General features: G+C 39.5%; 2 protein-coding genes across 2 annotated transcripts; both read right to left on the reverse strand.

Moving 5' to 3' along the window:
- Positions 1-42,150: 42,150 nt before the first annotated feature.
- rasd1 (RAS, dexamethasone-induced 1) lies at positions 42,151-43,855 on the reverse strand. The gene is made up of 2 exons (XM_051418002.1): positions 43,466-43,855; positions 42,151-43,249 (listed from the first exon to the last, which is right to left on the reverse strand). The coding sequence occupies exons 1-2, from the start codon at positions 43,734-43,736 to the stop codon at positions 42,720-42,722; spliced, it is 801 nt and encodes a 266-aa protein (XP_051273962.1). The 5' UTR covers positions 43,737-43,855; the 3' UTR covers positions 42,151-42,719.
- Positions 43,856-53,228: 9,373 nt separating this feature from the next.
- On the reverse strand, positions 53,229-118,061 carry pemt (phosphatidylethanolamine N-methyltransferase). The gene is made up of 7 exons (XM_051418004.1): positions 117,785-118,061; positions 115,300-115,407; positions 89,381-89,496; positions 77,692-77,837; positions 72,835-72,946; positions 63,055-63,129; positions 53,229-55,183 (listed from the first exon to the last, which is right to left on the reverse strand). The coding sequence occupies exons 1-7, from the start codon at positions 117,884-117,886 to the stop codon at positions 55,129-55,131; spliced, it is 714 nt and encodes a 237-aa protein (XP_051273964.1). The 5' UTR covers positions 117,887-118,061; the 3' UTR covers positions 53,229-55,128.
- Positions 118,062-144,179: the final 26,118 nt, after the last annotated feature.

The following is a 144,179-nucleotide window of genomic DNA, read 5'->3' on the forward strand; positions in this document are numbered from 1 at the left end:
TAAGTTATACGTATTTTTTCAGATGTTATTCATGGTGAGCCATGCTTTATTGCAATAACACGTCTCAGATATTGTGTCTGTCTTCACATGGCAGCCATCTTAAACCCCCCACAGGCTTCTCCTAGCCAGTTTAGGAGACGTCTAGTGTTCTCTCAAATTCCAGAACATTTTACAGACAGAAGATTTCTGAATATATTATAAATAGCTTTTATCTTGAACTCTGCGAATAGGAGTAAGTGAAGGATTTTTGCTGTTATATGTCACTTGAATTTGAGTGAAATTTTACTTTAAAAGAGTACACCAGTTTAGCATTACACTCCTATAAAATATCCAAATTGATGCAGCAGAACCAGAGATATCATCTTCTTTATTCCACACATCAATATTTACTGTCAAAACATGGCTTACATTTCCCAAAATGCAACTCGACAGCCAACAGTGCCGTCTGAGATTATGTGTGTTATGCTGGTAGCGGCTATTGTAGCCTCTAGCTGCTAGTCTCGAGAAGAGAGAGGTCTACTTTCTAACTCCACACCTCCAGATTTCTTCCATTTTCTAACTTGTAGTCTTCAGACATAACCGACACCAGTGACATTACTTCCTTCTGGAGCCACCAAAAACTCCATACAACTGTTTTTACATATGCAGTAGCACTCCCTAAGATCTGTAAACAGACATTGATTGTAAAATCGGTGGAGTTTCCCCTTGAACCGTATGATAAATACGGGTCCTTTGTAGTTGGTGTGTTGATTGTCACGTCAGGATCACTGGAATTGTTCTCACCTGACCAATTTTTCCAGTGTTTTCATTCTTAGGATGCATGATAGGACTGCTTATTACTACTCAGGGTCAGGGAGGAAACTGGAGCCTTCCCAGCATGTCTTGGATGAAAGGCAGGAAAACTCCCAACACACCTTGTCACTCCGTAACACACTGAGAGAGGCACATATTCAAATTCCCATCTGTGAGAAGAAACACCACGTAGGAAAAAGAAGTACCAGTGAATAGATAAAGTTAGATTAGATAGAATATTTTACATACAAATAAACAAAGGAGAACACGATTTGTAAGCCAGCTGTGTGCTGGAAGCTTCGTGTAGGAACCCATCGGAAGTGCTATCCGTTCCACGCGATGGCCCACCCGACAGTCAGTGTTGTTGTTAAAATGAAGCAACATGACAGCAAAAAAGCCACTCAACCGTTGCACAAACACTGCATGTGTGTCAGTTGTATGTCAACCATTTTGGTCAATGAATGTCTCAAGTTTGTGGTGCTTGATGCTAATTCTTTTGCAGCTATGGGAGCAGAATGTTAAACCACGAAGCAGAAATAATGGATTTATTAAAGAATTCCAAAACTTTAAATTGCCTTAATTTGATGCTATCTGTTTTGTCTTCCTTCCATCTTGATTTTTCACCGTGTCAGAGTGTAAAAATATGAGTCCTTATATGAACCACAACACTGAACCTCTGTCTCTGTGTCAGTCATCTACAGCAGATGGTGTTGCTGCGTAGCCAATTGTGTGTAATCATTCTCCATAATGGGAAAGCATGTGTAGAGAGAGAAGTTGGATAATCTTTTATCTACCTCACAAAGAACGGGGTCTCGGGTTCTTTGAGGTCTCCTATCCACTTCTTTGGCCTTTAAAATTACACTTATATTTTCACTTCAACGTGTACCTGAGGTCTGTTTTGCTGCTCAGTTGAGCTCCATCTCCTGGGGGTGTTTTAGAATTGTGCTGTTGAATGGAACAAAACTTGCCAGCGTGTCATTCATAAATTGTCAACATAGGTCTTTGCACGGTTCTGAAGGTCTGGAGGCCATCCCAGCATGCACTGGCAAAGGGCAGGTAGACACTGAATGGTTTCTGAACAGGCTGACAGTCCACCACAGGTAGTAGATGAATAAAGGTGGTTTATTTTAGTATTTTTGCACTGTGAGCAACATGTGTGTGATGGAGAAGCTGTGTATTTAACTAACAAAGGCTGAAAGTATCACAAGTTACATCCAGAAAAAACGGTCTAACAGTCTGCATGCAGCTGATCTGAAAGCATTGTTTTTCCTATCATACCATTTTAATTACTCTAATTTATCCACATTTCTACTTGCCAAACCCTAATGTTTCCAAAACATAATCAGGTCGAAATAGTAGTGAAGTTAAAAATCTCTTCCTGCTGAATTATTGTCTTTGGCCAAGTTTTCTCAGCTTACAAACTTCTCTGTTTGGCTCAGACACTGAGCAACTGAATAAAGCTCTGATAAGTTGCTGCTCACAGTCTGTCTTACTGTGGATGCCAACATGCTGTAAGACGACAATGCTGAGCCATTGTGCCAGATTTTAATGCATGTTTCCTGCTCTCAATGTTGTATTCACAGGAATTCAGCCAGTGTAGTTGTTTGTCACCTTAATATCATGGCCAATACAACATGCGTGTTCAGTTAGAAAGGCAGTATCCCTAGGAATTTGGTCCATATTGGACGACTTATGTCCTGTTCCAACATTCAGTGACATGGTGTGCCCATATACGGAGGAAGGCATCACAGACTTAGTTCTCATGTCTCAGTATTAACTGTGTAACCATGATCTGTCCCTAACCATAAGTGTTTAATAGCCTAACCATAACCATACTCTAACTGTAGATTATTTACCATTGCCCCAGTCTTTCCTTAACATTAATCATACTATAGTTTTAGTCATTTGCAGATATTGCAGAAGGCAAGCATGTTGAATTGGACGTACAACTAAAAACACAAAATAATTTGTTGTTTTGTAGGATTGTCACGAGACAATGTCTGCCAGTATTGGTCTTTTTTGATTGTATTAACTCTGCACTCACTGTACACACAACATTTTCAAGGTCCTGTGTGTAAGATTTAAGTGAATTTATTGGCCTAATTTATGACAGAAATGTTATATAATAGTTAGAAGTATGTTTTCATTAGTGTATAATCACCTGAAAATAAGAATTGTGTTGTTGTTACTTAAGAATGAGCCATTTTTATCTACAAATCCCACATCAGTTCATCAAATTCAGTTCATTGGATTTGTGTTGTTATAGTTTGGAAACTTACACTTAGAGTTAAAATCCCTTCATGATGGATGAACAAGTAAACACTGTCCAGGGAAACACAAAGAGGGAATTCTGTTCTAAAAAGACTGTTTCTTTGGAAGATGCTCACATGATTTGATTGGGTCAGACTAGAATAATTGAAGATATGTTGGGAAAAGATTATACCGGCGGGCATGAGACTATTGTTTTAAGATGGACTTGAAAAAAATGGGATCCTCTCCTTAAATGGAAATGTGTTAAACTTTGCATTAGTCTGCTTTTTTTGAGGGGAGGGGGTTAGGGTTGGGGGGGGGGCAGATGTGAATTCATTCAGATTGACACCATTGTCCTCTGCAAATATTGATATTGAGGTAGGAAACAGGTTTGGATGATGTGTATACTGCAAGTGTAGACTCAGTGTCGGCATAGTGCAGGTGTTTGGAGTGTAAGGGGGTGGAATTGGGCTGAGAGTCTTTCAGGAGTGATGCTGGTCTATTTGATTTCAGCAAGGCACGGTATAATATGGCACCAAACACACACAAAAAAAAGTTGTGTTTTTAGCACGCTGTGGGTAAAAGCTTTTCTAGTCTGAAATATTAATGGATGACAAATAAATAAGTGCTTGCTTCGTCTGCCGTCATCGCATCAAAAATATACCCTGCCTCATGTAACTTCACGGTCAATAACAAGATGGTAGGGCTTTAAAAGCAACAAAACCTTACTAAAAGAGGAAGGACAACAGGGAAATTGGCCAGGATTTGATTTTCCTGAGGTCTTGTTTTTTTTTTGTATTGAACATTTTCCAAGAGGCAATTTAATTTGAATGGAACTAAAATAACAAAGACAGAAATTGTGGCCCCATAAGGCATAAAGCTAAAATGAAATACTGTATAGTGTAGTAGTGTAATGTAGTGTGTGCATTGTCACGTCTCCCTTTTTGTTTGTATGTAAATTACAAAGTTGTCATCATCACCCAGACACCCACACAGTAACTCACTTCCACCCACAACACCAGCTCGGTATAAAACAATCATTTGTTTGGTGTCTTCTTCTCTGGCTCTACAGTCGGACCCACAGACAGCCATATTTCTTCACTGTGTCATTTTACCTGCAGGCAAAACAGTGTGTCGTGCTGTTGGATTCGTAACGGTGGTGCCTGCTTCTCTCGCCTGATATCAAACAGAACCATCTTCAGTCTAATATTGCCTCCGCTCTAAACAATTACCCTGGGGGAGAAGGATTGGATTTTCCCTAACTAATTACTAACGTATCAGAATCTAACGTCAGTTTATGTCAACACTGATGCACAGCCAACATACTGGTTCCTGAGGGATTTAAGAGTGAACCGCAGCCAAGTAAAAACAACAGTGTCAGAACACATGGAGTCTATGTAAAAGAAATCGTTGATAGCAGCATCTATCTTGTCTATAGCCAGTGTTGCTATTACTCCTTGGTTCTGTTGCACATCTTGACAACAGCTTGGCAATGGAGTTAGTCCCATCCATAGCGCTCATTGGCTAATCAGTTGCCACCCCTACCCCCATGGCACAAACAATGTTTCATGCCACGATGCCATAATCAGTCAATTCGTTGGAAAAGGTGGACTCAAAGGTCTGGAACTTGAAGGCGATGGTTTCTCTGCATCAAATGGGGGGAAAAAAACGTCTGTCACTCTATTTGACCTTTATTTCCTTCAGAGTTACAGAAATACTCTCTGGCACTAAAGCCCTGGTTGCTGTTATTTTTGCAGACATTTGACTGACTTCAAGTGAAATGTGCTTTTAGGCTGAAGTCACCAATTACTGATATTTTGTGCAGAAATTAAACATTCTTAAATTCCAAGGATTTCATTTTATTCCGTCTGGGTTGAGATGGCTCTGAATCTGCTTTAAGAGCATCATGCAGTACTAACAAACCTAATACTGTTGCGACCAGACTAATGAAATTCTTCATTGTGTTAGCAGCAATTATATATTTTAATATGACAAAATTTAAAAAATTTAATTGCAAGAAATTAATTATTAGTGAAACAGTTACAGAGAAATTCAAGTTTTATTGTAGCTTTTAAAGCAGTACCTTTCATTTTGTGGCTGCTTGGGGGGTTAGGGTTAGGGTTAGGGTTATTAACTTATGAAGTTGGTATAGCAAACATGTTAGCAAACAGTTGCCAACTAAGACACCCAGCAGACATGGAGCTACACTCCAGCCAAGTCTTGGTTGGCTATAATGGTGATATAGGACATTAGCTTATTCTATTGTTGCCCTTGTTCTAAGTCTAAGTCTCTCTGAATAAGAGCATCAAGCTAAATCATTGAAACCTAAATACAAAGCTCAATTTAATCAACAATACAAATAAAAGCAACCCAATTTGGTGGCTTATAAGGAACAGCCTTAATCAAAATCTGTATACAGCCTTGGAATGAAGAGTACAGCCTTGTGTGGACTGCACTACATTGTGGGAAGGTCTTTATTGGGCAAATGCGTCAGAGTCCTGAGGAAATCCCAATAGAGCAGTAAAACTGGTACATAGCATGGATTTCTCTGTAAGATGAATACGGAGGCCTGGAAGTGCTCTCATATTGAACATACTAAGGAAATACTCTGCAGCACAGGGTGTATTGTTTGTGCAGTGGAGATATAATGTACACGGTGTCCTCACTAGGGCACAGGGAGCTTGGAGTCAGCTGTTATACTTGGAATCAGCGTAATGTTTAGACTTGAGGTTTACAGTTAACCACGTGCTGCTGATGTTGAAGGTTAATAATTAGGGACTAATATATTCCACGGAGCTTCCACGGTTGTGTCCAGTTTTTTATATATATATATATATATATATATACACAGATGTATTTGTGCATGTGCCAGTGATTTATTTCTATAGAAAAAACATTCCATGGAGAAGGACAGTAAAAATACATGACCGGAAAAAAAATAGGTACAGAATGTGCAATCAGGCACATAAAATAGAGAGAACAGGTCAGGTGGAGCTCTTCCTGTTTGCTGAGTTGTTTTTGTTCCTTCCGTCGCAGGCCCTCAACCACCTCCCCCTGTTATCCTCTCTGTCTGTTTGGATTGCTCTCCTTCCGTTTGTCTAATTGCTTTACAAAGGAGAAGGAAAGAGAAACACTTGGAGTCTGTTACAAAATCTGTTCCAGACCGGATCATCTGCACATCACAACAATAATAAAAGTCTGGTTTTACAGCCTGCTGGGGTTTTTTTTAGAAGAGTTTGTGTATCCCCCACTTGATAATTTATACTTTTATTTATTAAAATGAAATCATTATGTTACATTTCAACTGATCAGGAAACTGTGGGTTGTACAATGACATGACGTGCATACTTAAAGCTGCTATATTTTTAGAACAACAATGTATCAAATAACAATGTGGAAACAATCTGACAGTGTGACAGGGGTCACCGGTAGTGGTGAACCTACAGAGAATTATCCCCTCAATCTGCAGCCGCTCCCAGCATTATGGAGTTTAATAACAAGTTTCCATTGTTTTGGTTCACTCTCTCCACTTTCGTAGTCCTGTTTTTGGCAACAGCAGGCAATATAAAAGAAACACCCTTCCCAGCGCCAAACAGAAGACAGATAAGGTTAGGATTAGCTGTAACACGAGTTGATGGACAGAGCTAAAGAAAAGTGAATGTTGGACTAACATTAATAGTTGGACACAAACACAACACATTAGGAATACTAATGTTTCTTCATAGTTGGTGAATGTTACACCGTTACACCATATCAACTTAAAAGGTGATGACACATCAATGTTATGCTTACCACCTGTTTCTGCTGCCCCCCAGTGGCCAATAAATAAATAAGTAAGAAATGTTTCATTTGCAAAGAATGCTAAAAGACCGGTGTAAAGAACAGTGCTGCCTGTAGGGGGCGCTTACCACAGATTTTAGACTCTTAAAGGTCAAACATGCTTCTTGAAAAATGTGAAGAAGCTTTCACAGGACACAATATGGTCATCACACTAAAAATTACACTGCATTATCAGCGGTTTCGAAAACCGACTGATATTCGGTATTGCGGTTTGGGTTCCAAGCAGCAAAAAAATCTGATATTGCAGGTTTACATTCCTGAATCTTGGGAAAAGGCTGCATTAATTGCTTTAGGTGACAGTTCTCTGTGGCTTAATTACTTTTTATATTACACATACAGCCATTTGATCGATTGTTAATGTAACAACATTGATGGGTGCAGCTTTACAAACGCAGCTATGGTTCTATGAATTCTGCTTAGCTAGCGTTAAAGCTGCATATCCCATCAACCATGCATATATCAACAAAGTTACCTATGACCTATACATTATTTGATGCTGACAAATTTGTATGTTATAGTGAAAAATTTGATACCCAGAGTGAAATTTGAATCCCCTCTGCCTGTGACTTTTTGGATCCAGGTCACCGGACTGCTAGCCTCATCTCAGTAGCCACAACCAGCTACTAGGTGCCATTCCCACCACAAGTGTCCCCAACATATTTAAAAATGGTTGCAGATTGCAGTGAAGGAAAGCTATATTTGCTGTATGTCTGTGCATGACTGTCTGTGCACGTGCAGTGTGGGTCCTCTTGTGTTTGTGCATGAGAAATATCCCAGATGCTGGTATGTAATATCTGAGTCAGTAGCATGTTTTTGCCAATTTTGCAGTGAGTGATTCATCCGCAGGGAGCATTCTGTCAGTCTGTTGATTGTCATCTGTCTGTCTGTCCATCAGTCATCCATCCATCTGTCTGTGTCGCCGAAAGAACAGGATGCCGCGTTTTTGCTGAGCTGGTGTTGGGTGGAAGTCAAACACTGAAAAAACACACACACACACACACACACCTGCGCTCGATAACAGTACAGTAACACTGATAAGCTTATTTTATGGCGTCTGGTGTGGTTGCTCGTATGTCTCTCAGCCCATTTTATTTACCGAATCATCATTAATTTAGTAGTAATTTAGCTGTTTGAAACTAAAACCAACCTCAATCCGGGCCTGCTGAGTGCACAATAAGCACTTCCTGAGGTTGAGCCGGCCTTGCAATGTAGGGTAAGATCTGAGGGCTGAATGTTTAAACTGTCATCAGGAAGACTGCTGAATGTACAGACTCCATAATGTGGGTTATAGGTGCTGTCATGTAGCCTGCAGAAATACACATGGCAACTTATTTGTGGAGGTGACAAGGGTTACTTAAAGGTCCAGTGTGTAACATTTAGGAGGATCTATTGGCAGAAATGGAATATGATATTCATATATTCGTTTCATATATTCGTTTCTACAGTAGCCCAGAACAAACAAACCAAACACTGGCTCTAGATAGGATCTTTAGTGAGTTTTGCAGCTACCGCAGTCTCAGTGTTCAGTTAGTTACAATCTGCAACTTCACAGCTAGATGCCATTAAATCCTACACACTGGGCCTTTAATATTGCTGCATAAAACTTTGCACAAGACTTGGGATGCAACAAGTATTTGAGAGATTGGCACTAAACTCATATTCCTAGCAGCCACCCTATTTCCCTACAGTGGTCAAAATAAACCCTTGAGTATGCACAATGTTGAGTCATTACAACAAGAATGATGATGATGTATGTCAATTGCTGTGAAAGCTTCTACACAAAGATTTGTGTAACGTTTCAGCTAGGTTAGTGCCCCCACGGCTGCTGACTGTATTGGATTCGAGTTGCTGAAGTTCTTTGCACCTCCTTTCTCCATTGTCTCTCTCATGTTGTGTCTGCTCCTTGTTTCACCTGTTTGGCCACTCCCCTTGGCCACCTATTGGTCAGTTTTGGCTCAGCTCTTATGTCCAATTAGTCAGTAGCATTGTCTATCAAAAGTTAGACCAGGTGCAGGTTATTAAGGTAATTAGGCAGTGTCAGTGTCAGGCAGGAAGTCAATTTAAAGCATAAAAACTCTTAAGAACAACTTAAAAGCATGCATTAAATGCATTAAAATGATGATATCAATCATAAAACCAAGCATGAAAGCACAATATAAAATTGGCAATAAATGTATATAAACCATGCAATAAATGAGCACAATTTAAAACACAACATACAAAGTTGGAACCAATATTGCCACCCTAAGCCAGAGGCAGTTTAAAGGACTGTGGGTCAGCCAAGAAAGAGAGGTTCGTTCCTTAAATCCAAATGGATCTAACAGTGTAGAGTATCAGATGGTGGACTTTTCATTTGTCTGGGCTGGATAGGTTAATAACAATATGTTTCTCCTCCTTGTCTCTGTGCTGCTTCATAACGGAGGCAAATAGTTTGCAGCGTTTCTGTGAAAGGCTGCTGTTAAGAAACCATTAACAAATGTCAGGCTTTCAAATGGTGGTACTTCATTTTCTTTTCAGAAGACAGTGAAATTGGCATTAATCTCAGAGTGGAACAAGCTGTTAATTAAGTGCAGAACTGAGTTTTTTTCTTCTTTTCTTTTCTAAAGGAAGGAACTCTGCCCACTGCCACACACTCACACTTCACATAATCACTAATTGCAAATTCTGTTCTGCTGAATTTCCCTGCAAATGTAATTCACTTCCAAGAAACAGTGACTTCGGCCGACAGGATAAAAATGAAGTGCAGGGGAAAATGGATTGTTATGTGAGTTAGAGTTAAACACTGTGGTAATGGAAGAAGTTAAACACAGATCAGTTGTAATTTAGCTTTACGCACGCTGACAATTAACAAAGAAAAACACTTGCTGGGGATGATAAGCTGTGTGTGCCACATAAAGTTGACTGTGATTAATTTCCTCTGTGTTCAGTCAGTATAGGAAGAACAGCACGGCTTGTGTGTGTTTGTTTATGCCTGCCTTCGTGTGCTACATGTGTTGGTGGGAAATGGAAAGCGAAGACGGGTAAATTTCCACAGCGGTGGACCAGACCACCCCATCACATTGCCATCTATCTTCAGAGGCACAGATATGGCTGTTGACGCGGTGATGGCTGTGGGGGTAACATCTCTTTATAGACCTACTTCATTTCCAGGCACAGAACTGAGTTGGAAAATTTTCACATTAGGCTGCTCACGTCACACGCTTGTGTTCATCCCATCCTTTTGTTAATTAGTTTTGATGTCTGAAGGTCCTCTGTGTGGTAACATGTTAACCTTATTAAATCTGACACATAATCACCAAACGCATTGCGCACACTTTCTGAGTACTGTGCATTGCCTAAAATAAAGACTGCGTTTCCCATGAAACTCTCAACTTCCCGTCACCAATCACCCACCCCACCTCCACAGTATTCCTCGATGTGCGTCTCTTTCAAATGCAAGAGGAAAGATGTGAGCTTTTAAAAATAGCACGCAAGCTGCTGACTGGAAAAAAAAAAAAAGCTTGGGCAGCCTCCTCGTGGTAATGATGAACTGAAAATGGGAGAACATTAGCGTGAACTGCAATATAACCAGCGCTTAATCTGTACATTTAGGAGGTCAGGGAACAGAAATAGGCTACTGTTCTGATGGGTAAGGGGGGAAAGGAAAAAGTCACAGTGCCTGGAACACATTGGACAACGCCTCGGTGCTAGCTGTCATCACAAACAAAGTATTAATTATTTACATTTATTAATCAGAGCATTGACAATAATCACTCAAAATCAGCAGGAGGAGGCATGTAGAAACAGCTGTTTACGGTGTGCAGCACTCTCTCTCGTTGACTGTCCCTTCACTTCCCTGTCATTTCCCGTCTGTCTGTTGATTCATGCTACAGTGGGAGGAAAATGGACTTAGGGCCAAAAGCTTTATTTACAAGCATGAAAAACAAGCAGGCGAAGAAACCGAAAGTGATGTGTCCTGTCTGTCTATCAATCTCCTCCGCTCCAGTTCAGTACTATGGACAGCACTGCACCTGCAGTGGGGACCACCAGGATGGGAGAACAAGTAAATTATGAGAAACTTCACTGGGAAATAAAAGAATGACAGATATCAATAAATATTACATAGAATGTATTTATAGATTTTAATGCTGACAAAGAAGGTTCTTGATCCAATCACATCCATCACACACACAGCAAAACTAGCTGAATTTAGTTCCTGTTCACCTGATGGTTTAAATTCCTGTATTCACTGACCTATTGGCTTTGTTTTGGTCTCTTATAGCAGCTAAACGCTACATTATGTTCACCAGCTAATCGCTAGCTTTGTTGACAGTTTATTGTCTGCTGTGTGGTGTGCACTGGGTTTCTCAAAGCTTTTTATGCTTTTGCTGATGATGGAAAATATGCTGAGCAAATTTGCAGGCCTGAAAACCAAAATAATGAACTGGAAGTCTCTAAAAGGTGTAGCTGAGGGAAACTGCAGTCAGGTGATCATTCTCTGTGAGTTAGCAGCTATGGTGGACCCCTCTCATATTGCACATCTTACTCATTGCACCCTATAAAAGTATTGATCAGTGCAGCTTTAAATAGTCTTGATAACAGCTGTTAAAAGTTGGTATTTGCATACACATCAGTGCACAACGGTGACACTGCAGTTTTGATAGTGAAATGGAAATATGTGTATTACTTGTTTTTTCCATCATGTGGTCATTTTCCAAGAGCTATGATCAAGGCAGTGAAGTTTTCCACTGACTGCAGGAAGATAAATAATGCAGCAAGCCTGGAGGCGAAGGAGACTCAGACTACATCAGCGCAGGACCCATGGAAATGGAGCATGACGCAAATGACGCAGTGCGCATTTGTATCTTTTTTGTGCATATGTGTGTGCGGCCTGGGTAGAGAAAGGATTAAAGAAAGAGGGCTGAGTTCCAGCACAGCACACAGATTGAGTCACAAAGTCCCTCTCCAACGTGTGATGACTGTACAGTATGTGTGTGTGTGTGTGTATGAAAGCAAGCGAGGGATGGAGAGCTGCCACCACAAATCCTGAATCATCCCGCTTTGAAGTGAGAAAAAAGTGCTAAAATTAGGAAAAGAAAAAAATCTAAAATATCATATTTTTTTCCTTTTTAGGGAGATGAATCACATTTGGTGTGAAAATATGAAAAGCATCTCTTTTGAGCTGATGCTAGAGGGATTTCACAGGGATGTCCTGTTGATTTGAAACCTCGGGAGGGGGGACGAAAATAACAGCTTATTCTAATTCTTGTCTCTGAGGGTTGCTTCGACCTGATAGCCACTGATAGCCAGAAATGTTTTATCTCAGGATAAACCCCTTGAGATGTATCATGTCGCCTTCAAGGGGGTCCCAAAATATACAGATACGTAGATAGTTGTGCCTCATTACTGTCTGCTGCTCTAGTGGCCCAGTATCCTCTGTGGAATCTTTAAAAGTGGTGAATATTACACTTCTGATTTTAATTTTGAGTCCTTCGAAGCTTTGGTGGCACTCTTCTCTTCCAGCTATGATGGCTATCACTGCTGACCCATTTTAATTCACCCACTCCCCATCCGCTGTGTTTATTTGTATGTGTTTATTGTGAGTGTGTATGCGTGAGAGAGAGTGATGAGCATCCTCGATTCAGACTACATTTTCGGCGCCAGGAAACTTCACACATTGACGTCTTTGCTCAACAGATTGAGGCTGCTACACAGAGGAAGCGCTCACAGTGTGATGCCGCGCATTGATGCCAAGTTGTCACTCACAAATGTGTGCGTGTGTGTGTGTGCGCCACTCCTCAGAGTCAGTATGTTAATCCTTACATGGCATTCCCTCCATTCCCCTGGTGTTTTTGTTTTATTTAAGCCACAGATTGACGCTGTGTGTCGTCACCGAGCAGTGGGAAACCTGGTTTGTCCTGGAGCCACGGCACATGCTGAGTATGTATGGATTATATGCTAGATTTAAGAAAAGGCTATGATTAAAGACAGACGGTTTTGAAGTACCTGTGCCCTAATATTAATAGTTATATTATTTTATCTAAACTACAATGATCAACTCCCAGATTAGTTTGTTATGCAGGTTTCAGAGCTAGACCTCTGTCAGCCAGTTACTTCACAGTGAAATCACTGTCCATGAGGTTTTGACAGGTCTTTTATTTATCCCGTGTGTGTTGTAAGCTGTGTGAATTCCTCATTTGTGCCTCAATTATTCAGTGTAAGTAATCTAAAAAAGAAAACAAAGTGTGAAATACGTCATGTGTCTGATGTAGTGCCTATAAATACACTACATTTTTGAAAGCATTTCTCGCCACAAATTTCTAGACAGATGTTTTCAAATATACAGTAAATATCTGACAACACTCCTCTACATATACCTAATTTCTGTACACGCTGGATGTGTGTATCAACCTTTTCTTCAGAAGAAGCGTTTTCCATACTGTATAGAGTTATTTCATCAACTTATTTTGTTTTTTACGAACATATTACCGACACGGTTGCAGCTCATTTATGATCAATATAGTAATAATGCATTGTGGCTGTATTTGTATTACATGTATTAATTACTGCACTACAGTATGTCTCATCACAATTTAGCATTTTACAATGTACAACATTAAACTGCAGGAAGTTTCATTTTTTTCACTTTTTGTCATATTTGCTGAAACTTTCACTATATCCAGACAGTACTACATGATTGAAATGATGATGAAAAAAAGCGAGTTCCTCTGGCTCCTCCTAGTGCTTCTTATGGCATTCGTAAGAATACACTTGGCCTGGACAAAAAAAAACAATCACAGCCAATAAAGAGAAAGACACTGGTTGGTGGCTTGAAGAGAGTTGACTGTCTCATTCCCAGAATCAGTATATATTGACAACTCAGGAATGACACTCAACAATCAACTATCTGACAAAAAGTAATTTTTACTAAAGTTACCTGCTGCAGCTTTAAGTTGGTGGACACACAACATAGATCAACAAAAGAAGGGTAAAAATTGAAGCAGCAAAGGACGAGATATCTTGACGTTTAGTCCCTTGGAATGGGTCAGGCTCCAAAAACACAGGATCCTGCATTCCTATGATGCAACTAATTGGCCCTCCCTGCCTGGTAAATGCCCACATCTTTCAAATTCCACATCTCAAGTTCCTAACGCTGAGTTTTTGTAAAAAAAAAAATCCAATATAGTGGTGTCAATATCTTTATACATTAGTTTCAGGTCATTTTCAATCAAAAGCCTAAAGGCATCATCTACGGCAGCCGTAATAGAGTTGGAATGTAATACAGACATATTTTATGGGACATCTGGTGACATTGTCGTGTCATTTCCTATTGTATCACCAGTCAACCTTGCTCAGTGTGTTATTTTTTTGTCATATGGGTCATCCTGTTTTGTCATTTCGGTATGAGGACGTGTTTCTATTAGATGTATGCCACTTCTGTACAGGGTTGTCTAGAAACAAACAACTGGAAAATTATTATACTATAAATTAAAAAAAGATTCACTTATTTGTAAATTGGGTATACTGATCCGTTTAAGCTGCATTAATCAGATCAGTATTATCAATAATAATGGATCAAAGGACCATTTATTATCTGCTCCAAATAGCTTTACAAAAAACAGCATTAAACAATAAGAGAATGAGTGATCTGCAAAACAGTAAAAACATACAAAAAGAGGCCAAAAAGAAGAGCTTAAGATCAAGTCAAAATATTAAATCAGGTAAGCAAGAATATTACAATACCAGGACCCATTTATAAAATCAACTTACGATCAAATCTTGATCGTAAATAAGACTTATGAAAAAACAAAACAAAAAACACATAAAAACTTAACTTGGAAATGATCATATCTCTAAGTCTAGACTTAACATAAGTGATTTTCCAGCTGGTTATACAGGGGTATTACAGTTTGGGAAATCTATCTATCTATCTATCTATCTATCTATCTATCTATCTATCTATCTATCTATCTATCTATCTATCTATCTATCTATCTATCTATCTTTTATGAATCAAACATAATCACAATTTCAGAAATAATCTAAAGACTAATTTCAACACTAAATCTAACAATAAGAAGGCCCTTAGAATACAAAATATAAATACAGGCATTATATAAAACCCAAGGTTAACAAACCATGGTGGACAATATGAACATAAAGAAACAAAGATTCTGTTTTTAACATAATAACATTATGATTTATGTAATTACATTTACAAGAAAGGTGTCTGTTTGCCTCTGATAAACTGTGACCAACATCTTGTGAAAGATCATCACCCAAATAGTAATTCAATCAAATGTGTTCTGACTGGGATTTAATCCGGCACAATATGCAGCGCAGAACAGGTCCTTAATTGTGCAATACAATATGTAGCCAGCCGACGCATTATAAAAACCAATTTTGTCTCTCGAGCTAGTGGATGAAGTATGAAGATGGCCATGAGGTCAGTGTGACGTGTGATTGTGTTGTCTCATGTCTGCAGTCCGTGCTGACGTAAGGTCCCTCTTCCCAAGCAAAACAAAGTCTACAGGAGCTCCAGTCAAGTGGATGGCTGAGTTGAAACTGTAATTAAACTGTAGTGTTGTTCAGTCTGACATTTCAATCACTCACCTCAGCACCAACAGCACTTTTCTCAAGTGTTGTGAAGTTATTTTAGACATCTCTAGCAGGGGAAAAGGTAATCTTATGTAATTGGAACAGTGTAAAATTGTTCCTCTTGTAAGACAGTTGTATCAGTTTGGTATATGTGCTATACTTAAAATATAATATGCATCATCTTCCACTTTTCAATAGTTGCAATGTGTATTTCTTGCTTTTCTAGGACCATTTTGTTCTTTGATGTATTGTCTTGGACCTGAAACTGGTGAATTATAGACATTGTGCAGATGTTCTTTGTACAGCACCTGTGATGATGGCAGAAAATATCTCTGCTCATACAGTTGTCATGAACAGGGAAATTAGCTATAAAGACCAAAGTAGTTTTTGGCACCAGGCTGTAAACTTTGTTGGGAACTTTAACATGGGGGCTTATGTAGATTGACTAGAGTGGCCGTTCATGCAGAGGATCAGAAGATTTTCACTAAAATGCCCAGATCACATGAGCATGTGCCTCCTGGACTTCATGCTGTACTGTAGCCACTGGGGAATGTTTAATATCACTGTATTTCATCAATTTCCCTCCTGTACCACCTTGGTTGTGTAACCCACTTATCTCTTGATTACTAGAAGAGCCTTATCTATAAAGAATTAAGCCTGGAGACTATAATTACAGGGACTGTCAGAGCCATGAAGCCACAAAGGTCACAAGTCATTTCTGTGCGGTTTATCATTGTGCCTCACGCACAATAGATAAAGTAAAACTGAAAAGAACAGAACAAAGATATGGGAAGAAGCATTGATTTCTAGGAAAATGTCATAGTTTGAAGACAGTTTTCAGAACATGTGGAACATAACTATCAGGACATTCAGGGTTTTAATTGAATTATTTTCTTCTTTTATGTCTTTTCCTCAATAAATAGTGGAATATATTTTAAAAAGATAATTTTTTCTTTGCACAAAATTAATACTTGTGGCACTTAGAACCTCGCCAATTTCGGTCCCCACAACAGTCTTAACATTCAGCCACAAACATTACTGTGAAACCAGCCTCAAAGTGTGGTGTATGACTTGGAACATCAAAAACAGAAAATCATGCAAATTATAATGACATTGCTCACCAGTCACGCATTTTCATTTGCTGTAACTTTGGGAATTTATATTAAATACCAAAATTGTGGTGAAAATTGCATCGTTTCTCCATTGTGTTTGGAAGGGAAGGGTGAAGCGAGTGAGTGGCAATCTGAAACTACACCCAATGTCACTGCACTGGACCTTTAATGTTGTTTTACCAGCTTGATACTTAAGGACATCAACTCATTTATATGATTTTTAACTGATGACATGTATCGACACTCGGCTATTGAAAATTTTGTTTTTTATAGAGATTTTAGACTTATATCCAGTGATATGCTGCCCATTGGTGTGTTAAGAGTAATTTGGCTGTAGGGCAGATCTCGTACAGACTGAAATATCTCAGTAACTGTTGGATGGATTGCCATATTTGGTACAGATATCCATGGTGCTCAGACTCCTAAAGACTTTGCTGAGGTTTAGTAGTGTAGTACTTTTACATGTTGGGTAAATAGGGACATAAGAAAAAAATGTATTTGAAAGAAATAAAATGGTTGAATGTGCGATTGTAATTTGTACACATGGTACAGGTAAATGTCTGGTCGAAATCTAATAAGACAATTGAATATTCTAAACAAATAAATAAAAAGGTAATTGGGACAGACTAGAGCAGACTGCCCTACTCATCCATGAAACTATAACAAGCTTGATCCAGTTTACCAAAAAGAATGAAGGCAAATCAGTGTTCTGATGTACAATGCAGATACAGAAACCTATTCACAAGACTGTTAACTGCTGCCAAAGTTACCCCTGCTGACTTGAGGAGGGTGGTGCTTAAGCAGTGAATTTATCTGTTTTTGCATTTGTACTTAATTTAAATATAGGCATTTCTAGAAATGTGTTGTCTTGTTGACATAAAAGAGTATTTTGAGTTCATCACTATCTAAAAACCGTTTGATTCTGGGCTGCAAATGTCCAAAAGGGATGAAAACTTTTTGTAGGCACTGTAGATTAGCCTGATACAAACTTCCCTTCTCTACTTCAATGTTCTTGCTGCAGCCTCTTCCTGCCAAATTGTTGACATTAAAGGGAACTCTCAGATGTAATGTAGCCTATTAATGTCTCACTGGCACACAGCCTTGAATCAGCTCTATCAGGCTGCAGTCGCGTCTGGCTCAGATGATGGTTTGCCTGCATAAACAAATGAATGATGGTCTTCAGCCATCAGACTCTTAACAAGCATGGTGGTATACAGGAGGTGGTTCAGTTCAGCAGAGACCTGGAGCGTGGGTGGAGCTGAGGCGAGCTGAATGAAGCCTGGTTTCTGAAAACAGCCACCTATGATGGCACCCACCTGTCACTCAAAGCAGCCATGCTTTTAATTATGCACAACTTATTTAGCCCAAAACTGTTTGTATCAGGTTGTATATGTTTATATCTGCTGTAATGTTGGGGATTTTAATATGGGGCCTTATGGACACTGACTCACTTCTGTTGCCAGCCTCAAGTGGCCATTATAGCTTTATAGCAGCCACGGAGGTTTCCGCATTTCAGTAGCATTGTTTCCTTCAACGTATCTTTATACAAATTATGAAGTATGACATTGGAAGACGGTGATGGAAACTGCAAACTAAAAAAAACGTATGTAGCGAACATTTAACTCACACAACTTCCTCACATTAAGACATGAGGAAGCATTGTTTTTTACCGTTTGAGGTTCAGTTGGCACTGTTTAATGACGCCATCTTGTTACGCCCACTTCTTTTGATTTTCTGATTGGAGAACTGGCGCCACCTACTGTTCATCTCGATGAACTGAATGCTAGTATATGCATAACGTTAGTGGTCAACGTGGCATTTTTTTTTTTGCCAATTTACTTGAAAGTTGGTTAAAATTTGCAATATATTAGGATGTAAACATGGCTAATACTTTTATTACAGAAGTTAAACGAGCAAGTTTTTTCATGTTGGAAAATAAAGGGAAATTATTTTGTGTGGTTGCTGATCAGGACAAATAGTCTCGTTTGAAAGTTTGTGTGTAACGGACAGGGAGAATGACTATGTTAACTTTTACATGTTGTGTACTGTATATTACCACTTTGCTTTGCACTCTTGAACTAATTTCTCAGCATGTTCTCATCTCATTGCTCTACTCCTACCTCTCTGTTTCTCTCTCTGTTTCTTTAATTTGTCTCTTTATGAGCTAGACCTCAGATGGCCTCTCTTTTTAAAGACACATGGCAAGTTTTGCATGAGACAAAAGAGTCCTTGATCCAGTCCGATGCTTCCAGTAGAGTTCAGACCATGTTGTCTTTGAGCAGCGACTGCTGTTCTGCTCCAACCTTTTGGTCTTACACACACATAGGCCTATCTATCCAATCACTTTCCTTGTGGGCGGGATTATGATCCTGCAAATGAATCCTTCCTACGCCAACCTTGCTCTCACAAAGGACTCCAGGGTATGCAATAACTCCTGTCATGTTTGCTTTTGTTGCCTCTTCTGCACCCACTCACCTGCTGCAAAGTGCACAGAGAAAATTGCCAGAAAGAATATGGACGAACTTACGAAGCTGTAAATGCAATTGCATAATTGGTTTGTTCACTGTCTGCATCCAGATTGCCAGGACAAAATGACACTAGAGACACTGTTGTCTGTGTCTCCAACTATGAAAGGTTTATAAGCTGGGAGGGGAGAGGAAGACTCATTACCTCTCATCTCTGCTCATGAGTGTACATAGTGGCTGTGAATACAAATACTGTGTGTGTGTTTAATGGGATGTGAGTGGTAATATAATTGATTATTGCCATATGGTATACACAGAAAAAATGCTTGCAAGGTGTGTGTGTGTGTGTGTGTGTGTGTGTGTGTGTGTGTGTGTGTGTGTGTGTCGAGCTGTGAGAAGTTGAACACTGTGGGAAGGTCACAGGAGACAGAGGATGTTGGGAGGGAGCATTCTGTGCCTGGGTGAGCTGGTTTATGCAGATAAAGACTATGACCTTTAATCGGCATGTAAAGCCATTCACACGCACACACACATAATATGATCACTTCATTTCAACTTTGCTCAAAACATATTTTTAACAAGATTTTATGTCTTTTCATATCAAAGTGTGGCCATAAGCAAATAAAACAGTTAGGCACTGTAAGAAAATTATCAGGATGGGATATGGGCTTAAACTGAAATGTCTCCAGGACAGAACCGGAAAGGGGTGGACCAACGGAGGCTAGCTGATTTACAGCCAGCTCGATGGGACCCAGTTGATTCAGACAGGGGGACAGGAGAAGCATGAAAAGGGGGAAGTTAATTTGTAAGTAGCTGTTAGCATTACACATCATCCATTGTGTCGATAGGTCTGCGAGTATTGGTTTTTGTGAAGTTATTCTGGGTTTTGAACAACAAGACTTGTTTGATGTTACACTGTTCCTTTTCCGTTATAATTTAACAAGCAGCTGTTAAAATGCATATGTCAATTAGTCGACTATTGGCGTTATCTTACAACTACTCGTAGACTAGGAAAATCATTAGTCGGGGGCCGCCCTCCTTAACTCATCCCTGATTTTAAGTTTAATACATACATTTTTTAAGTAGAATTAGCAGTTACCAAATGTATGCAAAACATCACAAATGGCGGATAGTGTTTACTGAGCATAGAGCAACTAAATAAAGAGTTATTACTACTGACACTGAATAAGCGAGTGGGGCACTGTAATATGTTTTGGTCCATGGCGCACACAAAAGCTATTTTGTGGATTTAACCATTCAGTGTTTATTTTTTTTTCTTATTGTTTCTTTTTACAGAAAATCATGCAAAAAAAAAAATATTGAACATAGTCCAACAATATAAATCTGTAAGAAAAATATCATACAGTCCCTTACTAGGAACAAGAAGTCTCAAAAGTCCACAGTAAGCTGGTAAATCTACATTATGCACATACTAAAAAAATAAATTCAGGCATAGACACATTTCAGCATCCCAGTGTGAAGTGGTCCAGTGATTCAGCACATTGTGCCGCCTTCTCTGGGCAGGTATGATGTCATAAATGACCCTAGATAAAGATACAAACACACAAATACAGTATGTTTCCCAAGCCTGCTATGTCACTGATAAGGAGACTGTTGGTGGCTGCATTACAGACACACTTCCACTTACAGTAGCTTCTGTTTGATTTACTTATGCAACACAGTACACTGCAAGTCTTAGATGAGCAGTACTGTAGTCTTGAATCTAGTCTAGGTCTACCTTTCCCCAGTTAAATAACTGAAGCTGTGGCAATGACATAAGTGCTGAGGAGATGTGACAAAGTCAGAGAAAAGGGAATTTCGCAGTGACACTTCTTTTATTTTTTTTAGGTCAATGACTGTCACATGCAGGGTAGGCCCTTCGAATACAGCGAAAACATCTTTGATGACAAAACTACGATTACGACAAAGTTTAAAGAAAAACTGTGAAATTAATAATTTTCTTCTTGTCTTGAGCATGACGGGATAAATGAGCCATGGCACTGGCTTTTGTCAAAGCAATGACACATTATTAGACATCATACCATATTCATTAGTATTACTCCTCAAAGAAACTCATGTGCTTCTCTCCTATAAACACATGGCGGTAGCAACTGCAGATGTTAAATGCATCAAAGCTAATATTAAAGATGAAATCTGCACATTTGTGCATGTGTGCCCCCCCGTTGGAGCCAGAAGAGATTGAAATCCTGTTTTAACAGCAGCTTGTTTATTTGAACCACATGAAGACCTTGACAGAGCCACCAAAGTGTGAACCCCCTTGGCTTGTGCTGCTGATTTTCATGGGTTAAAAGTGTTAACATGGTGAGAAACATGTCGCCCCAAGTGTGATGGCTGTCTATTTGAAAGCTGTTAAGTGGCGCTCCCAACAGGATGTTACCAAATCTACCCTGCTGTCAGCTCACCAAAGAAACACAAAATTTGTATCAAATGCACCATTCTGCGTATAATGTGTCTTAATAGTTGACTTTTAAACGTCAAGGGTTGGTTTGTGGAACAAAACAACAACAGAGAGACAAATGGTATTTCCAGCTTTACAGAGCCTTTACAGAGACTGAAATTCTGAAAATGCTGAAGCGAAAGACCTCCTTTAACCCAGAATGGGCAAAAGAACACAGGTTTGTGACAAAAAGTAGAAAGGATGAGTTTGATTTTTTTGTAATCAACTCAACCAGCCTCTGTGAAGCAACCTTGAGGACTCACAGTCACAGATGGACTCGGATACTCATATATACAGGCAAAGCCTATACATCTGAAACAGAAGGTGCTGTATTTTATTTACCCTTTATCTGTCCAGATAAAAACATTAAGAACAGTTTCTGTATGTTGTTTATTAGACCTATGTAATCTGAATTGGAAGGGCACGTTGTCATGAGCTGTATCTTGTATATTTATTATTAGCTATGTGGTATGTGTATGCACCTTTATGTAATCTGGTGGAAAAACATTAAAATTTAAAACCGGATCATACCAAACAAATAGCTGCTTGTGTGTCCCCGTGTATGTAAAGTGTGCTCCTTTTTGATGTGAAGGAAATGGCCACCCTAATCAACTGGCCTTTAAAATTAAGTCAAATTAATAATAATTGTAACACACATCAAATACAATACACCTCTGTCATGCTGTCCCTATGTTGTTTCTCTGTTTCCACAGTACACAGATGACATCAGTTTGGATTTGAATCCATACAAATAATACAGGTTATGACTCATCTAGGCATTTATTCCAACCAAGCAAGGCCGGCATCAAGGAAATGACATCAGGTATTATAGTAACATACAGGTAAATGGAATTAAATAATGTCCATGACATACTGTGCTTATTAATTAATGACCAAACATGCATGTTGTGCAATCTCCGAGTAGGAAGGAAGAATAATTTGTTTCTGGTGACGTCGATCTGTTTTTATAATAACATGGTGGATGTCATCTCATGCAGGTCTGCCTTGCTGATCAATGAGTAACATGCACTAAGGTAACCTGGTAATTGTCTGCTTTCTGTAGTAACCCAATTTCTTAAATGTCAGGTAAACAGAAGATCTGGTTTCCTTGATTCTAGTAAGAGTTTTGTGTCCAAAACAAATCCAAAGTCTCATTTAAACTGAAACTGAAATATGTATGTGTAAATAAGGTTATTTCCACTCTTTATATTTAAAACACATTCACGACGATGATGCAGATTCATGTAAGCTTTGCGCTATGTACTGTATTACCAATTATTTTCTTTGCCATTGTCGTGTTCATGTAAGTCTCATTGTTTCGCATGAATCAGATACAAAACACTAATATCACACATGTGATCCTTTGTTGCTGCAATCCTTGGTTGATCAGTTTAAAAGCTGAAGCTCGTGTTTTCCACTGAAGGATGAATTCTTTGAAAGTACAAGCCTCTTTTAATGTATTGGTTCCAGCCCCAGTTTGATTTACAGATATGTCTTACTCGATATTTCCACAGAAATTCTTCTGTAGCTTAAAGGGACCACTAGGGACTGTTCACACAACAACGGATGCTGGCGTCATAGACTAGGATGCACTTGATAAAATCATTCACCACATGTTACATGCTTGTCATGTTAATACTATGCCAATAGATGATGAGCACTTCTGTGAATTTAAGCTATCTAAGGCCAAACACAAACACACCCAGATGCTAGTCTGGGCTGGTGCCTGCCACATCACATACCCAGATAGCAACTCAAACATACATGGAATACAACAGTTTTACAACAGCTTATGACAGCAATGAAGTCTGAGGAGTGTCAGAACAAAGTAAGGGCTGAGATTCACCCAAATCCTCGAAAATATTCAGTTTTTTTCTGGATAATGTATCAATCAATAGGTGCCAAATTTATTTATTTCTCCCTGGGATGCCTGAACCCCATAACCCAAACCCTCTTCATCAACACATTGATAACCAAACCACCGCCAAAAAGGTTCAATAAATACCAAAGAAAATAATCAATCAGCACAAAAAAAATCTAAACCTGCACAGCCAGACTGCTACAGCTTTACAACAGGCACACACACGCCCACACACATCCTCAGATGCTTGAGGCGATTTAAACAAAAGAAAGAACAAGAGACAATAAAGTTGATCTACACACACACACACAGCTACCATTATGAACTCACTGACTACAGTTTGTTTGTGTCACTTCAATGGTCACTGTGCCTGTGTACTTTGTTTTACGTTTTAATTTCTCCAAATTTCTGGTTGCTAATGAAAAGTTACTACGGAGTATTAGGGCCAGACTAAGAGGATTTTTTTTTTTTTTTTTTTGGGGGGGGAGAATTACGAGAATAAAGTCATAATATTACGAGAATAAAGTCGTAATATTAGGTCTACGAGAATAAAGTCATAATATTATGAGAATAAAGTCATAATATTAGGTCTACGAGAATAAAGTCATAATATTACAAGAAAAAAGTCGTAATGTTACGAGAATAAAGTCGTAATAATACGAGAATAATGTAATAATAATACAAGAAAAAAAGTTGTTTTAATGAGAAAAAAGCTTTGATAGAGTTATCAAGATCCGACGTGACCAGCTCAACCAATCAGCTCCTCAGCCTGAGCCCAGCAGCCGCTGTTTGTCTCAGTCGTACCGTACGGTCAACAGGTAAGCTAACGTATTGATAATTTTGTCGTTAAACAGTTTTGCTGGCTGAGCCAACAGGCTGACAGTTCTCATAAAATTACGACTTTATTCTAGTAATGTTACGACTTTATTCTCGTAATTTCCCCAAAAAATTAATACTCATCGTCGTAAAAAGTTATTGTTTATCAGACAAAAGGTTCTCAAAAGTGATATGCTTTTTATCATGTACAAAATGAGGTGGGAAGTAATCACCCTGGATGCACACCTTTCCTGATACTGCTGCGAAAATATGTTCTGCTCTGAAAATGTCCTTGTTAAAAATGATTAAAGACGGCAAAAGAATTAGGACTAGGGTTCTGCTGAATTAGGGTACTGGCACCTTTTTTGGTCCAGTTCAGGCACTGGTCTTAACTATGCCAATTACTGGAAGTGTGGGTATTGGGATGGACCTTAAGAAAGTTAAATATGACAATGTACACAGGTTGAGCTTACAACATTGTAAAACTCATTGTTGTGCCACCCTGTTCAATCTTCCAATATTGTGTTTTGACCACATTAACGGTACCCTGTGGAGCTTTGGACTACCAGCAGTGCTATGGAGCGCTTTTTTAATGAGTTAGTACCTGTTTTGTTTGCAAGCATGTACACTTGTAACTGATTGACAGTTGGAGGCTTTAGAGTAGAAGGACTGTGCCCGTAAAGACAATGAGGAACAATACAGAATGAATAAAATTCAAAATGGGGCTTTGTAAAAAATTTGTGAGGAAGGAAAGATACATCTGATTGGCCTCCAGGATGCACATACACACGTGAGAAACTGAATACAAACATTGCTTATTTGTATTCTTTTAATATTCTCTTAATACTTTCATGTTTTTCTTGTGGCAGGCCTGCAATTAAATCATTTGGACTTTGACTTTATAAATGTATTGGGGCATTTCAGCCAAAATGTAGGGCACAAAGGCTAAAACTACCCAACAGTATACAAAGTATATAAAACAAATTAACACAACCTTAAACATCTACAGCAGTAAAATGCAACATACACATTACTGCAGCAGTAATATTAATCCAAAAACATCTTATATAAAGAAACATTGATAGGGTAAGTATATATAATATAATATAATAATACAAATATGCTATTATGGTTACATCATTTTACTTTACTAAGGTTTAAAATGCATAACTTTAGTACTTCTGCTTAAATAATGGTCCTGAGTACTTATCCCACCTCTGGTTAGCACACCCACAGCCTAATTGCAACTGTAATCTGTGTGTGTGTGTGTGTGTGTGTGTGTGTGTGTGACACGGATCAGTCTAATTGCGTTTGACCGACGACTTCCAGTTCTGCACCTCCGGAAAGTGTTTGGGAGGTGTCTGGTTTTGGGCTATTTTAATTGTCTTTAGCCTGACTCATAGCTGCTAATTAGCTAGAGCTAACTCTTGACTCTGCTGTGAAGATGCTTAAGTAACATTACATAAACAGCAACTTTTTATTTCTTTTTTGTGGCAGCAACACAACACACAGTAACTAGTATACTGCAATCTGAGTTTATCTGCACACTTTTTAAGTAACTATGCTACCACTCTCTTAATGTGACACCAAAGATGTTTACAATGTAAACTTTCTTAACCGTCTCTTCTTACAGATATATTTGTGGGAGTGGGAGAAATCTTGTGCTACTGTTGTCCTGGAAAATGTGAGTTGCCTGTCACATGTAGTTTTAAATGAGGAAATCTGCAACTTTATTTAAAGAAAGTTCAAACCAGGGCAAAGCCAAACTGGCCATGTGGGTAGTTCATTTGAGGAGGGCCATTAGGGGCATCCATGGCACTGGCTGTAGGTGTCACAATTGTGCAGAATACAAACATCATTGTGCACACGTTTTATTGGGACATTACTTCTGCAGAAAGGAGCTCCAATGTCCAGAGTTTGATTTCAAAACTTACTTTTATTTTGAATCTGTTTTTCTTCTTTATCATGTTACATTTATAGTAACACACTTTCTCTTTTACAGTAAGTTTATCATGTTTTTCTAATATGGTGTCAGTGTAAAGTTATTGCACAGAATGCAATTCTGCAGCCTTAAGGATTTTATTATCGTAGTCCTGTATCCTGTTACAGCTGTCTGTAACAGGTGGCACTGCACTTGTCAAACTACACCACTCTCTTTGGGATATTCATAACACAACCTGCATCAGCAACACCACAGCAACGACAGTACAGGACATTTCCTTTTTCATTTCATTACATTTTACTGGGTTGTATTACAAAAAAAATAAATAAAAGGGCTTTAAAATTTATTTTTGGGAAAGTAATAAACATGTTGACTTGAAACATTATTTCCTGCCATTTTATTTCTCAGAATCCAGCGTGATTCTCTGCAGCCCGTTCCATTTTAAAAGGTCACCATGCAAGAGAGTTCCTCATCTCTGGTGATGCAGAATCTCCTGCTCCACACAGGCCCAGGCATTCTTTGTGCTGCACTCGAAAAAGACAGATGGGGGAGAAAAAATGCTGACAAGATGTGTGTCAGTGGTGAATGCACATACACGGAGAGACTTGTTTGCAAAACAGAATAGTGATGTGTTGGCGTGAGACATTATCACAATGTTCCTTTCCTCTCACACATTCTCAAGTGCGCAGAAACATATTTTGAGTTGTGCCACACACTCGCTAAGTGACAGAACTTGAAAATGACTTTTAATTAAAATGTGCAAAATCACTGCATGATGATTTTGAGTTGCTTTCGGTTCATAAAAGCTAGAACTCTGACGGCAAGCTGCTTCTTCTTGTCATTGAATTCTGTGTTGTAACAGTAGCATTTTAACAAGGCATAATATCACAGATGTAGGTGTAACAGGTTCCCACGCGCCCTGGAAAATTATCTAATAGTTTTCCAGTCATGGAAACAAATGGAATTTTATTAAAATTACCAAATATCCTGGACATAATATACAATGCCATCACTGTACAGCCTACTCCCCTTTCTGCTTCTTATATCTTATATAATAGAATATCCAAGACTGACAACTCCAGTATTAGCCACCACCTTTTAATACCAAGCAGGCTTGGTATTAAAGACTATTTCTCTGGTATCTGGTGCCTTGCATCAGCTAAAAGATCATATGATGTGCAGTAGTTGCACAGAGAAGACAGAAACAGGCTTGTGGTCTGATTGCAAGGGTCAAATCACAGGCCTGACTGGAGTAGTGTTTCTGGGGAAAAGTGAGCATTTCGTTTTCTGTTTTTGGTCCCCATATTTATAAATGGTAGTCAGAAACAGCGTGTTTCCAAATTTGGGTTTTCTCATATCAAAACTAAAATCTGTTGGCCGCACTGACCCATTTAGCTCATGAAAACAACTTTATCAAGCTGAAATCTTTATATTGACAGGTTAAAGACATAAACTGTCACAAAAACATAAAGAATAAGCAGTGTGAAATAATATAATGGAAGGGGGAAGGGGAGAAAATAAATATATAGTGGGGACTGTAAAAGAAGACAAGGAGTTCCTGACAGATACATGCTTTGGAAGTACTCTCAGTAAGGGGGTATATATTTTTTAAGTATATGAACAAGAGGTTACTGTAAATATGGTCTGGCTCACACTGAAACCAGGCAGTAGTGGGTTATTGGAAAATAAAATCACAGATGTCAAATGGCTTATATTGCCTTACGAGAAATGTGCCATTTCCAAAACAGCTGCCATGTTTTTCCAGTTTGGGATTCAGAATTAAAGGCCGATGACAGCACAAAGAAAAGAATGGTGTATAAAGGCTTTATTTTGATGTCAGGGTGAAATAGGGAACTGCCATTCATCTATTGTATTACTTGAAATTACATCTGTCCCAGGCAATTGCATGTTGAGCCTTACTTGTGGAGTACAATGGCAGAAGTTAAAACTGTTGTCTGGTGTTGACAAGATATAAAATGTGTCGTTAAAAAAATTTCCAATACATTTTACTTATGGAAAGTTCTGTGGTGTCTGTATTGTTGTTGCCCCTAGCAGCCACAGCAGCACCAAGCAGACGAGTTTATACCACAAATGACGTTGTCCTCGAATTGAAGGAGAGTGGCTTTTATACTTAATGATAGTCAAGAAGTGTTGCTCACTGTTAGCCGCCAAGGAGCGGATGCTGAGGAGGCGGCGAGTGAAGATTAAAGCTGAGAGGTTGAAGGACGACGAAGGTGTGACAGATGGAGGGACGAATGAGGAAGAGAAACACAACACTCAAATGAAGCTGTGTAGGTGTCAGCTCGACCTGCAGTAAACTGTTAAAGCTGCCTACAATCATTTTACTTTCTGCTGAATGTCCATATGAAATAGTAGATAACACCTTATCGATTTGAGTCATACCATACAAATACCCTGATCAAACCAAGAATGTGTAACGCTACAAAAATTCGTAGTCAACATCTGCCTTTCTTTGCAGGTAAACATTAGCACGTGGGTTGTAGGATATCCTGTCCCTGCCTGTCAAACCATCCACCGTGCAGGTATTTACTAAGGGAGTAATACCAAACTAAGAGTTACTGATTAATCAGAAACAATCATTTATTTATTGACAACTACACTGGAACATTACAGAATGACTGGATAACACGCAGACTTACACAAACAGAGAGAGACAGAAATCTGTGTGGCTCTGTGTATCTTATTTCAATGTAAAGAACATTATAATGTCCCAGGCACTTCCAAATAATTACATTACATTGCAGGTCTTGTTTTCCTTCAACTCATCTTGATTCTGAAAAGCTTTACAATTTTAAAGCATGTTTTAAAGGTAATACCTATATGTGCATGTGTTGGTATAAAATGGCAATTCAAAGTCTGGCTTGTACAGCATGTTGGTCAACACGGGTTGTTTTTAAATGTGCTTCATAAATACATTTGATTTGATTTGAATAGAAATACTTGAGTAGAGTCAACATCATACTGTAGTGCAATACTGGAGTACATTTTTTGCAAGCATGTTTGATTTGCTCTGCTAAGTAACCCTGCATGTCTTTAACAGAGATGTCATTGTGGACTTCCGTAACGTTGCCTTCTCAGAAACCTCCAATTCTTTTATTTCAGTCATGCTAAATAGCAAGATTTGTTCAGTAGTGACTGCTTTGACCGTTTGCCTCTGAGTCATTTCAAGTTGAAGCTAATTTTCACGGTTCTTGCTGCTCTAGCCTCGGACACAATTGACAATCATTTTGCTGTGACACGCGCATGTTAAGTGACGCAAATAAAATGAAGCCACACTAAATGACACTCATATCTTAGCTACATTTTCTGTAGAAAATGCCTTTGGAGCATTTGTAATTCAAACTGCCCTTGGACATCATCTGTCAGCCAAACAGCGTGGATGAACTCTTTGTCCTTTTTGTAAATAATGATTTTGTTGATGTTGCCTTGCATCGTCCTTGTCTATTCATGGTGGCTAACATCGCAAGCATGTGTGTATTCCCTCTGCTTATATAGAACAGGTACATTTATTTCTATGAAAATACTACTTTAATTCCTGCTATTTATAATCTTATTTTGAACTTTGTTTGGTCATGAATCCTGCAGACTGGATACAGCAATGCCTTAGAAAGCTTTGGAGTCATCTGAACTTCTGAAACCAAAGGAATTTAGCGGTTGAGTCCCATATTCTGCGAGCAGCTGTGTGCAGCTTATCAAAGCCAAGTTGCGTAACTTTCTCGTAGTAATGAGATAACAGGCAAACAGCAGATCCTTTTGTCATTAGCTGAAATTAATACTTTAACTCCTGCTTTGACAGGACCGTATGAGATGTGTGTCTCCTCACACAAGACAACACGACAGGTTCTTATTTTAGGTCAAAGTTAATCCTCTATAGAATTGGTTGTTAACACCACATTGGCAGAGAGGTGCAAAATGCAATGTTCTTAATTACTACAACGGCTTTAAAGGAATACACCTGTGTTTGGTTGTTGAGCAGTTACCAGCTGTTAAGCCTGGCGGTCCATTGTATTGACCTCATTCCATCCAAGCTGCAACCGTGATTAGGTGTTTAGAATCCATCAACATGGCTCTATGTCCAAAGGAGCAAGGTGGAAAACAATGTGATGGATGTACACCAATATCAACTTGGATGCCCCTGTGGTAGATAAAACATGATAAAGTGCCGACTAGGGTGCCCTTCAAGTGAGAAAACTTGATGAATTGCCCTCCAGTTTACCCTTCCAGTGGTGAAAACGTCCACTATTTCTTTCGCCCCTGCCCCTCAAACAACCTGAGTCCACCACTGGCAGCTATGAAGTACAAGCATCCTCTCCTCTTTCTATGGTAGCTGATGGGTAACGGGAGACTGTGCAGAAGAAGAATATAAACACTTGAAAGAAACATGCAAGACAATGGGGGGCTCCTACGCTGTGAGAGTTACATCACTGTTGCTGCATTTTAAAACAAGCATAAAAACATGAGGATCTTTTCTGAAATGATCGCTCCTTCACCTTCCTTCCTACTCTACCTTTCATCCACACCTAAACAACTCTATAAAGCCACAGCAGGGCAGGCTAGAGTAAACAATCCCAAAATGAACTAAAGAGGAAATGCTATATATATATATATATATATATATATATATATATATATATATACAGATAAGGAGGATTCTCCTGCTAAACTTACTCTTACACAATTTCACACACAATCAGTTCTTTTCAGCAAGGCTCTTAAAGGGGTACTCCTGTAGTTTAGTAGGGCACTTCCTAGAAATGTGGTCACTTGTGTGAGACAGTGTTCAAAATCAATTAAGCAGAAGTGTGGGTCAAGCTAAAAATGCTGCATCCTGTTCCCATAATGCAACTTAACAGCGTCATTCACCCTCTCTGACTGATAAATCCCCACCTGCTATTTGTCAAACTCAGCATGTCACTTCATTTATATTTCCCTTGTTGAGTCTACAGGCACTAACACTCTCTTCTTTGCTCTTATGCTTTTTCCTACTGTGCTGCTGTTAACATTGAGCAGTGAAGCAAAGTTGATACCCAGCATGGCATTTGTGTGTTATACCACAGCTCTGAGTGCTGATTAAACATAGCAGAGCAGCAGCGAGTAATGGCACGTATACTTCACTTCTTCACCTAGAAAAAAAAAACAAGCCCAGATTGAAAAACATGTAGTCAAAGAGCTTCTTTTTAAAAGTTTTCCAAAAAAATTCATTTTACTCTGGCAATAATTACCACCAGTTCATGAAAGTGCAATCATTCTGTTAAGGAAGGACTACATTTATTATTATTATTATTCACACTCTCAGCAGGTGGACACTCATGTCACATTGTGGAATGGAGCTCTAATGTCGACCTAGAGATCTATAAAAACAGCCCGCATTAACAGGGCTGCAAAGTGACGAACCACAGCAACGTGCAGAACAGTCGGCACATGCACCACAACAAAGCAATTTAGTCTTTCAAACCTGAGTTATCGCCTACCTGCGGTGCATCAAATCCATCACCAGACCAAATCCTGGTGATCGGTTTACATGGCCCTAAGACGCCTGTTGCATTGTGTCTGTTTGAGTGATGTTGTGCGTCAGTGGATCATCCTCCACACACACACACACACTCCCAAACTCACATCAGAGGGACCTTTGATGAAAGCGCCTCATGTCATCGGTAATTGAATCTTCACTCCTCTGTCTTGTCTGCTCGGATCTAAAGCCTTTGGAGGAGCAGATTATCGTCACACGTAAGACACACAAATCATCTGCTTCTCATAAAAAGCTCCTCATCTTAGACGTGCCCGCTGCTCTGCTGCTGCTAATCTGAGAACAAACTGCCTGATAACCAGTGTGAGAGGTTCAGACTTCACCATATCAGCCCGATAACAGCCTAACCTGACAGACTCATACGACAATTGAATGTTTTATTAGAAGTAGTGTGTTGTACTGGATGACAACTGACGCTGCTTCTGACATCGTGTTAGAATTTGTTTCCACATCAAATTCCACGACATGTTACAATGTTTTTTTCTTTCTTTTTAGGCTATTCCGAGCAAAAGACTGCCAGTATCTTATATACCGCCATTCTTTATTTACATTCTTGTTCCCAGAAGTTGGTCCCTAGCACCTCCTTTCTGATGACATCACGCACATCGTGTAAGATGGCAAGCTATGATTGGTCAGGGACCAATGTGTAGTCTGTCATGTCTCTCGTTGAAGTCATGGAAAGAATTTATGACTCTTTAATCGCCTAGTCTGACACAGTGGGCATAAGAGAGTCCTTACAACACAAGTCTTTAGCATGGTACGGAGCCTGGCAGGTGTAGGAAGTAATGCTTTTTAACTCATGCTGACAAATAATAATGACCAAAATAGTAACCCTATAACCTAATTTGTGTGCCTGAATTAATGCTAAGCTACAGTAGCAGTTACTTAAGATGAAGGTTTGCAACTCCAATCAGCCAGGGAAGAGCACTGCTGCTAAAAAGTTGTTGAAAACCAACCAACATTGTGATTGGCTCTACTGGATGTTGTTGCAGTGATGCTGACTGCTAGCTAACTGCTATCCAATAGCTGAAGGAATCAAAGTGTTGCAGCGCAAGCTTACAATCTCCAGGAAATCTATGAGTGGGCTGTGCTTAGAATATCACAGACCAATTCCCTTAGACTTGATTTTATTACTCATCATTTGTCTATAGGATGTAAGTCTAGAAACTGCCGTCCCATCAGTTTATTTCATTAGATGTGATCATTTCTGTGAGGAGACTCTTTATGAGACTTTGTACGGATAAACCAGACACCAAACACAGTGTCCTTAACTCACACTGAATAGTTCCATATGTATCAGCAGCAGCAAAATGTTAAATTTAGATGACAGACATTGTCTCGAGTTAGACTAATAGGCAGTAGTCATCTGTGTCACACAGACGTAGAGGATGGACAGACGGCACGGCTGCAGATGCACCCAAATTAGATTTGTGAGCAATTTACACGTGTGTGTATGGGGGTGTGTGTTTGTTTATCACTGTGTGTTTTCCTGTATTGAGGTTTGTCTGTGTGTGACTGAGGGAGGAAGAAAATAAAGGAAACTCTATTATCCAGAGTTAAGGCTCAATACATAGTTCTGCTTTTTCAGTTCACATGTGCACCAAACATTTGGTCTATTTTGTACATAATTTGATTCTTACTAACATTTTACTGTCTCAGAGATAAATAGTTAAGTGTGCTTTCCTGGAAATTTCCTGCAGTCTTAGAAACTTAGAAAGCCATGATTGTACTGGCACCAAAACAGCTGATTGAAATAACTTAATTTAACTCAGGTTTACAATTTCATTATCTCTTAATGAATGGAATGAAATATGTAGCAAGTTAATTATCTTCAAAATAAGTTTTTTTATGGGAGAAAACAAGATATTAATTATCTCAAGAAAGCTTCTTTAATCTCGAGATAAGAAGATACTTAACACGTGATATCGAGATAATGGATAGAATGAAATTGTTGCAACCATGGCCGTTCTTGGCTTTCGTATGAACGTGATAATAAGGTCTGTTAAAAATGTTTAAATGTTGCTTGAGCTGTTAACATTTCTTTCTGTGACAATCAGGTGGATGACAGGAGAATGGGCATTCAGTATCAGTGCTGCAGCACAGTGAACACAGGGTAAAATATAAAAGTTCTTCTGTAATGGATTATGTAGCTATGGAGGCATTTCATTCTGAATAAAGAGGTAATAGAAAATAGATTCTTCTGAACAAAGAGTTACTCAACACATTGCTGTTAACTTTTAACTGGACTTCCTGTGGCTCAGTTACATCCTAACCAGAAGCAGCTTGATCATGTGATGCTGTGTCCGGAGGAGGATGTGCATGGCTGCTGCTGAGAGGCAACCAGTCAATCAGTGGTGTACACGGATAAACAATCCACAGGCTCACGTGCATCAAAGTGTAGGTATAACCCGGTTAGGATGTAACTGGATGTACACATACATAATAATGTTGACATGCATTCGTTTCTTATGTATGCATGACACAACAGGGTGTGCATTGACTCCTGCAGGACGCTCTTCCTGTTTGTGGTGTAACCAGTGAGTTAATACTAACTGCTGATGAAATCACTTTTTTGGAGGTGCAAAGGTTGGTGCATATCGGTCTGGAGAGGATCTAGGACGCGTTTGATGTGAAGTTGATAGATACAAAGTCACAAAAACACAAAAACCATTATGTAAATAATAATGTCAACAAGTCAAAAACGGGATATTTAATGACTTGCCTAGCCTCAATTTGTCTCCTGATAGTGAACACGTTTAACCATACATTTACTTCTTGGAGAGTATTTGCTCATCTTATTTTCCTTGTTGAAACATATTGCTTTTGGCGCTACAATATACTGCTTAAATTGACAATTATTTTCATAATCAATTATTCCAACAATTCATATCTTATTAATCAGTGTAGATTATAAGGTGTCTCCTTATTGTTCAAGGTGACATATTAAATTTATGTTTTGTTTGTCCGATCAATTTTGGGAAAATTAAATATATATAGAAAAGTAGACCCAACATTGCAAACGCCTCTCAGTATAATACAGTGTATCTGAACAGCACCACAACATGCTGCTGCAACGCTGTTACCACACAAGAACAGCGATACTGGGTGATTCTGCATAACCTAGTGTGTTTGATGTCGATTTTTCTTATTTTTTGTGTCTAACACCAATGCTTTCTGCATGGCAACTACATTATGGTTAAAGTTAAGGAAACACGGTGACTATGACAAATTAACTATTGCTAAGGTATGGTTATGGTTACGCAGCTAAAAGACCTGGATAAGGTTAGGGAAAGATCAAGAAAGATCCGTAACTTAGAGGTGATCGTTATGGGATGCAAACTTTGCATAAAAGTCAAATGTGCTACACACTCATCCACCACCCTGACCTCCACAAAAACATTTTGGTGCTAAATATTTTAAAAGTGGATGTAATTATTCTAGAATACTGCTAAATCATCATAAAGTTAAATCAACACGTCTCAAGGATTATATTAAACAGCATTAGTTTTAGCTACAGTAGGTAGACCTAATAAACTGGCAACTGAGTGTACAGTATGCTGTTATGTCACCATATAATGGAGGCCTGTCCTATCAGTTTGATCTCAGCATGTCTGAGCCATGTCTGAGTCTGCTGTGGTGCTCTGCTGAGGCATAAATACATTACGGATTGAGACGGATGCTGCCAGAGACTGGGCCACTCATCAGCCCTATATCAGTACATCATTTTGTGTCAGAGGTGACAGTTTGGTGTAACAACAATCCCTCCAGTTAGCCCTGTGTTGTGTAATGAGTGTCCACAGGCCATTCCTATCACACTGAACATAAAGGACTCTCCTTACTCTGCTCCAAAATCTGCAAATACAGTGGGAGCAATAATTATTTGATCCCTTGCTGATTTTGTAGGTTTGCCCAATTACAAAGAATGGAACTGTGTATAATTTTAATCATAGGCACATTTTAACATTGAGAGACAGAATATCACAAAAAAAATGCAGAATACCAACATCATATACATTTTATAGATTTATTATCATATTTTTGCATGAAATAAGTATTTGATCCCCTACCAACCAGCAATAATTCTGGCTCCCACACACCATTTAGTTTTCCATTAAGAAGCACTCCTAATCTCAACTCATTACCCAAAACCCCTGTGTCAACTCGTTACATCGTTATGTAGCTGTATAAAAGACACCTGTCCACACTCCAACGTTTCCACCATGGGCAAGACAAAGGAGCTGTCTAAGGACATCAGGGACACAATTGTAGACCTGCACAAGTCTGGGTTGGCCTACAAGAAAATAAGCAAGCAGCTTGGTGCAAAGTTAACAACTGTTGGAGCACCTATTAGAAAATGGAAGAAACACAAAGTCACCGCCAATCTCCCTCGGTCTGGGGCTCCACGCAAGATCTTGCCTCGTAGGATATCAATGATCATGAGAACGGTCAGGGATCAGCCCAGTACTACACAGGAGGAGCAGTTGGGACCACAGTCCTGAAGAGAACCATCAGTAACACACTACACCGTGAAGGATTAAAATCCTGCTGCATGCGCAAGGTTTCTCTGCTGAAGAAGGCACATGTACAGGCCCATCTGAAGTTTGTCAAAGAACACCTGGATGATCCGGAGGAGGCTTGGGAGAAGGTGATGTGGTCAGATGAGACCAAAATAGAGCTATTTGGCATCAACTCGACTCGCTGTGTTTGGAGGAAGAGAAATGCTGAGTACAACCCAGAAGAACACCATCCCCACTGTGAAGCATGGAGGTGGAAATGCTTTGGGGGTGTTTCTCAGCTAAGGGGACAGGATGACTTCACTGTATCAAGGGGAGGATGAATGGGGCCATGTACCGGGAAATTTTGGGCGACAACCTCCTTCCCTCAGTGAGAGCACTGAAAATGGGTCGTGGATGGGTCTTCCAACATGACAATGACCCAAAACATACGGCCAAGGCAACAAAGGAGTGGCTTAAAAAGAAGCATATTAAGGTCCTGGAGTGGCCTAGCCAGTCTCCAGACCTAAATCCCATCGAAAAATCTGTGGAGGGAGCTGAAACCTCCACCAAGCATTAAGTCATATTGTTGGATCAAATGCTTATTTCATGAGAAAATATGATAATAAATATATCTAATTTGTACGATGTTGTTATTCTGGATTATTTTGTGATATTCTGTCTCTCAATGTTAAAATGTACCTATGATTAAAATTATACACAGTTCCATTCTTTGTAAGTGGGAAACCTACAAAATCAGCAATGGATCAAATAACTATTGCTCCCACTGTATCTGAAGGACATTATGATTCAAATATCCATGCCAACTCAGTCTGTAGCATTGTATGCTCATAGCCAGTTGTTACGTAAAATGGCTCATAACACTGAGGGCTCAAAGGTTACCAAACATTCTGGATGAGTTTTTATTTGATTATGGCTCAGTGCCAAATTGAGGTTGTATAGTTTTCCAGTTGTCTGTTATTAGAAGATTTAATTTGTGGAGGCTGCCATTGAATACACAGGAGGAAAGTTTCCATCTCAGAGGAAAGTGCTGGATAGTAACATCACTATTCATACGGAAGCAATGCCTTAACCTACTACAATGACTTTCTAAATGGCAATTTAAAACTGATGCCTCTATATGACCTTCATAAACAAAGACCATCAGCGAGAAGATTGGCTATTTCTGTATAGCTATTCTTAATGCCTGCCACCGATTTGGTCATTCCCCTTGAAATCAATTAAACAAGATGGTAGAAACAAGAGAGTTCCTTGCAGTTGTCCACAATTAGGAGACTCTATTGGCTGAAATTGAACCAAACACTGAATCTAGATAGGGCCGTCTTCACGTGTTTTGTGGCCACCATAGTTTTTCTTTTGCACTTGAGAGAGGAGGGTGAAGCCAGGTAGTTTCAGTCTGCAACTACACGGCTAGATGCCATAAACACTGGTCCTTATAGTAATTAGAGCAGTAATATTACCCCTGCAATCCTAGAATAACAAATAGGAGTGCTAAAAAAAAGCAAATCTGGTCTGTGTTAAGAAGCTGAAGTCAAGCTTTTATAATCAAATTAGGGAATCTTGGAAAAGAAAGTAAATAATGTGATTATTTATTTAAAAGAAACCATTATTGCAGGTTTTAATAAAATAAAGAATCCCTTTATTTTAGTACCAGGCAATGATAAAAAATAGAAGGATCATAATTTTGTATACATGTCCCATTTTTACATTTGTAAAAAAAAAAAAGAAAGAAAGAAAGAAAAAAATTAGTTAGCTTATCTCTCCACATGATGCTTCATGTGGTGATGTGGGAACAGCAGAGAACAGCCTGTGACTTGACGAGGGTCTCTTTTCGGGAGGGAAACAGCTGTCTGCCTGACGGACAATGCAGAGTACAATAAAAACAGATATTACAGCATAGGACATTAAGTAACACCACTTCAAGACCAGAATAAATCAAAATTGAGGAGCAAATAATGAAATATCTATCAAAACAGACACAACTGTCTAGATAAATACTGGATCGGGAAGTCCAGTAGATTGGTTGCTGTAACATTAGCACACCTAGAGTAAAATAATCATGAAATAACGCCTGGGATGCACAGACCTGAGGACTGCTGATAGCTTTCAGATATTGCTCTCCACAGTTTGCAAGGCTACAGTCCCTGCTTCTATCTCTCCCAGAATAACTGTGAAAACACCACTGCGGGCATGAGACCATCTCAGCTCTCTGGCGAACTTCCTGATGCTCCCAACCTGTAGCGCGCTCAAGCTCAGTTACCACATCGTGTTACATAAGCGGGATCCTACACACCCTCGCTGTGTCATTTGTCACCAATAGTCTCCCTTTAATGATGTGCAAGTAGAGTGGAATATTTCCTGATAGCGCTTGCTTTTACAGTGACATTCAATTTGTAAGAAATAAGGTCACCTAAGTTTCAGCAGTGAAAATCAAAGTGTTTCATTTCCTGGTGTTCACAGACCTTATGTGAACTTTTTTTCCACTTCCCTTTCACACAGTGCGTAGTAGTGTGTGTTTGTGTAAAGGATGCCAATGTAATCTTGTTTTCAACATACGGAGCAACAAAAGCAAACACTTTAAATTAAACCCAGGACTTATGTTTGTAGGATTGACCTTTTATTCCCATGCTTCCCTGTTCCTTGTGTAACATTTGTTGGGTCACTTTGAGTTATTCAATACATAATCTTTGGGAAATGTTGCTTGTTGGGAATTAGCTTTAAAGTGTCATTATGTGCAGTGGCACCTGACTACATTTACTTTTTCCATCTGTTTAGCCTGGCATTAGTTTGGGATTTTGGCACAGAAAAAAGCTCAACCTACAAAAGAAACTGTTCACATCTTTTCCACTTCTTCGCCCTCCATTTGCCAATTTTCTTTTGTCTTTAAGTTCCCAAAAGACTACACACGTGTCTCCTCAGCTCCTTTTTCTTATCCTTTCTTTTCCTTTCATCATGTGTGGCCTTTCTTGGGTTACATTATTTTTTGGCCCTTCAGCTGTCACTAGAAATAATTTTGTCTTGTTGTGCTTGTCTTGTCTTGTTTTAATACCAAAATCTTTCTTTCTTTCATTTGAATGCTTTTCAATGGTGAGTTGCTCCTGCATTGCATTGTGAGACAATAAACAGCACACTCAAAAATATTGATTTACTTTATCAAACGTATGACTTAGTATTGCATACATTTGACTTACAGAGACGAAATGTATGACTTCAGCGTTGATTTACTCTCCAAGCATTTTTCTTAATTTTTTAGCTTTTGTTTTCCTGGCAGAAATGGCAATCATATAAACTCCATCGTTACAAACTTATGCTTTGCAGCTGAAAATTGCTGAAACCCGGAAAACGATATTTTAGATTTTATGAATCTAATTCTGTGATCATTCAATTTTGATTAAAAGAAAATCTAAATGTTTACTTAATATCTCATAATTTTGACCCACCATGATAGATAGATTCTTTATTGTACTTTCCAGGAAATGTGTTGTTACAGTCTATACATAATGTCATATGAATACACACAACATTAACACAAGGTAGTCATCTAAACACAGCGCATTAGTACATGCATTCAGGTATTTACACATTGCGGCTTTGTTGAGTAATGCTATGGCAGAAGGAACAAGACTTCTTGTCTGGGGTCGTGTGCTATGATATGCGCTCTGCGTGTGATGCCGTTGCTGTTGAGGTCTGAGAGGTTGGGGCAAGGAAGACCAATCATTTTGGAGGCGCTGTTTGTGATGCTCAGTTCGTTCCTATTGTAGGGCAGTTAACGTGTTATAGAAACAGCTGGAGCAGTAGAGGAGAATGGGTTGTATAATACTTTAATAAAGCAGCAGCAGAAGGTGGGGGGCAACAGAAAGGGCTTTGAGAGTCTTTGTTGGCAGAGTTTGTGAATGTCACACACCATGTGTTGTTCAAAGCTCAGTCTATTGTCTGTTGAGTGAGTCCAAGGTATTTGAAGCACTCCACCATCTCAACAGCTTCAGTTTTTTTTTTTTTTATTATCCCTAGCTTTTCATCATTTTTTTCCCTTTTCTTGGAATAAATGGGTTTCCATATATTTAAGAGGTTAATAAACTGTACACGCTGTTTTTTTTTTTTTTTATCTATTTAAAGCTCTTGCGAGGGCATTATAGGTAGCTTCATTTAAAAATACTATTGTTAGAATGAATTTGAACTTTTTTTAACATTTAAGCAATAAAGTAATTATTGCTGTGGTTAAGTCTAACTGTCTGGCCTGCATGTTATGAAAACAGCAGAACAACGCCTTTACTTTGCATTTCATTGTTCTGCTGCTGTGTTCTTCAGTACACTCTGTACATACACTGTGACACTGGCCTTGCTTTTGCCATATGTGAGCAAGATGGTGAAGTGTGTGCTCTGAGTGCTTCACAGTGATTAGCTTTGTGTAAACCTTGTGCATCGTGATCTTATTAAATTGGATAATTTCTGTATTTTATTTGAGTGGCAGGCGTTGGGCCAAGAGGGCTGCTGTGGTTACAAAACACAAGTTTCATAAAGGAGAAAAGCAAATGTTACCCTTCAGCTAATAGAGACAACATTGCATATTAATAAGCACCATGTCTTTTCATTATGAATGCAACATGGAGTGGAGCAGTGCTAGTGGTTAGGGCAGTTGGTGTGTGTCCCTGACCACTTTCACACTTTCTCGCACACACGCACCGGATGATCTTTCTATGTGTGTGTGTGTGTGTGTGTGTGTGTGTGTGTGTGTGTGTGTGTGTGAATTGTAGGATACAGTATACAGGATTATTGCTGATAGTGAGGAGCCGGCACAGCACAGGGACAGAGAGAAAAAAAGTACTGCACACTGTGTTTCTGGCTCATCTCTGGGGAAAAGGTTGGGGCAGGTGCAAACAACGTAGAATGAAATGGTGAGAACAAACTGTGTGCTTTGTTTGGAGCTGCAGGGTGTAATAGTTCTCCACCATACTGTGTTTGTGTGTTTGTTTTTTGTACAGCCTGTTATTAAGATGCACAAGTGCACTCAACAAGAGCAATAATAATTTATGTGTAGAAGGGGTATAAAATAACATCCCCCTGGACAGTGTAACAGCGTATTGCATGTTTTTTATTGGAAATTTAAAATGTTTGTTCTGGAAATGAACAGTGAAAAAATGAAGAAAAAAATGGAACAGGAGCCAGAGCCGTCAGTTACCAAGCTCCTCTCCTGTGGAACACCCTCACCACATTCAAGAGCAGGCTTAAGACATTCCTCTTTGATAAAGCTTATAGTTAGGGCTGGATCAGGTGAGTCCTGAACCATCCCTTAGTTAAGCTGCTATAGGCCTAGACTATCGGGGGATTTCCCATGATGCACTGGGCTCATCCTGGGCACACATTCATGTCCAATTAAAGCATGCAGTTCTTGTGCTTTTTCGTCTCGCAGGTTCTCGTGGATCCTGGTGGAGCCTCCTACCATGGTCCTGTTTGACTCCCATTGCTAATATTACTGATATTATTATTATTATTATTACTACTACAGTTACTATAGTAACTGCTCATTGTCCCCCATCATTGTTGTCGTCGTCATCATCTTCATGTTCATCATCATCATCACCATGATGATGGTACTGTTGGGTCTCTGTAAATAATGTTATAAGGAGTTCAGTCTAGACCTGCTCTATTTGAAAAGTGTCCTGAGATAACTTCTGATATGAATTGGCGCTATACAAATAAAATAAAATTGAAATTATATTCTGCAATATAGCTGCACAATTTGGGGATTTAGTTTTTTAATACTGATATTTATGAATACTGAGAGATGTATTTTATGTGGTCCACTGATGCTTTCTGCAAATGCAAGATGCAGGAAGCCTAAGGGGTTAAAACCTGGCAGCAGTCTGTGTGTGTTCACATGTAGAAATGAAGCCAATAGTGTTTGTGTTTGTGGGTTGTGACAGTAGACAACAGTAGAGAAAGAACTTCAGATAGAAGAAACAATGCAAAATAAGTTTGTTTGTTGTTTTTTTATTACATTTTAGGATTTTTCTTGTTTGCAAAAATTGACATTGACAATAAATATATATACATACAATAAAAAAAATACTTCCGATTGCAACACAACATTCAAGTTGTACTTACTAAGCCATTATAAAATCTATGATAAGATGTAAACATTACAGTTCCCCCACTGCACCTCCTGAGCCAAGAGTCTCTTTTCTCTCCCCTCTGACATCTGTAAAAGGCATGACGTCAACAAAACACATTTTTATGCATGGATGCGCGAGTCTCACAAGGTATGAAGCCACGTCACACATTGAGCTCTGATTGACAGGACAAGCTAACATTCTCACATGTCTCGTGGGCAATGTCTTTTGGTGGCTTTAGCGGACTCGAGAGTCCAGTCCAGTCAGTGTCCTTGGAAATGGCGCTACGCCTGAGCGCGCGGCGGCGGCGGCCCCGGCGTCTCCACACCTCGCGTGTGTGAGCGCATCCGGCCGCACAGGTCGCCTCTCAAGCTGGCGCATCAGGCTCCGTTTCCTTTCAAAGATTTGTGTTCAGTTTGCGCTGCACAGCCCCCTTAGCTGATCACACACCTCTCTTTGTCTTTGCCCTGGCCGCCTCCTATCGCTTTCTCTTTAATGTACATGAGGTCGCTGTGCACGCTGGGTCTCCGGGCGCACGGCGTGACCACACCGTACGCTTCCCCAATGTCCTTCATCTTCTTGTTTTTCAGAGACTTTCTGTGCAGCATGTCGCAGTACTGCACGGAGACTTTCCGGTGAAGGTCGGGGCTCATTTCGTGAGGTAGTTTGGCCAAGGTAAACAGAGTCTGAAACATCTTATCCACGTTCTCGTTGCGCTTGGCGGAGATCTCGAAGTACGCGCACTTCTCGTCCCCGGCTACCAGCTGCTCGATCTCCTCCTGCTGCACCTCCCGGTAAAACTCTCTGTCGCCCTTGTTCCCGCAGATGACCAGAGGCACGTCGATGTTCTCTTTGATCTTGTTTTTTAGGCACGACTTGGTTTCGAATATCTGGCGCTTGAGCCGCTGCACCTCCTGGAAGGAGTCTCGGTTGTCCAGGCTGAATACGAGGATGAACACGTCACCTGGAAGGAGAGAGAAGGATGCTTTGGTTAACATGGTTTGCTTTGATGCATGCAAAGTATCACAGATGCAACCTGTGTGTTTTCTAACCCTACAACATGCTGTCGTGCAGCCTGAAGCCGTGCGCTCAGGGCGCACGGTGCGCACAGCAAATATCTGACCTTAAAATATCCTCTATACCTTAACAAAAACAGAAAGGCACATATGTGGATAAGTACCTGTCAGTATGGATAGTCTCCTCATGGCAGGGAAAGGGTGGTTCCCTGATGTGTCCAGTATGTCTAGCTGGTAAACGTCTCCTTTGATGCTGTACAGTTTCCTGTGAAAGTCCTCGATGGTCGGCGTGTACTGCTCTTCGAACCTCCCGTTGAGGAACCGGGACACGATGGCCGTTTTCCCAACTTTGGTGGATCCCAAAATCACCATCCTGTAGCAGTTCTTTGCTGGGATGTCAAAATCGCTCTCGGAGGGCGACATTTTCTTAATCATGGTCACAGCCGGGTTCGCTGACTGCGCGAGTGTGCGTAAAAAGGCGGTTGAGCGGTCTTTGGATGAGCGGAGATGCTGTGGTTTGCTCGGCTGTGCGTTTTCTGTCTGCAGTCCGGACTGGAGACCTGTATTTAAGCGCACGGCGGACCCCTCCTCCTGTCGACGTCACAGCTCAGCGAGCAGGAGCTCTGCGACGGAAAGAGCGCTGGGAAAAGCGGACCAAACTCTCACTGGTGCGTCAGTCTGTCATTTCTAACGAATACAAGCGAGAGCGCTGAGGAAGAGTGACAGATAGACTCTCCAAAAAATAGAATAAGATAACATTAGGGCGATGGGAAAGGGTAACTGATGCTGTGCGTAACAGCAAAATAATAACATCCTTGGAACAAGTTAATAATTCACACTTCTTCCGGCATTTAGCCCCGTTTGGAAAACTGTTTGAACCCTGGACCATTTTCCTAACATATTAAACCTCGGCAGGGGATTTGAGTTCTTCTAGACAGAGCAAACATGTTTCTAGATAGTTCTGCTCCTTATCCTCACAGATCCTGAATCATCGGTTGGCCTTTAAAGTGTTGTTATTGATATTTTTAGTTCACAACAATCAGAACTGAACCGTGATTTTAATTTATCCTCATTCTTGCAAAATGTAAAAAAAAAAAAAAAAAAAAAAAAGAAGCAAAATAATAAGGCTGAGTGCATCCTTGTATGTGGCAGTGGTGGATAAATAACTGTAGCCTGATCCTGAAGTGCAAAGATGTATTCATGAATTAATTAATTCATATCCTCAGTGACTCCTGCAGCTACTTATTCATGTCACCAGGCAGAAGGAGGCTGTAGCAGCTGTCAGTGGAGGGGCTGAGGGTTGAGATGCTGCAGTTACAGAAGTGACCAAAAGGGGGCACTCAGAGTACAGTTGGATCCAGATGAATGACATGATTTACCTGAGGTAAAAAAAAAAAAAAAATCTGTGTGTGTGTGTGTGTGTGTGTGTGTGTGGTAGCATACAAGCAGTCTCCATCTGTTTGTTTAGTTGAAACTGTCAATTGCTAAAGTCATTTATCTGTAATGAACAATAAACAGCTTTTTTTCCTTTTTCTTCCAGTAGCGCTTCATAAAATAGAGTTCTGGTAAGCTGATGGAGAAGAGCCAGTTACTGGGTTAAAGTTGACTCACAAGGTTGAAACAAACTATTTAATTCAAAAGTGATTTTTTTCTTAATGAAGCCCAGCCAGGTCATTTGTGAAGAATGACTCATGAACGTGGTGGCATCAAATCATAGAAATTAAAGAACTCAATGCAACCTTAACCAAGGTGCAGGCGTGCTGGGTTTGTCCGTGGATTGGAGGACTGAATGACTAGTGTCCTAAACTGGATGTGAGCTGAAACAGGAGGCCAGTGAAGGGAACAGAGAAGAGGAGAAGAAAAAGAAAGCAAGGAAGTAGAGAAAGCTAAAAACAAGGAGACTAAATAAATAAATAAATAAATAAATACATCAAATTGTCCCCTAACCCAGCGGTCCTGACATAACCTGCCCCAGATCCACTTTGATGCCCTCCAAGAGCATTGTAGCTATGTTTTTTCCTTCCTTCTTCCTTTTGCTTCCCCCTCCCCCCCACCTACCTACACACTACGATAACATTTTATAAACTATGATTTTTATAAACTAAAAATATGTTCTCCTTTATTCATTCTATTTCTTCATTCTTGTTGTCGTTGTTGCTGCTGTTTTTTTTTATTTGTCTCGATTTGCTTTTTGTCTAGTTCTTCTTCCTGTCTTATGCTATATCATATGTCTCCATGTTGGTCACTTGATTTGCACTATAAATAAATACAGTCTTTTTTAAAAGGACAAGAGGAGCCGTGTGGGAGAACCTTGAGAGGCTGAATCCCAGACCGACAGCAGCACTCTGCACAAGCTGCAGAGGCTCTACAAGGAGGGGGTTGTAGTAATGCAGGCACAAGATGACCTGGGGGTGCATCCCTGGGCATGATGTTTTCTAAAAGCCTTGGCATGGGCATCCTGATGAGATTGAGATCAAGTGTGTAAATGTTTTTCTACCCATGTTTGTAAATGCACCATTGCAATTTATGCATAAAAAAGTGGAAAATGTCTTGGGAAATGTCTTCATTGTTTTTATTTGTTAGAGGATTGACTGGCTTGTTGTGTCCTCTTCTATTACAATAGTTTAATAACACCCAACTGGAGAATTAGCGCCACCAACTGCTTACATACAAGTAGTGAAGGGAGAAGAGCATTCATTTGCATTTTTTTGCTGATCTGATCTTGTGCAGATTAGTTCGATTCCAAGCTACATTAACTACAACTTTACAACTTTAACCAATCAGAACAATGAAATATATAAAACAAAGTCAAACTCTTAACACAGTCAGTTGTACTTTGCTCTTCTTTCACTGAAGAAATATTCTCCAGTTCTGATATAACTGATGCTAGCATTGTATACTCTAACCTTAGGGACCAATAGTCCCTCAGTGGACGTTGATTAGTCCAAACCAGTGTGGTTTGAACACAGGCAAGTAGCTTGAAGACTGGAAAGATGGATTCTCATGTGATTTCATGATCTCAGTCCAGCTGCCTTGTAAAGTTCCAGTTTATAAGCATTCATCTTTCTTCTGTCATAAGCAAACTGGAATTACAAAGACAGACAAATTATTTTATCATCTCTTACAGTATGAGGACGGAACCTTAAACACAAGTACAAATTTATTCCTACGAAGCATCCATACCAAAGTCAACACTGCATTAACAGCAACTACTTTACTTCCATTTGCACTCTATTTGCACTGTTTACTGTTTCACACTGTTTACTGTGGCTACTGTGTTATAGGTTAATTTTATTTTCATTTTTTATTTCATTTTAATATAGGTTTAATGTATGTTTAATGTATGTATGTTTCGTATTCTGCTGGATACTTGAATTTCCCTTCGGGATCTATCTATCTATCTATCTATCTATCTATCTATCTATCTATCTACTTGTGATTCCATCTGTGATCACTAAACAGATCAAGCTGCAACCAGAGAAAAGATTCCCACTCCTGTTCCCACCAAAGAAAACTCCACTGTTAAGTGTGACTGGCCCCTGAGCCTTTGAACTATGGGATAATCAGTAAGCGTATTGTCCGTGTCAGTGCTGTATCAGGTTAACCAGCAACAGAGTGTGCGTCACAGAGTCAGTGAACGGCGCTGCTCGGCCCGCTCAAAGCCTCTGATAACTTAAACATGTACTGCATTTCTCTTGAGGCATCCTGCTCGGATTAACTCGATCCTTGCAGGCTGTTGAAGAAGAACCACAATGACCCTCTGTGTCCCATGACCTGGCCACCTGTGTGAAAATGTTGCTTTTATGAGTCATGACCCGCTGTCTTTCAGCAAGCATGTGTGTGTCTTTGGGCAGCTACAGGGAATAATGTGTTGTTGTTGTTGTTGTTGTTGTTGTGTGTGTGTGTGTGTGTGTGTGTGGGGGGGGGGGAATAGTTTCACCAGTGTGTGACCCATTGTAACCCTCCCTGCAGAGACAGAGAAGGCATGCACAGTTCATAAAAACACAAATAGCTGCAATGAATAGGCGTTAATGTCCGGGGGAGGCGAAAAAGAACTGGAAAATCTTCCAAACAGTTCCACGCGGCCATCATTCATTCAGTGTATTTATTACTATGTGTGAGCGGCAGCAATGAGGAAGAGGTGTCGTGTGAAAACAGTGGTCATGTTTGGCTGTCTGATAGATAATTACACTGCGAGGAAGGGCCGATGTACTGTAGTACAGCAGTGGATCAGGAAACACAGAGGAGAGTGGAAAAACAAATGGTGCCGGAGGTGAGCAAATACGACTCATAAAAGGCAGAGGGAGAGATACAGATCAGGCATGGAAATGTAGTTTTGGTAAGGCACTAACAACTGGCATGAAATACTGAAAATTGCCTTTGTCTACACCTGCTTTTAATCTCCCTCCTGCATGACCGGACTGTAATGAGAGAGAGACAAAAAGCACCACATCCATATGCAAATGCAGACTGCTGTGTTCATTCAAATGCATTAAAGGTCACAGGTGTCCACCTCTACAGGTGGTCATCTGGATCCATTAGCACAAAGTACTGCAGTCTGTTGCACCAGCTGTTTGTAAGTTCAAAATGAGCCTAGTTATAATGTAAATTAATACTAAGTTGTGATTTATGCATTACTAAAATAAAGAGGGTTGCGGGGGTGCCCTTGTAACAAGGAGTCGTTGCTGCGGTGGCCGTGGGTTCAAGTCCGACCTGTGGCCCTTTGCTCCGTGTCATCTCCTCACTCTCTACCCCTTTCCTGTCTGTCTCTCAAGCAAAGAGTAAAAAAAGCCCCCCAAATACTGTGTGTGTATATATATATATATATATATATAAAAATAAAATAAAAGTGGTTGCAGTGTAAATCATAAAATATCATACTCACTGATGTTAGCATCTCTTTTTTTCATTTTGTGATGCAGTAATTGAGTAGAGACCTAATTTACTGATATGATATTTCAATATCGTTATAGCTTACCGCTAATGCCAGCCAGAAAAGCTATTGCATGGTAACCATGGTGACGGAACAATATCTTTAATTCTTGTTGGCCACTTTACATCCAAACTAGTAAAATTGTGCCCAAAATAATCATGGTGCAACCAATTATAGTGGCTGATTTAGTTACAAGCTAACTAGTAGTTACTAAGGCTGTGGTGTTGACTTTACACCCTATGAAAGAACTTACACATAGCTGGTACAACCCAGTCCTGGTCTCCAATTCACAAATAGAATCTCCTATAATGGAAATGCATTTGCTATGCAGATCTTACCATGAAACAAAAACATGCTGTAAAGCTCATGTCTTACAGCTTTAAATAGCTTATTTACAGTGTTTGAATCATTGTCCACTGTAGTAGGGCTTGTATATGTTTCCAGCAATGTTCACACTGAGAGAAATCCATAATTATATTCAGGTAACAGTGCGTAACGTTCAGGTAAATCAGTTACCTGATTATTAGTTCCCAAATAATTGCATAATCGCAGTGAATGGAAACAGGCATTCATTTTCTTTTGTCAAACATTTGTGATACATTTGAATGTAAAAATGGCTTATATGGTCTGTTTGTTCTCTCCAGTATATAACAGATCTTCTGACATCAGCCATGAGGGAAACTGGATTGCAGAAGTGCTTAAACTGCAAGACAGCTGACCCACATTTATGACAAGCCAAAAAACATGTAATTGTCCTATTATTAGAGAGACATAGACACATAAACACCTCTCGTTCTAAGGTAACGGAAACATAATGATTCTTGAATTCAGGTGATTTAATAAAAAACACATGCATATTATTATTTTCTGCCAATAGATCCTCCTAAATGTTAAACACTGGACTTTTAAACAATCAAGTGCAGTGCAAGTATGCTGGAGTGTTTGGTTTGTCTGTGGATTTCTCTGAACTGAAACAGAAGGCCAGTGTAGTGAAGTAGAGAAGTTTGACCCCCTCAAACTGCATGTCAAATGTCAACCGATCAGGATTCACCGTATCTGAGATTAGTTGAGGTATGTCCTGCAAGTTATAAGGGAAATATTTTAGAATATTAGAGAGACATAGACATAAAAAAATCCATGTTAATGTCTTGCTGAAAAAGGGCTGCAAAAAGTATTCATAATACATTCCAAACTGCTCAGCCTCAGGGCACCAATGTGCATATCTGAGATTGAAGTTGACGTCAAATGGTTCTGCATTTAGCTGCTTGTGTGTGAGGGTACTGCAAATACGCTTTCTCTGGATTGAACATCCAAATACCCAAATGATACATCAATTTAAATTAGGTCAGTCTAGGACAGCCACTGAAGGGGGTGAAAACACTTTAAAGAGAGAAAAGTTAATGGAGATGAGACTGCTGCTTCAGCATCTGTCCTCACTGATACAGCTGATTATCTGACCTAAATTCACATACACTCCTGAAAACAAAGAGCAACTTAATTATTATTTTTTTGCCTTTAATTGATAGTGACAGCTGAAGAGTGACAGGAAAGGGGGGAGAGAGAATGGGGATGACACACAGCAAAGGGCCACAGGTCAGATTCCAACCATGGGCCGCTGCAGCAAGGACTCAGCCTTCGTTACATGGGGCGCCAGCACTACCAGGTGAGCTATCCCGGAAAGAGCAACTTAATTATTCTAAAAAGAGAATTGCAGCGTGGTTTCAGCGAGCACAGCGAAAACCCTAAAAAAAAGCGAGGTGGCTGACATTATTCAGAGAAGCTTTTTGTTTTCTTCTCCAGGCAGTTACAAGGACAACTGAAATGTGATGAACCCAGCATCCTTCAGAGTAGTTGTCTTGTAAGGTGCAAGATTGATTTTCATGAGATGGGCCTCTAAGATTGACTACAGAGAAAAAGGAATAAAATGTTATCAAGGCCGCTGTTTCTTGGTGACTCTGACCTACTTTTGATAAATTATATTAAAAACTATTTTGATTGGTTTTCTGATGCAGAAATGCAAAGCATGTATTGTAAAGCAATATTTGTTTCTTCCTTAAGAAAAAGTTCGGAAAAAAAAAAAAAAAAAAAAAAAAAAAATCCCCCCCCCCCAAACAAAAAAACACCCTAATATATTAAAAAAAAAAAAAAAAAAAAAAATTTTTAATATTTTTTTTTGGTGGGGGAGGGGGAAAAAAAAAAAAAAAAAAAAAAAAAAAAAAAAAAAATAAAACTAATAAAAAAAAAAAAAAAAATTTAAAATTAATTTTATATAAAAAAAAAAAAAAAAAAAAAAAAAAAAAAAAAAAAAAAAAAATTTTTTTTTTTTATTATTTTAAAAAAAAAAAAAAAAAAAAAATATTTATTAAAAAAATAAAAAAAAAAAAAAAAAAAAAAAAAAAAAAAAAAAAAAAAAAAAAATAAAAAAATTAAAAAAAAAAAAAAAAAAAAAAAAAAAAAAAAAAAAAAATAAAAATTTTAAATTTTTAAAAAAAAAAAAATAAAAAAATAAAAAAAAATTTTTAAAAAAAAAAAAAAAAAATATAATTAATTTTTTTTTTTTTTTTTCCCCTTTCCCCAAATCCCCCATTTTTTTTTTTTTTTGTTTAGATTTGTAGAAAAATTTTTTAAAATTTCCCAAAAAATAATAAATTTTTTTTTTTTTTGGTTTTTGGGGGGGGGAAAAAAAAATAAAAAATTTTTTTAAAATTTTTTTTTTTTTTTTTTTTTTTTGTTTTTAGGAACCTTCGGCCCAGTCTGAGGGCCCTAACCACCCTGAAAGAGGTTTTTTTCAAGAAAATTTTTTTATTTGGTCTTTTTTTTTTTTTTTTTTTTAAATTATTTTTTTTTTTCTGAAGAAAGACTTGCATGAACCCCCTTATCCTACTCAATAACCAAGTTTCTTGTCAAGAATTTAAAAGGGGAAACTTAAGTATTTCTTGGCTGGGTGCAGAGATGCTGGACAGAAGTGGTGAACATCAATAAATATTAACACTTTTGAACTCGTTTCAAAACTGCAAAAATTATTGCTTTTTACATGTACATTTGTGTACAGAACAAACATATATACACAATGTGTTTATTTGTAAGATTTAGTAATTCGCAACCTATGCTACAGCTAAAGATGCTGCACAGAAATACGAGGCAGGCAGACAAACTGCTGTCTGTCAGAAAAGTATGAGCTGAAGTGAAATTGGAACTTCTGGGTTCTGCTTTGGAAAAAATTCACATTTACATTTGTAATATTGCAAGTGACTAAAACTGCAGACTTGTAACAGATTCTTTCTTAACACAATGTTGTGTCCTTCCCTACATCCTTGAATAAGAACGGCCTCACAATCAGCGTGGGTTAAGTTCTCTAGAGCAAGGATGTCTACTACTAGCCCCTTACAGTTTTATTTTGAGTATTAACTCTGTCTAGTCTTAGACTTTGTTTTTTACTAGTAATATTCTTTTCTTTGTTGGTATTCCATCACATGGTCTACAGAAAGAAACAATTATATGCAGACTTACATGACCCCATCTTATACTTCACCTCAACTAAAAACCCTCTCTCTCATACATATAATTGCATGCTGCATTCAAGTGTATGCACGGACCATGTGAGATCCGTCAAGTATTCACAGTTGCTCATATAAATGCTTAGTGGGCTTAGACTATTGTCTCCGATAGCAATCAGACTGTCAAAGTGTGTTCCAGGTGGTCCGCGTTGCTTTGGTTCCTGACGTAAACAACTGCTCGCTGCAGGAAAAAGAAGAGAGGATTGTTAGAGACCGCCCACTGAAATTACTGCTTTTCTTGCGCGGTCAGGCTTCATTTGACATGATCCGTGCAGAGGAAGCCAAGTCTGGTGCTTAAGATTGGAAAGAGAGAAAAGGTACTTTCAAAGTGCCATATTCGCTTAGACAGCTCTCTGTTCAACAAAACTGCCCCGCGCTCAGCCCACAGTACAGAAATATTGAGGACTGATCAGAGGCAGAGTAGGGTAGGTCTTCACAGACAGTGGGTGGGGGAAAACAAATTAACAGAACAAAGTTATGACACATCACTAAAATAAAGACTTCCCTAACACCATACACGCTGCACCACTTAGGATTGAAATTGAATGCCTGACCTTGGAAATAGTAGTTAAAATATGATTGAAAGCTTAAAAACAAATAACGAATGGACAGCGTATCACTGGATCACAGATATATCGTAATTATGGTAAATATAACTGAAGTAGTTTAAAAACATTGGCGCCATTACATTGTTTGTCCAACGGAGAGGACAATATATATCTAGCTAACTGGCTTACCTGGTATTTAACTTGATGTTATATACCAACTATAGTCAGACTTGTTGTGGTTTTGAGATGTAATGAAATGTGCAATTAAATGACTTTAATGATGGTCATAGACTTAAAATTAACATAGCACACCCATTTTCTCCTTAATCACAAACCAGTCACTGCATCATAATCCCAGCATCCCTGTCTCCTAGAAATAATGTCTATACACGTCTTCTATGAACATATTGAGGAAATATTAACTAACGTAACGTAATTACATTAATTTGATTCATTTTAAAGATTTTGATGAACTTTTATGGATCACACCATGTTTCCCTAACCTTAACCAAACTGCTTTTGTTGACACTTTTGTGCAAACACGAACACTGGACTCTGATGTGATAGTCCTGAACTTTGTATGGCCACCATCCACACCAACAGCTTGGCCGCCATCCAATTCGTCCACCTCATTGACTCCGGCGTGGCACATACAAGTAATGATTCATTATTCACTCAGAATACGTCTCTGAACATAAGCCAGGCAGCGTACGTAATTATGAAAGCAATTTAGTAATATATTAGCGTAATTTCGGGGAGACAGGAATGCATAAAGAGAAGTAGCACTTTCCTAATTTTTTACTTCTATCTGTAAGAGGTAGATATGCAGAGGTGCTGCCATAAGTGCATCCATTAGCAGTCTTGATTTCTCAAAACACAAAAAGACAAGTTCTCTGAACCCTGACTCACTCTTTTATTGCATAAAAAATATTCCATTTACATCGAGTACATCAGCAGGTAGTGTGTTTAATTCACTTTGGAATGGTTTGCATAGGTACAGTATAAAACTGTTATTGGTGTAGATCATGCGGCAGTAAGAGTTTACATTTTACAGAAGATTAAAACTGTGTGTAACATTGAATAACAGTGTATTATTTCTTACAGCAATGGCAGTGTTAAAGGCTATATTAGACTTGTATTGGTTTTGTAGAATAAAGACCAGAACAATAATTTTTCTCTGAACAGAATTGAGGTCTTCATGACCTTCTACTCTTCTCCGTTTTTTATTCTGCTTCGAACAAGACTCTGAAAGTTTCACTCCCACCAGTTGATCCAGGATGATTTTACTTTACAGACAGTCACACCATCAAATCTCACAGTATGCAGTATTTTCATTGTATGTAGTCATCATGTGGGGTTTTAATAAGAATTGTAGAATCTGACATTAATCAGGAACTTGTGCCAGTGATGAACTAATGGAAAACCATGACAAAGTGATTCCCCGTGTTTTCAGTCTTTGCAAAAAAATGCATCTGGGAAGGAAAACAAATAATACAAGGAGCTATAGTGAATGCTATAAACCAACATCACAGTAAATAGTCATTAACATCACTGGGTCATTAACATGACTTTGGGACTTTTTTACAGTAGGCAGCTTGCCTTGTCAAACACAGGTGTAATGTTCAATGAATGAATTATGATTTCATTCCTATCGGTCAGTTGCAGGGTGCTGGCATTGTGCATGGTGTCTCACTGACATAGCTCAATGGTGCATCTAAATGGAACAAAGCCACTGTTAATGTTATTAGGTACATCTGTGCTTTTCCTACTATGACAAGACCAAATGTTTCCTATAATACATCTACAGGAGACCCATATTTTACTTTTTAATGCTGCAATAAGTAACTGAACTGTAAAAAGGAAAAGTTACTGTAAAACATGTACTTTTTTATTTTCTATTTCTTTTTTGCATCTGATGAGGTGGAGGTGGTTAAAAGGTTCAGCCATCAGCTCTGGTGAGTCCAACTTTCTCTGGTAGGTTTGCTCTTTAGAAGAAAAGCTTGTATTTGGCTCTGCATCTTTGATTCTAACCTGTGCCAAAATCCTAACATAGATTTGAAAAATGAATTGTGTATAGTATCTCAGTTAAGGTGGAATGGTTTTCTATTCTCTGCTGCAGATTGTCTTTGTGATTTACGTTGCTGCTTTCTCTATATACAGAATTTAACCTAGTACAGCTTTAAAGCAATAATTTGAAATCTTGGCAAATATGCTTATTTGCTTTCTTGCTGAGTTACACAAAAAGATTGATGCCACCCTCATGTGTATGCATTAAGTATGGATCTAGATTTAGGAAGTGATTAACTTAGCATAAAGTATGGCTCCAAGAATGGAGCTTGAGCCAGGATGAAGTGAACATAGCTTAGCATTAAGACTGGACACTGTAACCATATCTCTATGAATGACAGTCTGCCCAGTAGTTCTGTGCAACACCTGTGGTAATTGCCTGTTAACATAATGCTAGTAACGTGGCTACGGTAACACCTCCTGGCTCCAGCTACATACATGATATTGGAGTGGTATCAATCTTCTTATCTGATCACAATAAAGTATGTCATAACCATGTGGTCCAAAATTACATCAGAAAAATGGCTCCATGTAGCTTTCACATTCATTAGAAGGTAACAAAATCCAGCTGCAGTGTGAACGCGACCTTTGAATCCACACTGGAGGTGGATTAAAAATCAAGGCTGATGGTAAGTCTGTCTCTCATTCAGTCTGTCTGTCCTTGTGACAGGATGGGAATCCTCGGCCGAACCAGGAGCAGGAAGCGCCCGGGAGGGAGGTGGTTATTCATGCTTGCGGCGCTGACTCCTCTCCTGATAGATCTGTCCAGTGAATGGTCTGTAAATACAGCAGAACAAACATATAATGGGGCAATAAATCAGAGTCTGGAACGCCGTACCACTCTGTGCCAGGACCGCGTGTGTGTTGAACCGTGAGGGAGCTTGAGTGTATGTGTGTGAATGATAGGACGATGCATGGTGTCTCCACATGTTCCTGCACTCTGTTGCACATGAATGCTTGCGCGCTTTTGCACGTTCCAACTCAAATGTCAACAGCTGTACCAGAGAACAGCAGCTCAGTTCCTTGGGTGTAATTGAGGGGATCTGGAAAATAACAGCCCTAATAGGTGAGAGAGATAAAATTGACCAGATCTCTGCAGCAAGCCAAGGATTAGAGCTGCAGCCAGGGCCATTTTAAGGGTTAGGTGAGCAAGTGCCACCAACTGGAGAGGCCAAAGAGAAGAAAGACATTTTGTATAAATGATTCCACACACACCCGAATTACATTACTTAGTAGTTAACAAACTACTGGTGAGCTAACTGCTAACATGCCAGCTAGGGACATGCTAGCACTGACACAAAAGCTCCCGGAACTTCTCTCACTAATCGTAGCTATTCTACAAAAATTTATTTTACTTTTAAAATGTTACCATTTAAGACTCAGAAGACTCTGGATACAGTACCTGTATGCGCACAGGTAGTTAGTCACTTCACCCTAAAATAAACATGAACATAATGATGTCATGAGCTCATCCACAGGATCGGGGCCCGAATATTTTGTATTTAATGATCAAACTGTTTGCTCCCAGAACGACATATTTCAGCAATGTCCAATTTTTGCATGGTTAAAACACTTAATGCATAGTGTGGGAAGTGGAAGATTAAACTACAAAATAAATAAGCTGCAGCCAGCAGTGAATAGCAGCACCAGTAATTGAGTGATGTTCTAAATACATTTCTCGTGTATTTGAGCAAATTCAAAAACACTGCTGTGGCTGAAGATGGGCCACTATTCAAAATATTAGGTATTAGGAAACAATCAAATACAAGCTGTGATGCAGGTTACATTTGTCTTAACATGTCTTTACTAATTTAGCCCATGTTTGTCTCTCCAAGACAATTAGAAATCTTGATTTATTCAAGACTCATAACAGGGACTCTAGTGAGGATATAAACACTCATTTACAGACTTTATTTTGTTGATAGACCAGAAGTTAAGTTGGATTAAATATAGTTATTTGGCTATGAATAGATCAGTCTTCCAACAGGCACTACAGGATGCCTAAGGCACCAAAATGTTTTCAAGTTTCATTGTGCGATTTTAGAATAGATGGGAAGGGATTATAAATCACAATTCGGTGCCAGCTTTCACCATTGCATCTTACTTACTACAGCGTACTCACACTTAGTGCGGTTCCTGCATTGTTCCCACTGGTGCCATTGCCCATTCCAGTCGAGGACGCCTTGCTATCCTCGCACAGTTTAACTAAATGAGATCATTCAGAATCAATGCCAGAAGCAAAAGATAAATATAGCATATGAATCTTTTCCCAGTCACAGTGTGTGGTAAAATCTGGCACCTGCCTTTCCCTCAATTCACAGTTTCGGGCTAAATGACACAATTGTGGATCGGCGCTGCCGGAAATTGCAGCAGCAACGTGTACACCTGTGCTCTCATTCACAGCGTGAAATTTTCAGAAAAGTATGCTTCCGACACTGCAAGGCTAAACTCTCCTTTCCTTTTCAGTTCTAAGACGACTTTTAATTTCACTCATTGGGCAGTTGAGGCCATTTTAAAAGGCTCAGTTAGACAAAAGGTGGCCGGATTTTTTTCTTCCAACACTGGGTGACTTACGTAGGAGCAGATGTGAATAAAACAAATGTTCAAGGGTTTAACGAGGTAGGAAATGGACAAAGAGGGTTCTTCAGATGTAATTTACTGATTTGCAGTTGGACTGACAAACACTAATTGTCTCTCTGATTGTGTGTTATTATTGCCCGTGCTAAAGTTTATGTATAAATATAGGTCTGTCATTCGTGACTGTCAATCTGCCATTTTCTATAATTTGTCTTGCTGCTACTATCCAGGTCAACCTTTTGTTTGTGTTCTTATTACAGGGTCCTCAATATACTAAGTAGTAGACAAATGATGACATGCTTAGGTACAACCATGTGCCATTGTTGTGGACATTTGAATCATAAGCTGTTATGCTGTTATCTGAGAAAGAAAATTTACGCATTTAACACTTACAAACAAACACCTATACACCTGCTCTGATGATGAGAGGGCATCACACATGCGCATACGCACTCACGCACACGCACACTAGGCCTGTAGCGACGCGTCAACGTCGCCACAGTGCTACACACACACACGAGAGACCAGAACATTGCAGAATGGAGGACGAAACAGCAACCTCCTCACAGAATTCCCAATAAAAGCCCCAATAAAAGAAAAAGTCCTAAAAAAACAGCTCGCCCTAAATCATCGAAGGTATTGGAATACTTCAAATTTCAAATTTTTCAAAAGTGTCGTTATTTGCTCTCTTTGCTGTTGTGCTGGTGTGATATGCCAACTCCATTTGGCAATGTGGGAGCATCTGTGGCGAAGGCGCCCCGTTGTCGCTCGTGGAGGAGACGGTGGCAGCTGGGTGCTGGCGTTGGCTGGGTTGGTTTCATGTTTGTGTGGTGTGTTGTGTGGTTTGGGCTTTGTGCACTTCGGTGGTGCTGACTGGCTGTCTTGGCTCTCTGTGCGGTTTGTTCATGCTGGGTTGGTGGCTAACGTTAACGTTGGCTAGCTACTGGCGCCTAGACAGCTGTGTTTAGCTAATGTTAGTTATCAAATAATGTTGGCTTGAATGGCAGCCGGCTACGGCTGCAGAACCAGCTATCTATAGTAGCTAACGCTGGCTCTGCTTGCTTCCTCCGGGGGTGGGGTGGTTGGATGGCGCCACCGGGGTACGCAGACCTCGGGCTGCATGGCGAGCTGCACGGGCATGAGATTGATTTGGCCAGCGTTGGTGCTTGTTGTTGTTGTTGTTGTCTCCTTTGCAAGTGGCAAAGAGGTGCCTCCGTTTCAGAGAGAGAGCTAAGATGCGTTGGTTAGCCTAGCGCCACCAAAGTGCACAGCTGCTAGATCTAGCTAACGGTAGCAAGAAGATTGCAGTAGCTTTTAACGTTAGCTGTCTAACGTTAGCTAACTCACGTTAATCGTCCAATTAGTTGTTAGATTATTTGACTAATCGATAAAATAATCGCCCGATTAATCGTTTAATAAATAATCGTTTACCCCCAGCCCTAACGCACGCACACACACACACACACACACACACACTAGGCTTTATGAGCAAGTGCACATAGCAGCTGCTTCCATGCTGAGCTCTGCCTCATTTGTGACTGGCTTATCTAGTCGCAGCATGCTTGTGTATCTGTGTGTGTGGGTGTGTGTATGTCCGCACTGGTGTCTGTGAGGACAGATGTCCAGAAGTAGGTCGCTCATAACTGTTGTTAGTTCTCGTAATTTTCCCGGACGAGCAGTAGGAGGAAGCGAGGGAGAGGGCTGACCAACAAGGCTTTTAATGTGTGAAAAAAAAAAAAAGTCTTTTAATGCTCCTTTTTTGTCTACCTCAGATTTTCGCAAAACTAATGAATGTTGTGCTCGATAAATAGAGTTGACATTTGAGAAAAAAGCACAAGAGACACAGGGGTAGGAGTAAGTTCAGGGTGGTAACGAACCTTTAAGTCTGAGTCTATGACCTACATGCAAGAACAATTAGTGGATGAACTCTCACTATAATCACAATAGAACAGATATTTACTGTTATTTTTAGTCATTTCATGTATCTTCAGCTATCAGATATCAAAAAGGCTAAGTGTAAATGGATCCAAGAGGCATTTTAAGTAAGTACTGAATAAATGAATCTCATACATAATCTTTACTCCTCATGAGTTCAATTATGTCACTAAGCAGTCTGCTACAGGGTCTGTCATAATGGCAGCTGTATTTTCCCAAATGTGCAGTCATTCTCTCTGTCTCACTAAAGCGACATTCATAAAGAAGGCACACTGAGCTGGTGTAGCAGCACTGGATGACCTGCATGGGTGAGAGAGCGGCATGGATGAGAGCCTATGAAGATGATGAAGCTATTGCTTCACTCTTAGTCCCTCTTGGTTTTTGGATAGCACAAGTTTGCACAAATTTTTCTTCCGGCATTTTTTGCAGTTACCAAACAGCGTCAGGTCACAGGTGCATTGCCGCAACCTTCTGGGCTGGTTTGGGCTTTACACTCAGTTCTGACTACATGTACACTACCAGTCAAAAGTTTGAACACAGCTTCTCATTTAATGGTTTTTCTTTTTTTTCATGACTATTTACATTGTAGATTCTCACTGAAGGCATCAAAAATATGAATCAACACATATGGAATTATGTAGTAAACAAAAAAACTGTGAAATAACTCAAAACCTGTTTTATATTTTAGATTCTTCAAAATAGCCACCCTTTGCTTTGATTACTGCTGTGCACACTCTTGGCATTCTCTTGATGAGCTTCATGAGGTAGTCACCTGGAATGGTTTTCCATCAGTCTTGAAGGAGTTCCCAGAGATGCTGAGCACTTGTTGGCCCTTTCGCCTTCACTCTGCGGTCCATCTCATCCCAAACCATCTCGATTGGGTTTAGGTCAGGTGACTGTGGAGGCCAGATTATCTGGTGCAGCACTCCATCACTCTCCTTCTTGGTCAAATAGCCCTCACACAGGAGGTGTGTTCGGGGTCATTGTCCTGTTGAAAAATAAATTATGGTCCAACTAAACGCAAACCGGATGGGATGGCATGATGCTGCAGGATGCTGTGGTAGCCATGCTGGTTCAGTGTGCCTTCAATTTTGAATAAATCCCCAACAGTGTCACCAGCAAAGCATCCCCACATCACCACACCTCCTCCTCCATGCTTCACAGTGGGAACCATGCATGTAGGGACCATCCGTTCACCTTTTCTGCGTCGCACAAAGACACGGCGGGTGGAACCAAAGATCTCAAATTTGGACTCATCAGACCAAAGCACAAATTTCCACTGGTCTAATGTCCATTCCTTGTGTTTCTTGGCCCAAACAAATCTCTTCTGCTTGTTGCTTTTCCTTAGTAGTGTTTTTTTAGCAGCTATTTGACCATAAAGGCCTGATTCGCGCAGTCTCCTCTGAACAGTTGATGTAGAGATGTGTCTGCTACTAGAACTCTGTGTGGCATTCATCTGGGCTCTAATCTGAGGTGCTGTTAACTTGCGATTTCTGAGGCTGAATGAACTTTCAGATGAACTTATCCTCAGCAGCAGAGGTGACTCTTGGTCTTCCTTTCCTGGGGCGGTCCTCATGTGAGCAAGTTTCGTCATAGCGCTTGATGGTTTTTGCGACTGCACTTGGGGACACATTAAAAGTTTTTGCAATTTTCCGCACTGACTGACCTTCAGTTCTTAAAGTAAATGATGGACTGTTTCTTTTTATTTACAGTGGGTACGGAAAGTATTCAGACCCCTTTAAATTTTTCACTCTTTGTTTCATTGCAGCCATTTGCTAAAATCAAAAAAGTTCTTTTTATTTCTCTTTAATGTACACTCAGCATCCCATCTTGACAGAAAAAAACAGAAATGTAGAAATTTTTGCAAATTTATTAAAAAAGAAAACCTGAAATATCACATGGTCATAAGTATTCAGACCCTTTGCTCAGTATTGAGTAGAAGCACCCTTTTGAGCTACTACAGCCATGAGTCTTCTTGGGAATGATGAAACAGGTTTTTCACACCTGGATTTGGGGATCCTCTGCCAGTCTTCCTTGCAGATCCTCTCCAGTTCTGTCAGGTTGGATGGTGAACGTTGGTGGACAGCCATTTTCAGATCTCTCCACAGATGCTCAATTGGGTTTAGGTCAGGGCTCTGGCTGGGCCAGTCAAGAATGGTCACAGAGTTGTTCCGAAGCCACTCCTTTGTTATTTTAGCTGTGTGCTTAGGGTTATTGTCTTGTTGGAAGGTGAACCTTCGGCCCAGTCTGAGGTCCTGAGCACTCTGGAAGAGGTTTTTTCCAGGATATCTCTGTACTTGGCCGCATTCATCTTTCCTTCAATTGCAACTAGTCGTCCTGTCCCTGCAGCTGAAAAACATCCCCATAGCCTGATGCTGCCACCACCATGTTTCACTGTTGGGATTGTATTGGGCAGGTGATGAGCAGTGCCTGGTTTTCTCCACACATACCGCTTAGAATTAACGCCAAAAAGTTCAATCTTGGTCTCATCAGACCAGAGAATCTTATTTCTCATAGTCTGGGAGTCCTTCATGTGTTTTTTGGCAAACTCTATGCGGGCTTTCATATGTCTTGCAGAGGAGAGGCTTCCGTCGGGCCACTCTGCCATAAAGCCCAGACTGGTTGAGGGCTGCAGTGATAGTTGACTTTGTGGAACTTTATCCCATGTCCCTACTGCATCTCTGGAGCTCAGCCACAGTGATCTTTGGGTTCTTCTTTACCTCTCTCACCAAGGCTCTTCTCCCACGATTGCTCAGTTTGGCTGGACGGCCAGGTCTAGGAAGAGTTCTGGTCGTCCCAAACTTCTTCCATTTAAGGATTATGGAGGCCACTGTGCTCTTAGGAACCTTGAGTGCTGCAGAAATTATTTTGTAACCTTGGCCAGATCTGTGCCTTGCCACAATTCTGTCTCTGAGCTCCTTGGGCAGTTCCTTCGACCTCATGATTCTCATTTGCTCTGACATGCACTGTGAGCTGTAAGGTCTTATATAGACAGGTGTGTGCCTTTCCTAATCAAGTCCAATCAGTTTAATTAAACACAGCTAGACTCCAATGAAGGAGCAGAACCATCTCAAGGAAGATCAGAAGAAATGGACAGCATGTGAGTTAAATATGAGTGTCACAGCAAAGGGTCTGAATACTTATGACCATGTGATATTTCAGTTTTCTTTTTAATAAATTTGCAAAAATTTACATTTCGTTTTTTCTGTCAAGATGGGGTGCTGAGTGTACATTAATGAGAAATAAAATGAACTTTTTGATTTTAGCAAATGGCTGCAATGAAACAAAGAGTGAAAAATTTAAAGGGGTCTGAATACTTTCCGTACCCACTGTAGCTGATTGGTTCTTGCCATAATATGAATTCTAACAGTTGTCAAATAGGGCTGTCAGCTGTGTACAAACCTGACTTCTGCACAACACAACTGATGGTCCCAACCCCATTAAGAAGGCAAGAAATTCCACAAATGAACCCTGACAAGGCACACCTGTGAAGTGAAAACCATTTCAGGTGACTACATCTTCATGATGTAGTCACCTGAGATTTGAGAGAAGGCCAAGGGTTTGCAGCGCTGTCAACAAAGCAAAGGTTGGCGGAGTTATTTCACACTTTTCTGTTTACTACATAATTCCATATGTGTTCATTCATAGTTTTGATGCCTTCAGCGAGAATCTACAATGTAAATAGTCATGAAAATAAAGAAAAACCATTAAATGAGAAGGTGTGTCCAAACTTTTGACTGGTAGTGTTTATCTACTTAATATAATTTAGCATTGGCCCAACTTGAGTCCTGGGGTAAGTCTTGGATACAAGGAACCTGGAGTACCTGTGAAGACCAGTACTTTGTGGGGAGACCGATGTAAAGCTAAAAAGAAAGAGATAGCCCTTTATATAGGAGTTCCACAGGGAAGGATTTGGGGTCTCCTGTAATTGCATGTTATTGATTTGGAACTTCTGAAAATTTAAATGATCTAAATTATAGATGGTCAGAGACAACTTGCATTCACACTACACACTATACAGTGTCAAATGCATCCATTATCATCAGTGCATATTGGGGTTCCCCCTGTACACAAGTTATTAACTAAATACATTTTATTAACAAACATGAACAGGGCAGAGACATAGAAAAACTTACCCTTCAAATCTTATTGCCACCTTGTAAGCCACGGCTACTATGGCAGTCAGGACGAGACCAACAGGACTGGCCCCACTGAAGACGGAGAGGAGAGAAAAAGAGTGAAACGGTATTTGAATATGTGAACCCACTTCAGGCCATCTGTCTCAAACAGAACAAAGACTTTAGAATTTAATTAAAAATCTAAAACCTTTGTGTCCATCACAGGGACTTTTAAAATATAAAATAAAATGTGAAATGGATGTGTCTCCAATAGCTGGACTGAATGCCAGAGAAAAACAAAAAAGTCAAAGTAAAAAACAGTTAAGTCAAATATATTTTGAGAAAATAAATTATAACAAAAACCACCTACAAAAGAACAAATTTTAAACTAAGTTTAACTAACTTTAGGTTTACTGTGTAATTCATGCTTGTGAGGAAAAATAAACACGCACAACACACTGACCTACATATCAGAAAGTGGCATAGTGACACAGATTTAGAGAAAAAAAAAAAAAGAAAAAAAAACCCTGTACGCACACCTTTATACAGGAGCACACACAGACTTGCATGATGTAATGCAAAGGACATAATCAAAAAACCCACAAGGGCTGGACTAAAAGCCCTCTAATGTGGAGCAGTGGTGTGAGTAACCAACAGCTATTAACTAAAATTACTGTAGACACATACAGCATATATAGGATATATATTGCTTTTAATTTCTTGCCACACCATTCAATATTCCTATTAAAGTTTACCATTAACAACCTAGTCATAAAACCAAAGAAAGAAGCATAATCACACCTATCAGCACACTGTGGAGCTAGAAAAAGTTGACCTGCTGATTATGCTTATATAAGACTTGCCATGACCTACTTAAACAGGTAGCAATGGAAGTACCAGTGTTCAGAGAAAAAAAGTCTAGTTAAATTCAGTACTTTTCTGGACCTTTTTCCATCCAGTTCTAGAAATATAAAATCAAAACAAATTATATTGAGATATTCCAACTCTGAATTTCTTTCCATGGTTCAATATCAACAATAACAATGAAATAAATAATACCATGGAACAGCAGAAATTCAGAGAAATAACTGATGTTTTGAGTAATATCCAGACAAAAGGTTTTTTTTAGCCAGCTAGCAGCATAGTTCTATGGATGGTAATGTTGGTTGGTGGGTCCGTTGGTCCAACACTTTATCTTGAAATATCTCATCAGTTATTAGATGGATAAAATGTCCTAGAAGTAAGGTTCATTGATAAGTTTGATAGTTTTGTTTTTTATGAAAATGTCTCGATGGCTAGTTACATTTCTAATTGTCTGAAACTTGAGTTTATGACCAAATACCTGCAAAACTAAAAACATCCCAACAGTCTAAGACTATTTTTGTGCTTGTTAGCATGCTGACACCACTGTGCACACCACTGCGCACATAGAGTGGCTGTAGACTCTTCAGCCTTACATATTCTGCTGTTCAACCATGTGTTTGCGTCATGGACAGATCATTTCTGAGGATGTCATGCACAACCTGTGGTCCAAATGCATGCACACACAAATACAAAGCAAGTATGTCTCAGGGTTTAGTTTGTATAAATTCCACCCTGTCAGGAGATCAGTTCTCCTAACAGGAGAGGTTGCATCGGTAACAGAAAATGCTGTTGTGTGTGGCACTCAGCGGACTCCATAGAGAAGGACTCTGTAGATAAGATGGATCATTCCAAGGTAACAAAAACATTTTATTTTCTGGTGATTATACACAAATGAAAACATACCTATGAATATTACATTGCATTTCTGCCAACAGATCCTCCTAAATGTTACACATTGGACTGGAAGTTAAGTTAATTAATGGTGCTATTTCTCATCAAACTCCAAAACTGTCTGCATGGAAAGATACCCCCAAGCATATAGGAAGAAAAATATCTAATTAAGTGAACTGAGGCATTTCCAGGATGATTGCCTATAATTGTGGTCAGCTTTTAACTTGACTCTATTTTCACAGTCGGAATGCAGTGCCAATATTTTTTTTTACACAAAACCAGGTCAAGACATGTGAAGTGATGCAAGGTTTGGCACCTGTGGTTTCCAAAAATTACTTCTTTCAATTCTTTAAACTGCCTTTTTGAAGATCCCAGGAGCCACAGAAAATGGGACTGAAGTGTGGGCTCACACTGGGAGCTTTCTTTTCAGAGATTTAAAGTAGGAGGTCAGTCATTTGTGTTCGAATTTGATAACTTCAGCTCGAGAAAGAAATCCTAAATTCTGACACCACATCCGGCATTTACTATTTGTTTGCAATCCCTAAAACATTTTCCAGAATTTTCTATGGGAGATCAGTTTTAACATTACACCCCTTTAAGACACTTATATGGATACAGTAAATTTCCATTTAACAGCCCTATTGTGTACATTTCCATAGGTTGCTTCTGCTGGAAAGTAGCCATTGCAGAGTCTTATTTATCACTGTAGGGAAGGTCGCTCCAACACGTTTATCTCTGTAACATTTGAGTTTCACCTCCAGTTTTCAAGTCCATAGTGTACTACATGAACAAACCTGTCACATCTTTGAGCAGTTCCTTCTTGATTTTGGATTTCTGTGTCAGTTCAGTAACAACTGTGATTGCATTCGATTCACGGCTTTCATCAACTCCAAATTTGCCACACAATACTGTGACACAAATCTGACACAGGGATGAGTCAGTAGACCTTGTGTGCTACTGACCCATATTACAAACTGTCATAATTACAAATGACAAAACCAAAACTAGTCAGACCCTCAGCTGACTTGCTGTGACAATCTGGAAAATAAACCCATTTATCAGCGTAACACATCGCTTCCCTGAACTAGAACTGAGTACCAGTTTCCTCTTTTCTTCTTCGGATTCAATTTGTTGGAGTCTTTGTCAGCTATGGCAAAAAGAAGTAGAGCATTTCTTTACATAAATTCATGACACAAATCCTTTTGTATATTAGCCATTTTGTTTCCTCCTCATGCTGTGGATAAAAGAGACTTTTTTGAAATTTCACTGTTACATGATTTGTTGTACGATATGATGACCAAGCTCAAAATCATGAGCCACATATTGGACAGCTGAAAGGTTTAATGCGAGTTAATGAGCATCTGAATAAATCAATGCTGATATTAGAATAGTGATATTATATTCCATTCTGTGCATTGGTTTAGCTCACACATGTCTGTAAATATGCATGCTGTATATACATCTGTGTGGAAATCTGCGTCTGTGCACATGAATATGAATATGCAACGTGTGTTTCCATATTTGCTGTCTGTAGGAATCTGGCTGCAGACGCTCATATGCTGGCAAAATGTAAAACTAAGTATCTGGACAAGGACATTAAGCAGATGGGGGAAACAAACAATAAATATTAATTTGCTCGATTAGACAGTGTCACTTTTTTTGCATAAGTCAGGCTAATAGACAGGCCCCTCGGCCAGAAGTTAAAAATGAATGTACGTGTGCAAAATCTGATAACAAAAGGAGAACAAGTACCTGTAGTACCCATTGCAGACCTGAGGAATGAGTGGAAAGGTTTAGTATTTACTCACAGAAAATGGAACGTAAAATTAACAGGATGTGATTGACATGTGGCGCTGTTGAAAACTGACCAGATGCCCACCAGAGACAGGATCTTCATTATGTGGTCTGCAGGAATATGTAGGTCATTCGCTCAATATGGTCGTTGTTGGATTATGTTCAACCTCAGAGATGTGCTTGCCTGCCAATTCAGTGCATAAAGGTCACAACACTGCACTACATTACATATGTTGTGATATGCATCTCGGATCATATCGAAAGTGGCCCATTTACATCTCATCATTGACATCAGTGTGGCTTTGGGTGCCTTCCCCATCTGCACGAGCTGTACACTAGTAAAACAAGTTATAATGTATGCATAATATGCTGCTATGTGAACATTAGGTAGTGTTCATGTTAAATCAGTGTATACTGATTTTAATTAAATCAAACTATATTAAAATCAATTTATATTAATGTTATTTTCTATACAGCAACTTTTGACTGTCAATCACACTTTGACCAAAATTCTTTATCATTGATATAAACACTTTCTGTGGGTGCTGCTGCTTACCTATTTTTTTAAATTTCACAAATATTTTATTGACTATAGTTAGCCCGTTGAAAAAATTTATAAGAATGACTTCTGTTCACAGGTTTACACAGGTTCTACTGAGAACCAATACGCTGGCACTAATGGCAGCTCGCCAGTAAGTAAGATTTGGTTGTTTTTTGTTTACAGTTTGCTTTAAGTCATTAATTTAGACAACAGTATAGCGTAGAATGATAGCGTGATATGATCATAGATTTTTGATAGGTTTCCTGAAAAGTTAATAGATGATATTTAACAATTCAAAAATGACAGCAGAAATTGTGTCAGACACAGAAAGACGTCACTAACCCATTTTAGAATCCTATGTTGTCAACATCTGAACAACACTTCACCCTGCAGCTGATGGGTGAGTTGTATATTTATCCCCATTATCATCCTATAAGCTCTCAGCACTACATTTTAGACTGATAACATGGATTCCAACACAGTCTCCGTATATCAAAAACTGACAAGCAGAAGTGGACAAATTGCATGTGCTTTCAGTGCCGAAAGTGCTGTGATTTAATGTGTTCATCTAAACAATACTTAAATGATACTTTACCCGCCTGTTTGCCTGACCTGCTGGAGGAAGTGACACACACACACACACACACAGTGATCACAGGGAATGAGTTTGTACCTGAGTGTGTCTGTATGTGATGGAGTGGGTAAGTGAGAGCTACCAAACGCTGACCCAGTTTTGAGAAAATGAGGAGGAAAATGTAACCAACTGGTGCCCTGAGATTGAAGAAAGGCTTTCTCATACACAACACACATCCTCATCACTCCTCTAGAGAGCCACACTGCTGTCCAACCTGCCTTACGGTGTATTAAATGAAAATAAGATATGAATGAAACACTGTATGGAAACAGACTTTTTTCCCCCCCTGACATTAGTCAGAGTGGAAAGGCATTGCCTGCTTTATAATTGTACTGCCCTTTACCTTGCTGGGTTAGGGTTAGGGTTCCCCACAAGCTTCGTAGTGCATAGGAAATGTAAGAAAAGTTAAAGCAGCTACAACAAACTTTTATTTTGTGTCGATTCTGTCAGCCCCTGGGGACAAAAGCGTGTTGTAAAAAGTGTTTTTCCACCACCTCGTTCCGTGTGATTCATGGGAATCTCATCGAATTTGACCCAGTGGCAGGCATTATGAAATAGCCAGTCTTCTTGCTGATGGTCTTGTTAGTTTATGTAGGTCATACAGAGGCATCCATATTCAACTGAGACACGCCCGTAAGAAGTGTGATGTTAGCATTTGCTCTGAAAAACAACAAGCACGTCTGTCTTCTGTGACGTGATTGTTCAGCTTGAAAATAAATACAAAGCTCATGGAGTTAAAGGTGAAGTTGTTGGAAGGGAATGGGGATGGAGGGGTGGAAGGAATGGAAACCACAATGAGACACCACTGTTCCGCTGCGTAAATCTGAATTCTTGACATCACAAAACTTTCATAAAACATTTAAATCTGGCTGGCTCCAAAACTTCAGCTTCGAGCATGTGCTTGCACACTTCTCAACCCGATTAGAGGAGAAATAAAGAGCATGTGTCATGTTTAGCAAGAAATTTCTATTACAAAGAATTGTGTACAGTTAACTCATTACTCTTTTTGCTCTGTGGTCGATTGTATAGCTGAGAGATGAGAGCAGCTTCCAATTTATTGTCAAACACTGACATATAGGTTTAAATATTCCCAAGTGGGAGAATTTAGGGCAGCACCAGTGTGATCCCCTCAGTTAGTCTCACGTAGAGAAATCCTCATAAATCAAAGTCTCTCAGAAGTGCTGCATTTATTCTACCTTTGACTGAGAATAAATGTAGAGTGAAGCTACGCAGTTAGATAGAGGTTAGAAAAGAAAGTGTGGAAGTGTGGAAAAGGGTCTACACATAGAAAACCAACAAATAATTTTTTTTTTCTCTGGTCTTTGACCCTGTTGATTACCGCAGTACATAGGATTTCTCACCATAACTGGCATTTGCTTTAATATTGCAAATAAATGTTACATTATGTAGTCATACAAAATTCCACACAAAAGGTGCAGTACAATACAGTAACCGGAAGAAACTGGATCAAGTGAAAAGTTGTAGCAGTTCTATTATTGTAACAATGACATCTAAAGGTTGGAGGTTGGACTTTTCATATGGCAGGTGAGTGGTAGCATTAATGAGGCTTGGGGAAGGTGTTCTTGTTTTAGTACATACTGGTTCCTGAAGGTGTTTTTCTAGAGGAAAAGGAGTAGGTTTTGGTGAGAACTCTTATATATATAGATATACGGGAATCAAAATATCTTGTGTATCAGGTAAAAACCTCAATTTCTCTAATACTTTGTATTATGACCAAATACCTTAAAAAAAACTAATGACATTCCCATCAACCTCAGATGTACTTGATATTGCGTGTGTAGCATTTACTAATGGGAAATACAACTAGCGTTATATCTCATATGATATGTGAAGCTCTGTGGGGCTTTAAAAATGAATTCTTAAATGTAACAAAAGAGATCTACTGTCTAATCTAATGTTATATAATTATATAACCTCTATCTTATTAAAAAACAAACAAATGCAAATTCATACTACGACAACAGGAGCTATGGTGTAGCAAATATAGTCATGAGTGTATGTTTTATCCATGAAGCGATTGAACTGTCTCTCTGCTACGCTCCGGATATTTACAGTATAGTGTCAGCCAAAGCTGAATAGCAACAGGGCAGGGTAGAGTTGGGGAGTGGAGCGATGTGATTTCTCCCGAAGCAGAGAGTGACCTTTTGAAAATCAGAGCGCCATTGTTCTGTTTTGCCCAAAGCTACCATTGCATCCCACAAGCACATCACATGATAATGGTCTGTGATGTTACTTCACCACACAGTTAATAACTGTGGTAATGTTAGGGTGACAAAAACAAATGAACTGTCCCACTGTGAAGTGAACTGAAGGGGTTTTTCTCAAAGTGCGAAATATAAGAGAAATTATACATAGGCAGTGCTGCCTCAGTACATTGGGTTCTCTATGATGTTGAACGGAAAACCTCCAAATATGTCTCCAGGCACTAGTTTATCAACAAGTTCAGGTGGACAGGGATTCTGTGCTAAACCTGGTGGACTGTTTCACACTGTTGCCATGGTTCCCACTGTGATGTAAGGTTGCATCAACCTTGATGTCTCCTTTCAAACTCAGGCCAGACAGATTTCAGTCCGTTGTCACGCTACAATTATTTTTGACATGTCTCTGACAAACGGCGGTAGGGCAAATAGCTGAAATAGCTCAACAGCTTGTTTATGCATTTGTTACACTGCAGATGAAGTTATGATCAAACCCCATTTTTGATACTATGACATAACATTATGACCACTGACTGGTGAAGTGAATAGTTTACACTAGATGTCACACTAGAGCACCAGCATTTCAGACCAAAACAATGGGCTCAAACAACCATCAACGCTGGTTTGGGTGAAATAAACCCTTTCATCTGCTCCAATGGCTGCCATGTAACATTAGCTAATGCTTTGGGAATAATGTGCCTGTCAAAGTATGTCCACTGAAAGTTCTTGTTTTTGCCACTGACATGCTCAGACAACATTATAGAAAAGATCCCTACAGAGATAGACCTTTTGTTTAACCAGAAACAGCTGTTAGGATTAGGGTTATTATAGGGTTAAAATCACTTCTTAGGAAAAAACTCCTCTTTTGTCTATGGAAAGTCCTTGTTCTGGAGCAGAGCTCCATCCAAAAAACATGATATGTAACCACAATAAAGAATGGCACCATGTAACAATTTTAGCTCCAATCTTATTTATTAGGCAACACAAGTCCAGCTCGTGATCATATATTAGTCTAAGTGCATCTGCTAACGTGTGTCAGCTAATCTCTAGTCAAGGTCTCATGGAGAGGCCAGTAAGTGGCCTAATGTGTGGGAGAGATTGTCTGGCACAGCGAGGGACTTGTGAGAATGAGTGGAAGTGGTGTGTGTGTGTGTGTGTTTGTGTGTGTCTGTGTGTGGATAATTTTTTTCCCCCTCCTGATTGCCTTCTGTTGTAGCTGCATGAAGTGTGTTTTTTGTGGGTCTTTGAGGATGTGACAGAAGTCCTTCAGGAGAACTTAAGTACTCTCAGTCACAGTGAAGAATGTCCTTGACAGTTTTATGGCTTTTACATTATAGTTAATAAAATACTATTCTTTGAAGTACTGCAAGGACCTTTTTAACTGGTTTCCATGTAGTCTGTTTAATACTGATGCCTCTATATGACCTACATAAACAAGACAAGAAATTTCAGCTCGGTTTTGGGTCTACACCAACTCCTAAGGAAAATGCCTGGCTCTTTAGCAGCTAAATGCTCCATTATGTTGCCAAGGTAGTCGCTAACTTTGTTTCTTTGCCATTTGGTGTTGGGCAGGTAGTGCACAGTCGGTTTAACAGAACCTTTTTGATTAGACCAAAACAATGGGCGCTACTACCGTTGCAGCCGACCAGACTCCATTGACAATACCAGTTATATTCTAGCAGATAATTGTAAAACGCACTTCACTACTCTAGTTTGGGCGAAATAAACTATGAGCTGAAAAACTATATATGTATATATATATATATATATATATATATCTTATATATATTATGAGCAACCCCTGACTGATTACACAGTAGCTGCTTTAAGTCAATATAAATGAGAACGGCTCCACAAAAAATAGCAATTGGGATGCTTTACATCTTCAGGCGCCGTAGAAATCTGAATGATTTGGACATTATTGGAGCAGTAGACCCACACACACACACACACACACACACACACACACACACACACACACACACACAAAGACATTAGCAGGTTTGTGTCAGTTCAATTGTGAAGGGGCCTATTTTTAGAGCTTTTATACGTGTTTCTGTAGATCCTGAGAACACCGCAGACAGGGACAAAGGGACGAAGACTGACAGCTACTGTATCTCAACTGAACATCAGAGGGGGATAAAAAGAAGAGACAGAGAAACCGGGAGAAGAGGTCGTAGTGAAGTCATTGGTTTGATCACTCAAAGCTTGCAGTGCAGAAGATAAAGGGCTTGAAAGTGGATTAAATTCAACGCAGAGAGAAAATGGGGCAAAATTAGTCACAACAAAGGGACTATGGAGGCAGAGGGATTAGGAATGGAGTCTACATAACTCGGAGTGAGCGTGAACTGGGGCCTAATAGCTTTTATTGGCGACTGGCTCGTCAAACATGGAACGCTCGCCTAGCAACTATGAAAGCTGGGCTCTGAGAAATGTGGTCACAGTTGTCATAGAAACGAGGCACACATAAAAGTTTTTACCTTCCCACCTTTTTCAAAAGGGAAGTGATTTGCAACTTGGAGAAAAACAACATTTTCCATTTGCAGTTGGCAGCTTATTATGCCACTTCTGCATGCCCTCACTTTATTTAGAACAATTTGACGCACAGTAGCTCTTTGCCATTTTTCTTTGATTGACTTTTATTTCTGTGTTAACTACAACTCAAGTCATGATTAACAATGAATCTGGTAAAAAATAACTTGCTATAATGATTTATAAAAGCCAATCTCAGCTGCAGACATCCACAGACACATTGAATTCAAATAATGCTGTTGTTGACCACAGATACATTCATCAAAGTGACCTCACCTCCATTCCAGTCACACACACACACACACACACACACACACACTTACATGAGTGCCAGGCCGAGGTAGTTGGCAGTGCTGCCCCAGTACATCGGGTTCTCTATGATGTTGAAGGGAAAACCTGTCACCTTCTCATCCATCAGGATGCCAAAGTAATCACCTGGGAAATCAATACAGACACACACACACACAGTGAGGTAATGCTGTAACAGGTTGAGATAAAGAATGTTGGTTGTGTTTCACACAAACACTGTATAACATACTGTATAACAGATTTTTATATCCGCTTTTCCTTTTCAGTGATGCAGGTGGCTGGAGCCTATCCCAGCATTCAATAAGCCGGGGGATGTAATGCTTCCAAATATGTCTCCAGGCACTAGTTTATCAACAAGTTCAGGTGGACAGGGATTCTGTGCTAAACCTGGTGGACTGTTTCACACTGTTGCCATGGTTCCCACTGTGTAATCAACCTTGATGTCTCCTTTCAAACTCAGGCCAGACAGATTTTGGTCCGCTTGTCACTCTACAATCATTTTTGACATGTCTCTGACAAACGGCAGACACTTGAAGAAAGACTGATGATGCACTGCCTGGGAACATGACTTTGGCAACACACCGTCTTGTTAATGCTACACTGTCTGCTTGCCCCACCATCACCTTGCTGTTACTGATGTCAACACTATGACCGCATGGGTATGACCTCATGTGAAAACTCTGAAGTGAAAGCACAGTGTTTCAACAAGAATGTCCAAAACTGTTTCTATCCTAAATAAACAAGCTGACGTAGTATTACCTATCCACCCTAAAGGTCCACTGTCTAACATTTAGGACTTTAGGACATTTCATCTGTTGGCAGAGATATAATATAAAATTCATAGGTATGTTTTCATTAGTACTGTATATAATCACCTGAAAATAAGAATTGATGTGTTTTTGTTACCTTAGAATGAGCTGTTTATATTTAATTTCCTATATGTATATGCCTCCTATCCTTACATTGTAGGCTGCTGCTTTATTATTGTCCACGTGATGAGCGTGACTTTATGGCATCCTGGATGGTTCTGGTAATCTATGGTTTCAGGTACAGTTTCTTTGGTTGTTAGCCAATTACAAAATTGGGGACTGCTGAACCACTGCAGGACACTGCTCAATGTAACCTGAGTATTGTTGTAATGTAATAAGTTCCCCAGATATTGTGCGCACACAAACATATATGCCCTTACCTCATCTACACAGACACACACACGCACACCTACACACACCTACACACACCTACACACACACACACACACACACACACACACACACACACACACACACACACACACACACACACACACACACACACACACACACACACAGGCTTCCAGTAGGTAAAACTGACCTGTTGAATTACACATGTGGTGCTGCTGGCCCTGTTTTCTGTCAAAGAGGGGTTGTTAATGGCCAAGTTATATAACACTTTTCATTACGTATGATTACTTAAAAAACTCATGTAGGGCAAGATAAAAAAGAGATTATATAAACACATTTGTTGGTTTTGAATAGAAAACTAGCTGTAATTGGTCTACAGAACAATATGCTAACTTTTGACCTGCTAAGTGTCCCCAGGTAACCCATTCAGATTTGAAAGCCAAGCGTTTTTTGTGTGTTCCTGCATCACCGTTTTATTGTGGTTATGAAAATGGGCAACCTGGATTTGCAAAAGAGTAGTGATAGCACTGTGGTAGGCTTGAGGTAACAGGAGTGGGTCTGTGATCAGTAGGTTGTGAGTTTGGATCCTGGGCCAGCTGGCTAATATGTTAACACTCTCTGTCTGTAATTTGATTGTGTTTGGATCTTTGTTTCTGCCCCTGTGCCATCAGCTTGAATCATCAGGTCACAGTGACTCAAGGGGCTTAATATAGAGCAAATAAGACACATCAAATCACAGCACACACCCACAGGCTATATCCTCTAGTATGTGTGTGTATGTTAGTGGGTGCCCACGGTAAGAGGAATTGGAAAGGAAACACGGCGCAGGTGGATCGTGGTGAGCCACAAAACTCCCAACATACGCAGGCACATAAACACCCCCTTATCCAGAGTAAGTAAAATAAGTAAATAAATATGTAAAATAATTCCTAGATCACCATGTTGGAAAAAGCTAATGAGAAAAGCAAAGGTTAGGCAATATCAGTTTTAGGGATGAATGATCTCATCCCACAGTAGAGGTTTTTCAGTTTTTTTATTTAATCAGTGGCCTTTTGATAAGCTAATAATATTATTTAACTGCTATTTCCTGCAGCATTGATAGATGATAATGTGTGAATGCTTATTCATTGTTTTTTAAATGATAGGTGGGATGTTTCAAATAACCCAGCATTATATTTTACTCAGTGGCCGTGCATTCAAATTCATTCAACCAGGGCAACACATCAGTGTTGGCCAAACATGGAGAAAAAGTCCTTAAGTGCTATGGATGAAAGTGTAATGTGAAGTTCTTCTTTGCACCTTATCTACCTATTTATCTTTTTTTTTATCATTTCTACCTAAGTATTTTATTCTATTGTTGTATTTTAGATAGATATATGTATTATGTATGATATGTATGATAGATGTATTTTATGTATGATAGATGTATTTTAGATAGATAGATAGATAGATAGATAGATAGATTGATAGATTAATAGATTTACTTTATTAATCCCAAAAAAGAAATAAGAAATAAAAAAAAAAAAATAAAAAAAAAAAAAAAAAAAAAAAAAAAAAAATTTTATTTTTTTTAAATAAAAAAAAAAAAAAAAAAAAAAAAAAAAAAAAAAAAAAAAAAAAAAAAAAATTTTATTTTTTTTAAATAAAAAAATAATTTAATAAAATAAAAAAAAAATTAAAAAAAAAAAAAAAAAAAAAAAAAAAAAAAAAAAAAAAAAAAAAAAAAAAAAAAAAAAAAAATTTTTTATATCTATCTATCTATCTATCTATCTATCTATCTATCTATCTATCTATCTATCTATCTATCTATCTAATGGCTACAAGCTTGCCGTTTGAAAAAATCCATCACCACAAGAATTGAGAAAATGCTATTTGCCATTTAAAACCATGTGATATAGTTGAAAGCTTTGGAAGGAGGTAGAAAGTAGACACTGAGATGGGGAAAAGAATATTAGATTGATTAAAGAATATATTTTAAGATCCTTGAAATGCTTGATGCTTAACATAGTGATATTATTTTCTATCACTACTGTAGTAGTGGGGCTAAATATATAAAGGTTTTTCCTTAGTGTGACACTAGAAGAAAGGCCATGAGTTTATTAACTTCTTCTTCCGTAGCTCTGTCCAGTTTTCAGATATTTGTAGATGCAAAGCACCTCATAAAACCCTCTTGAAAGTAAGCACGTCACGATACCAGAAATACCAGTGTAATTCCACGAGTCTCGAAACTGATTCGATGCAACCAAGTGATCCCTAATGTTTTATTATACTTTAGTAAATGACAAAGTAGGCAATAAAATAGCCTAACAAACCCCCTCACAAACCCTCAGTGCAGCAGCTCAGACCCGCCCGTGGCAAACACAGCTGCATTTGTCGCTGTCTTCAACACGTTCTTCTGTCTATGGCATTTATTGGCCGACTTGAATATTTGTAGCCATATATCGGAAGAAATGCACCCCTGGTTACTTCAGTACCTACAGTGTGAATTTTGGCATTGACATGGTATGGAAGTATTGGTTCTTGTAACATCCCTAATTAAAAGTCACTCCCAATCTCACTCATGCTTAACAGGCTAAAGGTTCTCCACCAGGGTCCCCTGTGTCTTGATCTGCATACAAAGTAGACTACACACACACAAACATACACACACACACATACACCCTCTCTCCTGCCAATTCCTGTCACCACCTGCCTCCCCTCTGTCATCACAGTTGTGGATTAGTGGAGATTTGAGTGGAGAGAGTGATGGACTGAGGGGCTTTCAGTACAGTGATGGACAAAGATGGTGCAGGATTGAGACACAAAGTCTGGATCTTGGAGCTGACTCACTGAAATGACTGACCTAGAAACAAGAAACCAAAGCTTGCCAAATAGTCATAATGGTGATGTCGTACTCGTGTTTGAATCGATGCCTGGATGTAGTCAACGGCACAACAAAGGAAAACAAACATGTTTGTCTCAGAGGCAGATGCGAAGACATTTGCGTGTCCTGTATGGGAGGACATTGTTGGACAGTGTTTGCATGCATAGAAATGAACACGGCTGTCTAAATTGGCACAAATGTCTTCACGTGTCTTTCTACATGTGAGTGCACTTATATGTCCTTGTTAGGATACAGCAAGTCACATATGATGCCTAATTTGCTGTCTTAATGTATGTATGCCACCTTATCAAATAGTAATAAAAATGTATAATGTTAAATAGTATATAGTACATACTGTATGTAGTATGTAAAAAAAAAAAAAAAATGAAATTAAGACAATAGTAATATAGGGCTCGGTAGGGCTGTTATTAGTTGCAACAATGCCTTCTGCTAAATGCTGATATCAGCATGCTAACACACCAATATTTAGTAGGTGTGTTGTTTATGTTTACCATTTTAGTTTAGTCAAATTTTATACCAATCCATCTAATAGTTGTTGAGACGTTTCACTCAAAATTACATCATCATGGGGTCCAGGTGATCACTAAAAAGCACTGAGAGCAAAACAGAATCTCTCAGAAATGTCTTAAGTGAAGGAACCAAAACTGTTAACTTTGGCAAAAAATACTTACAAAAAAGCTGATTGAGAAAACGCATTTTCAGGGTCTTTGGAAGAGTACTGTGCTGATTTAGTATTGGGGGACTTCCAGAAGCAGCATATGCTGAGATATACTTCAAGTCCCAAGAATGGGTCAAGCTTAAATGACATTGGGGTGTTTGACACCTACCTAGGAAGGTTCCAGTGAATCCCAGAGCCAGGAAGCTGCTGACCACCAGCAGAGTGCCCAGCACCATGAGAGCTATGCCGGTGTAGAAGACATCTGTCCTGACCATCACCTCCCACTTGGCCTGGGCCTTCATCGCTATCGTCATACTGAAGAAAAATAAGGCACAACCAACTTTTTTTTAACCAGTGTATTACTATACATGCTAGTTTTTTTCAGTGCAAACTGCATAGACCTTAATGTGCAGAAGACCTTTACTGTGGATTCAAGTGGGGAATGAGTGGATTAAGGATAACGGCGACACCACAAACTTTTTTTTCTAACCTTGATTACCCTTTTTCTTAAGTGTTGGACACTGAATTCCAACAGCAGACAGTTCTGTTGACCTACTCTGATCAGACTAATTCATTGCTGATGGTGAGACACACTGACATACATCACAAAAAGCCATGGTTATGTATTGGCTGTTTTTTTGCTACAAAGTACTAATTAATTAAATCTACCATTATTTAAATACAATTGCTTCAACTAACTCGTAGATGCACATTGAGGTCGAAGAAGGTTGAATTGGGAAAATGGTTCAGTCCGCCAGCTTCTTTTTCTTGTCATTGTAATCTTTCTACAATGACCCCTTTAAAACATAAAAAGTATTTGTGTAATTGAAAACAAAATGACTTATATGTCTATACTAATTCATTTTAATAGTATTTGTAGCACTTTTCACAGTACTGATTATTGTCCCCATCGGATGGAGTAGTGACCCACTAGAAAAGCACTAATAAACCCATTTGAACAAGTACTAGCATGCTAACATGTTTACAACGGCAATGTTGCAAATAGTAAGTTTAAAGATGCTGATGAGTTTAGCATACTAATATTTGCTAATTGGCACTAAATGCAGAGTACACCTAAAGCTAATGGGAATTAAGTCATTTTCTTTCATATATTTGGTCATAAACCAAAGTACTGGACAAACTGAATGTGTTGACTTGATGCTAAGGTTTGATGAGGAAAGCCTAGTTCTTGAAACATTTCACTCTGACCCGAGCATATCTACCTCAAGGTGACGCAAGGAACAGTCAGGGGATCACCAAGTCATGGGGGTTAACCCCCTGGAGAGCATGAATGTCTGCACAAAGGTTTGTGTCAGTCTAACTGGTAGATGTTGATATGTTTCAATGGATATGTTAAAATTTTGATTTGGTAGCATTAGAGATATAGTCAGCAGGATTCTTCCTCTAGGGACAATAGTTCGAAGTTAAAATATTTCATTGAGGGCCAAAGTGGTGGACTGACCCACCAACAGACCGACATTGCCATCCGTTGAGCCACAGAGCTAGCAAGGCCAAAAAATTTCATCAGCCAGGCAGATACTTTCTGAGCTAATCATTGGTCGGGGAAAAATAATGTCCCCTCTGGCCAGACAGAAAAGACCATGATGTCTGAATAATGACGTGAAACTGATATGGGAATAGACCCCATGTTTCGTTGAACATGGGCTGGCAGTACAACAGTTTTAAAGACTCAAATTCAAATCTATTTTCAGATCACCAATGATGGGCCATTAGTGTGTTTGTCTCAAAGTTTCAATAGGCTTGAGCGCAATCACTACATCATCAACTGATTCTGAGATCATCATGACATCATTGCAGAACCACCAGAGAGTCATCAGTGAAGACTTACTGTTAAACCGTTTGACGCATTCCACCTTGATGTAATGCTAGAGCGTGGAGTCACATTTTCATTTTGTTCTTGAGGGTCACCAAGAGATTAACTTCATGGTATTTTGTACGTTTGTTAGCATTATTTCAGTGTGAAGTATGACACCTGTTACTGGGATTATGCTGAAGAAACCCCAACATGAAGTAAGTCTCAATGCATCAAATCAACCATGTAGCCCACAAAGGCCTCAATAATTGCAAGCATGATTAAGCATTTTTCTGCCAGCTGTGGCTTTTCCTGCCAACTCTCCCACAGTCTCTTCTAATGCATCAACTGTGTGTGTGTGTGTGTGTCTGTGTGTGCGTGTGTAGGTGCGTGTGTGTGTGTGTGTGAGTGTAGAGAAAGAGACTGCTTGTTAGAGAGAGCGCTTTTAACTTTCCCTGACGTCACATTAAACTGCAGTCTGCGCAGACAGATGATTTGAGGGTTGTGTGTTGCCTTGATGTGGTCATTCAGTAAAAGCATTTTCATTTTGTAGCCACTGTTATCCTCCCATTGTTACGTTTGGATATGGGGTTTCTGAAAGGTTTTGTTTTGTTTTAATGTACTACTTAAAATGTGCTGGCACCAAATAACCATCTCAGCCTTGTTCCCACACTGCTGTGTAGTTTGAAAAAAGTGGAAACATATTGCAAAAGCTCATGCTTTTACTACTACTAACACACTGAAATGAGGACAAACTACTGTCCCCACTGATGATGGTATTCTTAACTGGTATGAATACTAGAAGGTAAGGTTTGTCTCACTTAAAGTTCAAAACCCAAAGATATTCAATTTACAAAGATTTGAAAGAGAGAAAAGCAGCAAACCCTCAATTTTGAGAAGTCAAAACCAGAGATTGTTTGGTATTTTGCTTAAAAAAAAGACTCAAAAGATTTACTGATTGCCAATTAAGTTTCTTTAAATTGATTAACAATTAATAGACTGTTTATAGAATTGTTTCAGTGCTACTTCAGAAAATGATACTACTACTATGTTACGGCCCTGGCCGTATTATTAGTATTATGTCATGGTATTGGGTTCGTCTGTGGTGTGTGTTGGTGTTTTTGTCCCTGTTCCTCTGCAGGAGTGTGCAGCCTGTCGATTGTAGATCTTTGACGGCAACCCGTAGGTCAGCGCTGACTGGTCCATGCCGTGGGCTCGGCTGGTGGAGTGTCGCCTGCTGGTTGGTTCTCCCAGGGAGCCGCAACATCCGCCGGGGATTCAAAACGCCGCACCACACCGAAGCTCTTCGACAGAACCTTCAGCAGTAGCATCCTTCTGTCCTCGGTTGTAGAGTGTGTGTTTTGCGATAGCGTGAATTGTTAGGATCTTAGTAGATAGTGTTTTTGTATGATTGTGTTTAGGGGTATCGTAGGGTGAGCTGCCATTTTTTTGTACTACTTTTCTCCTGTTTTTCATTAGGTTAGGGAGTTAGGTTTAGTAACTGTATTTTATTTATATTGCATAGGGATTAGTAAGGATTTTTGTTTAAGGAGTTAGTCCTGTTTTGTTTGTTGTTTTGGCCTTGGTTCCCCTGAGTTTGTTGTTTAGTCTTTTTGACTTTGTTTCACCTGTTTGTAAATAAATCACATCACTTGATTGTTAACACTGTGTTAGTTGTTCGTTTGGGAATCGGGGTAGGATTATTGGTTCATTTCCATCACACATTTATTTCCCCCTAGACAGGGGCGTAACATACTACTTCAGAATTATTGGAAGGTTTAATGTCCTTTCCCTGAAAGGATTTTCCCCCGCAGCAGTGTGGCCCCCAAATCTCAAGCTCTACACAGGCTTCCTCTCCTTTGACCAAATTTGGATTTTCTGGCTCCAGTCAATGATAAGATGCCTGTGAGAGATCTTACATCCAGGCTTATTAATGTCCTTTCAGGTGCTAAATCCGTGCCCACATGTTGACTAAGGATAAACAGTAAAGAGTCACTATATATTCCGAAAAGGAACTCAATGTACAGGCCTAAACATTTAGTTAATACTACAATATCCAAGGATGCAAGTTCATTTATGTAACAATTCACATGTTTAATCCCACACTATAGCTCCACCAAAAAGAATGTTCCACTCTGACTAATTGATTCGACTTATTCGCCCAAATGATTTTCTGGAATTGCAAACATTTCTGAAGTAGAAGTTGTGAACTAAGCCTTCAGATTAAATACAATGGAGCAGTTAGAGAAAGCTCTGTTCAGGCAAAATGTGTTAAATATTTTGTACTTTTCACCCCTTAAGCTATTCTTTTGGATAATAATTTAAGTCCTCAAAATGCCAACAGTTCTGTCTGCAAATTGCAGCTTTAAGACTAATAGTACCCTTTATGCTCCTTATGTTGCATTTATGGTTTTGTAAATAGAGTTAGGACCGCTGTGCCCGGCAGCCTCTGAACGTCACTACGTCGCAGTTCAAAAGTTTAGTATTTGCAGTGTTAAAAGACTTCCTAACGTTGCAAATTGTAATGGAACACACACAGTCCCTCAAGCGGATGCAGTTTTGTGTGTTTGTGTGTGCTTTAACACACCGGTGTTCCATACAAAAATGGTTCCAAAATCAAAACTAGGTTTTGGGTTAATAAGAGAAAACTGGGTTATGGGGTCTGTGCTGTGAGTCTTATGGCGTTCTCCCTTTGTCAAAGGAGGCAGGAAGTGTAATGTGATGCGGCTTGTTGTTCTGTCATGTCAGACACAAAGAGCGACCGCTGGGCTGTCTGTTAAGTAAGGTGGCCTAGCAAGGCATACTGCTGGGATTTGGATTGGAAAGGAAATGGGAAAGGTGGTCTGGGGGACGGAGATGTGGGTAGGAGGTTAGTGGGTATGAGTGACCGGCCGCTGGATGTAGTGTTACGACCTATGGCGAGTCACTGCTGATGTAGCGCACTCCCTAGCCTCCCAATTGTTCAATGATGCATGCTAACGCACTGTTTTATGGTATAGCGTAACTTGTTTTTTGTGTATTATTTGTGTCTGTGCATTTTAAAACATCTTTGTACCCCCAAGAATATGACATACAAAGTCTGAATACAGAGGAAGATGGCAGAATGGGGAGGAGGAGGACATTTAAGAGGGTCAGGGAGGGAAGATTCAGTGTGGGAATCAGACAAAGTCTCTTTCACAATGGACCGCTTTGGCTTGGAAAAGCAAGTAGCACTAGGAGCAAGGCTGGTGATATTACTCACATCAGCCTTAAACTCTAGACTTGATTCTACAAAATTCGCCTGGTCTATACTATTGTTATATATTTTAAAACACATTGACACATTTCTGTTTGCAGCAATGAGAGAGGCAGGTTTCATTTACTTCTGGCAGAATTACAAGCCCAAACAGTCAAGGTGTACTGGGTTAGCTATTGTCAAGTGAGATATGTTTTGGTTCATCATATCTTTCCACCCATCCAACATATTTCATATTTTCCAATCACCTGGTTGAAATTAAAAGTCAAATAGTCTGGCAGGATGGCAGTCTCTACTTACAGCCACTTTAGGTCCACCAACTCTGGAGCTCAAATAAGGACTTCTCCAGAGCCCTAAGCACCAATCCTGAATCCTTGAGAAATTTGTGGACAGAATTTCTCTATGTATACAGCTTTAATTATGAACATAGTCTTGGGGTAGAGGGAGCTTCTAGGGAAAAAGCAGGGTCATTGTAGCTGACGTTCTCTGCAACATGTTCCAAGAAAAAAAATCTTCCTACATTATGTGAGTAGATGAATCTTTTCCAACAAGGTGGTTTTGTACTCGAGAAAGTAGCCCTTTATATGGTTCATGAGGTGAGTGAGGGAAGTTTGCAACCTTAACAGATATACATTGTGTTTTTGTGACAGATATTGGTCTGCAGTATCTGTGACCAAACACGATTGTGCTTTTAGACAGTGAGCATTGCTGCCAGCTATGTCGGTGTGCCATATTCGGAATTGGGGGCAGCTGGCTGCTGCTATCCACCTAGTATAATCTAATTATGCGGCTATAGAGGAAATGGTAAGCATTATGACAAGAATAATTTAGCAAGTTTTTCAAACTAGTCTTATTAACATTTATTATCACAGACTGTATCATACATTGAGGCAGCATCATTTCTATTCATTGACCTGTTTTCTGCAGGTAAAGGTGTTTCATTCAGGGAACTCAAATAGCTATCTACTCTAAGATTACAGGAGTGTCTAGGCAACAGACACCTGGTCAGAAAAGCCACCTCCATCTTGACTGACCTATCCCCCCCCTGCGCCAGGAGTTCCACCTTCTGCCCTCTGGGCGGAGCTATAGGGTCCCTAGGCTGAGAAGCTCTACAGCTCAAGGCTCCTTTATCCGCAAAGCAATTGCTGCCATTAACGACAAACTATAGTCCACCAATTACTATAATAAACACAAAGTATAGCTGAGGCTGATAGATAGGTCATTCATTTTGCAGGTATTTCGTCATAAAACAACATATAGGTGAAAAGATAAGAGATCACCAATTGGGCAATGGTTTGCCAGTCGATTGAGGAGATTGAGAAATTCAACTGGATAAGTTAAAACTAGCCGGTTGCTAGTTAAAAAGTCAGGCAATTACTGAAGTCAATATGATTCATAATCTGTGGACTATGGATATCTAGACATAGATAATATAGATATTACAGTCTGGACCAAAGTGTTGAACCAACCGACCAATCATGTCATCCCTAAAGCCATGCCACTAGCAATTTCAAAAGCATATTAAGCATATTTGTATGCTTGTATACTCACAGAACAGAAAGTTCCAATGGATATCTATTGTCTAATTAGTTTTGGGTAGCCGTTGTGCTGCAAGCAGGTCAAATTTTAACTAGTGACTATCTACATTTACACAATGTCACCAAGTTATGTACAGATTGTCATGGTTCATTCAGGAAGTATCCTGATGACTTTGATGACTCCCTGATTTCTTCTCTACTGTGTCATTCAGGTTGATATTTATGGGTTTCAGTGAATGTCACAACCAACAATGGATGAAAAGGTGCGGCTTCATATCCTTAATATTTGTTTGTCTGTTTCCAAACCTATTTTTAAATGTTGGTTTTGTTATGTTCTTTTTTTATCTTTTAATATTTCTTGAGCACACCACAGTGGAAGTGCAAATGTAGCCTTTTTACATGTGATACTTCTAAATGTGTAAATCCCAATCCTCCTATCTCATCCTGTTAACAGCAAGAGCGCCAATTAAACACAAACACAAGTTAATTTTAAAAACTGACTTGTTAAAGCTCCTGGAGCTTTTATTATTGAGCATTATCAGTGTAGAGCATCACTTAACAGATAAAAAACACACACTCTATCCTCTTCATGTCAGTCAATAAATCTATGGTGGAGCTATAAAAAGACATGGCTGTCAGTCAGCTAATCAGTACTCCAGTGAATCAATCAGTGTATAAGTAAGTCAAATAGACAGAAAAACTGGCAACACAACAGTGAACCTGTAATGTAATTAGTCTGCTGGTCAATCAATCAGTCTGTGTTTGTTAGTCGGGATTGGAATCTGTAATAATGTTTTTCCGTGTTGTGTCAAGCAGAGACAAAATCACCTGCGTTTCCACTGCAACTTTACAGCAGGGGACAGCTAGCAGAGCCAAACTGTGATAATTTACAACCTTCCGGTCAAAGCCCGCTTCTCTAACCCACCAGGTATTTCCAAACACAGCAGTTATGTTTTGTGGTGATGATTTAACTGGGAAGGTTTCATGCCCATCAAAGCTGCAGAAGAGCACCGACCGTGAGTCTCGTAACACTATAGGAACCAGGGTCACCCAAAATAGCTCAGGGAGGAAGGGCACTGCTGTCTTGTGGAAAACCATTTGCACCATGTCAGTATGTCAAGAATGGCCGCAGTTCTGTTTATGTACCTTTTAAATACAAAATAGGGTTATACTCACACTTTTAGGATGGTTTACTCACTTGTCATTGTCTGATTTTCAAAGTTTTAGTCAAATTTAACTCCAGCAGTATATGAGAGTCCAGAACCAAGTGTAAACCCACTGTGACATCACCCACTGGTTTGTGGGCCCACCAAAGTTTGGCATCATGGCCATTGCCATCTTTGTCTTTTGGAGCCAGAAGTGGCCATACTTGTATGAGAGCATGGTGCATGTGGGTGACATACTGTGATGTGCTCCTTTTTTGAGCAGAGAAAAAAAATAGTGGCCTGCTCACTAACTTTCACATATTACACATAAACAGTTTCATGCATTGAGCTAGACGGACTCACTGAGAATGACTTCTCAATAACAAGGTAGCTACACCCTAAAGCATACTCTGCTTTATTGTTTATTCTACTATACATTGGACCATAATTTACTAAATCACGCTATATGGAAGAAGACTTGAAACTAGTGATTGAGATCATAAACTCATCAGAAACTGTTGCTAATAAATCAAGTGAGAAGTCTGGTCATTAGGAAGTTGCCTAATTTTAATTTGTTTCTTGTTTGTTTTGGTTTAAATTATGTAATGAGCTGACTGCAAAAAATATATATCTTCAATGTTTTCCAGCAATATTTAGTTAAATTTAGAAAGTAAAGTGTATTTCACTAGAATGGCCTGGATGGATTTTTGAAAAATGGAACAAAGGAAAGCTGTAAAATCAAAGTTCAGATGACATCTGCACTTTTACCTGAATCATTTTATAAAATGGTTTTAATGCCTGAGGAGATTTTCTTTTAAAACAATGAATAGGCCATAAAGTGAATTTTAAAATCTGTGGAGAAACTATATTAACCCCCTGGAAATATTGTCATTTTGTGCTGGGGGGCAGTCTAGACCTTATGTATTGCTCCTTTTCAAGTCATAAACAATTCTGATAATATGTTATTAGGGTTTCAGTTGACAGAAATAAAAAGGCTAAGCTTGAGCACTTAATATTGACTATTGCAGTGATTTTCAGTCACTTGCTTCAAGCAGATTCCTAAGCAAAGTAATATAATGGAGGCGTCAGTAGCATGGCAATACAAAATGCACACATCATGCCTGTACTTTCTTATCTATCACATAAAGTCAAGCAGCAGGAGCCTTTTCAATTTATTTTAATTAGAAGCTAATCAAACTACCACTGGAGAGCAGAGTGGACTAATCAGCAATCAGCCTTACCATATTGTAACTGGGACCATCCAGTTACCTTCCTAATCACTAATTAAGGGAGGTGACTAATGCAGAATATCTGCCATTATTACACAGCATACAGCAGAGTGTCAATCTACCACTGTGCCTAAGGTATATTCATCGGTCTGCTGTGTATCCATTTGAAAATAATTGTGGTTATTACATGTAATGTGTGCTTGATGACAAAGGCAGCACAAAAAGGCTTCTTTTCAGACTGATTTCTATTTCTGTGATTTTCAATCACATATCATATAGAATTCATAGCACAGATGTGAATGTCAGTGTCAAATACCTAAAGAAAAAAAATGAATGAATACAGTAATAATATCTCACTCTGGAAATGCTGTTCGCAAAGAAGTTAAATAAAATGGTCTCTGTATATTTGTAAATGGCTGCAACAACAGCCTGATCAGTGGCTTATTTTGTGCAATTGTACTTTGATTCCATCTCTGACTGCCTCTTTGTAAGTTCTTCATCACTATCATAAAGTTGTGAAACCACTTGCAGTATGTACATAAACTGTTGAAAAGACATTTTTTGTGCACTATGTTTATATATATATCTAATTGTATAGTCTTTTTGTCAGTTTACACATGTAAAGATCATAAATAATGTTGTCTTCATCTATGTTTCAATAAAGAAACACAAGTACATTTTCTTTGAGCTACTGTGCTTTTTGCTTTTACGTCAAGTGTATAAAGCAGGGAGGAGTGGCGTCTGGACACATTTCAGCAGGAGCTAGTAAATGAAAATGACGTTTGTTGCTCATTTTCTCGAGACACTGTGAACAGAGCTGAGCTGCACAGAAATTGTAAAGTATCTTATTTTGAAGGGTTCCTTATGTGTCTGACAAAAAAAAACTGATTAAGTTGAATGAATATTCACAATGGACAAAAAAGACAAATTTTGGAAGAAGTCTTAAAATCACTGTTTTTATATATATATTATCTTGTGTTTTTGCATTGTTCTGATGACAATTTGTTACAATTTAAGAGGTGAAAGAATAACAGAAATAAACAGAACATGAATGTGTTCTCTCCTCAATTCCTGATTATGGACACCTCAAAGGGCTTTATCCTGCATATGCCATGGTCACTTGCCAAAGAAAAAAAATAGGATTCCATGGTAACATCAGGGATCAAACAGCCAACCTTCTGATTAGTGGACAACACCCTTGTAAACCCCTCACATTTCCAGAAAAACGAGGCTGAACATTGGTACCAACCAAGGTACCAGACCAGATTTATTCTCTGTAGGTCAGGAGGGTGAATCAGGGATACATCAGCTCAAAACTCATTTTTTTAGAACCTTGCTTTAGTCATTACAGTGCAACAGTGCAACTAAAAGCTCTTCAAATATTTTCGAGAGTTACTTTCACACGACTAAGTTCAGGTTGAACAATTGAGCATCTTAGCCATTATTCACTTCATTCACATCTTCTGTTGCTGAGTAAATGAACTGTTATGTGCTACTACTATTGTTAGTTTCTCATGTTGCATTGTGTGTTGATAAATATTCTTCTCAGAAGAAGAGAAAGCTGGGAAGACAATTTATCGCTTCGAAGCACCTTGTTCCAAAAGTATTGTTGCTCGGCAACAGACATCACAGACATCCTTTGAGAGAGGAAAAATAAATCTTCTTGCGCTGGCGTACTGTATATGTGTGGTTTTGTTGAGGGTGCTTTGTCACATTTTGATCCGTAGTGGGAGGTGTGGGAGCGTGTATGGTATGATGGCAGGCGCGGGGTGACACTGGCACATACAAAGCAGCAGCGAGAGAGAGAAAAAAAAGAGGACACTGAAGTGGAAGAAAGAAGTAGAGGAAGAAGAGAAACACAGTGAAAGAGAAAAAGAGTGAGTCCTGCATGCTAAAAACTGAGCAGAACAACCAAAGGTTTACAAAATTGCTCAGCCGGGTGTAGTATTAAGAAACAACAAACTGGGTGATTGAGAGTCAAGTTATATAAGACCTTTATTCTGCATTTGACATTGTGAGTCAGTAGAAAGGAGGATGGTACTGTTCTTAAAGAGCTGGTAAAGGCTGAAGTTTTCTTACTTCCTGGTCAGTGCAGATAGTTGAAAGAAAGAACAGCAGATACAATTCTATTCTCAGTGTGCCCTGGTAGCTCAGCTGGCAGAGCTGGCGCCCCCTTTACAGAGACTGAGTCCTTGCTGCAGTGGCCATGGGTTCGAGTCCAGGCCCTTTACTGCCTGTCATTCCCTCTCTCCCTTCCCCTTTCCCTTTCCTGTCTATCTTGAGCTGTCCTATTCCTAAAGGCAAAAAAGCCCCCCAAAAATATAAGAAAAAACTGAAACAAAACTGTTCTCTTAATGTAAGAACATATTAGTGAGATAAACTGCAATGTTAGAGAAGAGGTACAAGAAGAAACAGGGTTGGGCAATGTTGGGTAAAATGTAATGCATTACGCAATAAAAAGTAATTCAATTAGTTTACGATTACAGCAAAATAAATTAGATACATTATTCTTGTTACTCAGCAAAGCTCTGTCAAAGGTTCCTTCAAATGACTCCACACACATCATCTCCATTTTCAGCACATGTAGAAATGAAAAACGAGACACTGGGGTTTAACAAGCAGCCAGTCGACTGTTTTGGAGTGATTTCCTGACCATTAACAGCTTAGCCCTGTAGGCTGCATAAAATCCTGTCTGGAAGCCAGTGGATTTGCTCTAGGCTTGGAGTTCTGACACTGGAGCTTCTGGTAATGCACACATGGTTGTGGTGTGTAATGCTGGCCAGCCACAGCAAATGTGCGTTCAAGTTGGTAGTGTACACACATTCACAACTAATGCTTCTAATTAATGGAAATTGAGAGGATAAAAATGCAGAATGAGAAGAAAAGAGTGTGCTTCACCTGTGGCTGCGGCATGCGTTGAGCAGAATGATGACGAAGCCCAGGCAGTAACAGGCCAGGTAGGGGCTTCCAAAGAGCCTGGAGAGTCTCCGTGTACGATGCTCCCATCTCGCAACCTGACAAACAACAGAGAGACATAAGATGATGGTGTTTCCCTTAAAAATCCCATCGACCAGTTTTGCGGGTGGTTGGTCTCGTTATTTTATTAATTTATCTGGAGTCATGTTTCTGTCAACCTGATGACTGTTCAATTCACTATTCACTCTCTTTTGGTGGAAATATCTGGCTCTTCTGCTGCTAAAAAATGCAACCAAAACAGTTTTGTTGTGGGCTGTAAAAGCAAAACATTGAGCTGAAGGACAGTAAAGCGCTACATAGAGCTGAGGTGTATTGCAAACTGGGGTGATAATTAGGGACCGAGCCAGCGACCGCTGGAGGTCCCTATTGTATTTGCTATGTTTCTTCTTCTTCTTACCTATTATTATTTTTAGCCCCCTTTGTCTGCATTTTTGCCCCCCTGAACATATACGAAAACTCAATTTTATTTGGCAAAATTTTATTTGGCAAAATGGGGATATTCTATGCGTCACTTTCGGGTTGACCACTAGGTGGCGCTACTATCAAGAAAAATGCGTTTAGGCTAATAACTTGTGCATCATTTGTCGCACATTCATAAACCTTGTATCCAAGCGTTCGGTGAATAGAGCTGAATCTCCCCATATAGGCCACGCCCACTTCCGCCTACAATTTTTCTCCGCTAGAGCGCGAAACGTCCATCAACTACTTTTCTGTGTTCCCCCCATGCGCTTTATCCGATTCGCAAAAAAAAAATTCACGCAGCATCTGGGGACCGTCCTTATAAAAAACAAATTCAAAGAATTTTGATATTTCAAAAAATAAGCATGTTATAAAAAATAAGCACGTTATAAAATTAGCACTTCCTGTAAAAATTGGTACGATGCCTGCCCATGACTCCCTGAGACTTGCTAATAAATGTGTCAACAATCCGCCACTAGGTGACGCTCTGGTGGCATGGTAAATCACTGGGCGGAGACCATAATAGTTATGAGTATGAAATTGACAGGGCATGTGAAGACTGGTGCTTGAAGCTCACATACCAAAAATCGTGTTTGTCGTGTTTGTAGCGCCCCCTACAGGATAGGACAAAAGCAGCCCCGGCACCACGTTTCACCGATATGTATGAAACTAGGTAGGCATGTGTAACATGTCGAGACGTACAAAAAAGCCTCTTGGACCCATACCTCAATCCCCACAGGAAGTCGGCCATTTTGATTTTGATTTTCACTTTCGGCTAACTTTTCACGTTGTATTTGAACGAACTCCTCCTAGGGAATTTATCGGATCTGCTTCAGAATTTGTCAGTACAGTCAAGAAATGGTGCTGATTAAAAGTTGTGCTATTTACGACATTCCGTCAAACGGCGTGTCCGTGGCGTGGCATCAAAGTCAGCCATTTTGAATTCCGTGCGCATTTTCTGTGATTTTGACAGCACGTGACACAGCCGCAGCACGCCCTGAGTTACATGGAGTGCGAGGTCCCACCCAACGTTGCTTGCAGCTTTAATTATCTGTGGGTTTGTTACTATGAATGACCCCTTAGATAGATACTTTATTTATCCCGAGGAAAATTTATACACAGACAATTGATCCATTGATAATATCTTTTTTTTAAATTATCTTTTCTGCGTATGTTACTGTTCATTTTCACTTACCTCCAAGGATGTTTGTTTTTGTGCTTTGACAAAAAGTTCTCTACCCATTCATTTGAAACATGGATTCATTCCTGTTTCTTACCTAGTATTTTAAAATGTCAGAAACCTTGTATTTCAACATTTCATGAACCTCAACAGTAAAAGCTTCAACATTATCAAAGCACTCTTTCTTCCTGTCAACTGAAGTCTGAAATCACCTCCAGTGTTTAATGTAGTGGCTGGTGAATCGATGTCTTCTCTTTCGTCAGTGTTTGCGCTCATTAGCAAAAGGAAGAGTAAAATAGGGGCAAAGGAACTGACTGACTTCAAACTAGACATCTCAGAATGGATTCAGGTCTATTCAAATGGATGTAAATACTGACTGACTGGAGGTCATTGAGTGGATGGCTGACTGAGGGCTGACAAAACACTGTGTTCAGAAAGTAAGCATGTCTGAAAGTAGGGTGAAGTGCTTTGTTTTTCTCAGCTACAATGGGCCTCCAAAAATACTGGTCCTTTCAAGACCTTTCCCTAGAGAGCCTGATTGCAAGGCCAAACGCCTTGATTGAATGATTTTTAGCTTATGGATGTTTAACATGCTGGTGTATTCTTTGATGGATTCCTCATGGACTTGGACATGGGCTGACATTTGTTTCCCTTATTTGCTTTTCAAATCTGATCTTAAAATGCCACGTCAAGTGATTGGATTTGGGTATTTGGACAAAGCAATCACTTACAAGTCCTTAAGTAGAGTCATGGAATCGTGGAAATGTGTGCTCTTTCAAATCATGTTCTTTTTTAAGATACTATAATCTGTTTATTTCACAAAAATATCTGTATTCAGATTGGTACCAGAAGTGGGCCAGGTCTACACCGGAAGTTGGTAGAAATCATTGACAGCTTAATTTTCTGTGTTAAATTGTTTTCTACTGCTATTCATATTCCTCTATCACGTATGCAACTGCTCACAAAATATACAAAGAAAATAATATTTTCATCATGTACCTGACTTGATAAGACTGGGCCCAAATAAACAGTTGAAATAGAACAAAAGGTGTTAACACTGGGAAAATACAATACAGAATTGCAATGGGCGTTTTTTCATGATTTGTATGGTATCTAAAAGTGGATGTTGTAATGGTAGGTCAAGTAGTTTTTTAAAATATTGAAAAAAAGGAAACTATTTTCAATAAAATGACTCATTGACAAAAAGCAGACCATCTTAGAGCAGCTCATAGGGTCATATTGCATCATTAAAAAACAGAAGTTGTGTATGTAATGTCAGGAGGTACAGATGTACGTTTGGAGTGTCTATGAAAAAAATTTACAAAACTATTCACAGGACATAAAAAAAAGCTCTCTTGGCATTTTGCATGCACTTTGGAGACAATTCCTAACGTCAACTCTTCAGTTGCAAGACACCCAGGGTGCCAGGCCTTAATACTGGATCTTAAGGTAAGATTAACACCTATGGTACAGTCTGCATTGGACAACAAATATGTTCCAAACAAATTGAATATTGAACTTCTACGCCTTTAGCCTATAGCCTGTTTTGCTTGCATTTTAGCAAATCTACATCACAGAATGTCAAGCTGCTTTGGCATTTCCATTAGTACCCTACAGACGATCACCTGGATGACTTTTGGCACTGAAGAAAGAAGTATGAATCTGATGACTTTGCAGCAAGATCTGGAGTTAAAAGGAGCGCCTCTTTTCTGTGATTCTAAATGGATTTTGGAATTTTATCCTTGATGGACATTAAGGATCATCCCACTGTAAAGAGTTCTGTTGTGAGACATTCGTGACAAATCAATCAGGTGACGGGGGAAATTTAAAAAATGACTGCAAACATTTGGATGCTGTTTGTATCTGTCATGTATCTGTTCATATTGTTCATATTTATTTAGACAGCTGCTACATAAAAGTTAACCAGGCAGCTGCATTCTCTTCCTGAAACATTGATGTTTACAGTTTTCAGCTCTCCAAGCTGCACCATGCACAAAGTGGTCAGAGTTTTATTTTCCGAGATGCACATTTAAAATAGAGTTCAGTCCTGTCAGTTGTGCAACATGAAAAGCATTTGACCTGTCTGTTGATATTGTGAACCAGTCTGTCTGGTATTATTGACTGAAAGACTGTGGGCTGAGGAAGTGCGTATGAGTATAAAACGCAGCAGAAAAAAGGGCACAAATGTTGCCATGGCAGCACCTTTTCTATGTTCAGGAGAGGAAAGATGGCAAAAGAGAAGGGAAATGAAAAAGGTTGGAGGGGAAAAAACTTTATACGGTGAGAGAACAAAGAAAGTCAGGGCTTTATAGCAGTTCTTTTGCACCATATGTCGGCTGCAGCTGCCAGCAGCTTCTTCCTTAATGTCCCTTTCGTCCCTCTTTTCTCTCTATTGCCACACCAAGGGAAGAAGACTGCTATGTAATTAAAGTTTTTTTAAGCGCTTCTGTGACTCAGACTAAGGTTACGTCCCAATGTTAATTACATTAGTCCACTCTGTAGGACACTGGGACACAGCGAGCCAGAGACAAACAGAACAATAACAATGGAGGGAATAATGATAAGAAGTTTGTGAATACAGAGGTGAAAAGATGAAGTAATGCATTTTAATCTTGGTATGTATCATTTTAAATGTGCACACTGTTATTTGGACAGCTAATACGGAATTTACTGTTCACACTTTCTCCTGAATCTAGTCTTCTAGTCGGTTCCTGAATTGGACCAAAAAAACGATAACATAACCCCTAAGTGGTGTTTTTCATCAATTTTAAGAAGGACATTTTTAGTGCTGTTTTCTCAGCATTAGTAAGCTACTCTGTCTGTGATTGGCTCCAACCCTGAAATTTAACCCTAGTTCTAATGCCCAAACCCAACCAACCAAACCAAAGAAAACAATGAACACCAGCCAATCAGGGAGAGGCTGTGGTACGCAGTAAGAAGTAAGGGTACTGATATAGACAAAAAATCTGAAGTGCCAGTAGAAGTACCCGTGAGTACAGCCCCATTTCAGGCACTGCTTCTAGTTTATCAAGATATTAAGCTAACATTAGCTCCTGCTATCTGGTCTGCTAACATTGAATGCACCTTTCTGTTAATGCTTTTCCCCTAGTCCAGTCAAGATATCGAGCTAACATGAGGTACTGTTACCTTTCTGATGGCGTTTTTTCAACTTATCTAGTCTTCAAGTCGATAAAGATATCGAGCTTACATTAGCTATTGTTAATTGGTCAGCTAAAATTGAATGTGTCTTTTTTTATTAGCACGTTGTCTCCTCAAACTAGTCTATTGTGTTTCTCCACAAGTTAGTTAGCAGGCTACGCTACACAGCATTTGTTTGTTCACAGACTTTTTGGATGATCTTTGTTTAGCTCATAATTCAGTTTTTATTTTTTTATTTTTTTTCAGAGAGGTTTTTGGCGGTAGTCAGTGGTGTTAATGTGGTATTGGACGGCATATTACTGCTTCACACGTCAAATATAGACAGAAGACAGCAAGACAAAGTGGATAAGTTGAGTCAAATCTCAACCTTTACATAGCATCAGTTTAAAGAAACGACAGGAAAAAAAAACAGTGAGTAATAATGTATAATATCTTACCACTTCACACATAGTTAACATGTGGTCATGAAACTACCGCTGAGCTGCCACATCACATCTCTTTTAGATATTAAAAAAATATTATTACACCACAGTTAAATTGTAGCCTTTGTAAAAGAGTTAGTACTGAGTTAGAAAAAAAGCACAAAAAACATATCTAGTATCACACTGTTAATGTACATATCTACAGAGCTCCTGAGAAGCCCGTAACCCATGTTTTTCTTCCACTCACGTTTTTCTTACTCCCCCATGCCCCCCATACTTATCACTTCCAGACACATTTCCAAGTATATCAAATGTTAAAAGACATAACAAAAGATGTGGCAGCCAGGTAATACAAGAATACAGTAGGGAGGAGGTACACAATGTACAATTCAAGCACCCTCAACAAAACTGCTGCTTGGGCTGCAACTGAAGATGAAAGCCTGAAAGTATGAAAGTAAAATAGAGAAATAGGTTGGAAAGAGATAGAGTGTGTGCTCACCACTCATATGGAGAGGAATAGGAAATTGCTTGCAATATAAAATGGATTACTGTACACCAAGAGACCAACAAACAAGTGGCTCAGGGGTGGGTCCATGTGAAGGGTGAACTATGAAACTGCGTATTATGTCATTTTTATTTTTATTTTTATTCTTATTTTATCATGGACATTTATTTTATTTAAAAATATGAATATAATAGACAAAAACCTTACAGGATGACTGGGTGAGTGATTACAGCATAACCAGTGAATCAAAACACAATGAAATGATACTGCAATGAAAATTAAATGTGATGCATTTGTTGCTTGGGTGAGAACACATACTGCATGCATACAAGTGTGATGTGACAGATGTGGAATTATTTGATTCATTCTGTGCAGGCAGCTGTATGTGATTAAAGAAGCCTGTTTTATAATTACCTTCCTTCATCGCATCTCATCTCCTACAAGAGGTTTTATTTTGAGAAACACATATGGTTAATTTGAAGCCCAAGAACACATCTTATTACTCTGTGGGAAACATGCCAAGGACCCTCCACCTTCCCCATTAGAAGGCCATTTATGCCAGTGCACTCTAGTCCGAAGCAGCGATGGGACTGCAGAATCTCCCTCAGAATCATCTAACATGATTTACACCCTTCCACAGGGTATGGAGTACACTAAAAATACTCAGGTGTTCTGCGGACAGACTACTGATGCTGTTATCAAATCATCAGTAAAGCCATGGGAAGGGGCAGGGATGAGGAGAGTACAGAAAGTGGCGCCAGCTTGGCAGAACTAGCAGCTCTCTATGACAAATTAAATCAAGGCCAATGTAACAGGCTCCTCCTGCATCCCCATCAGCCCACTTAAATCTGAGATGCAGGCACTTGAATGAGCTTGAACACAGGACATTAGGAAGACATCTGAGGGGGAGGGACTTCTGACGTCTGATGTTCCTTGACAAGAGAGCATCTAAACCACAGAAAATGGGAAAATATAGCTTAAAGCACCCTCCAACCTCCTCACCTAATCACACCCATCCACACAACAAGAATACATTGACCACCGAACCTAAAATGCAACATATTAAGTAATACAGCAATGTGAAGAGTCATATTTTGAAGTACCTTGAGTTGTGGTCATTTACTACCCCTGGTCTCTTGGCAGAAAGTCTACTTAGACTAATTCTCTCAACAGCTGGTGGCTGATCCATTGTATCAATGTACAGCCCTGTTTCGTGGAGGACAACCTGCACACAAGCACAAATGCACAAACACGCACAGCCAAGTGCATTAATGCGAGGATGTGTGCTGTCCCGGAGTAGCGAGGAGAAAGAGAACAGGAACATAGACGGATCACATGCACACCTGCAACACCATGATTAAATCCTACTCAATTAAGAAAACGATTGAATATTTAAATATCCGGGGCTTTATGGACATTTTGTCAACTGCAGTGCAGAAAATACTCTGAGCACATGCTCTTTCAATGAAACAAACTAAATTTAGCTGAACATGGATCAAATTCTGGTGACAGGAAATGTTTTGCCTCGCTAGCAGTGTGGCTGTAAGGATGGCAATGTTGTCTGTCAGTCATTTGGTCCAGACTAAAAGTACACAAACTTGATTGATTATAGATGTAAATTTGGTGCTAATTAGCAAATGTGAGCGTGCTAACACAATTGCCACCATTGTAAACATACCTGCTAAACATCAACATGTCAGCACTGCCACTGCATGTTTGCATGGTGATGTTAGCATTTAGCTCAAAGGACTGCTGTGCCTGAGCACAATCTGCTAGCAATAGGTGAATTACATATATTCATTCTTTCCATTAGTGTTCCCTCTGGAAACTATGGCAGCTTTGCACATTAAATTTCTCATTATCTAACAGACAGATTTCCATAAAATTTGCTGGTCATGTTTATGATCCTAAAAAGTATCCTCCCTTGGCCTTTGGACACATGACCTTACATCTATTGCCACTCTCAGGTTAACATTTCAGCACGGTACTGAGGGATCAGTCAGTTGCATTGCTTACTTGGCACATTAACCAGAGCTAACTCACAGTAGCTCATTTAGCTTATGTTTTTACTACCTTTAAATGAACAGTTGAAACAATCTGAAGGTTGATTTAATTTTACTAGACAGAGAAAATACAGTAAGTATGTCATTTTGCTCTCCCTTCCTGCCTCTAAACCACCACTTAGTTCTGTCCTTAAGACATCCCTTTTATGTGCGCTGAAGCCTAATAAGATTATGACCTCTTGTTATGGCTGCACCCATTCCACCTCCAGGCAAAGGAGAGAGGTCAAACCTATTATATCACCCTGATTATATCATCGCCAATGATTCAGCTGAAAGGTTTACTGGCTGCGAAAACACAAAATGAATGCATGCAGACGTCAAGATTATGGACCCAAATGCTCTCCCAGTGTCACTTTTACTTTTACTATCAGAATTAAGTGGAACAAATAAAGATACTTTGGCTAGACAACAGCTGAAAATGTATTTTAAAGCCATAGAGGTTGACAGTCTCAGAGTGTGACTTGTTTATCATGGACACAGTTATGTGACTGCAGTCTGTCTCTTTCAGGTAACGGAAGAAATTTCAGTCTGCTATGATTTGGCTTCTTTGACACTGATCATGTGCCTTTAACCTGGAGATACTTTCCCAACACATGATAGTTTGAGGGCTTTACATTTATCTTCAGCTATATTGACATTGTACAGTATAGTCAGCTACAGAACTGTGGTGTGTAATATAATATATAGTATAATCAAAAAGAGGGTTCTAAGGTGTTTTAAGAGGTTTCAGAAGCGATTTAGTAGGTTTAAATGGTAATTGAGGAGGTCCTAGATGGGTTAGGGTTTAGGGTTTAGGGTTCATTACTACTTTAAGTTTTGATGGCCATTGGGGAGGTCCTAGGGGTCCTTTAAGAGGTTGTTGAGGTCAGTGAGACAGATCTAGAGTTCCTCTAATACAGCAGCTCTGTTTGACATTTTGCCAGACAGTGGTAGCTGACCCTTTAATATATAGTTTTAATATCTAGTCACTAGATATTAAAACTATATATTATCATGCAACATTGCCCACAATGGCCTAATCCACTAGTGGACTGATTTATGGCAATATTAGATTTTTATGTGATTTCTGACAAGAGTTGTTTGCTACAACTTGAACTCACAGTAATTTAAACAGCAGATTCCAGTTCTGAAATATGATTTGTTTAATGAGCAACTGATTTTTTTTAGTGACACCCAATCTGAAATAAAAAACAACGACTGCAATCTCAATATGGCTCCTAATGCCCACCGGCGTGACTCACACACACTACACACACACACACACACACACACACACACACACACACACACAGAAACTTTAGCCTACACAGCATGGGTACGTCTGAGGTCAGATCACCCAGGCAATCAGGGTAATTGAGTCAAATGAATAAAAACATGCAAACAATAAATTTAATCTTTAGTTCTTCACTAAAGTCATGCATATCTATATGAATACCTCTGACCTGACTGAACCAAATACACAGGTACAAAAAAAAACAAAAAACAAAACGACTCAGATCAGCTACTGATTCTGTTATCTTCAGTACCACAGTCATTTGAGATCAAGCTGCATTTGACCACAAGGCAAAAAGACAAAAACACAATGATGAGTCTTGATATAGTTGAGGAAGATCATATGACTACCGTGTTAGCAAACAGTTGTTTACATATACAACCAGCCGACACAGCAACATAAACAGAAAGAGAGAAAGAGAAAGGTTTTAAATCAATCAATCAGTTGGATCTGCGGTACTAAAAACCTCTTTGGATTGCTTACCTTTTTGGTAAGAAACCACAAATGGTTTGTTCAAGGAAAACTATGGTTTATTACAACGTTGGTTTTATTTTAGCACTGTAGCTGTGGCCATGAAGCCATCAGTTTGATCAGTTTCTGCAACAATTTCCTGTTTCAGCTTTAACCTGCTGTACTGTCCATAATTGTGTGTACTCACAGTTCTCCTGTGTAATGAGGGATTATTAGCAAAATATAGATGAACTAAACTATAGATGAATCTTATCCCTGGTCTTTAACCAGAAAAGAATATTGAACCAAAAAGTATTGGAAGCATGGTAGAGAACATGCTAATCTTTTGCTTCCTTTGGCCCAACCAGCTCTTGATATCATGACTTCTCCCGCTCTCTAACAGACAGCTTCAGCTGCATGAGACCACCAGCTGCTGTAGCAGCTAAAGTGGACAGCATGAGCCGATGAGCACTTTGTTCCCATAGATGTAGGTCACTGGGCAGCCCAGACATGATGACTGAGACTAACTCCATATGCAGCGAGAAGATCAGATGATGTTTGCTCTATCGGCTTCATCGCCACATATGGGCAGGTTAATAATGCATGCACTGGATAGCATCTATTTGTTCAATTGAGGCTGACCTCGGCTTGTGAGGGCACAGGGAGCGGGGAGAAAAAATCATAATGATACAATTGGATCAAGGTTGTTTTTTTGTTTTTTTTTGTCTTTCCAAAACTAAAACCTCAAGAGCAAAAGTGTATGGCATGGATTGAATAGCGGGCTCTTCTCCCCAGGTAAGTGCAGCCTGCCCACTACATCAGGGAAGGGCCAAGTACACTTTTGGTATTTTGGCAGCCAGGCTTGTTTGATGTACCTGCAGGCACGCTTGAAAATGGGGTTGGTTCAGAAAGAATACATTATCATACATTACAGGTGAGCATGTAAGAGGCTGTTACAATTATGACCAATCACATTGTCTTCTTTCATCCCCCTAAATAAACTGTTTAAAATATGAATTCAGCAGATTAAGAGTTATTAGCAGAGAGAGAGGTTTTAACTGCTCGGTTTTTCATGGAGCTATGTGAGCTGTTTCAATCAGTCTGACTCCAACACACGGGTTGATTTACCCTGCAGTATAAACTGTAGAATAATTCATTAAAACGACAAGACTTCTGTGCGCATAAGCCCTGTGGTTTCTGTGGTTATTTTGCAACACCCTGTTGCCTGATGCACAAAATGCAACTAGTGAATGATCTGCCATGCATAATTATGTCTTGACACTGCGCAACACAGCTCCAATTAAAGATGGCAGATGGCACCTGTTGGATTCAGTTGGCTGTCACAGAGTCACCAGAGTAAAGGAGAGGTAATCAGTATTACAGAGCTGGTAAGAATCACTCATTAATCTGTATGTCTGCCTGGCATTAATTCCATTATCGGAATAAAACGTGTATGATCATGTCAGCTAGTAAAAAAAAAAAAAAAAAAACATACAGTAAAAGTGGCAAGGTGAACAAAACATCTATAAAGGATTTTAGAGAGGTTTGTGTATCTTCACCCAATGAAATGACAAAATATGACTAAACGTGCAAAGTGCATTAAGCTGCCGAGCTGCTCAGAGTAGAGTTTGCATTGAGTTAATGGATTGGTATCAAGATATCAGACCGATGCATTCGAGGAAATAACCTCAATGTGCCCCGGGAAAATGCTAGTTTGCGGTTTTGATATTGTGTTTCGCAACCCACGAAAATAGAGCCCACTGTGTTTATCTGCGCTAACATAAGCTGCAAACCTTAGCAGGCCTTGATTTCTACAGTAGCAACCTTAGCTTTACTTCCAAAAGCATAGAGCAAATCATTATTATCTGGGACTACAGTTTACATGTTATAAAAAGCCCAATTCAGGACTGGCACATCCAGTGTGGGAGCTAGTCCTGGAAGGCTAATGTCAGGTTCGGAGGTTGAAGACAAATTATGACTAAAAAAGGTAACTTAATTTTTCAGACAAAAATCTACAACATATATTTCTTCTCTTGTGTTTAAAAAAAAATCTAATCTCCTCTTTTGTGAAGTGAAAGTGATTTCATTTCACCTTGATATCACAAACGATATCACAACATCTGAAAATCATCTGACCAATTTGAATCTTCAAATATTTGTATCACGATTTAACTGTCTTGCACTATATCTTTACATTTATAGTTTGGGTACATTTACAATCAGAAACTCCAGCCACATTCATTATCAAAGCCATTTGTCATAAAGCAGTAAAGAAGTAAAGAAGTAAAGCATATATTGTTTGTGCAGGAATGGGAACAACAAAGCAAAAAATCTATCCACTGTGATGCTTGTCCAGGTATATTTTTATAGTTAGCATATGGACATGGTTAGAACAAAATAACAACAATTAAAAAATCGGTACAGTAATACTAGTGTACATGTGTCAGCTGGCAAGGATACTAACTTTTTGCCAGGGACATGTAGCTTCAGCCTCAGTGTTTTGGCATTATTTATGTTATGTATGTTATGTATGTGCACAAGATCCTTTCACGTGGCTACAGCCTTTATATAACGCCGCTTTAATGACAAAGAAGCGGACACACACACCTGAAGGTATAGGTTGTTTTTATGCCTCAATAACACAGGATGGTAATGTCTGTTCTTTTAAAGATCATGTATTTATTTGATTATTTATATATTATAAAGAATAAGTTATCATAATAATAATTATAATGCAGTGACAAACATATTTACTCGATAGAAAGAAGTTAAGGCTTGTCAAAGAAGGTTGTTAATCACAAACACATACACACACATCCCTATGTTACTATGTTAACACAGTGCAGTGAAAGAATGAAGCTCTAAATAAATTGTCCACATTCACACAATTTTTTTTGCCAACATTACTCAGAAAGACTCAAACACTACATTGAGTATGCATGGTGTTAAAGATGTGTACCAGTACTCACACTCACTACATATGGATTTTTATACATTTGGATACCTGTGTGGAAAGTGGAGAAGCACACTTTTTGTGTACGCATGGTCTAAACATCTGGACCCTGCTGTTTTAAAACTTGCCATGAAATTCGAGTTGTAAATCTGCTAAATTGGAAATCTTGACAGCCGTAGTAGCAGTGTTTAAGGGGAGCAGAGCTTAGGTGACGGTTATTCACAGACTGGAGTAATGATAATGCTGAGAATTGGAATAAGATATCCAAATTAACACACAACTGTCTTACTATACGGCACATCTGAAACTGACTTCACAGAAATGTTGTCACTTGAGGTCTAAAGGTACAACTGGCTCTTGAGAAGGATAGAAGTACGCGCGCGCCACACACACACACACACACACACACACACACACACACACACACACACACACACACACACACACACACACACACACACACACACACACACACACAGCAGCAGCAGCAACATTCAACCGAACTCTGACACTAATGCACAGCTAATAATCATCCTAAATATAACTGCAATCAAGTCTGTGCTCTATGCCAAATACTTTATGCTTCCAAGTGCGCAACACTTGTGCGTCAGACCATAAAAATAATCTGACTGAATGCTGATTGTTGAATTTCATTCTGCCAGAAGCTGGCATGACAACATGTAAATTGACGGGTTTCACTACAAAAGAACATCTTTTGTATGTATGATATGTATCATTACGCATATATCTTAATTTGTGCATGCATGCACATGTCAGCAATCCAAGTCTCGAGATAATTCTTATTATCTAAGATACTTTCAATAGTAATATATTCTAAATTCTTTTCTGCACTTTCACACAAGAAATGTAGCAGCAGGTGACAATTCTCTTTAGTTTTGGAATAAAGTTCTTAAACTGTACGAAATAAAGTTATCTGGCACTGTGAATATATATAATAATAGCTTTCCAAACACGAGTTGTATTTCAAGGTGGAGAGGCGAAACCAACACATCAGCAACTCCTCACGCTGCCTTTCACTCTTACCCTCACATGTCTTTTGTATTTTTGCCCTTTACTCTGTACTTTTGAAGTGTCTCTATTTTTTCAAATGTATTTATTTTTCCTCCTCAGTGAGGCATGAGCCATGTGAGGATCCTCGTTTTCACAGTTTGCATTCACTCTCTCATTTTCCAAGTATTTAGAGTGTGTTAATAATGAGAGATATGCTGTCGGTCACACTGACATTTTGGCTTTGGAGGTTTTCTTATTTCATCTTCCCCTTCTCTGTAATTTCTGGAGGCACTCCTGATGAAATTGAACACCTCTCCCTCTCTCTTTCTCTCTCTGTCTCTCTCCTTCAAGCCCCTTCTTCTGGCCGTCTAAATGCTGATGACTCATTCAGACGTTCTTGTTCTGCCCAAGGCCGAATCAGCGCCCCTCAGGCCCAAGATAAGATGGAGCACAACATGGGAGTCCTGTATCACAGGGGCTCTGTATGCACACTTGTGTCTGCGTGTAAGCTAGCATCTAATCTGCTGCCTCTTCACATGCAATTTCATGGGGTGCTGCTTTTGAGTTTCTTTCTGTAATTGCAAACATTTGGCTAGAGTCTCAGCTGTGATTAGGGCTTGAAAGCAGAGAGAGATCGATTAAAGATTAAACTCATCCAAGATCTCTAGGGGTGCGGTTCGCCTAACTCAAGAAGTTCTTGACGCTCTCTAAAGCATTGGCTCCCAACATGCATGATGTACCTCACAGCCCAGTCAGATGAACTCAGTACCCCTTCGTCTACACCACCTGTTTTGTTCAAATACATGAATGTGAATTGATTTGAACAGGATGTTACATAACACTATACAAGAGGATATTGTTACAATGATTGATTTTTTTTATACAATTGAGCTGTGATTGTTTGTAAGTGGAAGTTTGAATGGCAGAAGCTTAATGTTTCAGCCATTTATCCATACTTTAAAGTTCCAGTGTGTAACATTTAGGAGGTTCTATTATTAACATCTATCTATGTTTCTATGGTAGCCCATAACGGACAAACCAAACACTGGCTCTAGATAGGGCCTTTCGCGTTTTCCCACGAGTTCCGTGGCCCCCCTAGTTTCTCCTACATGCTTGGAAGGCTGAGCTGTATTTAGATGGTTGCAATCTGCAACTTCAGCGCTAGATGCCACTAAATCCTACACACTGGTGTTGAGTTAACAATTACAACCATTTCTCCATTACTTTAAAGTGGCACTAAAGGGCACACAGTTAGGGACTAGCTGCTAAACATAGTGAACAACATTTAGCAGCTAAAGAGCCCTCAAAAGTTGGTGGAGACCAAAAATCTAATATTGGATTTAGATTAACCAGATAGACACAGACATGACTCCAAATGAATGACGATGTTGCTCCTTAACCTCCTTACCTGTTTCAACTGTTTATAAACCTAAATATACATAGAGCATCTGGCCCCTGGGGTACAGGTACCCTGGTTAGGAATCACTGGTCAAAGCAAGAAAACACAGTATATCAAGCTCTTCATTTTGTAGTCAATCTCTAAAAACCTTTTCATTGGTTTAAAACTAGATTTTACAATGCACTTCTACCAAACCACTAGTGTTGGGTGGGAGCATTACTTTGAAGGGCTGCAGAATATAGCTTGCACAGCAATCTTCCTGTTACAGAGTTGGTTCCCACAACCTGTTATCTAAAAAGCCTGACGTCATGTCCACGTGATTCCAGCTGAGATGGCAGCCTAAAGCGGTGAGATAAAACAAGAAAGAACAGGCTGGCCACTTTCCTCCCAGCGCCTCAGTGTCAGCATGACATCTATCTAATGCAGCCCCAGACCCGATCTAATCTCATTTATGTAATAGCAGATTTGACTTTGAAATAGTTTAAGACATCTTGAGAGGTTGGGACTAGGGCTACCTGTTGCTGTCCAGAGAAAGGAGAAGATTAAATCTAAACGAGGCATCGTCCTCAAAAACCAAAGATGTCCGTGACCTGCAGTTTTCATCTTCTTTACCACATCTGTGACTGTTAGCTCTCCAGTCCCTGAGCGCAGGAATACTGCTTCCAGTTGCCCGAGCAACTGATTCAAGAGTCTATATGATGAAAAAATTAAATTTAATAGAAAGACTATTTTAAAATATCTGTGCCACTAACCTTTCCTTTCCGCCTGAGTGCTTTTAGTTTACTCTCAATAAGAAAGTGAGGGCTTCATAGTATAGGCCAACTCTCTCTCTGAATTGAAAATAAACCAAGGGAGTAGTTTTCCAAAACACTTTTCACGACTGCAAGAAGTGGAGTTTCTCAGTCCAAACCTCTCCACACAGAAAGAGGCTTATGTAACCAGCTGATAATTTATGGTGATAGTCACAAGTAATCATTGAGATAAAGACTTTCAGTTACAAAAGCAAAATGAAAATGCGGTCCCTGATAAACTTATCACAAGGTTGTCATGCAGAATAGTCAGACCCCGAGTCTGTAATTATTTTACAGTGAGTTAGAAACTGAAGCTAAAAAATCTGCCTCCCCATCCACAAAACACTGCAGAGTGATGTGCTTGGAAATGGACATTGTGCATACAGCAGACTTACTTAATGGCCTCCAAGTTAGCAGAGGAAGGTGAGATGAAGAAAAGGAGCAGAAAACACAAAAGAAGCAAAAAATAACCCTACGTCTGGATTTTGGCATTACCGTTGGTGATACATAGAGTATGTATCTTTTCTAATTTTTTTATACTGGTGCCAATATGACACCTGAATCTGATACCAAGACCAAGCTTATAATTATACTCAAAAAAATATGTTTTCCTATTTATATTAGGAACATAAACTTCTCTGTACAACCTTTTTGAGTTAATTCATTTTACAAAACAGCCAAACCTGAACACAAAGATGTGCTTTTGAAGTCCCTTGATTAGAATGAACACACAAATGACTGAACTGACAAAATCTTTATTTTTTATATAATTTAGAACTGGCCAATCAGCGAGGCCAGAGAGAGGGAAAGAGACTAAGCATGAAACATACACTGAACAAAATTACAAACGCAACACTTGTTTTTGCCCCCATTCATCATGAGCTGAACTCAAAGATCTAAGACTTTCTCTATGTACACAAAAGGCCTATTTCTCTCAAATATTGTTCACAAATCTGTCAAAATCTGTGTTAGTGAGCACTTCTCCTTTGCCGAGATAATCTTGAATGTTAATTTCTCTACCATAAGCCGTCTCCAAAGGTGTTTCAGAGAATTTGGCAGTACATCCAACTGGCCTCACAACCGCAGACCATGTGTAACCACACCAGCCCAGGACCTCCAAATCCAGCATCTTCACCTCCAAGATCGTCTGAGACCAGCCACCTGGACAGCTGCTGCAACAATCGGTTTGCATAACCAAAGAATTTCCGCACAAACGGTCAGGAACCGTCTCAGGGAAGCTCATCTGCATGCTGGTCGTCCTCATCGGGGTCTCGACCCCGCTGATGTCAACGTTGTGGATCGAGTGGCCCATGGTGGCGGTGGGGTTATGGTATGGGCAGGCGTGTGTTATGGACCACGAACACAGGTGCATTTTATTGATGGCATTTTGAATGCACAGAGATATCGTGACGAGATCCTGAGGCCCATTGTTGTGCCATTCATCCACGACCATCGCCTCATGTTGCAGCATGATAATGCACGGCCACATGTTGCAAGGATCTGTACACAATTCCTGGAAGCTGAAAACATCCCAGTTCTTGCATGGCCAGCATACTCACCGGACATGTCACCCATTGAGCATGTTTGGGGTGCTCTGGATCGGCGTATACGACGGCATGTTCCAGGTCCTGCCAATATCCAGCAACTTCGCACAGCCATTGAAGAGGAGTGGACCAACATTCCACAGGCCACAATCAACAACCTGATCAACTCTATGCAAAGGAGATGTGTTGCAAATGGCGGTCACACCAGATACTGACTGGTTTCAGGACCCCCCTGGACCCCCCCAATACAGTGAAACTGCACATTTTTGAGTGGCCTTTTATTGTGACCGGCCTAAGGCACACCTGTGCAATACCCATGCTGTCTGATCAGCATCTCGATATGCGACACCTGTGAGGTGGATGGATTATCTCGGCAAAGGAGAAGTGCTCACTAACACAGATTTTGACAGATTTGTGAACAATATTTGAGAGAAATAGGCCTTTTGTGTACATAGAGAAAGTCTTAGATAAGGGATGCACCGATCCACATTTTTTCACTTCCGATCCGATCCCGATACCTGAATTTGGATATCGGCCGATACCGATACTATTCCGATACCAGAGCTCTGTTTTCTTTAATATTATTATTATTATCATTATTGTTGATTTTATATGATATATAAACTCCTCAACAGGCAAGTATGATATGTACGTATGTATGCATGTATGTCCCAAAAGGCAACTTGAGGTAAGTATAAGGTCAGAAAAGGAAGTCAGAAAAACAGGAAATCCTTTTAACAGGAAAAATCCCATTCTGAAAACAAATATGCAACTGTAAGGGTTTCAAATTGATTGTCATGTCAATATTTATTAAATTCCCAAAATGTCAAATATTTGAGTCTTGAAATATAAGAAAAGTGCAATAAGTGTAAACATCTTACACACACACTATCAATAAAACAATTCAATCAATCATCAATTATCTGAAATATAAGAAAAGTGCACGCGCACACACACACACACACACACACACACACACACACACACACACACTCGGTCCCTTTAGCTTTCACGTTGTCTGCCTGGAGTTTACGTTGTTTTTGGAATGACTCCAGAAGTGATTCCTGACAGCTCGCCTAAAAAATCCTCGTGCTGTTTCGTGTGGTGCTTTTTTAAAATGTTTGATTGCGTTCGTAGTGTTGTACGACGCGAGGGAGCTTCCGTGTCTCTGAATTACGGCTTTGCAAACATTGCATTTTGCTGTCTTGCTCTGTGGTGTTTCCAGTGTAAAGTATTTCCACACAGCGGACATGTTGGCTAGCCACAATGCTGCTCAATGCTATCCTGATAGCTGGCTGCAAACTGTGGAATGGATTTCCTGAACGGGGGCGTGTCTCATAACTCTGTGTCTCATTGAGCCGCGCCTCCGTTCAGGAAATCCATTCCACAGTTTGTAGCCAGCTAGCAGACTGGCCGGCAGGAATCACCTGTGGAGTCATTTCAGCAGACAACGTTAACGCGCAGACATGGCTCATGGATATCGGAAATCTGCGCAGGTTGGATCGGGAAATTCCGATACGTGAATTACGCTGGTATCGGTCCCGATATCGATACGGGATCGGATCGGCCCCATCCCTATCTTAGATCTTTGAGTTCAGCTCATGATGAATGGGGGCAAAAACAAAAGTGTTTATAATTTTGTTCAGTGTATATAGGATAGAAAATACCTAGGGATCATTGGGGAGTGGCAGGAGGAGAGATGAGGCCTTGTCAGGAAATAAGAGAAAATTGCTCCTGTGTGAGTCACTAACCATCCCTATGACGAAACCTTTGTTGGCGAGAGCAGCAGGACAGCCTGAAAGGAAAAAAACAGCAGGGAGCAAGAAGGGTAAAATGACACAGAATTGAAGTGAGAAAAACAAGGAAATAAAGAACACGAGAAGAAGAGGTGCACAGGCAAGATGACAGGACAACTGTTATGAATACACTACGAAACATTTGTAGGAGCACATATTAACTTATTTTCAACATGGGTAATGTGTTCGGGCTGAAGAAGTGCCCATCATTGGTGCATGTGACTGCCAACTCTTTCCCACTCCAGCACACGTGGCTGTCTGTGATCAGTGATGGGATATCTTTTTGGCACACAGGAACTGATGTCAACCATATAATATACTAGTACTTAACTACTAGTACTAGTGAATGGACAGCAAGCATTTCACTTACCATTTTTTATTTATTCAATTATTTGTTTTGCACCCAAGAATACCACTTAATAATATCGCACTGTGCAACTAAATCACCTCTCAGGTTACATACAGTCCATCTTATTGGTAAAGGCTTTTGGGGCTGAGAGAATGTAAGCGCTAGTCAGGGCTGAAAAAGGTTCTTTCACCATCTCTGAATTATTTTTCGGGGTCAAGAAACCCCATGTATATTACATATATATTTTTTTATTTATGCTGGGAAAATGTAAGCTGTCATAGCAGTAGTAGCAGCGATGACACCCCTGGAATCAGTGCACAGGTGTAAGTAGCATCAGCAGGCGCAGCAGTCTCCGAGCTCGATCTGAGTCTAATGAGAGCGCTGTGCCGGCTGACAGACAGGCTGTTGGTGTGACACTTTCCAGAGGCTTTCAGCGACTCTAGTCTGTCTGTAGTTAAGTCAGAGTAGGCCACCTATGCAAGCACGGACACACACGCACGCACACAATAAATTGACCACTCCGTGTAGGTGTTGCTGAGGTCAAAAAAGCCTGCAGAGATTCTAACACTCTCCAAAGTTCAAAATTGGTGCCACTACATGCTGACAGTTCCCAGGGCCTGACAGCAGGAATGGCTCCACTGCACAAAGGAGTTTAATGTGTCATAACCTCAATTTGGCCCACTGACCTCCTTAGCCCCACTGAGTGTTAACCTGGAAGTCTCCTGTGTTTTCTTCTGTGTACTGTTTTCCGGCTGTAGCCCATGTGTCCATGTGTCATTGACCAAAGCCAAATCACAAAAGAGAGATCACTTGACCGCCTCTTTCATGCAAATAAATAATCAAACCTTTATTTCAATATCTCTTCTCATAAATCACAGCATTTGACATTTTCCTATAAGGCATAGCTTAAACCAGCAGGCCTCATGTCTATCTGTGTGTCTGCGTGTGATCAGTGTTTCATTCATGGACAGCGGTCATGTCAGTGTGAAAATATAAAAGGTTAAGCTGTGGTAGTTGGGGGCTGGTACGTCCTGATCTGCGCACACACACACACACACACACACACACACACACACACACACACACACACACACACACACACACACACACACACACACACACACACACACACACACACACACACACACACACACACACACACACACACACACCAAATTCAAGGAACAGGCCTTGCTGTGTGTCTCTGTTCCAGTAGGAACACTGTGTTCAGTGCAAATGCAAAGTATACCTCTATTAAAGAGCAGGTGAGGAGTCCCTTCCTCTGTTATGTGATGGTACATATAGTGCATTTTAAGCATGAAGAGGCTTCCTCATTGGTACTGGCTGAGTTGTTTCTTTGAGAGATCAAACCACACAGCATTCAACAAATTGCTTCCTTCAGACTGGTCCCTCTTGAACCCTTTTTTATTCTCACGAGAAAAAAAAATGTTTTTACATTCAGTTAACATTTTCCACAGAATTTCTTCCCACCTCCTGACAATGTGTGCTTATATACATACAAATGAGGCAATGAAAACAGAATTATATATATATATATATATATATATATATATATATATATATATATATATATATATAGGTAAATGTTAAGTTCATTTAAATCAAGTTAATTTAAAAAAAGTTTGATTTTTAAAAGGAAAGGAAACAAAGACATGTTCAAAATAAATAGTTTGACTTGCATGATACATGATGTTGTACTGTAAGCAAGTGAGCTGGATTTGACTAGGTGGTTGACCCATTCAACTGTGACGGGCTCTCCATGGATCTGCCAGCTGTTGAACAGCTGACCATGAAACTTATGGTTCCCTTTGCAAGCATGTACGAAGTCCCAGTCTGGGTCATACTGATAAGATGAGATGCTCACTCTTGACTGTACTCCCGCTGACATAACACCGCAGCGAGACGCACAACCACCTCACCTGAGAGGGTGAGTTCAAGTGAACATCGGTGTGTCGACTTATTGTGCTTTTAGAGCCTTTAGCAGCATAGTGGTGATTGACGGCTTCTTCTTAAATAATGTCAGAAATCTCTGTCAGTCATTAACAAAGCATTCAGTAGCAAAGAAATGTAATTATTAAAGTAGCAGGGGTCATAAAATCCAGTTTGGGAAAGACTGCCAAACTATTAAATTCCCAGCACTTGATGAACTGACCACCCTGACCTCTGAGCTCCCTGGGACTGAGCATTAAAAGAAAGTAGAAACAGTTATACTAAAACCACCCTGGAACACAATGTGACCTAATATAAATGCAGCCTCCTAACCGAGCTGCATAACCACAAGTTAATTAATAGGTCAGCCTGCTGGGTCATTTCATTCTGCAAGGCATCTCCAGTTCAGCTCAGACTCTTGTGGTCACAACGTCCCACAGCTTCCATGCTCATCAAACATCTCTTGTTACAAGTATGAGACTAACAGGGCAGCGTGCACCTCACACTGCTACCTGCAGCTGTTGAAGGAAAAAGTGAAGCTTCCTCCTCACTTGCCCGTCAGATCGGGGAAGGGAGGGGAGCGTAGGTGGAAAACGTCACTGAAAAGATTAGACAGAGCTATAAACTAATCAGTGATGTAGAAATACTTGCCACTTCCTCATTATAAGAGCCATTTAAGTAGTGTGTAGGTATAACTTTCAAATCAAAGCACTGTCCTCATGAGACACAACTCAGCATCATAAATTCTCAAGTTTCTGGAATACATTATCACACAAAAATGTTGATTTTCCAATCCAGTCTTGAAAATGTAGGCACTATGGCAGTTATTTTCCTTATTGATCAATCTGATGATTACTGTCCAGATTGACTGAATGATCTTTGTCTAAAATGTAAAAACAGACAAAGATATTCCATCAGGAGTTGGTGGAGACCAAACAGAGCTAAAAGGACAGTGATCATTGGACCTAAAAGAACAGTGTGTAGGATTTAGTGGCAACTAGTGGTGTATGCAGATTGCAACTCCCTCAATTCATCCTCCCCATCCAAAAGCAAATGAGAAAATACTGAGGGCTGAAGAATCCAAAACGCCCTATCTAGAGCCAGTTTTTGGTTTCAGTTTGTCCATTCTGAGCTACTGTAGAAACATGGTGGCCTCCATGAAAGGTGACCCACGGCGTCTATACATATAAAAGGCTCATTCTAAGGTAACAAAAACACGACGATTCTTATTTTCAGATGGTTATACACTAATTCACGGGTGCCCAAACTTTTTCCCTTGGAGGGCCAAAACTGAAACGTACTTTCACGGGCCACGGGTCAAAAGCAAACACCTATTGTATTGTGTTGTTATGATGCAAATTGGTATTAGAATCTAGACTATGAAAAATAGCATTAACAGTGATTCATGCAATATATATTTAGATTAAATAAAAAATGTTTTGCTAGAAACATCTGGCAGCCCAAACTGAACTTTATGCTGGGTCATATTTGGCCAGCGGGTCCCACTTTGGGCAGCCTATCGCTAATTAAACATAGTTGTAAATATTATACTCCATTTCTGCCAATAGACTCTCTTAAATGTTACACATTGGACCTTTAAATGCGCCAGAAACATGACTCCAAATGAATGGGAATGTGTTGTCTACTGAATAAGCTATGGTTTGCAAACAAGTTAACGTAAAGCTGCAACAGGTAACTTTTATAAAAAAAACTTTTCTTTCAAATTTTCTGAAACTTTTCACTATATCTTGACAGCCTGGCAGCTTTAAAAGGGGATAATATGTTAGTGCTGTATTTGCAGCTTGTTTCTGTTGATGGAAGTTTAAAGTTGCACTGATTTTTATTCTACATAATTCGTAGTGACAAACCCACAGAGAAATTAACACCCGACTCTACAGCTCCTCTTAGGTTTACAGAGTATTTTTTGCATCTTTTAGCTGATTGTTTTGGTTTTACGGCTCCTCAACTTCATTGTTTTGGTTCAGTCTCACATGTTTTTTGTAAAAAGCTCTGATAAACAAAGTTTACACAACCTGCTCATCGATGAACAGAAGACAAAGTTTCCAGTTGAGGAGGCAGAAGTGATCCTTTTTCATTTAAGATTAAACTTGTTGTGCTCATCAACCTCAGCACTTACGTGCCAAACCTTCAGCATTATCAGCAGCAAGGTACCGGCACAGCACATGCTGCACATAGAGTCCCATGAAACAAGGCAACAGTGTGACCTGCAACACATAAACGAATAAAACGTACTTTACCACTACCTTTTATCAAAATGTTGTGTCATGAATGAACATGTTTGTTAGACCAGGTGTACAGGGAGAAGTTTGCACCTTAATGAGATATAGGTCTTCTCAAAATCCCATCAGCAGCTGTCTAAGCCCAAGTCATAGACATATCAGAAATATCAGAAATCAGTGGGATAGCATTAAGACATCCATCACCTATGTGTGTCTGTTTCTGTCGTCACCCTTTAACAGATGGTAGGTTAATCAAATCAAATGAAACACCACCCCCCGGTAACCCTACCTTGTAAGAATACAGCACTGTAGCTTTAACAGATGAGATGAAAAAATATTTTTCATCTTTTATTACCAAAGTAAGTTCCATCAGTCCTAATGCTGTTTGCCTGAATAACCCCTGTTACAGCCAATTACAGCTTCTCTACAATAGCAGAATACACAATAGGGTTATTTGGGATCATGTGCAGGGCCAAGAGCACCTCAGCAGCATTTACTGTAATGCAAATAATTGGCTTCTCTTTTGTAAGGAGAGAGCTACTGTGTGATGAACATGCACCCTGCTGGGCTGCGCTGGGCTGATGGCGGACTTAGTCAATGGTCGAATGAGTCACCACTAAAGGTTAGTTTGATGTCATTCTGTAAATGAAACACATGCACCTGTCGAAGCAGTGACACTCATTTCAAAAGCAATTTTAGTCAATAATCCTACAGGCTAGCCATTGTATTAACTCTGGACATCATTAAAGATAATGGATGGATAGAAGAGATCTCTATAACCTGTAGGTACATCATGACTATCTGGTGGAGCTGGCGCCCCATGTACAGTCTGACCTGTGGCCCTTTGCTGCGTGTCAACCCTCCCTCCTCCTTCCTGTCTATCTCCTGTCACTATCCTACAAGAAGCCCTAAAAATTATTTAAAACAAACATCATAACTAAAAGGAGAATGATAGAGACAATGAGAAATATTAAATTGCAGTAACCTCTTGTGAAGTGTTAATCTTACTCAGGATTTTTCTTTCTGTCTCATTAGTGCTTAAGTATTTTGAATTTCTACACACACAATTGTGAGCAACTACATTATTATAAATGGTGCACTTTGACCACATATGACAGCAAAGTGCCACATATAGAACGTGGGTGAGGTACAGATAGAGCGGATCTTTTTTATAATATGTATTAATATATCCATTGCTGAGGAATATGTGACTTGAAATATATGACTAATGCAAGTCTGCATAGCACTTATCTTAAGCATCTCTGACTGAAAACAAAAGACAGCATTTTCTTTCTGTGTTGTGAAAAGGATTCTCTGTGCACTGCAATCGACACACCCGAACACCAACATCATTCATGGCCTGATACTCAGATGCAATATTATGTAATGTATAGTCTACTAGATATTAATTATAATCAGACTTAATTCCGTAATGATGATCCTAAACAATTAAGATATCTGAGATCAAATCATGAAATTGACGTAGCCATCTTGTCTGTGAAATACAACCCTCAGGGAAGTTTTATCAACCTCAGGGACACTGTCGGGACAGTTTGCCTTGATTTGACAAAGACAGATCAGGAGTCAATGACAGCCTATCTGTGGACAGATACACAATTTTCAAAGCTATTGCTGGGAACACTGAAGTCCCCAACTGGTTTCTTCCATTGTGTTAACCGAGTTATTGGCATAAGTATTGTCTGGATGTCATTTTTGTTGTGCCCTATTCCCCCAAAAGAATGGTCCTTCAGAAGGATGGCAAAAGTCATGCGGAAGTTCATACTTTCCCCCTGAACCTTCCCCTATCCACCACGTGCCTCAACCAACCAGTAACAGTCAGTAGTCCAGCAAGCTCCCTCACCGGCTTCCCACCAATTAATCAGTTGTGTGCCCTTGGCCAAGTCAAAGATACCACTGGCAGGGATTCATAACATATCTTGAGTTGATAAGCATAAACAATGATTCACTGATCAGCTTGTCATGATTACTGGCAGCCACGAACAAAAGCAGGAGTTTAGCTATTGTTTGTGGCCGCCATACGGAGAAAGATTCTTAATTGAATTGAAAATGTTGTAGAGTCAGACTGCTGATGAAATGAAAGCACCAAACTTGGGTAGAAAATGCTGCTTATACCTTTAGAACACAATACAGCGCTATAGAGAAATTGCCTGTATCCAATCAAAATTGGTTGGGTTAAAAGAAAACTTTTACTTTCAGCCAATCAAACAAAATCAATCAAAGCAGAGATTTTTTTTTGTTGCTACAATATCTACAGTATGGTCTACAGTAATTCTTACCACATTCCAGAAGAGAGGGTTGAAAATGATGGCGATCACAGCAATACAAAAGCTGGAGTCATTAAAGTTGATGTGTTTTAAGACTTCTTCCATGAACGTTAAGTCCATCTGAAAGAAACAAAATATAATTTCTGAAATTATGAAAAGAAAATATAATTGACAGATGGAGGCTAAAAAGTGTGGTCTATAATACCGTCTACTACTCTAGCTAGTTATAAAAAGGTGTTAAATATAGTCAGAATATCTGCACAGGAATAGAAACATTAACCAGGTTTCCATCCAAATTCTGCACAAATTTTAACCATAGAATCATTTTTGCAATATTGTATATTATATAAGTTCACAAACAAACACAGTAACAGCCTGTCATACAATATTTTTAAAAACTGAGGCTTTTAAGAGGCGAAGCATAGCACATGGCATTAAAAATAAATACTAATGACTGATGGGGTGGAGCAGCATAGACTGATATTCCTTCTCTGTCACACACTGGGCTCTTCTGTGTGATTTTGCAGCTTATGCCTATTGACGCCAGAGATGAAGAGCAACAAAGTAGGTCTTTTAGGCCAATGCTCTCAGTTTGCTTTGGGTCTTTTATGTGTTTTATATCACAGTTTAGGAGCCACAGGGGTTACAGCCACATGTATTTCACGTTATTTCAGTTTGCTGGGACCTATCTCCACTTTCATAATAAGCAGATGAAATTATTTTTGCTGAGCACACTTTATTAGTCTTATTATATTCGTTTCATTGCAGTCCGGCCACTTTTTGTTAAGATGTATCTGGTTCTGGACAGAGTTGAAATCTGACACTTAAGTGATATCACTTCAGCTTCATAAGCAGAAATGTCATTAACTGACATCTTTAGCCATGAAGACGTCATGTCGTGCTGGATCCCTGCAACAATTAGCTGGCTTACTCCTTAAAATAGCAAACAGTGATTTCCTGTAATTGTGTGTGTCGATTACAGGCAGCCATCTGACCAGCTTCTGTTGTTCACTGTGGATGGATGCTGATCTGAGATCTGTTTTTCTCATCGGTTTCCAGTGATACAGGCTGACACAGGTGACAGGTCACCCAGTGAAGTTTAATGAGCACTTTGACCTTGTAAGTAAGTAGTTTGCATGTAATTGAGTAAAAGAGGGACGTTTCAGTTAATAAATGTGAACTGCTGTCGGCCGGGAGAGGTGGCTGTCTTATTGTGATGAGATTTATGTACACTGTACTCTTTTTACTGCACTACATTCCCCAATGCTGCTGTGTGTAATTTGAATCTCTCCTACGGGGGATTAATAAAGGTATATCTTATCTTCAGTTTTTTGTTATTGTCAGCAAATCCCATGACATCACCAGACGTACTGTTTAAATAAAAGACAATAACTAAAAGTGTACCACAAAGTGGTTTGAAAAATAGGTAGCACACACAGTACTTTGTTTCGTTTTATTAAACTACAAAACCAAGCATACTTAAATCAAAATAAAAGTCTAGAAGTATGGTGGTATACTGTGATATGAAAATGAATGGTTGTCATACAATGTTATAGGGATGGGATGACATGTCCCATATCCCCACATGCCTTGACTTAAAAAAGCTGCCTAGCTCGCCAGCATACAGTCCTGTATAACAAGGGGACAAGGGGGAGCCCGCATCCTTCCAGTCCTTCCAGAATCCTTATCCTGTCACCATGGCTGAAGGCTCAGCTTGCCCTTCACATCCCCCACAAAATAACGTTAGTGGGGAAATAGTATAGATTCCAAAATAAAGAGCAGGGAGATTAGGTGCCTATCTGTGATGCAATAAATGTATGTTGTTTTTTTTTAAAGTGTAAGGTACAGCGACTCCAGTATGTTTTAGTGACGTTTTTTTCATGATTATCATGATTATATTGTGTATTGCAACTATGCTGGCAAAGATAATTGTTTCATAATTCATTATTAGTGTTATTTTAAAAAAAAGAGGCAACATTTTATTTGGATGACCCACTTACAGTATTTCTAACCTGAAGAAAATATAACATAATATTTTGTCAAACAATAATAAAGTGTGTCTTCAAAACCACATTATTTTTTCATTCCTTTAAGGTTTTATTGTAACCTACTGTCAATGATTGTACCCAATAAAAGTAAATGTGTTGTGCTTATATGGTGAGAAATGACATACCCTTGCAACCCTCGTTGCTGTTTTAACTGTTTTATGACTTAATTTGCTAAAAAACATTTAATAGTTACTTTTATATTGTGTTTCGCATTGTGTTGCTTGGAGTCAACATTTGTGTACTGTGGGGTTGCAGAAAACCATGCTTTTATTTTGAAAAGGCAGCTGTAGCGGATGTTTTTCGGCGGTGGGGGAGCTCAGCCACGAAGCCGACCGGTTCAATTCAGTCGGTCAAACCGGGACCTTCGCGGCTTGTCTGAGCAATTACACCGATTCATGTGAAAGTTAGACAAGCAGAACAGCTCCGTATTTAGCAGTTTTGCGTTTTACCTTCGAATAATCGACGTTGTTGAGTCCTCCGCAGCAGTCCAGCAGCACGGGATGCTTCTTTCCAGCGGGATTACGGTTCCCAGCAGCGTCGCCGTCGCTCATACACACCGAGTGACCGCTGGCAGACCACCAGCACCTATCTGTGTGTTTGTGAGATAACGAAAATTGCACAACATTGAGTGCAAGGTTCTTATTTTTCAGTGAAAGTGAGCGGCAGTTGCCGTGGAGAACTACACATGTCCTAACCTCTAACCTCTCACTGCATTCTGGGAAATGGAGTTAATTTGTAGTGGACACAAGTAATTGATGGCTATCTCACACAAGCAATCTCTATTCTCGGCCAGAAAAGAGCAGACATCTTTAACTTTTGGACCTGCTGCCACACACAACAACCTGTGTGATGGTTTTTTCTTCCTGCATTAGTTTTCTCCTTTGTAGCTAAGGAATAGTCTGTTGCTCTACAGCGACACCTGCTGGTTGAGTGTATTAAGGCTTTTTTAGAATTGGGATTGGTGGAGGAGAAAACTCCCAGCACCAACACTATATATGTATTATATTATATAGTATTTTTATTGGCATGAAATCAGGACTAAAGGCTCGGTCTGTGATGGTAGTGAATGGTAAAGAATGTAATTTAAGGGTAACCTTGCCTCTGTCATTCCCAAGTTGATTGACAGGTGTTTTAATATAGGGCCTACCACTAGAATGGTTTTTAATTTCATATATGAGCACACACAGCTTGTTTGTTTGAACTGTGAGTCAACTCATTTAATTTAATAAATCTGGTTGCTTGACTGGTTGCTTTGAAAAATCAAATAAAAATATCTCCTCTCCCTGCCTCTTGTACATCTGTTCTCCGATTGTTTTACCTTCTCCTTCCTCATCCTTCCTTTTCACTTCACTTCTTTTCTTTCCTCTTCTCCTCACCCTCCTTTTCTGTCCTCCTTTATTGTTTCCTTTTCTCTTCTTTCCCATCCTCTTATTGTCTTTCCTCCCTTATGTTCTCCTCTCTTTTATCTTCTTTTTTTCTCCTTTTCCCTCTTTTTCTTTATTTTCTCATCTGCTCTCCTCTATTTGTTTTTCTTCTGATATTGGTATATTTATGTATTTCATGCCTAATTTCTGTGCTAAATTGTTGTATTATTTTCTCCATCTTATTACAATTACCTATTGTCCTCTCTTTACCCCTCTTGTTTTCCCTCTGTTCTTCTGTTAACCTGTCCCCTTCTTTCCTATTTCTGCTCAGCTCCTCCTCTCCACTCCAAGTCTGATATCTTCATCCTCTGTTCTCCCCCATCATGCATCCTCTGTTCTCATCTCCTATATTAGTTTTTCCCCAGGTAATTTTTTTTCTCCTTTCCTCCCATTCTTTCCCTTTGCTCCTCTTTTCCACTCCTCTTCTCTCCTCTCTTCCTCCACCCCCTGTGGTTTGTTTGGAGTCTATCTGTTAAGCAGAGGACGCCCCATGTGGAGGGAGAAATGGAGAGAGCGCGTAAAGCCTTGCAGCTCCCTGACCGAGTATACTGTCCGTTCATCAGCCTGCGACGTGTCGAAGCCGAGAGCTTTAATATAGCAGGCATGACATGCAGCCAGCAGATGAAGATTATGGCTGTAATTGAGATTCTCTCCTCCGTCTTCTCTTCCTTGTTGCTCCTCCAGCTGTACTTTTTCTTTTTCCCCGCTTTCTCCTGCTGCTTAAGCTCCTGCTCCTGCCAACCACTGATGCAAACTACGTGAGGAAAATGCACCCAAACAAACAAACAAAAATGAATGCAAACAACAAAACATCAAGGTTTATCCTTTGAATAATCCCTTTGTTTCCCACAAAAAGCTTACCTGAGTCACTCAAACGCTGCATACTGTGTTGTGGGGAGCATTTTTGTTCAGCTATTATTATTACTCTTTGTATTGACAGAGGCTATTCTCTAGGAATCCTTTTCATTAATCTTCATGTAAATCCTTGATAGGACATTGGTATACAATTTTAAAAGAAATAGCATGAAGATTACATACTAAGAGCAAACGTGAGAATGTGAAGAACGGGGGAGGACAGCAATAAAATAGCAGAGGCAAGGGAAGGCTAAGGACAAAAATACACAATGTATAAATATAGCATAAAACCCTTTAAAGCAGCTATATACAGTGCTTTTATAATAATATTACAAACCTACTTGATATATTTGTTAAAGGCAGACATTTTGCCCAGGAGTTAGTGGAGACCAAAAACCAGAGCTAATACAGAGTGAATATTGGACTTACATTCGCCAGATGGCCAAAACATGATTCCAGATGAGTGAGGTTTGCCTTATCGACTTAAAAGTTGAAGATATGTCAGTGTTTTTAGAGCTTGTTTCTGCTGCACTAAGTTAATCAGTGGCAGGTGTAAAGTTCCATGGTCTGTTAATTAATGTGCATTGTCCCTTTTAAACTTCAAAACTTTAAATACACTGGGAAAATAACACATTTATACCAAATGTATGAATACCATAATTATACCAGAGATCGAGGGATCCCTTTGAAAATGGCCATGCCAGTTTTTCCATCGCAAAAATGTAGCCTGACTTTGGAGTGCTATTAAGCTCCTATGCTAGCACGGCATGGTTGGTAGCAATGGATGAGTTAGTTCATCTAGTTTCATATGATAGCTTTAAAACAGAGCCCACTACAGACTCTGAAAGACAGTGCAAGTGGAAGAGTTGAGGATAATGGGGTGGCCAATTAGATTTGGCCGGTGTTACCACAGCGCCCCCCGAAGCGCCCCTGCCAGACAGTAAAAGACCCGTAATAGCTACACTGAGAGCTCTGTCTTTCATTTGTTTGCAACTGAACGGATCCACTCCACTGAAGTATCTGTTTGGTGTGTGTCATGTCATCTCGTCCTTTGGTCTCTAAGTCCATATTGGACAAACTTCTGTATTCAGTTTAGATGGTATGAATTGGAATATGTAGGACAAACAGAGACATATTAAAGAAAGACCAGCATAATGTATGTATGGTATATGACAGCTGTTGAAGGAGGTCAGCGTTGATCACGCAGCAGCAGTAGATGATTGCACCACTCCGACTCTGTAAATGAGTGCCTGGAACTGAATTTTTGATGCTGTTTTTACAGAGAATGATTTGTAGAGGGGTTGCGTCATCCCGAATTCCACCCTTCATTGCTGTTTATTGTAGGGATGATAGGAGAACACCATAACACACAATCTCCCTCTTTCTGATTTCTGTGCTTCAGAACAAAGTGAGTGCTTTAGCCTCTACATAGTCGCTGTCCTGCAGCTATTCCTGACCTCTCTGTACGCACTGTACTGCGGTTAAAGAGGTTGTGTGATAAGTGAAGACAGAAGAAGAAATTCTACCCCGGGTGATCAATACAATCCTTTTTTTTCCTATTTAAATCACTCCCTTATGTGCATGTTTGTCCAGGCAGGGCCAAAAACAATCAGTGTGAATGCTACATTACAGTTCTGCACAAAAACATATCAAATGTTTTGTAAGACGTGTCAGTTACAGTATCTGCTCAGTTTGCAGGACACACAAACGCGCCCATTTCCACATACAGTTAAACAGTCACACAACTGACTGTGTTTACCTTTCTGTGGATTACACAGGAAGACCATGTGTGTTGTGTTTTCATTCACATAATCAAACACACACACACATTGCGCGCACCCTTGATATATTATTGAAATGGAAAAAGGAGGGCTGAACAAGTGGAGAGAAATAAAACACAGAACAGTAGAGGAAGACTGTTGTTCTGTACACCTTTCTCTGCACTGAAAAATTCATGAAGTTACTATGAGACTAGATGGCTGTCAGCTTGTAGAGTGGGCTTTATTTAACACACACAAGGATAAGAATGCTATCATTACCTTGCTCTCTATCTCACACTTAAATCAATATAGCCAGTGCTCTTTTTCCTTTGATATGAGTGCAACACCCGCTTCTGTGGACTGTCATTGAGTCCAGTAATTGCCCAAGCCCTCAGTCTGTCATTGAAGGTGGATAGAAACACAGTCGAGCTGTTGTGAAGGTGCTAAAGAGTAAACATCTGTTACTCAATACAAGTTAATTTGATGATTCTGCAGTACAGACAGAGTTTGCAAATCATGCTCTGAAAGTAGAAGGACCCGTCTGTTTAATTACACACTAGTGCACAAATCCTATCAGCAGGTTCATCATCAAACCGATTCATCTTGAATATGTGCAGAGGAACAACTAACGCTTTGTTTTGGTCTTTTGCATATGTCTGGAAGGCTGCTTGGTGTTTCTCACAAGCGGACTTCTTTAAAGTTAAGATTTTGGACTATCTGATCTCCATCTGTATTTCAGCCATACAGTATATTTACATTCGGTAATTGTCTCTTTCTATTAAAGTTTCTATTATTAATGTTCATTTCCCATGGGAGATTCAAACAGTCTACATATGCAGGAGGATTTCACAGGAAAGGATGCATGTAGTCCAGCGTTATTGCTTTCAATTTTATGTTATTTAAATGAGCCTCACAGTTTACAGTTCACTTTCCCACAGCTGTATCAGAGCTGTGTTAAGTTACTACTAATGCAAATCCAATATTTCCTACTGCTGCTGTTTCACATTAAAAGTACTAGCCAAATAGGGGCTTTTTGTGCTATAAGACAGCAGTCAGTGTTGTTGAAATTAACATTTTTTGACAGTGGATCAGTTCTAAATGGAACAAGAAGAATAGGCCACAGTGAGCTGTTAGATGAAGAGCTTCAGGCGACATTGTGGCATGATGGAGGAAGTGCAATTACTGCCGGGCTTCTTTATCAAAAACAAGGTGAGTGTGTTGTAAACAGATACAACAGTTGTTCTTCTATTGTATTTCTGATAAAGCAGCTGCTCAAGGAGTGTTGATGTAGTATCAGACCCCAAATGACGTTACTATGTTAACCAATCAGGACTGAAATCTTAAGGATTATAAATGCAATCACCTGTTCTTTCTGGCTTCAGTAACTGGCAAATATGCCAGTAAACTCCCGGGTTCAGAAATGGTCGAGGGGTGTCACAGATGCTTCTTCCATATTTTCTTCCATATTTGTTCAGTTTATGTTCTGAATAGACCTTTGATTGCTGCAGAATTAATCAAATAAAACAAAACAAAGTAAAATATCAAAAATGGGCTCAACGTTTGTATGCCCAAGTTTGCATACAATGTTTGTAAACTTGGTGCAGAAGTTTCACAAATCACCAAACAGACTTTCTGTTCATGCAGCCAGTATATGTCTGGAAAAACCTATTAAAACACAAACCCACATTACACATAAACACCTGAGCCACAGACACTCATTCATAACACACACGCGCGTGCACGAACAGGTAAACACTGTCTATCAAAACAGCAGCTCGGCGGCATCATTTCCTCCAGCTTCCTCTCCTGTTTATAGTCAGACGCTTTCATAGAAGACGAGATCCAGGCAGAGGAAGAGGGGGAAAACAAGCAGCGGAAGGCTCTGCTTTCCCACAGTCCCCTGTGAAAGCATTGAATCATCGGAGATAGATAACAAATGAGCCTGACATTATTCACAAACACCCGGAGAAGTGAATGATAAGTGGTCACAAGACTAATACAGTGCACATGCAGATACACGTTCTCACACACACACACACACACACACACACACACACGTTGAGCCCGTCACAGCCAATATTAAGATTAGATTTTTCATGCTGTGTTAAACAGTACAATTAATTAATTAACTTTCTTTAAGGATGCAATAATCAGTATTTTCAAATGTGTAATTTGAAAAGTTTTGGTTGTACGGTCTGAAGCTTTACTGTTTTCTCTGGTCTGATTAAACTCATTTTCAACTGCAGCAGGCAGCTGTTTTCAGTGAAAAAGCTCAGATAAACTATAAGGAGTGATCAGATCACAATGCGTCTCTGTGGTCATTTACACTTGTTTTTAGAACTGTCCACTTGTGATCGTATCACTCAAGCAATACCAGGAGTAAACGCATTCAATGTGGGTGAAGAGGACAGAAAAATTAGTGAGGGATGCATTTTCAAAGAGGAGGAGATGCAAAAAAAAAGAAAGAAAGAGATGTCTTGATGTCAAGACTGAAACATTCATGGTTACAGGATCCATCCGGTTCATTGTGCTCTCTTGACCCATTCATTTGTCCTCGTCTGTACTCTGAATGTACCTGCCTGTCTTTTTCCAGTGTGACTTATAGTCAGTCAACAGGTTCGTGAAACTCAAGAGACCCGATAAGAACAAAGCTACTGTAGTGCCAAAGGCAAACAGGAGCGATGAAGTTATAAAATAAATTATCTTTGTCCTGAACAAAAGATGAACAAACTGGCTATGGACATTTTTTTGGGCCACTTATGGGCAGGGGAAACAATCTGTGAACACAACGCTGATATATCATCAGCTTTTAAGTTGACATGGTGAACTTTCTAGCAAATAGTTGCTTATTTACACATCCAGAAGGTACGGAGCAACATTTTCATTCACTTTAAGTCATATTTCTTGCCTCCTGACAAATGTAATATTCACACTCCTGTTAACTCTGGTTCATCTCCACCAGCTCCTAAAGAGAAAGAAGAGATACAAATGATCGGGCTCTGCGGCTGCTAAATGCTCCACTCTTTGTTGTTGAAATTAGCATAATAGGTATAATATTATGAGTTCTTCCTCTCTTACAGCCCCTGCCTTGGTTTTCTGTGGCCTCCAGTCTATTATAGAAAATAAAATTGTGGTCCATCCATCCTTCCATCTGCAAAGTCTTATTTTCTAGTCTCTTTTCCCAGTGCCATATTGAGCTACTGTCTGCCAAGCAGTTCATTGCACAGTGTCAGAGCAGTGCAACAGACCTCAATAGTGAGGGATCAGATAACGCAGAACAGGAAATTGATAAGCATAGCAAATTTATCAAAGGAAACAATGGAGGTCATCCTTTTGTTTATGTCTCGGGCAGCCCTGCTATTGCTGTCGTCAGCTCAACTGAATTAGCGCCGATGACATAACCCGAAAACTCACCACTGTTTGGTATGGCACAACACATCCAGCCACGTGTTGCATAGACGCAATGAGCTCATTTACCCCAATTACCTTACGCAAAGAACACACTGATCCCTACATACTGTAACTTACAGTCATATTTGCCAACGAGATGTACAGATAGTGTATGTGAATTCAGGGATTTCTTGTAATCCAAGAGGAAGGGCATCACTGCGTGAAGCAGATCGAGTTTATGATGTGTAGTAACGGATGTTGTTGTTTTGGTACAGGCAGTGGGTGCACGTGCTGCCCACTCTTCCTCTATCTCGTTGGCAAGTAAACAAACAGAGGAAGCTTCATTAGATTTAAGTTGCTACCTGCTGCTGCAGCGACGCAGCAAAGGCTAAATCTATTTATTAATTTATTTTGAGGTGTTTAATCGGTTTTAAGCCAAACCTCTTCCCATAAACCTAGAAACAATGAGCAAATACTTGTGGAAATCATAGTGACAGGCGCATGGCAACTGCATTAACAGCACAATAAGGACAACAAAACAGTCATTAGCATAAAGAGGACATGAATGGACCGTTTAAATGATGATACAAACAACAGCACAAAAAAAAGACCTTTAATGACATAATTGAAAGGGCAGTAATCAAAGCAGACAGTACAGAATGGTCCAGCTCTCTGCATGTTTACGTCAGCCTACGCAGCCACTGTTCACATGGGGAAAGAGTTCATGTTTTTGCCCTTTAATGTACACATAAATCATCATTATATATGCATCATAGTTGTTATGACAAAACAATACATTATTTCAAGAAAAAATTAATAAATTATTTTGTGTTTTGCGCATTTTAGTAATTTTCAATCATCATTAGTCATCGCATTAATCATTAGTCATTTGTCTTTGTTACATAGAATACTGTACATTACTGCTTCTTTCGCTTTTCCAAAAGTTTATTTATTCTCTAGAATTTTGCCTTTACCCAAAAGGAACAATGTTTTATGATGGATCTCATCAAACAAAGCAGGTAACAGTTATCAGCCAGGAGGCTCTGATAAATACTGCCCAGCACCAAACAGCAGACAGACAAAGTTAGTGAGCAGTGGACATAGTGGAGCGTTGAGCTGCAAAAGAGCAAGTCGGAAGTGTATACATGACACAGAAACTTTCTCCCAATGTTACTCTATACTTCTCTGCTTTATCAGTTAAAGGTCCAGTGTGTAACATTTAGTGGGATCTACTGGCAGAAACTAACTTTCCATTCGTGTATAATCATTGGAAAATAAGAATCATTTGGTTTTTGTTACCTTATAATATCCGTAGCCTAACTGTGCTGTGTATCGATAAAGCCAGGGCGCTATCCATGGTACTGAATTTGTAATTGCACCAGTTTCATCTTTGATCTATAATATTCTTTAAACTATATACTATAAATATTCAGTCCTATACTATATTGCCTATATACTCCTGTATAGAGTAGTGTCACCTTCATGATCAAAGTAGCAGCGTGTAGTCGTGGAAGAGCAGTAATCATGGAGACACACTGCAGCCTGCGGTATTCATATATTTCTATGACCAATCACTGTCTGTACTGCTGAGTACACCCCCATGCCAAGCCACCTCTGAAACTGAACTTTCCATCTTTCCCTCAATAAACTTCTTCCTCTCCTTCATCCTCCTCTCCCTTCCTCCCCTCTAATTACAGTGTAAATGAGGCGAGCCGCGATTGAACTCTGTATGTAAACAAAACCTCCCCCCCGTCACCGTGGATCAATACAGCTGATGGCTGCCACGTGATTGTAGCAGCAGATGATGGGAAATGACAAAGACATGACTTCTGCACACATCCAGGCTCATGTGGGACCATTAACTGTCACATGAAGGGGAAAAAAATGCACGCATCAGTCGCAGGCCGACACTGAAATGGCCATTTCCATTACGAACAGAGAGTCAATGTAGCAGTCTATGCATATTTAATAAAGTATGATTCAACCAGAAATGAACTAGGGAGTCATTCTTACTGCAGTCTTTGTTAAAAGATGACACTAGCTTAAGGAAATCCTGACATTTAACATACAACAGTCCCCCATTAAATATATTGAAGGTGACACCTTGTTTCAGTTACACACCATGGAATATATTCTCCTATTAGGACTGAATGTGAGAGAAGAAGAGGCTTCTACTTCCTAATCTCTTCCTACATTGTCACCAGGAAACATGCGTCACCTCTCAGCTGGAGACTCTCTTCAGCCCGCCCAGGGAAGGAGATTAACGCCGTTTTCTAATTTGATCATAGTAATTTCACGAGTCTGTCAACGAGACGCCTCTGTAGCAGTGACGGAGGCTGGTTGCAAAGAGGCCTTTAATTTTGGCTGCCAGTCTGAGAAACAGAGTGAGTCACACTGAGTACAGAGTGGCAGCGTTCGATCAGTTGGCCGGTCGGTGGCAGAGCTAGCACAACCTTGTATTTAAACTTTTCCTTTCTCTCTCTCTCTCTCTCTCTCTCTGTCTTTGACACACAAACACATACCAAAATAAACATATGAAATACATTTCCCGTCTCTGTTGTTACATCATGCCTGGTCTGACTCACCGGAATTAAGCTGTGGGTATAAGCTTGCCACTGGCTGACTATTTCAGTCGGAATTCTCCTCCAATTCCGCTATCTGCGTGTTGCCAAAGTCCCCATCGCTATGGGATACAACATCAAACTCAGGGCTAGCAACCTACGCGCTGATTCGGCAAGTTTAGTGAAAGATTGGTATCGTGCAATAAGGCTGTTCTGCCCGGTTTTATCTGTGAATGGTTGTTGAGATATTGAGCTAGGATTGAACCATTTAAATGTCAGGGCTCGCCTCCCCATGTGCAAATGTTCCACCAAAACACTATTTTGCAAGAGCACCATCGCTGCATCCCAGGCTTAGTGCCGCCCAAGACCATTGTGATTGGTTTAAAGAAATGCAAACCAGCCAGAGAGAGAGCTTTTTTCCGCCCATACCAGAATGATGATGGGTTCAGCCAGACCTTTCTCCAGCAGTGGCACAGCACTAAAATGAAGTGAGGAAATGTGACACTACGTCATGTCTTTATTTACCTTGCTCACTCGCCGAGTCAGTGACTTAATCCTCTGCACACAGCAAAAGTGTCATTGTGCGCCACTTGCTCCAAATGCGTCGAGTCGTGTTGTGCACCTCCGTATTTTTGAGACTAGTGCACACAGGGGGCTTTTCACTTCAAGATGGACAAGTTTGAAAGTAATTTGGCTGAACCATACGCTGTATGAATATAAATGGATTAGTCTTTGTAACGTCGCCCGTACTGTATGTTCCTGAAGGGCTGAAGCTCAGTGTGATCAGCTCTGGCTGTCGCTGTCTTGGCAGTCCTGACTCCAAATGTGGAGCATCAGGGGCAGGCACGTCCTTAATTATGTATAACTTTAAGCCTAATAACAATTTAAATAGGTGAGTTATATCAACAGTTGTCATGAATGGGGAACCAAAACCGTTTTTTATATCAAGTTGTAAGCATGTTTATTTCTGCTTTAAAGTTATGCATTTTATTATGGGGGCTTATGGACACTGACTCGCTTTCGTGGCCAGCTTCAAGTAGCCATTCATGTTGGCTTCATTTTTCAGCCACCTGGGTTTGCTGCTTGTGCTTTACCCAGACCACAGGGACAGTCAAATAGCCTTACGGTCAAACCATTGCTTTTTTCTGAGAGCAAAAAAAAGCAGCCCCATCTGGTCTATGGTGTTCTTCCAATAATACTTGCTGACTCACTCTTTCATTGATTCAGTTGCTCACTTAATGACATTCTCATTCACTCACTCACTTGCAGCCACTTTTTCCCAGCCAGTGACTTCACTAAAACATCTCTCTTCCTCCTGCTACCTCCCTCCTCTTTTTCTAGCACACATTGCAAAATACACACACACCCACACCCACACACCCACCCACACACACCCACACACACACACACACACACACACACACCTTCTACTCTTGCCCTGGATCTTTCTAACCAAGAGACACTGTGAAACCCAAACAAACAAACACTTTGTCCCGATTATGCAAAGACATTACGCAAACTGTTTAAAATGCAGCAACGGCGCTGATCCTCCATGTGAAATGAGTTTATAAACATCTGACTGCTGAAAGCACAAATTGTATGATACTTACCTACGTCAGTGGCAGTTTAGTAAATATGCTGGGTGTGTGTGTGTGTGTGTGTGTGTTTGTGTGTGTGTGTGTGTGTGTGTGTTGTGCTTAGCGGAGGAGTGGTAGACCCTCCCGAGTGACTGAGGGGCCACATTTCTGCAGGGCATTGGAACCGTACGGAGCTGCCATTGTGCTCTTGCACAGTGTGGAACTTATCATCAAGAGCCCCTCAGAATACAGAATACTGCACAGTACAGTGATTCAGACAGGAATAAGCTGCTCATAACCATGAGCATGTCTGGATACTGTCTGATGTTTATGTTAAAATTGTTTATCCGTGAACATTGTACAATTTTAAACTATGCTTTTTATTCTGAATTGAGCCTGCGTTATAGGTTTTTATGCTAGGGGACAGAAAAACAAACTCTCAGGCTCTGATATACATTCGACTTTTTGAATTGGTAAGGCTGACATGTTGACTTCTTGCACATGCATCAGAAAGAAGCAGCAAGTGCAGTTTAAAACTACAGCAAAGACTTGTTGAGCAGCCACTTTGTCAGAAATACAACCGAAGAGAAACCGTTGTTCATATAATAACATAAAGATAAGTTATTTGGATAAATATTTACATACATGTATACACCTGGGCACCCTGGTGGTCATAATGTTCTTCAGCCCCATACCGACAAACTGTGATGCACTGTGTGTTCTGACCCCTTTCTATCAGAACCAGCTTTAACTTTTTCAGCAGTTTGAGCTACAATAGCTCATCTGTCAGACCTCACGGGCCAGACTTCACTCCCCACGTGCATCAATGAGCTTTGGCCTCCCATAACCCTGTCTCTAGTTCACCGCTTTTCCTTCTTTGGACCCCTTTTGATCGGTACTGACCACTGCAGATCGGGAACACCCCACAAAAGCTGCAGTTTTGGAGATGCTCTTACCCAGTCGTCTAGCAATCACAGTTTGGACTTGTCAAAGTCACTCAAATCCTTACACTGCCCATTTTTCCTGCTTCTAACACATCAACTTTGAGGACAAAATGTTCACTGCCTAATATATCCCACCCACTGACAGGAGCCATGATAACCAGTGTTATTCATTTCATCTGTCAGTGCTCATAATGTTATGGCTGATCAGTGTACAGTATCATGAATGGAATATGATTTCATGAGGCATTATAACTTTAAACTAACAGATTAATTCAATATTTGCAGTATTTAGAAGCAAATCAGGCATGTCTGTATCATGTACTGTAACGTAACAACCATCAGAAATGACCATATGTATACAGTGGTCATCAAGGAACAATCCCTTGCTGCTTTCGTACTTTTCTGCGAGGAGGATCATGTTGGCTCCTGTGGAAACTGGTGGGAGCTTATGTTACAATTTGGATTAAAAATTCAGCAGGCTGTTTCAGCTTCTCAGCCCATTCAAAAGGGAGCAACAGGAACAAGATGAAATCCACCCAAAAGAGCAGAATCTCCAAAGATATTGAATGGTAGCATTACTTTTCATGTAAACTTGGGGCTACCACTATGTTGTATCACTTTTTATAATTTATTTTTGTCATCCCGTTAACCTGGAAATGTTGAACAGTTCCAGAGAAGCAGCAAACTGAACTGCAATTTCTTTTAACATGAGTTACCTCATGTATCATTTCCACCAAAGACATTTGAGCTTTAGCGTCTGTCCTTCTTGCTGTCGCTGTCTCTTCAACAGTTCCTGAGTAGATTCTGACTTATAGATCAATACAAGGGGAGGAAAAATGCTACATAACGAACATGACGCAAATGATCATGTTTTGATTGCTTAAAAGATGTCTGAATCACAAGATTAAGACAAACATCATCAGACCTTGAAGAGAGACTCCTGACATGTGTGTTTGAGTTGCTGTTGCATAACACGATAAAAGTGAATCACAGTGCCGCTGAGAACGCCCACATCTGCCAGGTGAATGGTCTGTGAACGATGTACCACTAAATTTTTTCAGGTTTTGAAAGTATACTTAATAAAGCTCTCAGTGCAGTTAACTGCTTCTACTTTATGCAAACTCTGGTTGATTATAAATTATGTCTACAGTAAATCTAAAGTGAAACTTAATAATTAATGCATTTTTGCCTCATAATTGTAATTACCACAATAAATGTAAATTAATTAGCTGTTTAGTCTCATCTATGATTTGAGCACTCCCACGAGCTGTGATGTAATTTTAATAAACAAATATACATACTGAACGTTGTAAAGGCACGGATGGCTGAAATTTTCTAATGCTAGCCTACATAACCGGATGACGTGCTCCAGTCAGTAAGGTAGTTCCTTTCAGCAATAAGGCAACAAGTGTGGTCCATCAGCAAGTGCTTTACATAAGCCACAGACATTGAAAGCCGGTCACCCAGCAAGACTGGCCCTCAACTGTCAATCCACTGCTGCCATGAGAAAAGCCCGCACACAGTCTTTGATTATAGATTGCTTCCATAAATATATCAAAAATGGGTTAATAAAATCATTATAGCCTGTAGTTTATATTACTTACTCACAAAGTGAAGAGAATTTAGAATTGAGTTTGACTTTAATGTTACTAAATTAGATGATTTCCTGTTGTAGTTAGCTAGATACAATCTCTGGTATAACATACACAGTGATACTGTCAGATTAGGCATGCTGTTTCAGCTATTTAATTTATTTAGCATTTTAATTTTCATTATTTTCATTGCTGAGGCAAATATTTGCAATAACCAGACCCTGTGAACTCATCTCTCACTTCCTTTGCAACTGTGATGTTATTGGCCTTGAGGCCCTGAAATATTCTTACAACTCAAAGACAGCAGAAGAACAATTAGTAGTTCTACAATTACAGCTGGGCTGGTATGATGTCTGTTGCTAGGATGTAGGTGTTTGAGTGTTTACGCATGTCTGTCTATCCCTAACCCTGCTTTGGACCAGAGCCATCAATTACTGTCTCTTACCGTAATCTATACAGAGCCAGCAGCTCAGCATCTGCCCTGCTGTGAAGTCTGAGGATTGAGAGAAACAACAAGTGAATCAATCTGTTTTCCATCTGCAGGAGGAAAAAAAACAATAAACACTGTGTGACAGCTGTTGATAGCCCAATTGGCATCCTGGCATAGATGGCTCTCATCTACATGTCAGCTTCTGTAAGTGTTTCAATAACAATAAAATAGAAAAGGATCTACATACATGTAGAGCTATGAAATGTACATTTATTATACCACAAAAGAATACTACTTTAAAGTTGACTTGAAACTTCAGCACAATGACAAAAACCTTACATTGCCAGGGCAGAGGTACACAGTACAGTTGTTAACAGTTTTTGACATGAATAGTGCAATTATCCAATTTGATCTAAGTTGAGAACTATACATTTATTACAGTTGTGTTTTCCTGCCATGAAAGGACACTGTTCACTGCTGTTTACATTGCAAGAGTGCTAGAAAGATCATTAGCTTGTGCAGTTGAACATATATCACTCCCCCGCACAATAACTGTCGCTAGAAATGAGAAGCTGCTTTTGTGTGAAATCAGTGTATATATTCAGACTCAATTTCACGTGATAAATCTGCCAACATTATCACTGTAAACTGCATATGTGCCATGTGAGAATGGAAAGCTTGACAAGCGTAGCAATGGTGAGGAAGATGCACAGGGTCAGCCAACTCTTCAACAGGGAAATGCTGTGTCAATATCAAGCCCCCAGGAAGAGCGCCGGGCCTTGAAGCTAATTGGACATAGTGGCTGAACCATGTAATTACAGCAATGCTGTCCATCACATGATGCATACTGGCCCAAAAAGAGATGTTTTTAACAAACAGTAACCTATATTACTACAGCTTTCACTGACGCGGGAAGCAGCCATCTTGGATTTTGAGGTTGGGGTTGATGAGGTTCTAAGTGGGAAATTCGATAACGGGGTGTTTCAGTTGACTGGGAACTCAGAAAATTCGGACTTCCCAGTTCAAATTTAATGCACCACTACATGTCTTTTACATGGATCATCAACCGATGAGAATGCTGAATTCTTGCCTGATACATGTAGCTTTAGCCTCAGTCTTTTAGCATGTTATCATGTTGGTAGACATCATGTTTACAACCCTTGTACGTCGTTCTTGTTTTAAAAAAATCAGCTGTAAACTTTTAAAAAACAACGTGCACAGCTAGAATTAAACAGCTACAGTTGGTGAAATCTGCGAGCAAATGTGGTCATTTTAGCCATCAAAATGCATGAAAAGGGTCAACCAACTGTTCAATAGAGATATAGAAGAAAGCAATATTGTGTCAATTTTATTCCAGAGACCTGTACATGCTTATTGCAAGTACAGTGTACAATTGGCTTCATGCTGCCCAGCAAGAATGCAAGAATGATCATTGGCTTCTTCAATTGAACATTTCCTAAACCGCTCCACAGGACAGTAGCCTAATTACTCATCATAGTTTAGTAGTCATTAGAAGGCACAGCAGCCCCGTCACACTTTGGATTTTTTCACATGGTGAAGCAGTGTGCATGGGGCTGTATGATACTCAAAAGGAGGTTTTGATGTAAAGCGTTTTAGCATGCCAGCTAACTAGCTTTAACTTTACATAACTTAACTTTAACATCAATTATAACAAACATGTCCACAGACAGAAGTTGGACAGTAATGTCTGTAAGACTGAGACACAAAAGACAAGACTGCCAACAAACTAGCTTTTATTTAGTTGAAGCGTGGAGCAGCCATCTTGGTTTTTTTTCGAGAATGGGGTTGATGAGGTTCTTCCTAGTTGGAAAACCGACTTTAGGCGGCGTTCCAGTAGAAATTTCCAACTGGGAACTCGGAAATTCAGTCTACCCAGTCCAAATGGATCCTTGTACGTTGTTATTGTTTTAGAAAAGTCAACTGTGAACTTAAAAAAAAGACAGCTGTAGACAGTGTTTTCAATGTACACACACAGCTAGCATTAATTAGCTACTTAGCTACAGTTGGTAAAATCTGTTAGTTGTCATTTTAGCCAACAAAATCTAAAGTCGATGCAAAGGGTCAGCAACTCTGACAGATATAAAATAAAGCAATACTGTATCAGTACACCCTGCTATTCTGTTTAACATTCTATTACAGTTGTGTAATGTTTGTACCGTTTTGGCGAATGCAGAGTAGAACAGCAGGGAGGAAGGAGGCCATGGTCACCTTCTATTATCAAAAACGAAAACAGGATATTGAGTTTTTATATTACAATTACACACAATAATGCACCGGCCTATGCAACCTTCATTGGAGTGAAGCATTTCACATGCTCCGGAGGTAGAAACTGCAGATGAATGTAATGATAATCAAGTCAATACTATTCATTTGGTTGGTATTAAAATGTTTATCAACCTGAGAGCTTTACATAATCACTAAATTGTAGCACAAGTTTTTCTCATTGAGCGACTTAAGTGCAAATATACAAATGTGGTGCCCTTAATTCATGGCTTTAAAAAATTGTGCCAAGGTTGTCCTGTTTATCCTGCACAAAGTGGTTTTCAACCACAGCCACCCATCATGCTGTAACATCATCATCAGTGACTTAACAGAAATCCGACATATGCAGAGAAATACTGTGGAATAGTGTATTAATACTGAGGTCCAATGTGGGAAATGGAAGTCTTTTGGGGTGACCTCAAAGAAACCTCTGGGCACTTGGCGTAGCATTCAGAGGAGCACAAACAGTCTAGTAAGAGAACAATGATGACTCAGGGAAGGTAAAAAAAAAAAAAAAGAAATATTGCATCATACTGATTTAGTCAATATGATTAGGTCCCATTTTTTTCTGCACTCCTCCCTGCTGTATTCAGAATTTAACATTGACAAAATAATTGAAGGAACAGAACAGATCTTTGGAGTAGTCACCATTGTACATCATACATGTCACCAAATAAAACTGAATTCATCTTCAGAACATATTACTCACTCTTCCTTATTTGCAGCTGTACAATATATGCAAATATATGAATATAGGGATCATTGAATATAATATAATATTCCTGACCTATGGGACACCATAAACAGATTTATTACATAAGATGGAGGTACAGAAATTCAGTAAAGTGGCGATCCAAATAAAGTCTTATATAACATTTCTTTCCTCTGACCTCTTTACTCAGATCATACAGTTCATTGAAGCTTGTTTTGGGGAGTTTTAATAGAAATATGATTCAGACCATGAAGTGAAATCAAATGTGAACAGAAGCATGAAAAGGAATCAAAGGGAGATGTTTTACCAGTTCAGAACTGATTGCTATCTGCTTGATTATCAATGCTCTGTGACTCATAATGGGTGGTTATGTTTGGGGACAGTTTGTTCAAAGTAGAGAACAATTTTAACAGTTATGAGACAAAAACAAAACATTTCTTGTTTAACACAAGCATTTTGTGAAGCGTACTGTTTGACAAAAAATGTTGTTAGTATGCTGATGTTAGCCTTTATCTCAAAGCAAAAGTAGGCTACAGCCTCACAGAAGCACCTGTGTGGCTGTAGGCTCTTAAGGGCTGCCACTTGCCAACATCTGTATTCTGTGCTTTGAATTGGCAGCAGCAAGGCACAACTCTACCGCCCAGGCTCCCAGGAACCTCGGTTTCCCTTACTGTTGTTTCTGTGGTTGCCATGGTCATACGCAGTGGTGTAGTGCAGGGTATACGTAGATATACAGAGTATATAATTCCCCTCTGATGTGTATCATTCAGTAGTGTTCTGCAAGCTGAATTTGTTTCTCTAGGATGACCAAGGCATGATATAGTAGTTTCGTAAGTGGATGGAGTAAGGAATAAGGTCACTGTTTATAACACAGGATGTTTAACTGGGCATTCATTTTGGGACATAAATTAGCATACTAACGTCTACACTGGTCATACAGCAAACCACAATGACAGGTTAAAGTTGAACCGTCACTAACTCAAAATGGAAAGAGCAGTGCACGCTCATGAAAGCAGAAAACAATGGAGATGGTGACAGCAACATCTGGCTGTCTGACAACACCTTCAGTCTGGTTTATGAATCAGAATGTCAGTATATTCGGTACTAGTGGAGCAGAAGTTAAAGTAAAAAGTATGTTATGAGTGTGGACAACACATAACAAAGGACAGCACATGCTCAAACAATACAACATATGCAGTTTAGTTCCAACAAAGCATTGGAGTCATGCTTGTATTAGCATATAGCATCTGGTGCTTCATTCATGCTTCACTATCACCCACTCATGAGCTGCTTGACTACCACTTACAGCTAAGGTCCAATCATATTCAGGAGTACAGAGTGGCCAATACAGTGCACTTTTTAAACAACCTAGCTGTCAGGCATATTTTGAAACTTTTAAGTGATTCTTAGAGAGCTACCTTAAAGAACGGAACCTTTTTGACAATTATAAATATTCAACCATTTGCTGTAAATTGTCAACACCTCGATGTAAGTATACCTGACTAAAAGGGTAAAAAATAGAGTTTACATTTGTAGAAACTATCAATTGTATCTTTATATAAGTCAGTTACGTTTTGGATGGACTGAACTGGGGAGGACTACAGGACAACTTGTGATATCTGCACGTACACTAAGCAAACAAAGACTTGTCCTTAGACATTGTGTAGGGATGAAAAAGATGTAATAAATCAACTTGAGTCACAGGATTGAATCTCTTCCACAGATTGTTAATCCTTTACAGTGTGACACTGTGAAGAGAGTGAACTTAAACTAGAGCAATGTTTACTATTTCAAAATGAGTGGACCTCATTTCAGGTACATAAAGATTATCTGCTTGTTCTCCATGCATATCTTAAGAGGCTATTAAACTATGATAAACACATACAAATATGTAGTTAACACATTTTCACTCAATAAAAATGTCCCACAAACCTGTAAAATGCAATGAGCCATGAGGCATTTTTCAAATATCAGACATGATTTAAATAAGCTGACATAACAGGGACTTAATAAAGGAATATATTGATTATACTGAGCTTTATAATGTTTGTTTATTGATATTTGGATTTGTTAATTTCTCCATGTTCTATATGACTACATTTCCATCTGTGGATGTCTTAATGTACTTTTCCAATGAATTCACTCACTGCAGGGACGAGCATGGAGGGAAAACAAACATTGGCACGGACATGTAGGGAATCTAATGATACCTATTTTTGTCTTTATGACCAGGGCCAGTAGTCTCTGTGTCTGTACCCTTGTCTGGTTGTGTCTCTCCCTTAAAAGTTCCAGTGTGTAACATTTGGAATATAATATTCATAGGTATGTTTTCATGAACTTAATAGAAATTGTTATGTTTTAGTTACCTTTGAATGAACCGTTTTATATACAGACGCTACAGGTTGCCTTCCATGGAGTCTGCCATGATGAACCAGCATTTTTCTACAGTAGCCTAGAACAGACAAACCAAACACTGGCTTAGGGACTTTTGTGTTTTCAGAAGTTTTGCTGCTGCCATAGCTTCTCTTACACACTTCACAGTCTGTTCTCATACCCAGGTGGTCAGATACAGACGCAAGCGATGTTCAGTTAGTTGCAATCTGCAATTTCACCTCTAGATGCCACTAAATCCTACATACTGCTCCTTGAAAAGGCCTTCTCGTCTATGTATCACAGACATTGGTTTGGCGTTAAGGATTGTGTGTAGTCTAGGAAAGCTGTCTAAAGTCGAGATGGCTGCAAGTCTTAGCATTAATTATAGCCATGAAGGAGAATGGCACAGGACTTTAAGTAATTTCTAAACCAAGTTACCAGTTAACACTGAAGGTCCTAAATAATTACTGTTTACTAACTGATTTCCGCTGGCTTGTATTCAGCCCCAGAAGTTCATTCTCATATAAAATCTTTTCTACACCTCTCCCTTAGTTCATCAGTGTGGGAATCCTGAGTTTAATTACAGCTCGCACGCTGTACTGTCTACTTTGATGTTAGCCTTCACTGAACTATATTAATCAGCTCACTGTGTGGGAGTATTTTTTTGTACATTTGTGTGTTTGGATATATATTGTGTGTGTGTGTGGGTGGATTGCAGTAATAGGCTAGTGTCTGTGAGGGTGTCTGTGAGGGTGCACGTGTAGCTGTAGCTCCTAGGAACAACGAACTGTTTTTTTGACACGTTCTCACTCAGTCCTATGTCTTCATTTTGATATTTGAAGATCCACAATCAATTGATCCCTTTCTGGGCTACACTTGTCCGGTTCTTTATGTCGCACTGCCGTTTTAGTTAATCCAGTGGAAACTCATGTAATCATGTTCGTTGGCCTGTATTCAGTCATTGGCTTGTCCCATCATTCATTCACGATGAAATGCCCTTAGCTCTAAGTTGTCACTTGTTGTGACAGCTACACAAATTTTGTAATCTATGACTTGTAGCAGCCTCCATAAGTGAAACAAAATCTACAACATGGACAGTTTAATATGGCTTTTTGTCACCTGCTTTTCTCAAGAACTTCTATGTGGTGCTGTGTGCTGTTTTGAATGGTTGTCCTGCATCACTGAATGGTTGAAAATAGGATGAGGTGGGCAGGCAGAGGAGTTGGTGTTCCAGACTCAAGCGTGGGCTGCACAGTGAGTTCCAAAGGCCTGAAATGTTACCAAGAAAAAAAATTATATTTTATTCACACAATTACAGCTGTTCGATGTATCAGTCAATCACTCAGACCTAAAGGGGAAAATAATGTTTTCATACGAATGAAGGCATAGGCCATTAAAACTCCCCCTTGCTCACTTCAATATACTTAGGCGTTTTGCTGCTACAGCTATACTTATACATAGCTTATGGGGGCTAATGTTAGCAAATATACTATTGCTATGCTATGCTATACTGCTGTGTAACAGATGAGACTGAGTATTTTTTCTGACTTTACCACTAATCTCTACTACTGCTTCTGTTAAACTACATTTTAGCTAATGATGACATCTTTAAAGCAACTGAGTCATGAGAATCATGGGAAATTAAAACAAATGTAATCATTGTTATCCTGTTATTTCCGGTTGTCGCCACAGTAGCCACTGCTCAGAAAATGGAAATATAATATTCATAAGTATGTTTTACTGTATAATCAATAGGATTTGTGTCTTTGTAACCTTAGAATGAGATGTTTTTATCTAAAGAGGGAGCGGGTACTCTTCTACGGCAGCTGCCATGTTGAACTTCCATGTTTCTACAGTAGCCCAGGACGGACAACCCAAACGCTCTAGATAGGACCTTTCACGCTTTTTGCAAATATTCCAGCCACTGTAGTTTCTCCTGCTTAGAACGGGAAGATGAGGCGAGCAGTATTCTTTTGGTTGCAATCTGCAACTTCCCCACTTTAACACTAAATCCTACACACTGGTTCTTTAAGTCAAGCTCTGCTTAAGTTTAACCAAGTACAACTGCTTGGTTACGGTTAGGGAAAGATCAATGTCATAGTTACACATGGATGGATGGACTTTATTAATGACAAAATGAGGTGAGATTTAATTAACAATTAAAAGACTACATTTGCCCCAGTTAAATTATTTTACACCTTGCCCCATCATGCAGAAGTAATATGGAGCTACAACAACTCACACTACTTCTGAATTTGCTTCAGAGAGAGAATAGTCGACGTTCGATAAGACACCGTCATATGAGGAAGTATAGTATGTGAAGTCCTTACTGGGCATGAGTACATTAGACCTGCAGGAAAGGTCCCCAAGAAGACAAGGTATATGTTAACATTAGCTACTTTACATGTCCTCACCTCTATTCTGTGGTTATGTGTGTGTGTGTGTGTGTGTGTGTGTCTATTGCTGATGAACCAAGAGATTGGCTGAACTTCTTTTGAACTTAATTTGCATTAACACATGATTAGACAAGATTAGCCTCATTTGCATGCAAGTACATGATTGGAAAAGCATCATTCATAATTTTCTTGCGAGAAAGTAATCAGACCGAGTGTCTATGAGAGAGAAAGGCACCACAACCTAGAACAGTCTGGGGCAAGAAATGGTTGAGGAATAGAAAGATAATAGGCACATAGAGAGAGAGAGAGAGAGAGAGAGAGAGATTTAAAAAAAAAGTAGTCACTCCCCATATCGTCCCCATCATTTGCTATCATACCTCCCAAAGCTATGAGTTACAGTGTGCAATGGAAAGAGTGAGGTAAAAAGAGAAAGAGGTCAGCAGAGATGCACACATTTAGTCATCACATGAATTGTAAGTAGCTCACGCTCACATTTAGTCTTCATCTTTAGTGAGGACCATGCCGCTTTAGTGAAATATACCTTGTTGCCATGGAAGCGGTGGCCATAGCGAAGACTCTGGTGAGGAGAGATATTTGGCTTTAAGGAATAAGGTTTGTTTTATTCAGAAATTGTGGCTTGCAAACCATTGATTGTATGAAAGTGCCAGAATACAGTATGAAATAAAAACTAAAATGACTATACCTTTATAAGATTCTCAAACCTGTCATACCCCAGCAAATCTTAAGGAATTATAAATAAAGACACTAATTACATTTGAATTTACTTGACAGTGAAACACAGTTGTGTATGTGTTTTTGCATGCACTGCTGTATAGGAAAAGCACAAATATGCAACTTTCATTGCAAAATGCCAAACACAACCTGAATGTACTTTTTCTGCAAATATAACAAAAACACTTGAGGTTTTGGAGTCCTTCCCTTTGTAAGTCTAATCATTGTGCTCTCAACCTTATCACCAAAGACTAATAAGAAATTCCTTGAACAAAGACCAAACCAAAATGATGTTTGTTTTCTGGGTCTGTTGACAGACAAACAAAGGAAGGACTAAATTATTTGTTGCGCCAAAGATTTAAATGTCCTTTATTATATGCAATTTATTTATAAAGAGTATTGTGATCAGCTATTATACCAAACCAAAAGCACACAATTCAAAGTTGTGAGTGAGTCATTGTTTACATGTAAACAAACTGACAAACCTTTTGGGAAAATGCAAAAAAGACAAGGCTCAAAAGCCCAAAACATAAAATGTTTTATTTTAAACATATTGATTTTTAGCCAAAATACTTCTGATGTTCATATTTGCACATCTAGCAGACTCAGAGCAACATTACCATTCATTTGGAGTCATATTTGTGTCCACTTGACAAATATAAATCCAATATTTACTTAAATACTGCACTCTTTACTACTACTATCAGCCATAACATTGTGAGCACTGACAGGTGAAGTGAATAACACTGATTATCTGGTTGTCATGTCTACTGTCAGTGGGTGGGATATATTAGGCAGCAGGTGAACATTTTGTCCTCATATTGATGTGTTAGAAGCAGGAAAAATGGGCAGCATGAGGATTAGACGACTTTGACAAGGGCCAAATTGTGATGGCTAGACGACTGGGTTAGAGCATCTCCAAAACTGCAGCTCTTGTGGGGTCCACCTATCAAAAGGGGTCCAAGGAAGGAAAAGCGGTGATCATGTAAGAAAAGCACTGGAGGACCTCAGTGATTTGACTGGAACATAAAATGAAAGAAAGTCTCTGATGTATGGAGGAGCAAGGTCATTTAAAGCTTTATAAACAAGTAAAAGAACTTTAAAATTACTTCTAAAAGATACAGGCAGCCAGTGCAGTGTCTTCAGCAGAGGACTGATGTGTGAGATGTGAAGACTCAGGCCGCATTATTCTGAACTATCTTCAATCAAACCAGAGAGGGTAACTGTTGGACAGACTTTGGACAGACAAATGAAGACGGTTTTTATTTTGTTTCTGTCCAGTTTTAAATGTGTTTTATGGTTAAATGCTAGATAAAATTACTGGTTTGTCAATGGAGTCCGGTCAGCTGCAGTGCCAGTTGTTTTGATTGTTTTGAGATGCTGGTATTTTTGAATGTTAAAATTCAATAGAAGCTAAAATAAAATTATTCCACCCATTTAGTCAACAATACATTTGTCCCTAAATAATCAACATAATATTTAATATTACAGGGATGGTTATTATTTTTGTGTTTATTGTAAGTAGTCGGTCAGTAGTTTGAAGAAGATCAGTTTGTTCCTCATTTTAAAAACCCAATCTCCTGGTACAATGAGCCAGCCGGGTTGATATTCACTATATTCAAAAGTGCAGCAGAAGCAGCCTGACAGCAGCCAGAAATGATTGGAACGAACGGATCAGTTTCTTATTTGAGTGTCCTGTACTCACTGATCTTTGATAACGAGACTCTGCCATGATGCAATGGCTGACTGCTGGAAACTCTGCAGCAAACGTGTGCTTTATATATTCAGTGGAATGATGGATACATGAATCACTGCAGTGTTGTTTTCCAGGTTAACAGGTTTACTGTGTTCTCGCAGGGTAATCCCACACTGACTCAAGTTACTGGGGAACACAGTGACATCGCAACTGTGTGCGAGTGTGTGCGCTCTGTGCAACTTCATACAGTGTCATGACAATGTTCTGCCCTTTATTTTCTCATCATTGTAAAAGAATAGTTGGGTTGTTGGATAGAATTTAGCCACAGGGAAACAACCTTGTGGAAGCGTTTTGCATATCTCTATATGCCATTCAAGTGGTTATATTAGACTAGTTTACTAACGCCTGATTAATTGGCTAAACAGTCAATCTGCTCCTGAACAACTGGATGGATATTTGGCAGGTCCGAAATCTGCAGTTCTGTGATTTTATTTTTCACATGGCTGTTATTTTTGCATCCTCCCTGCCATCTACTGTGCTAAAGGAGGCTAAAGTGGCACTGCCTCTCTCTCTTTTTTTTGTTTTAAACATTTTTGAGGATGGATATTGTTTAAATTAAACTTTATTTGAATCAATGAACAAAACCAATTATGCATTCTGTGTTTTTCTCTCAGTGTGAGAGAAAAACACACTCTAACCTGTCAATTCATCAACAGGCGCAGACCAGAATTCCGTAATTGGAAAGACCTACAACCAATCAGAGCAACAAAACATGAGATGTAGCATAGTACTACTAGCATGGCATAATAAATTAAACTTACCAAATCCTTTCAGAAGCATCTTTCTTATCAACAAAAGCTTGAAGTGCATTTTGGAGTCAACAGAACAGCCATTTTGGTTGTTTACGAAAATGCCTTAAAGGCCAATAAAATATACAGTCATCGCATCAATCATATTAGATAAGTAGTTGTGGTTGGCCCAACCAGATCCAGGACGGATGGAAATCTGTCTAAATGGGAGCAGAGCCAGATGCATCTGACAGAGCAAATAAAATATGAGTTTGCAGATTCGTCTGGTTCCCATGCAAGCATTCTGCATGCAGCAACTGCATGTATCAATGTCTGATTTAGTCCAAATCCTGAAAACTAGGTAGGAGTAACACAGAATAGAGCTGATATTTCACTGGCATGCATCTAGGGATGGAAATGTCTGTCAGACAGTTGGTCCACCACTTTGGTTCAGACTAAAATATCTCAAAAAGTATTGGATGAATTGCCACAACATTTTGTACACACATTAATGGTTCTCAGATGGTGAATCCTAAAGGTTGTGGTCACTCCCTAACCTTACACACTTCTAATACAATCAGCAGGTTGACGTTTGTGGTTTTAGCCTCCACAACTATTGGATGGATTGTTATGTCATTTGGTACAGATTCATGCTGCCCTTGAAAGGAACTATAACTTGATCGCTTAATTCGTCATATAGCGCCATCACCAGGTCAAAATGTCAATGTGTTTCAATTTTAGCATGCTACACAAAGAACATGGTAAATGTTATACCTGTTCAATGAAAACATTGTCATTCTGCAACCAGAATGATGAGTCCTGATAATTGAATAGTGGAGTCCTTGCCTTTTATTTGTGATGAGCGGTTGCCATCACTGTATGAATGTGTGTGTGTGTGTGTGTGTATGGGTGAATGTGGCATGTAGTGTAAAAGCACTTTGAGTGGTCGGAAGGCACTATACAAATACAGTCCATTTACCATTTAGCTGGTTCAACAGAAGACCATATTTACAGGTTCTCAGCATGATCACAATTAACAGTTCAAAACATCACAAGACACAAGCCAACTAAAATTTATCAAAATAGACCTAATCCAAATAGTCCAAATTCAAATATCACATCATATAAATTCGGTTTTGATCTGTTTTCACCAATTTGCCTTGCATCTGACAGCCATCACTGCCTGCAAGACACAACAGCAGCAGAGGACAGCGAAAAAGAAGAAAGTCACACTATAGAGCTGTGGGATACACACACACACACACACACACACACACACACACACACACACACACACACACACAGTTTCTCGAATTACACATCTCCACTAG

Source organism: Dicentrarchus labrax, unplaced genomic scaffold, assembly GCF_905237075.1.
Source record: "Dicentrarchus labrax unplaced genomic scaffold, dlabrax2021, whole genome shotgun sequence".
NCBI lineage: Eukaryota > Metazoa > Chordata > Actinopteri > Moronidae > Dicentrarchus > Dicentrarchus labrax.

What these genes read in the sequence shown, in the direction of transcription:
- rasd1 (XM_051418002.1), bottom strand. Translation starts at nt 43,736, where the DNA reads ATGATTAAGAAAATGTCGCCCTCCGAGAGCGATTTTGACATCCCAGCA. An exon ending in GAGACTATCCATACTGACAG is followed by an intron (nt 43,250 to 43,465) that starts GTACTTATCCAC and finishes CTCTCCTTCCAG; the next exon opens with GTGACGTGTTCATCCTCGTA.
- pemt (XM_051418004.1), bottom strand. Translation starts at nt 117,886, where the DNA reads ATGAGCGACGGCGACGCTGCTGGGAACCGTAATCCCGCTGGAAAGAAG. An exon ending in ACCCTCTCTTCTGGAATGTG is followed by an intron (nt 89,497 to 115,299) that starts GTAAGAATTACT and finishes GTTGTTTGTCAG; the next exon opens with GTTGCGAGATGGGAGCATCG. An exon ending in AACGCATGCCGCAGCCACAG is followed by an intron (nt 77,838 to 89,380) that starts GTGAAGCACACT and finishes ATTTTTCTTCAG; the next exon opens with TATGACGATAGCGATGAAGG.